A 121,896-nucleotide genomic window follows, 5' to 3' on the forward strand; every position below is an offset into this window, starting at 1 on the left:
GAGCTTTTTAGTGGTATTTTCCCCAATACCAAAAGGTCCCAGACCCTCCTGACTGTTGAAAACACATCAACCTCTGACAAATACTTACGTAACTTGTCAAAATCAAATTTAAACTTAAAAGATGTGTCTACTCTGTGCAAAGCACTGTACTAGATGCTGGGAGAAATATAAGCAAGATAATCTATAGTCCTTATTCAACGAACAACCTAGCTGGCTAAGTGGCATTCAAGAGTCGCCAGGTCACCACTGTGGTAGAAAACACAATTATTACTTCTAATAAAGCCTTAGGCCTGTTGCCATCGAGTCAATTTCAACTCATAGCGATCCTGTAGGACCGAATAAAACTGCCCCATTGGGCTTCTAAGGCTGTCATCTTTACAGAAGCGGACTGCCACATCTTTCTTCTGCAGGGCAGTTGGTGGGCTCAAACCACCTTCATTTCAGTTAGCGGCCAAGTGCTTTAACCACTGTGCCACTGGGGCTCCTTAAAAAAGCCATGTTTTGCAAATAATTTACAGATACCGAAGTGATTAAATTTGTGTTCTGATATGCTTTCTTCAGTGAGAATATGTCTTAGAAATATTGCCCATGAAATATTTCCAGTCATGAGTCCTAGCAGATAAAAGGCTAAGGCCTGCTGGAGGGAATAAAGTAGATACGGTCTTTGGTAGTTTTCTGCTGGTCCGCTGTCTTCGCCCCCCCCCCCCCACTTTGTTCTTGTGTTCCTCTCAGCGTCCTCCCATGCCTTGGTCATGTTTTGCTGACTTCCCCCATATTCTGTATTGCCTTTCCCTTCACCAGTATTAACACTTGTCTTCTATCTATTTGGTAATTTTTCGTTCCTCCCCCCCATACCTGGTAACCATCAAAAAAATTTTTTGTTTTTCTGTGTGTAAACTTTTTCTTGTTTCTTTATAATACTGTTGTCATACAATATTTGCCCTTTTGTAATTGACTTATTTCACTAAGCATAATGCCCTCCAAATTCATTCATGTTGTAAGATGTTTCGAAGATTTATCATTCTTTATTGTTGTGTAGTATTCCATCGTATGTATGTTCCAGTTTGTTAACCCATTCATCTGTTGATGGACACTTAGGTTGTTTCCACCTCTTTGCTATTGTGAATAATGCTGCAATGAACATGAGTGTGCATATGTCTATTTGCGTCACAGCTCTTATTTCTTTAAGGTATATACCTAGGAGTAGAATTGCTGGGTCATGTGGTTTTTCCATTTCTAGCTTTTTAAGGAAGCACCACACCATTTTCCTTAGTGGTTTTACTATTTTACATTCCCATCAACAGTGTATAAGAGTTCCAATCTCTCCATAACCTCTCCAGCATTTGTTATTTTTATTTTTTTTAGTGCCTACAGTGCAGTTTTATCGCTACATTTTACCTCAGAACTTGGATTCTTAGGATGTCAGAAATCTAATCTTGCTATTCTTTGTTATTGTTAGTTGCTGTCTTGGAGCTTCCAGACTAAGGCAGACTAGGAAGAAAGGCCTGGCAATCTACTTCTGAAAATCATCCAATAAAAATCCTATGTACAACAAAATATTGCTAATTCCTAGGATCACAGGAATTAGCAACAACATTTTCCTAGGATCACAGGAATTAGCTACAACATTATCTGAAAATAACTACATTGTAATGCTTTGCTGTATATATGAATACTGAATATTTAAGGCATTTATAAACCTGCATTTTTACAAATTGTGATGGTTAAGGTTGTGTGGTTGTATGTCAACTTGGGTGGGCCATGATTCTCAGTGGTTTGGCAGTTATGATGTAGTTTGGTAGCTATGTAATGATGTAATCACTACCATAATGAGATGTGATATAATGTAACCACTTCCACGATGAGATCTGCTATGAGCAGCCAGTTGGTTGAAAGGGAGTTTCCTGGGGGGTGTGGACTTTCTGGCAAAGCTCATTGGCTTTTGCTTGCTCTGGATTCTGCAGCTGGCTCCTGTTCGTTGGACTTCTGGTTCTTGGGACTTCAGCAAGCAGCTTACCCACTGACTTTGGGATTCGTTAGCCTCCATAACCTGTGAGCCAGAGGACTGCTGTCTGACCTGCTGATCTTGGGTTCACCAGGCCATGCAACTACGTAAGTCAGGAGAAGCCTCTAGCTTGACCCTCAGACTTAGGACTTTCTAGCCTCTATAATTGCGTAAGACATTTCCTTCATATAAATTGATATAAATCTCCCTCTCTCTATATATATATTCATACACTGCACTGGTTTTGCTTCTCTAGAGAACTCAGCCTAAGACACACAGGATACCATATATCTTTATAAAGATCAATCATCACTTCCCCTGGCTTCAGCAATACATTCTTTGGGTTCCCCTTTTATTTGGATTCTCAGGCCACTTTTATTGCACAAACTCTCCGTGGTGCTCTCAAGGATTTTCTTGGTTTCAACTGCCATCTGTTTTGTAGTTTAGATTTCTCTCCTAAGCTCCACACCCATGGATCTACCTAATAGGCATCACATTTGGATATGCTACAAGCACTTCAAATTTAATAGAGACAAAACCGAACTGATCAGTTTTGTCCCAGAACGAGACTGATTTTCTTGGTTTCTCCCCGCCGCCCCACATTCCCTACAATTCTTTCGCTGCTCACTTCAAATTACACCAATTCTGCTTGAACGTTGCCAGTACTTTGTACCACTCTTATGAGATTTTATTGTATGGTTTTAATTTACATTTTTTCTCCCTCTATTCAAATCTGTTAATTTTCAGTATTTGTTCAATGGATGAATGTAACAAAACACACAGGGTAATTATGAAGAATCTCTTCTGGTTATATTTTTACTGATAGGTTCTTACCTGTCTGTGAGTTTTTTGAGTGCATTAATAGAAGCAGAACTGCAGTAACATTTCTCATAATTTAACTCAAAAGCATATTTTCCATCAAGTATCACCTTCTCCCCTGGACTATGCTGGAACATGCTATTTCCCTTCCTCTCAACTTGTTTGCTCCTGTCATAACACCTAAAACAATGCATCATTTATTAGTCTCCTACCTCAGTAGGCCGTACACTTCTTGAAGGCAAGAAATGTGTCTAATTTTTATACCTTCAGTGCCTGGCATATGGTAGGGTTCAACAAGCTTTTGCAGGCTAAATGAATTAGTGAGGCCACAGAAATCCCAACAGACCACTGGCTGCCCTCTAAGAGAACTGGAAGGTCACTAGGAGTCACAATCAACTCCACCGCAATGGTTATTCCTAGGAAAAATCCTCACAACTGGACCAATAAGGAACATCATGATAAACGAAGGAAATACTGAAGTTGTCAAAGATTTCATTTTACTTGGATCCACAACGCCCATGGAAGCAGCAGTCAAGAAATCAAACAACATATTGCATTAGGCAAATCTGCTGCAAAAGTCCTCTTTAAAGCGTTAAAAATGAAGGTTGCCACTTTGAGGACTAAGGTGTGCCTAACCCAAGCCATGCTATTTCCAATCACATCATATGCATGTGAAAGCTGGACAATGAATAAGGAAGACCAAAGAAGAATTCATGTCTTTGAATTATGGTACTGAGGGAGAATACTGAATACACCAAGGAATGCCAGAAGAACGAACCAATCTATATTTGAACAAGTACAGCCAGAGTGCTCCTTGGAAGAGAGGATGGCAAGGCTTCCTATCACATACTTTGGACGCGTTCGTAGGAGGGACCAGTCCCTGGAGGACATCCTCCTTGGAAAGTAAAAGGTCGGCGAAAAAGAGGAAGACCCTCAATGAGATGGACTGGCAGTGGCTGCCTCAATGGGCTCACACACAGCAAGGATTGTGAGGACGGTGAAGGGCCGAGCAGTGTTCCATTCTGCTGTACACAAGGTCGCTATGAGTCAGAATCAGGCACTTAACAACATTCCTAAGAAATTTTTAAAAGCTGCCTCTGGATGGCTAAGATCAAAAGGCAACCTACTAGACTTTCTTCCAGTCTAAAGCGCTACTACTAACATACTCGAAAGGGATTCTCCCTCAGGACAGCTTGCAAAAAGACTGGGTCTCTTCGAAAACACAAGAACCAATCCCCACCCTTCTCCTGGCTCCACCTGCTCTGCTAAGACTGCACTCCCCGGGCTGCCGCACGAACCCCGCCCGGAAGCCGTGGGCATGCGCGGCTAGCAAAGGCAGCCGCGGGACTAGGACTGGCTCCCCGAGCAGACGTCAATCAAGGCAAGACAGCTCCGCCCTCCTCAAGATGGCGCTGCACTTAACGCGGAAGACGCGTGGGTGCTGGGGCTTCATCCGGGCACTTCATACAGCAACCAAAATTGCTCCTGCTCTTCAGGTAACCGAAGGCTACCTTTTTCCCGTCGGCTTCTTACCCTGTCAAGTCCTTCTCATTCCCCTCCCCTCCTTCCAGTTACTTCTCTCTTCCCGCCTTCCCCGGGAAAGTACCGAGCCGCTTCTTAACCAGGGTCGACTCGCCTAGACTGGTCTTAGTTGGAGCGTGGCAACGTTGCAAGGGTGCGTGTTGACGTAACGTCTTCCTGGTGGGAGAAGTGCGCCACTATCTGCCACATAGTCACCGCCTCTTGCCTTGGTTTCGCTCTACCGCCGTGGTTGCCCGGCAACGCGGGAAGCCAGACTGTTGCGTTAAGTTATCCCAGACCCAAGATTCGGTCATTCCTGTACTGCTCTCCTTCTCCTGGTTCTGTTACTATGTTTAACGTCCTTTCCTAACAGCAGGCCCAGAGGCCATCCAAGAAATTAGGAGAGACGCCTCGTTAGGGATTGGGCAGTGTAGACAGTGGGCTGCCACATTGCGTCGTCCTATCCTGGGCACGGCAGCACTGTTGCTGCCGTTAGTCTTGTGCTGGGACCGTGGCATGGCCTATTAGTGCATCAATATGAGAGGTTTTACCCTCATAACAGAGAGAGAGAGAGAGATAAAAATGTTTGAATGAAAGGGAAATTACACACATACTTTTCCCCCCTTTCACTTACTCAGACATTTTCTAAACGTCTTCAAAGTATAATCGCAGTGGTAGGCACTTAGACATACATTATCTAGGGAGACACCTCTGGGAATTAGAAATTTAAGATTCTGTGACTAGTAGGTGTTTTCTTCGCATCCTTGCATATTCATTGTCATAATGCATAGGTGTGAGTATTCTGGTATATTGCAGAGAACACTAGACAGGAAATTAGGAAATCAGAGATCAAGGGCTTTGTCTGCCATTTGCTAGCTGTGTAATGTGAGAAGTCACTTAATCTCTCTGGGTTTATTTTCCTTAGCAAAATGGGACAGAGAGGGGACTGACTGACAGTTAATGTTCCTTCAGACTTTGGAAAATCATGATTATGAAACTAAATTAAAACCAATGAGATTAATTATAAAAACCAATATTGAAGTTCAACATATTTTTTCTTATCTTGTATATTAACTTTCGGAGCTTCAGTTTTCTTCATCTGTATGGACTTCACAAGATTCTTGTAAGGATAGAAAAAAAAATTTTTTTTTTCTATATGGGAGATAATGTACTGGAAAGTTCTTTGTCAACAAAACAAATATTCAAATGTTATTTTTATATTTTAGGCAACAATGTAAGAATTGATTCAAAACTAGGTAAACTCATCAAGTACTTCTAATACTTGAGGGTTTGATTCTGCAAAACCACCCAAATGTTGCTGATTCGTTACTGTAGTTAGTAGTAGCACATTAAAACCTTTGCTTCCAAAGTAACTAAGCCTTAGACCCAAACTTCCCCTTCCGGACTCAACAGTTGAGGATTTCATGAGAATGGAAAATCAAAAGAGACACAAACTAGAATCCATTAGTAATTCCTCAGGGAAGTTTAGGGCACTAAATCATAAATGTTAAAAGATTTCTTAAACCTCTACTGTTGTTTCAGTGCCATTATGAATAAATGGAGTTACTCTTAATCAACTAAATTTCAATTGTTTCAAGATGTAGAATTTCCAGGACAAATTAACATTTTCAAACCTTTAATTTTGCTTTGAGTACAGTAACAATCAAATAAGTTAGTGGGAGCATTTTTTAAGCATAAATCTATATATATTCTCAGCCATTAAAAATTTTTGAAAGCCTGTCACAGTCCTTTGAAAGAATTGAGAAAAGAAACAAAATTATGTTTATATTGTGATTTCAGTATCTTATTTGTATGTAAAGTTTATATAAATACATACACAAAAAAAAGACTGGAAGGAAATAACTTATTTTGCTTTGATCTCTCTAAATAGTTAATTAAAAGTTATTTGTCTCTTTTAGACTTTCTGTACTTTGCACATGTTCTGTGTTGAGGCTATATCACATTTATACTCAGAAAAAAAGCTTTTGAAGCATAAATCTCTATATAAATGTGTAGTTTTAATATCATCTGTCATATTTTAGTTCTCCAAGAGAGATACTTACCCAACAGTAATATTATTAAAATGGCTTAGAAAAGGACTACTGAAAATTTATGGCCACTTTTCCTGTATGTATATTCTTTTCCTCTTGAAAAGTTTCCTTTGAAGTCAAGGGGATTCTGTGAACAGATGCAGAAATATGTGAAGGAAGAATTCGATTCTTAAACCAGATGCGTTAGACATTTTTATGATATCTCATACCTTTGTGGAAAACAAAAATTATTTTGCATGAGACTAGTGCAATAGAAAGAAATATATATTTATCATATGGACGAGTCTATCAAATACCAAGAAATAGTGATGTTGTTTATTATTAATTTTGTCTGTGCAGTTGCCTCCTGAGGTGAGAAGCAAAAGTAGATGAGCCGTAAACCCCCCCAACCCTAGTGCCGTCGATGAGCCATAGCAGTGCTTTATTAAAAACTTTGACTGATAGAGTACTGTGATTCCTAGGTTATTTCACTGTTTTTTTAAAAAAGCAAAATCTTGGGTAATAAGCTTGGTATTGGAGAACTTTAGTCATCTCTGTGGCAGGTTTTTGTCCCTCAAGGCTAAGTTCAAAATAAAATAAGAAGAGAACTGGAATAGCAGTGTATCAAGGCCTACTCATTACAGAACATCTACAGTTTATATGAAAATGGTTTATTTTGCCAGGTGTTGCCTGACAGAAAACTGTTGAAGTCTGACAAGATGAGAGTAGTCAGAGAGTCAGAAGAATGAATATCTGACATTACGTTGAAATGCCGAAGGCATTAGATAAATTTAAGGCTGTCATCATTGGCAAAACACAAAATCCACACTTCTTTAAGCATTAACCTGTAATCGTATTGTGCAAAGAGTATAATATTGATAGCTAATAAACTTTTTCAAGAATTTTTGTAACCATTCAGTTGAAATATAAAATGTCCATGTTTTATTGCAAATGAACAGCACTCTTCATTATTAGATGCCCTCAATGTGGGTTTGGTCCATATTAACCTATAGTTGCTACTGTTAATGACCACTAAGTATAGCCGTTAGTCCAAGTGATATCTGCAAAGAATCACAACAAGGTTGTTGTTTTATTAACCTCTCTTTTTTTTAAACTCACTTATTTTAAAAATAATTTCAAATTTACAGAAAAGTTGCAAAAATAGTAAAAAGAATTCCTATAAACCCGTTATCAAGGTTCCTCTTGTATAGTCATTAAAAACCTAACCTATTGCCGTCGAGTCAATTCTGACTTATAGCGACCCCATAGGGCAGAGTAGAATTGCCCCATAGGATTTCCAAGGAGTGCCTGGTGGATTCGAACCTTAGACCTCTTTTTTAGCAGCCGAACTCTTAACCAACACACCGCCAGAGTTTCCTGTAAAATCATAGCAATTATCAAAACCAAGAAATTAATATTGGCACAATAGTGTTAACTCAGATCCAATTCAAATTTCACCAGTTTTCCCACAGATCCTTTTTCAGTCCAGGATCAAATCCAAGATCTCACATGGCCAATTTAGTTGTTATGTCACCTTCGTCTGCTCCAACCTTTGACACTTCCTCTATCTTTCATGATCTTGGTACCATTGAAGAATACTGGTCAGTTATTTTATAGGATGTCTCGCAATTTGAGTTTGTCTGATGTTTTCTCATGATTAGACTGAGGTTATAGATTTTTGACAAAAATACCACAGACGAAATGTTGTTCATAACAAGGCTTTAAGGCAGGTGCTATTGCTGTCTAGTCAATTCCATCTCATTGCCACCCTGTAGGACAGAGTAGAGCTACCCCATGGGGTTTCCAAGGAGCAGCTAGTGGATTTGAACTGCTGACCTTTTGGTTAGCAGCTGAACTCAACCACTGCACCACCAGGTCTCCAAGGCAGGTATTAACATCTTGTTTTTAAAGATGAGGAAATGCGCTTTAGTTACGTAACTTGCCCCTTGTCACACAGCTAATTAATGGTGGGATTTGGATGGTAAAATTTAGTATTGGCATTTCATATTTCACAATTATTTATTATCATAGGTTTTTATGATTTTCATAACATTGAGTTGGAGTGGTATTCCTAGTGACTTTTCTCTTAGCTTTTCTTTTCCATGTATTGTCCATCCAACGTGCAACATGAGCTAATCAGCATGGAAAGCTACCAGGAACGACTGGTTATAGCCATCTGAAAATTTTGCTAGTTGATAACTGTATCATTTTGACCAGGCTACTCACTCTGTGTGTCATTTTCTCACATGGAAAATAAGGATGTTGAATGAATCAACTCTACAGTCCTTTTAAGCTCAGTCTGTGAGTCCATTTACTTAAAATACTCTTTAGGTCAGTTGCCTTGTGAACGGACTTAGCTTATTAGAAACTCTTCTTTGAAAATGTCTTCGAGTAGCTAATGGAAACTACCGATGATAACTGCTGAAATATAGCGATGGAACAGTAGATAAATGCTGCAGATGCTGGCCTAGCAACTGTCATAGCTGCTACAGCTAGGAAATGGTGATGGCCATGATACTGCTGACCCCTAGACCTTTTCTCAGTATATCTGTTAGGATAGATTTAATTTCAGGTTACAGAAGAACCGTTTGTAGAGGCTTAAAATGTGTATGTCTTTCAGAGAAGGAACTAACGTTGAGTGAGTGCCAGCTGTATGCTAAAGTGTCATGCTATGTGCTATACACATTTATCTTACTGACTTTTCAGAACAATCCAATGAATGATATTCATTTTATAAAAGACAAAATAAGGCTCAGAGAGCTTAGGTAAATTTTCCAAGTCACAAAGCTAGTAAATGGCAGTTCCAGGATTCAAACCCAGCCTTGCCTGACTCCAAAGCCTGTGCTTTTCCCACTGTTGTTAGTTGCTGTGAAGTTGGCTCCCATTCATGGTAACTCCATGTACAACAGAATGAAGCGTTGCCTGGTTGTTGGGTATGCTCAAGTCCATTGTTGTCACTGTGTATTTTGAATGTCCTCCAACCTACAGGATTCATTTCTTAGAAGTGTATTTGGCAATATTCTGTTATCCATAGGGTTTTTATAAGCTAATTTTCAGAAGTAGATAGCCAGGCCTTTCTTCCCAGTCTGTCTTAGTCTGGAAGTTCCACTGAACCCTGTCCACAACGGGTGATCCTGCTGATGTTTAAAATACTAATGGCACAGCTTCCAGCATCACAGCAACAGAAGGCCTCCACAGAACAATAAACTGATAGGTGGAGGGTGGTTTTTCCCACTAGTCCTTTGGTAATCTATTATCAAATAAAATCTTGTGTGAATCTCTTTAGATAAAACAGGTAAAAGCAGGGCTTCCCTGATTTAAGAATTAGAGGAGTATCCACAGCACTGCTTGCTTGACTTCCCTCTTCCCCCACTTCAGCCTCTCTTCCGCCGTACCAGACACTCCAGGGGCCTCTGAGATGGTGCCAGACAATCTTGGATTTTTTTAAATGTAGTTTGGAAAACACTGCAGCTTCCTTAAATGTGCAAGTGAGTTTGTTGTCTCAGTACCACATATGATGGATGGATTATTTTTAAGGAGTTGCCCTGTAAATTAGTAGTTGAGGAGTATTTACTTTGATATGTATGTGTTTTATAATTAAAATGCAATATTTGTTCTATTTATCTTAGGCTACATAAGTATGTGAGGTACACAGAGTCAGTTTTGTCCTTCCTCCCTCCCGCCTTCCTTTCTTCCCCCTTCCTCCCTTTCTCCCTGCCTTCCTTCCTTCTTTCCTTTCTTACTTTCTTTTTTCTTCCCACACAGTTTATTATTGTATAATACGCTAATCCTTGTGCGTAAAGATGATGCTATGGATTCACTCTCAGAGTCACTATTGTAACTAAACTTAGCCTTGAGCCCACTCACAAAGGACAGTCACTCCAGTTCTGCTCTTGATTCTCTTCTGCCAGCACCACTCAGGGGCTCAGGGGCTTCTCTTCTAGAGACAACCTTCCTCCTGAGTTTCCATGGGAGACGTTTACCCGTTTAGGATAGAAGCTGCTCTGCTGCAATGTGAAACACGACGGAGGGAGATAATTTATAGGCACAAGGATGATACACTGACTCCAGCTTGACTTAATTAAACTCCAATCAGGCATTCACCCTTTTCTCTCCATAGCGTCACCTAGGAATATCCTGTCTTTTATCCACAGTCTGAGGCCTAACCCTCTTTTTCTTAACTTCCCTGCTTACTGAGTGAGGTAAGGTCATACCTAAGTCTTCTTACTGCCCCATCACCTAAGTTCTGTTGGTCCTCTGGTCATTCACCAGACTTCATCTTTTAGCTCTCTCTTTTTTAGTTTTCCTTGCTTCACTTGAACTGCCCATGTCCAGTTAAATCTACTTCTGTTGGCTAATGAAGTGCATTTTTGACTGCCCCTCTGTTTCGTTTAAAAAAAAAAAAAAAATGAATCAAGGCACTCTGTGCCTGGACACCAACCAGTTTTCAAGAATATCAGTTTGTCCTCCCCACTTTTGTCCTGGTGTTCTGACTGACTCATTACAATGCTAGGCAACTCCACTGCTGAATGAGTGGGTTACATCGCCTCTTACTCCAGTTCCTTGAGGTGATCATTGTAGAATTTTCATCAGGATATTTAAACACATAATATAGCCAGCTGTACTGTTTAAACCATTTTCAAGTCATCAGTAATAATACCTTATTTTAATATAGCACTTTGTAACAGTTTCCAAAATGCTTTATGTATTTTTTTTTTTTTTTTTACTATTTTAATGGAAATTTTTATTGGGCAATTGCTATATGTGTTCTCATTTAATCTTGAGTACAACATACGCAAAGTTTCATAATATAACCATTTACAAGTTTTATTCACTGATTACATTTTCATTGTGCCTTCCCATTTATACCAGTTTTATAGTGATGATGAAGCTAAATAAGTAAATATCAGTATTCTTTAAAGTTCAGCTGAATGGGGCTTATTTGTACTAAAATTAATGTTGAATTCTTTTGGGGGCCCCGATCTGATAGGGCAGGGATAATTTCAGTTATTATTAAACATGATGATGGTGGGCAGTGGTAATGATAGCAGACATTTTTTGGTTGCTTATCATGTGCCAACCATAGTTTTAAGCACTCGAGATGCAATAGCTCCTTTAATCCTCATAGCGCAATGAAGTAGGTGCTCATATTAGCCCCATTTTATAGTTAAAAAAGCTGAGAAGGTAAATAACTCACCCAAGGTCACATAGCTAACAAGTCAGAGCCAAAATGGAAACCCAGGTAGACTGATTGCAAACCCTGTGTACTAACTACAATAAAACAACGGTAAATTCTGAAACAGATTCCATGTATTAATTTGCTGATAACTAACTGCCTTACAACCTTTAAATCTGTTTCACAAAGGCCGTTTTTATATCTTGCCATGGCAACATGCACAGTAGAAATTATAAATCATACTCTGTTGTTGCTGTTTCTACATCTTGTTTGGCTTGATGAATTACGAGAAAGGAGCAAAGCTGTCTTGTAAATTTATCTCCATGTCTCTATTTGGCTACTGCCACTAGGATTACCCTGTGTAAAATAAGAGCTTTTAACACATGAGTCCCAAGGTGCATGTAGGAAGTTCTGTTTATACACAGTCTATAGCTAAAAGGTCAACCTGTGCAGAGCCTTGCAGGCAGAGGGGAGGTGGTGAGTGCCAAAGCTGATGGATGACCAGGGGACCACTATCTAGGGTCTAGCTGGGATTTATGGCCAGAGTACTTTCTTCAAGAGGTAGCCGAGGTGCAAAGTGGAAAGATAGAAGAGATGAAAGTAGTTAGCGTTGTGGGCCATTTTCTGCAAGGGAGAAGTTAGAATTTTATTCTAAAGGATTCTCATTCCAAGGAGCTCTTCAAGAGGTCTTTAATTCACTAATCGTAGATGACAAAAATGAATTATTACCGATTAGTACATTAATTTGGACGCTCGTGAAGGTTTAAAGTTGGCGGCATTGAGTAAAACTTATTTTATACACCAAACGAAGGGCTCTTCATAAACTTGGACTTATATTCCCCGTGAGCAAAGACTTTGCATGGACCGTTCTACTTTATATTCATTCCGCCCCACACCCTACAAGCTATGTTACTTTGAAGCTCTTCTGGGAAACAGCAGAATGTAATGGTGAAGGGAAATGGAGCTGTTTACCCAAATCCCTGATCTGGATTTCTGTCCTCCCATGGGGAGAGTGGTCTCAGCAGCCAGTTCATAAATTTGCTAAAAGAGGGAAGAGATCTCTTGAGCTAGGGCTGAGTGTGCATTACGAAGGTGGAGATCTGAGGGCATGTTAAGGATCAGGCTACTTGGCAGTCCTGGGGAGAGGGCCAGATTGGCCCTGTGGATACTAGTTACCTCACCATCTTGGTTGTGAAGGAAAATACCTCTCCAGAGGCAACCTTGGCCTCTCCAATGGCTGGTAACTTTCCAGCCAATTCCATGCTGCCAAGCTGTGAAACGTTCAGACTCGGTAACTAGGGAAGCAAGTTTATAGAATATGAACATTCACACGAACATTATACTTGTCATCTTAGAGAAGTGTGGTAAAGCAGAAGGCACGTGACTTCGGATTATTCAGGCTCAGCTCTACCACATACTAGTTGTGTGATGCCGGCCAAGTTACTTGACCTCACTAAAGCGGAGTTTTCTCCTCTGTAAAGTGTTAATAATAATTCTTACCTCATAGGAATATTACATGGATTTGAGGTCCTGCCATATATATAAAGTCCCTTGGCCAGTCCACAGCCCCAATGGGTCGTCAGTACTTGATAATAATTATTTCTTCAGTAATATATAATTTTACTCAGCAACCTTTCTCCCTCTAAACTTATCTGTCTTAATAGGACCCCCTTTCTCCATACCTTCCCCCTCCCCACAAAAAAAAAAAACAAAAAACCCTCAGCTCTAATTATGTTGCTGCTTTGCTCAGAAACTTTTGGAGGCAGCTCAGAAAGTCTAGACTCTTTATAGCCCCACATTCAAGGTCTTCCACAGTCTGGCTGCAAAACACCTCTCTATAGCCCATTGCTGTCTTACATAGATCCTTTGCCTTGGGGTTCATAAATTTCCAAGTTAGCTTATAGCTGTTCCCTTTTACTCCTTTGTTACTGTCATTATCTCTTTTGGAAAGGCCTTTCTTCTCATCCTCTCTGTCCGTGTTCGACTATTTAAAAACAAAACAAACAACAACAAAACCCATATATAGGTTCCAGAAAGCTTTGGTTCTAAAGCTGAAGATGTTGCTCCCGTTGTGAAATTCTGTAGGACTTTGCACTTTGCTCATAGAAATGAACACCTCCTTCCTTGTATTCTGTCTCTGTTTGTGGACATTTGCTTTAAGGGTGGATGGAAGAGTGTGTACTTTTTTATTTAGACCTTTTGTGAACACACCAGCAGGAAGCAGTTCTGTATACCTTGTTTCCCAGGTACAGCAAGAGGCTGCCACTTCACTCAGCAGGCAGTGTGTTCCTGGAGGCCATCATCAGCTGTGAAAGACAAGGCAGGCAGGCTCCTTCTTGTTGAGCCTTGGCTGTGATAACTATATGTGCAAGAAAATGAGTTAATTACTACTGTTAAGTCCTTGGCATAAAAATTCCTGTCCAGGAAGCTCAATAAATATTTATTGAGTGAAGGAATTCAATGAAAAATAGAATCAGTGAAATAATACATGAGAGAGTGATGAGCATTGGCATCGAGCAGATTGTTGAATTTAAACCATCGTTTTTGTGTGTACTTTTATGTATTTAATTAAGGAAGATACTCAGAGATTTGCTGCAGTTAGTAAGCAATCTGAAAAATGCCCCAGTATCCAGATTTTTTTTTTTAATGATTGGAAGATAATACTGATTTTATTTTGAATGATTTTCCAAGTAGGCTATGAATTTCCAACCTGTTGTAACTGCCTTTTATTGCCACTCTAGCCCTAATTTTATTTTTCATAGATACAGCTCTTTATACTGGAGTTTGCTACCTCTGTATTATTTATACTGGAGTTTGTTGCTTCTGTATAGAGAAAAGTGTTGAGACATACTCAGGATTAAAAGAAAACTTTATTTGAAGCATAGTTTTGTCTCAAGAGACTGGTTCGGTAAGTGTGCTATATTATCTACACAAATGATGAGTTTTTTTCTTTAATAATCCAGAGTCTGCTTTCTTCAAATCATGAAGGAAATAAAAAACTTTTCTTGTGTGTCTATACTGCCTTTTTGCTCACTTGCCCATCTGAAGTCTCTTAAAGCAACCTGCCTAGCCCCTCTACTCTATATTAGTATGCTGTACATAGATAGAGAAAACAACCACAAGTCTCACTGCAGCATTACATGACATAGACAGTAAGGCCATTTGTAAGCTTCCCGTCTAATGCAATTTCATTTTTCTATGCACTATGATAAGAGTGGAGCCCTGGTTGCACAGTGGTTAAGAGCTACGGCTACTAACCCAAAGGTCAGCAGTTCGGCAGTTCGAATCCACCCACCACTTTGAAATCCTTTGGGACAGTTGCCATGTGTTGGAATCAACTTGATGGCAACAGGTTTTTTTTTAAATGATAAGAGTAGAGTGATATGATTCAAGCAGAATTTGTATCTGTGTTGTTGTTAGCTGTTGTTGAGTCTGCTCTGACTCATGGCAATCTTACGTATAACAGAAGAAAACGTTGCCTGGTTCTACGCAATCTTCATGGTCTTTGGTGTGTTTCAGTTTATTGTTGCAGCTATTGTGTCAATCTGTCTCACTGAGGGTTTCCCTCCTTTCTGCTGACCCTCTTATGACCAAGGTATTATAGAGAATTTATGGTTTTTTTTTTTTTTCTTTTAAAGTGGCATTTTATTAGTTGATCAGAAAAGTTTTATTGCTATACTTGTTTACCAATTTATCATTTATATGCTTAATAAAACCAAAAATCAACCTTGCATAATCACTGAATTATCACACAATATTATGTCCGTGAGAAAGAAGGGATTAATTGCAGCATCTTTCTGATAAATCCTTGAGTACAGTGGCCAGGCATCTTACAAAATCTAGGACCAGTTGTACCCATAAATCTTTAAAGTATTTTGGAAATTCCAACATTTCAGCATCCACATGATGTCTCCCACACTGCTTTTCACATTCTAAAATGGAACAGAAATTCTTTGGCAGACCATCTGTCCTTAATTTTGATTAGGAATATATTAACATATCTATGACTCAAATAGAGACAGTTTGTCCTTCAGTCTTATTTTTTGTCTAAATGGTAGACTTTTTAATCAGGCTTCATTATACGTGTCTTCTTGAAAGTCAGATGCCCATATTTAGATTGACCACATGGAGATATGATCATCCAGCTTCCATTGGGCCACATGCTACAGCGGATGGGGAGAGAGAGGGTTTCCAAAAAGGAACAGAAAAGCCATGGCCACTGAGGGGATTACTGTTAGCTGAATAGCACTTAAATTGGTGTTTTCTATTAGGGAGATCACCAAAAAAAAAGCATGTAAAGTAGAAAAAAACAAACTTAAAAAAAAAAAAAAAATCAAGGCCTAGGCTGAAGGCCTGAGGGAGAAATCAGAGTTGAAGAACCCAAAAAAGATACAGAGGTGGAAGAAGAACCAACCATTCAGGTGTGGATTCCGAGGATTCTAAGGGAGTACAGGATTTCAGGAAGAAGAAATGGAGAGCAAGATAGTGGTATGATAAGATAAAGACTAAAAACCATTAGATTTTGCAGCTGGTATGTCACTAATATTAAAGCTAATTATAGTGAGATGGGAGATGAGGAGGTGAGAAGTGCCCCTTTGAGAAGCCTGAATGAGAAGGAAGTGTCAGAAATGGGGGAAGGGAGCTTTAAAGAATGACCTGACAAAGGAGATCTTTTGGGGGTGGAGCCTTTTAGGATGGGAGAGAGTTTGAGCATGCTTACAAGAGTCAGTAAAGATGGAAATGTTGAATATACAGGAAAGGAAGGGAAGAAATGTAATCCAGAGCAACTGAATGAGCACTAGGAGAAAGACAAGTCCACTCTGAGGCTGAGAGACAGAGGTAGAGATGAGTGTGGGTCTAGATGAGTTTGACACGAATGGAATGGGAAATTATGGAACTTCAAAACCTGATGGACACAATTTTCTGAGGGGGCTTAAGTCCTGAGGAGATGACATAGATTAGTAGTTTAGTGTGTGGTCTCTGAAATCAGATCGCCTGGGTTCAAATCCAAGTTCTTCCCCTTGATACTTAAGTGTCTTTGGGCAAGTTACTAAACCTCTCCATATCTTGTTTTCTTCATCTTTAAGATGCAAAAGAGCATGGAGTTAAAAGCTTGAACTCTGTAGCAAGACTGCCAGGGTCTGAACCCCAGCTCTACCACTTACTAGCATAGCAGTGTGACTCATGGCTTTGGGGCCAGATGCTTACCTACAAATCACTTAAACTTTCTGTGCCTTAGCTTAGTTTCTTCATCTGTAAAATGGAGACAATAGTATCTACCTCAGGAGGTTGTTATGAGGATTAAATGAGTTAGTACTTATACGTCTCTAGGACGGTATCAGGCACATTATGAGAACTGCATAAGTTAAGAAAAAGGGTTTGATCAGCAGTGTGGGCAGCCTAATTGAGATTGTTGTTGTTGTTACTTGCCATCACGTCGGCTCCAACTCATGGCAATCCCACGTACAACAAAAACATTGCGCAGTCTTGCACCATCTTCATGATCGTGGGTATGTTTGAGTCTGTTGTTGTGGCCACCGTGAGTGCCCTCTAACCTAGAGGGCTCATCTTTCAGCACTATATCAGACAATATTCTGTTGTGATCTGAAGAGTTTTCATTGGCTGATTTTCTAAAGTAGATCTCTAGGCCTTCTTGGTCTGGAAGCACCAGTGAAACCTGTCCACTATGGATGACCTTGCTGGTATTTGAAATACTGGCAACATATCTTCCGGCGTCATAGCAACACGTGTCATCACAGTGTGACAAACTGATGGGGTCGGGGGTGAATTTGAGATTAAAAACCGTACATTTGAGGTGGTAGATTCTACACTGTTTTGAGATTTTTTGCCAAAAGTGCTCAGCTGTAAACGTATATAAGTGAAATGGAGTTTTCTTTGGCTGTTGGAACATAATGCCAGAGGGAGTTGAGATTGCTAATGAGAGCATAGTCCAAGTGAGCATAGTCTTGGGGGTTAGGTTGGGTAGAAAAGAAGAGGGGCCAGATGGAGACTGTAGCACCAGGAGAAATGGAGAAATTAGAAATGGAGAGGCTCATATTTCTAAATGAGCTCAGAGAACAGGTACAGTAGAAATCAAAGCATGAGAAAGTTGAAAGGTAGGAAGTTACAGGCTGAGTAAAATATTGACATTTACCCAAATGGAGTAATTCTGGATGGTGATAAGGTCCAGGGAATGACCGTGAGAATTGGTGGCTGAGGTTGAAGATACCAAGCAACTATGTTTGATGCTAGCGTTTGATGCTACTTGATCATCAAGCTCTATTGGATAATGGCACAAACTGGGGTACAAGGAAAAAGATTGAGGCAGCTTTCTAAGCCTCTAATCAATTTGTTGTTGTTGCCATTGACTTGATTCTGACTCATGTTGAATCTATGTGCGTTAAAGAGGAGGGGAGATAACCACAAAGAGAAGGGGCTGAATAAGTGTAAACATCTACTTCTTTCCCTTTTATATGGTCATGTGATATAGTGGTTAAGCATACAGCTGCTAACCAGAAGGTCGGCAGTTTGAATCTACCAGCTGCTCCTTGGAAACCCTATGGGGCGGTTCTACTCTGTCCTGTAGGGTCGCTATGAGTCAACTCAACAGCCATGGTTTTTTTTTTTTTGTTTGGTAGGATATTGTGGACCATTTGTACTCTGTGTTTCCTGAGCTATTAAAAGACCTTGTTCAATAGAGTAATATTTGGATATGTTACCCTTGTGAATTCGTACTCATATCTAATTCATAGAGCAATAAGGTCATGAGTATTTTATATGTATCTATTTATTTAAAAAATATTCATTGAACATTAATTATGTGTTAGGTGTTAGAGACGGAGCAATGAAGAACACAGATGAAAATCTTATGTTCCAGTGGGAGAGATAGGCCATAAACATGTATGCCGTCTAACTACTGGTATATGTTTTGTTAGATGGTGATAAGTGATGTAGAGGAAAAAATAAGGCAGGGACAGTGAATGGGGACAGCCAAGGGGTATTGTAACTTTAAATTGGGTGCTCAGCAAAGGCCTCCAAGAAGGTGACATTTGAGGAGAGAACTGAAGGTGGCAAGGATACGTACAAGGTAAATATCCGGGGAAGGAGCATACAGACAGAGCAAACAAGAACGGAAAGGCCATGAGGTGGACGCTTACGTGGCATGTTTGAAGACCACCAAGGAGGCCAGTGTGACCGGGGCAGAACAAGCATTTTCTTTATTTAAAAGTGCAGTGGTTAAACAGTAGTTAGCCGAAAGGTCGGTGGTTTGAACCTACCAGTTGCGGAGGGAAAGATGTAGCAGTCTACTTCCGTAAGGATTACAGCCTTGGAAACCCTGTTGGGCAGTTCTACCTGTCCTATAGGGTCGCTTTGAGTCAGAATCAACTCAATGGTAAGAGGTTTTTACATAGCATTTACTGTATATCAGATGCTTTTCTAAATGCTTTGTAAATATTAACTCATTTGATAACAACCCTATAAAAATAAGGAAGAGCTATTATTAGCTCCATTTTGTAGGTAAGGATTCATAAAATAGATATAACTTGTCACACATACAACAAAATGCACACAGCTAAAGCAGTGAAGAGCCAGGATTTGAACCTCGGACTGGTTTTGCATTATGCTACCTGTTATAGTAGCGTGACGTGAAATAAGATGGCTGATAAGAAGGTGGGTATGAGGAGGTCAACTGGGTAGAATCTTATAAGCAGTTGTAGAGACTTTTGGCTTTTACAATGAAACAATTAGAAGGCTTCATGTGGAGGAATGACATGATGTGGCTTAGAATTTAAAACCTCACTCTGGCTATTATGTTAAAAATAGAATATAGGGGAGCAAGGATAGAAGCAGTTAGGAGGTCAGTACTAAAATTCAAGGCAGAGATGATGGTGGCTTGGACTAGGGTGAGTGGCAGAGACGGTTTCATGAAAAGTGGCCAGATTCTGGATATTTATTTTGTAAGAGGTAGAGACAATAAGATTTTCTGACTGCTTAGATGTAGGATGAAAGAGAGAGAGGAGAGTCAAGAATAATTCCAAGGTTTTTGGCCCCAAGCAACTAGAAAAATGAATTTGCCGCTTACTGGAAAAAAAAAAAAAATTTTTTTTTTTTTTTTAGAGATGGTAAAGGCTGCAAGAGGAACACAACTTTGAGGGGGGGCAGAGATCAGAAGTTGGATTTTAGACATGTTGAGTTTAGATGCCTAGTGAACATCCAAGTGGAGATGTCCGGTAAACAGATATATGAGACTAGAGTTCAGGAGAGAAGTCTAGACTAGAGATAGAAATTTGGGAGTCCAGACTTTGTGCAGTATAGACTGCTTAAAGCCATGAGATTGGGTGTGATCCTCTAGGGAGTGTGTTAGGAAGAGAAGAGGTCCAAGTATTAAGCCTGTGAGCATTCTGACGTTAAGAGATTGAGATGATGAGAACAGCCGAGATGGGAGTAGCCAGATAGGTAGAAGAAAGCATAGGAGAAGGTGACATCCTAGAAACCAAATGAGGAAAATGTTTTATAGACTAACTTGGGTGCACACCCACGTATGGCACACGCACACACATACACACACGCCACATATTGTATATGAAGATAGTAAGATGAGGAGTACCAGATACTTTTCTTCACTAATTACCATAGCCTCTACTTGCAGGAACATTCAATTGTGAAGTCAAATTATTAAATGAGGTAGCTTAGTGGGTAGCATTAGGGGATTCATTGGATCACCTTATTGGCTAGTGTTATCAAGCCAGTAACCCAAAGGTCCATCTCTAGTACAGGACGTACCTGCTCCTCGGGCAACGTATTCCTGGCCTGTATCACAGCATGATTTTCATTAGACAGTTCTATAAAACACATGGTGAAGATTTTCCCAATAAAGCTTCATTTTCTAAGCTTCCATCCCTCAAGGGGACATACTCTTTCTTTAGATATGTTCATGTATCTAATCCTGTTCCTATTAAGTCTTGTCTTCAGGGTTCTTGTATTTTTGGAAGGTGGAGGAAGGGAGGGTCACTAGTTCCTCTGATTAGAATGTCGACCTTCTACCCAGAAAAATGTGGACACTCACTCTCAAAATTGCATGTACAGTTTCACAAATCCATAAACCCAGGTTAAAAATTTCTGCTTTCAGTTGACCTATATGTTTTATAGACTGACTCACAGAAGATAAACTTACTTCTTTCTTTTCAAATATTGAACTCTTCTCGTTGCCTCCTCTACCTCTAACTACAAAGCTGGTCTTCAGATCTATGCCATAGGGTTTTTATGTGAAATTGTTTTATAACGAGCTATTTCTGCTACTTCAGTAAGTAAAACCTTGTCTGGAGAGTGAGGCAAACCTTCATGCCACATTCCTTCCTGGACAAATGGCTTTATATGAAGTTCTAGTGGATGTTTATCAGACAACATAAATGTGTAAGACTCATACTACGCAATTCTGAAATTCAGCCTCTTAAGGTGTGAGAATCTTGCTATAAGATGGTGCCGCCTAAACATGTAGGAGCACACACACACACACACACACACACACACACACCCCGTATTTTTATGCAAATAATATACACCTTCTACATTGGCTCGCCAACTACGTCCCCCCTCCCCCAGGTATTTTTATAAGTGCACTGTACTAATTTTTTTTACAACGACATGTAAAAAAAAATTGGCATAGCAGCACTTACGAAAATGCCTTGCAGAGGGAGTGTGCGGTTGGCAAACAAACAGAAGACGTGTGTTGTTTGCATGAAATTTGTGTGTATAAATATATTTCTATACTTGGTTAAAGTTTTACAGGAAATAGAGTAAGAGTGAAAATATTTGCCTGAAAGGGGAGTGGGGAGAGCTGTCCAGAATATCAAGAGCAACACCCCATCTGAACTTCACAGAAAGTGTCAGGACAGCATCAGTAATTAGAACTGATCAGATATTTGGCTGTCCTTTTCAACCAGAAGATGGGTTTGAACCAGATTACCACATCCATGGTTTAGTTTTGAAGAGAGTTGAAGGAGAGAGAGGGAGAGAGAAAAAAGCCAATTATTTGTCTCTTTGTTCAAAGGTCTCTCTTTGTGTTGTAGATCCCTTAAAAGCTCGTAGAGGAGCCAGCCTTTCATATCCATTAAGGTTAGCCCTGAAACTGTTGAATTTGATCTCTTCCATTTGCCATCTGGATACAGTAGAGAAAAAGCTATTCTGCATTGGGTTGCTGGACACCATCCAGAAAATAATATGTCAGGGGCATCAAAGGCTTGAGGCACTTGGTCTAGTCTCTCTAATGATCACAGGCAGGGTCTGCTCTCCAGTTTCGTAGCATGTTTTATTTTTGCAGTGACAATATATATCCCAGTAAAATAGTTCACAAGGATTACTGCCAACTTGTCAAAGCTAGAATTCTTCCATCACATACTTCAAAAAGGGACCAGGTTTTAATTGGGCAAAGCTTGATTTCTAAAATTGAGAAAGTTCCATCTCCACTCATCCCAATCTGTCCCCTTTATTATGAAGAGTGCTTACCCCAAGGACTTTACTTCATAGATTGTTTCATCCCACACACAAATCCCAAATTTGAAATCTTCTTAAGATTGACTTCATTTAAAATCGTATTCATTATCTTCTTTATGAGCAGGGCCCAGTATCTGGCTACCTAATGACCGTGCTGGCGGCTTTCCAGGAATCTGACAACCACATCTCATTATTCACACCAACTGGAGCCAATTGTGGCTGAATTTTATTTTATTTCATTTTTTTTATTCTGTTATTTAAAAATATGGATTGAAAACAACAGCAATGGCATGTCGTTTGGTCTCCACTGGGATCCAGGAGGAGCCTCACATAATAGGATCTATAATATCAGGAGGCATATGGCTGCATTTTAAGGTAGCTGGAGGCCATCTAACTCAAAGCTCTGATAAAGTAGGCTTTGGTTTGAATCATCGCAGGATCTATTTGGGGATGAACTTATAGCTTCTCCAGTAGGTAAAATTGTAGGGAAATTACCATCTCTCTTACACAGGGATGGAACAGCAGGAAAAGTTGCCAAATCCTAACCACAAATATTACTTTTCCTTGTGGACAAAAATGGTCCCCAAGCTGCACCCTAAATACTGGGGCCACCCCCAACTCTCCTGAGCCAACCTAGGAAGCTGGAGATACACTGCTGGGTTCTGACCAGCTTATTAAAAGGGCCGCCATGAACAGCAGCACTCCGATTTTGTATTTTACTCACATTGTCCAGTAGATCCAAAGTGACATCCTTATTCTGTTCCAAACTGTTACTATCAGTGCTCCTTCTTCTTATGATTCAGGGACTTTTAGAATCTTCCCATTCTCCTTTTCTCCCTTCAGATCTCTTGGAATTGAGAAACGACAAGTAGTTTTCCTAGATTAAGAAAAACAAAATCCCTCCAAACCGTAAATCCAGCAATGCAGTGATGACAATTCATAGCAGCATTATACCTGCTAAAATGTATGCACACACTTGTAGCTTCTATTTGGACACTTTCAGGCTAGCCTATCCCTTTTGGTAGGTTGGTGACTTGTTTCTCCTCTAGTGTTTACCTGCTGTCAGATCCCCTCTCTGTTTTTTGTTTTTTTTTTAAGGAGGAACATCTGTGATATCAAGTCATTACTGAAGCCAGACTTTCTGGCCCTTGCCACCTCCTACCTGTGTTACTTAAGCCCTCTGTGCCTTAGTCACTTTATCTATAAAATGGGAATAATAATGGTGCCTGTCATAGGTTGAGGCATTGGTGGTTCAGCTGTAGAAGTCTAGGCTTCTGTGTAGGAGACCTGGGTTCCATTCCTGGCCAATGCCCTTTATGTACAGCCACCACCTTTCTGTCAGTGACACCTAAGCTATGTCCTGAGCTCTCCCCTTCTCTTACCTCACTCTCTTCCAGAGTGAGCTCATCTAGTTCCATGGCTTTAAATACTACAAATATGCTGATGACAAAGTTACGGCTCCAGCTCTCACCTGTGCATAAGCCTACATACCTAATTAGCATTCTCACATAGAAGACTAGCAAACATCTTAAACTTACCTTGTCCAACACAGAACTTTTAATGATGCTTCTCCCTGTTTCCCTACATCGTAGAAAATGATACCCAGTTTCTCCAACTAATACTTAGGATCCATCCTTGGTACCACCTTGTTCCTTAGGCACAGATCCATTCTATCAGCAAGTCTTACTGGATTGCCCATCCAAATTTTTTAGAAATCTGGCAACTTCTCTCTATTTTCCTGTCAAGAACCTAATAAAACCATAGTCCTTGCTTACCTGTCCTCCTCAGGGATCACTCTGCTTCCATTTGTGACTGCCTCTATCCTTTCTTTTTCTTTTGAATTATATTTATAATCTCATAGGAATATTAAACTATGCCTTAAAAAATACAAAAATTGGAAAATTCAAGTGGTATCCACGTAGTTTTAAATTACCAAGTCAAGCTTCTATCCTTTCTTGATCTAGAGGCCAGAATGGTCCTTATAAAATGTAAATCAGATCATGCCACTTCTTACTTAAAATCTTTTTATCAATTCTCAATCCAAGCTCCTTGCCATAGCCTACGAGGCCTTCTGTAATCTGCTCTCTGTCTGCTTTCCCAATCTCATTTCCTGTTAGTCTTTCCCCCTTGCACACGGCACACCAGGAACACTGGCTTCCTCTCTACTTTCGCTGTTTTTATTTTTTCCCCTGGAATATTTTTGCCTTTCTTCTTCTTATAGCTGGTTCTCTTATTCATCAGGTAACAGTTTAAGTGTCATCTCCCCCAAGGAACTTTTTGTGTCCATTCTATCTAAAGTAGGCATTTCCCTATTAGTCTATTATTTTGCCCTGTTTTTCCATCATGGCACTGATCACATCTGTAATTATCATTGTCATCTGTTATTTGTGTACTTTCTTGTTTTAGGTGTCTTCCTGGAATTTAAGCACCGCAATACCTGGATTGCATTATAGCTGTTTAGGAAATACTTGATGAATGAGTGAATGAATTAACTATTTCTCTCACTGATTTAGTGGTCTTAGGAGTCAGTTAATCTCTTGAGATATCAGTTTTTGCATCAGAAATGTGTTGCCATTTGACGTACTGATTCTGCATATTTCCATGTCCTGTGATTCTCAAGAGGAAGAGTTTGGAGGTAAGGAGATCATTAAAGTTATAGTAGCCAATCAATTAGATGAGCAATTTTTTTTTTCTTTTTTATCAAAGTAGGGAAAAAGAAAGAGAAAGGCTCCCCTTTCAGTAAACATTTCCTGTCATTGCAGAAAAAAGGTCAGAAACTGTTGCTTTGACATTTAGAGAGTGAGAATAGAACACAGGCACCAACAGGGATAAAATTGGAGAAACCAGAGAGCCTAAAATACAGTGTGTTGTTGGGTGCCATCTAGTTTTGACTCACAGCAACCTCATGTGACAGAATAGAATTGCCCCATAGGGTTTCCAAGGCTGTGAATCTTGATAGGAGCAGACTGCCACATCTTTCTCATATGGAGCGACTGGCGGGTTCAAATCGCCAACTTTCTGGTTAGCAGCCGAGCTAACCCCATAACAGTCTGCAGCTTGGAAACAGGACTTAAAAAGGAAATGGTATGATTTGCATAAACTCAAACTTTGTGCATTGTTTTTACTTGGGATAAGGATAGCAGCAGTATTTTGTTTGGGCAACGCTGGAAGAAAAGATATGTTAGATCTGCTGCTTGTAGCCCTGGAATCTGCCCAAGTTCAGAAATGTCATGATTGAGCCCATTTTATTTGCGGTTTCAAAAGCTAGGCCTTTCTGCACTTGCTTTCTCATCTGAGGTTCCAGTAACCTTGGGAGAATTCAAATGTCTTTGTTTAAAACTGAACAAGGAGTGTGTATGCTCGGGCAGCCTGGGAGCCCATGTTCAGGAGCCCTATGTTAGAGATGATAAGTAAACACCAAGATTACAGATTTAATGGCATGCGTCTTTACTTCAGTAGAAGACTTTGAAGAGAAGGAAGGATGAGGACAGACACTGCTGCAAAAGAATTAAAAAAAGAATTATGGCCTTTTATTTTTCTGTGAGAGTAAAAAGGAAACTGGTGATGAAACGCTCTCATTTACTCGTTCACTCAGAGATTCTATGTCGAGCACCTATAGTATATAGGGGAAATCTCCTCAAGGTGAGGCTGGTAAAATGTGACTTGTTTACTGGGAAGAAAAATGTGATTATTTTTCATAAAAATCATAATGGATCTGGCTGTGCCTTGAAATCGGTGAACTGATAATCTAAACTGGTCATTTCCTGATGAAGGAAAGTTGAAACTATTCTGGCGCTAAAACCTGCATATCTCCTGCATATACCAGTTAATATTAGGTGCTGGCTGTTTCTCTGTTGCTATGAGGGACACTATCAGGATCAAAGTGCTTTTCTCCATGTTGCTTTTGGTTGTTAGGAATTGTCACAGTGGAAACCCTGACCCCTTGAACCATGGCAGCGGCAGGTGAGCAAAGAAGGAACTAGATTTCAAAATATTTTGTTTTAAAATGTTACTTGTCATGCTGAAGTTATCACGCAACATCTGACATTGATTGTGAGATTCTTAATTTATTCTTTTTAAATATTCAGGTTAAAGAAACAAACATGGTTCCGCTCAGTGTTCCCATAAATCCCATCCCTTAACACAACTCAAAACATCCTGATCCTGCAGCGTTCTGTTCTGTTTCCACCCTGGCCGAATTACGAGTGCTCCTAGGTACCTGGTGGGGTGCGTGTAGTACTTGCCTTCCAGAAATGAGGAAATGGCTCTGTATGATAGGTTAGACACACACTCTCCCTAGGAGCAGAACTAGTCAGAAATCGAACTGAATTTATACTATGAGCTCTCTGTATCTTCGTGAGTGCTTCTGTAACATCACATTCTTAAAATAAAATATAAGGAAATTATCACATAAAATCCATTCTGAACTTGAAGGTAAGACTGCTTGTATTCTAAAGGGAGTTGAACAGCTTTCTAGGGGGTTTATAAAAATAGTTTTTTCAGCATCTTTTATTCTAAGAGCATTTGATTATAGATTCAAATCACAATACGTTAAGAATTTGAAAAAGTGTTCCGATAATTGCAGGTATTATCGATTAAATTTTTTTTTAGCATTTGCAGAGGTAGCTTGGGCGAAGATATTTCAAAAAATGCCCGCTACTAGTCTTGGTATATGTCCTTCCTTTATCTTCCTTGCCCCTGGGGCCATGACTGCAATGGGTTTGAAGTCCAGACCTTCTAGCTCCTATACTTTGTAAGTCTCACGTAGTATTTATTTGTACTTTATTTATATACATATATTGAACCCCCAGCTTGTTGGTGCTGGGGATGAAAACGTGATTCTTGCCCTTGAGGACTTCACTGGCTGGTAAGGGTGGTAGACTTGTAGGAAGAGTAAATTACAGTACAACCACGTGCTATAATGGTAGAACAAAGCATTGCAGGTGCTTTGAGGAGAAAACTTCACAAACATGGTGACATTTAAACTGGGTCTTTTTAAAAGACACATTGAAATTTGTTGGGTGGTAGAGGGCACGCCAGGCAGAGAGCACTACATGTGCAAAGGCTTGTCATTTAGAAAGGGTATGGCTTTTTCAGGGAACCAAGATAAACATACAATTCGTGGAATGGACTGGTGGAAGAAAAAGCCTTAAAAAGTAGACTTGATCCTTACTAGCTCAGTAGTGCAGTGGGGCGGGGGGTGGGGGGAGGAAAAAGAGTCAAAATTGTTAGAAACAGGAGAGAATTTACAAAATACCTTGTTACATGTATCATCTGGTAAGTCATTGGGCTAGTTTTTTTCTGCCACAGTGTTAAATATTTCACATAATTTTTCATCCAGAGAGAAGGAAAACCACTTCAGTATAACTCAGCTGATGACATTTCAATAGCATCATCTTTACCCAGCTGGTGTTCTGCCTGTCTCCTCAACAGAACAGCATTGTTCTTCTTGCTGTGTACATTTGGTACTCTTCTTCAATTGTTTGATGGTTTAGGTAGGAGCATTTGCAGTTACTTTTTCAGTGACTATGGTTATTTGATAATAACATCAAAATAAAAGTCAGTGTTGGGGAAGCCAGCACAGCTTGTCCAAGGCAAGATCATGGAAGCTCATAGAGACTTCCAAACTCCTTGAGGGACCGAATTACTGGGCTGAGGGCTGTAGGGACCATGGTCTCGGGGAACATTTAACTCAATTGGCATAGCATAGTTTGTAAAGAAAATGTTCTACATCCTACTTTGGTGAGTAGCGCCTGGGATCTTAAAATCTTGGAAGTAACCAACTAAGATACTCCACTGGTCTCACCCTGTCTGGAGCAAGGGAGAATGAAGAAAACCAGACACAAGGGAAAGATTAGTTCAAAGGACTAATGGACCACAATTACCACAGCCTCCACCAGACTGAGTCCCGTACAACTATATTGTACCTGACTACCCCCACCAACTGCTTTGATAGGGATCACGATAGAGGGGCCCAGAGAGAGCTGGAGAAAAACGTAGAACAAAATTCTAACTCACAAAAAAAGACCAGGCTTACCGGCCTGACAGAGACTGGAGAAACCCCGAGAGTATGGCCCCCCTATACCCTTTTAGCTCAGTCATGAAGTCATTCCTGAGGTTCGCCCTTCAGCCAAAGATTAGACAGGCCCATAAAAAAAAAATGAGGCTAAATGGGCACACCAGCCCAGGGGCAAGGGCTAGAAGGCAGGAGAAAACAGGAAAGCTGGCAATAGGAAACCCAAGGTCAAGAAGGGGAGAGTGTTGACATGTCGTGGGGCTAGTAACCAGTATCACAAAACAATATGTATATTAATTGTTTAATGAGAAGCTAGTTCTGTAAACCTTCATCTAAAGTACAATTTAAAAAAATAAGTAAAAGTCAGTGTCCTTTTTCACAAAAAACATCTAAGAGTTCGCCTGTTGAGGCAAGCAGTGCTGTCACTTGTGGTACCAAGTATTTTGTCAATAATTATTCAGTGTACAGTAATGTGTGATGTAACCAGTTGCCATCAAGTCGATTTTGACTCATGGTGACCCTACAGGACAGAGTAGAACTGCCCCATAGGGTTTCCAAGGAGCAGCTGGTGGATTCCAACTACTGACCTTTTGGTTAGCAGCCAAGCTCTTAACCACTGTACCACCAGGGCTCCAAATGTGTCATCTAAGTGGGTGAGAAATCATGCACTTTCAAATGTGTATGGAAGTGTTGAAAATAAGAGCAATATTCTATTATTTATGCTAATTTTGCCTACTAAAATTTACTCTTGGAGGAGAATCATGTACAAGATAAAGAATTTCCAGTTGGGGTTGAGGGTTCCTGAAAACTCAGAAGTAAATTACATTTAAAATCATTACATATTGAGATTATGTGCTAATTTTGGGGTGAAACTATTGTTGAAAAATTATTTTTGGCTCAAAACATATTTACAAAAATAGAATATACTTGAACATTAGAGTTGAAAGTGGTTTATTGAAAAGCAGTGTTTACTGCAGAGGGGGCATAAGTATTTCATTGGCGAATAAAGGCAGGTTTTTGGAATTACAAATCAAATTGAAATATAAAATAGTTATTTTGATGTATACATTAACAAGTTAATCACTACAAGAATGTACAAATTCCAGATGAAGTCACTGAAATTAGGGAAACTAAGGTAAGATGCCGATCGCCTTATAAATGAAATAAATGTTTCTTTAGCTTACTCAGCAATACGTGACGAGACAAGAACACTGAAAAAATTGTCAATTTGTGTAAATCAGGAAAGGCTCTCAATTTAAGAAATGTTCTTGGGCTTTATTAGGCTCAATGAGACAACTGACTACGTAAAGTTGTTATTTTATGCTCGTACACACAGGCGCGCGCCACACACACACTGCAGCAAGTAGAAGTCAGAATCATGATGGCACCACCAAACATGAGTAGAAAATTGAGTGTGGTGGTAGAATTTTAGAGGGAGAGCTGAGGATTGTGTAAACTTTTAAGGTTTATTGATAAATTTGAGGAATTGAAGACTCTGAAACGCCTCTAGTATTGACAGTTCTTTGACAACACCCCCTGTGCAACAGCCAAGATCAGGTGGCACAAACGGTTAAATATTTGACTACCAGCCAAAAGGTTGGCGGTTCAAACCCACCCAGGGGTGCCTCGGAAGAAAGCTCTGGTGATCTGCTTCCGAAAGATCACAGCCTTGAAAACCCTGTGGGGCACATTGGTACCCAGCACATGTGGGGTCGCCATGAATCTGAATCCACTCAGCAGCTACTAACAACAACCATCTGTGCTTCTGCACATAGATTGCTACTTTTTTCAAAACTTGTATCAGAGACTCAAAGATGTAACATGCAGGAAGCTAGGTAGCATGTCAAAAACATATTGGACTGGGGGCAGGGAAACTAGAGTACTGAAAATGGAACAACAAGGACACAAAGAGGATGTTGACACATTGTGGTAAGTGTGACTAATGTCACTGAACAATTTGTGTGGAGATTGTCAAATGGGAACATAACTTGCTGTGTAAACTCACCAAAAATATAATAAAACATAAAATTAAGTTAGATAATGAATGTAATATATATAGAGCCCTCATGGTGCAGTGATTAAGAGCTATGGCTGCTAACCAAAAGGTGGGCAGTTCAAATCCACCAGCTGCTCCTTAGAAACTCTATCGGGTCATTCTACTCTGTCCTATTGAGTCCCTATGAGTCGGAATCGGCTTGACAGCAGTGGGTTTGGTTTTTGATTTTATTATGAGCTGTGTGATTGAGAACTTAAAATAATCTTTCAGGTATAAAGAGGGACAGTGAATTACTGTTTAGTTGAGATTGGTTTCCAAATTTGAATTTTTCTTTTTCAAGTTTGTTTGTGACATACACAATGTCACAAGAATTATTTCTAAAGAATTTCAATTGTTTTTCCTAATATCGGGAGACTGGGTAGATGGTCGGGCCATCTGTTATTAAAATTAAAAGAAATAGTTCACCATTTATTATTTAAGAAAAACTGCATCTCAAGACCATTTGGGCTGGGATACTTATGCTAAAAAAAAAATAAATCTCTTAAGGTTCCAAAGGAAAAAGCATGTCCTTTCAGAGGAGAACAACAGTAGATCATGGCAGTTCAAATAGTGCATTTTGTACTACTTCATCAATAAAATGAAATATCATTAATTTTTTTTTGCTAAAGGAAACACTATATTTGCTAAATTTAAATTTACGTTTTTCTGAGTGATTGTAGCATAGTAAAAATTTCAGAGCTACTGTTTAAATGGAATAAGAAATGAAATACAGCCAACCATGTGCAACGGTTTTATGTAATCAGCGCATATATGATCCTCGTACTTGATTCTTCCCAGAACAAAGTAACAGTGACTTCATCTATGATTACATCTATGATTAGTCGATCTTGGCTGTTTGTTTGTTTGACGTGGTCTACCCAATAATACTTCTTGCGTTTCAGCACCACTACCTCCGTAGGACTGTGGTTTGGCCAGTCACGATAGCCAATGCAGAATGCCTGGGTTCTTCCCGTATGGACCCAACACGGGCCTGTGTAACCCTGGACGAAAGGGTCAGTGGCCTGGCTGTCGATTCACTGGCAGGAATGGTAACCAAATTATGGATCCTGAGGTTTACTGCATTAGCCAGTCAATGAAAATAATTTTACCTGGTCAGTTGGTATATAAATATTTTTTACATTTTGAACAATAGATCCTAAAGATTGCTCTTCTGGTTTTAGTTGGATATGATTTTGGTAGTGCTAGGATGATTCAAGAAAAATAGTATGTTGTTAAATGTAAAATGTTTACCCCAAATTTCTTATAAGACTTCTCATTTGCTTAATTAAGGTTTATTCATGGAGAGACTTATTCCTATCAGGTCTAGGTAATCTGTATGTGTGTAAGGACAGATTATGAAGGATTTTAATTACTAAATAAAGGCATTTGTACTTGACCCTGTAGGAAAGGAAGAACTAGTGGGGATTCATCATTTTAAAAAGATATTTCATGTGCTTGTGTAGAAGACATAAAAGTCAGATAGAAGCTATTGAAACAGCACAGGTAAGACAATTAGGTTTAGGCTACACTGGTGGAAATAGAGAAGTAAAATTGTATTGGGTAATAGCTCTGATGATTTCTTAATTGATTAGATGATGATAATAAGAATAAAAGAATAAGAATAGCAGGTATTTATTGCGCACTTAGTATGTGCCAGGTACAGTCCTAAACACCTTTTATGTACCAGCTCTATTAATTCTTGCAGTAATCTTATCTAGTAAAAAAAAAATTAGTAGCACTATTAAAATCATGATTTTGGATGAAGAAACTGAGGCATGAATATTTGCCAAAGATCATATAGCTAGTAACTGGACGAGACAGGATTCGAACCCATGGAGCCTGATGAAGGAAAAGTAAGGATTTGAGGATAACTCTCACATAGGGTCGCCATGAGTTAGAATTGATTTGATGGCAACTGTTTTGTTTTTTGTTTTTCCTAATATCGGGAGACTGGGTAGATGGTCAGGCCATTAATCAGGATTGAGAACATAGAAACAGAGCAGGTTTGGGGGAAGTTGACTAGGAGGAGGTCATGGGTCAGAAGTTTTAGTTTTAGATATACAATAAAATCTGTAAAAACTGGAACCTGTGTAAGACAGAAACCTGTCAGAAAAGGAAAAGTAAAATATTTTCCCCTTAAACAAGTGATAGAAAAGTGACAGGACTGCACCCTGTAGCAGGCGAAAAACTCTTGAGTCTGGGAAAAAACAAGGCAGCCCTGTTGAGCTCCAGCTCTCACAGGTTTCACTGTAGTATTCAGTTTGAGGAGCTGCCAGTGGAAAACCAAATGGATAGTTGATAGTAGGTACTACGGAGAATATCTGGTGTTGAAAGTCATCTTTTCTCAATAGAGAGAGTGTTGTCTTGACATATTATGCAGCTATGGTCAAACATGAAAAATTAGTCATTGTATCTATTAGTCTTAAAAAACAAGAGTGCTTTTTAAAGGGTGAAATTCTTTGTGATGATGTAGTCTCGTGTTCTTTTATGAGTCGAATCGACTCAATGGCAACAGATTTTTTTTTTTTACATTAGGTAGGTAAATAACTGTGTTACCTGGAACTTTGTGAAATTTTTTGGTCAAGCGAATAGAGGACAGGAATCCATGAAGAATTTGTACCCACCCAATCATAGATGAACTTCATTACAAGCTCCCTCACACTACCCTTTGCTCCTTGCATTCCACCAAATATACCTCTGCCTTGTTCTAACCACGGGGTATTCCAGTTCAAACCTGGCAGTTTATGGGAACTGCTTTTGTTGAAATCATTAAAGAAAGAAATGCCTGTGAATTCTGTCTGCGCAGCACTGCCTGTTTTCTGTGTCATTTCAGTCTCATTAATCAGTGTTGCAGTGAGGTAGACACTGTGCTGTGTATTTTTCTGTCCCCAGCACAGCGGCTCCTGCGTCTCTGCCCCCAGGCCGGCGCATTGGGGAAAAAGAGAGGGGGAAACCATCAATCTTCCTGGTTGCACATGTCAGCAGTGATTCCTTCCCCCTTCCTGTTGGCTGTCTTTCTCACCACCTGTGTTTAGAATTAGCACTGAAGCTGCTGCCCAGATGAATAAGAGCCACTGTCCTTGTCACCTGCCCTGGTATGGGCCACCACTTCTAAATGAAAACAAATACATAGGGCAGTTATCTTTATTATGAGCGGTACAACAGAGAGAATCACATGTCCCCTTGGAAGTTTATTATAACATGAAATTAAAAGAGATTTCATACATACCAGAAGGTAGCATCATTAGGTAGTTCAAATGGATAAAAGCAAAATTATTTCTTTAGTGTCTTACTATGTTCTCATTGAATCCTCGGAAATCTGTATGGCTGCAGTTGATCTACCTGAGTTCAAGTCCTGGCTCCTTTGTTTACTAGCTATGTACCTCTCCTACCCGCTCTGTGCCTCATTTTCCTCATCTGAAAAGCAAGGATGATAGTACTGCCTACCTCACAGTTCTTGTGAGGATTAAATGAGATGAGATATGCATAGGTTTCGCTATAGTGCTTAGCACATTGTACCAAAAACAAAACAAATTAAAACAAACCTGTTGCCATCGAGTCGATTCCGACTCATGGTGACCCTATAGGAGAGAGTAGAACTGCTCCATAGAGTTTCCAAGGAGCGCCTGGTGGATTCGAGCTGCTAACCTTTTGGGTAACAGCTGTAGCATTTAACCAGTACATCACCAGAGTTTCCAGCACATTGTAAGTGCTCAATAAATGTCAATTATTATTATAAAGGTCCCTGGGTGGCATGAGTGGTTTGTGCTCAGCTACTAAACTAAAAAGGTTGGTGGTTCAAGTCTACTCGGTAGTGCCGTGGAATAGTGCCGTGGAAGAAGATTACAGCCAAGAAGACCCTGTGGAGCAGTTCTACTCTGTAACCCATGGGGTCGCTATGGTCAGAGTCAACTCAACGGCAGTGAGTTTGGCTTTTGGTATTATTAACCTCCTATTTCAAAGAATAAATCGGAGGTTTAGAGATGTTAAATAATTTGTCCAAGGCACTAGTAGGTGTAGAAGGAGTTTGAATCGAGCACTGTCTGATCCCCAAAACTCATGCCCTTTTTATTACAATATATTGTTCAGGTCCAGTTTTATAAATAATTTCACCTGTGAGCATAATAAATAACTTTGTCTTTATTTCCCATTATATAAAATGAAATGCTAATAACTATTAGTATGAGTCTCTTGTAAGTCAATTAACACAATCAGGCCGCATGTGGGAAAACTAGGCATAATTTTAAAATTTGGCTATAGAAATAATTCATACCCTTAAAAAAAGCTAATACAAAAGCTTCAAAAAGTGAGTCCTTACTCTCATATTCTGGGGTAACCACTCTTAAGTGAGCTGTGTGTCCTCCCTTCCTTGTCAGCATTTACCTATATAACAAACGTACATAGTGGTTATTGTGGGCTAAGTGTTGTTCTTTGCCCTTGAAGGGGTGCTGTCATTCCCATTTTACAGATGAGGAGGTTTAGTGTCTTAGACAAGGAAACACAACTAGCATGCGGTACAGCTGGTATTGGACTTGTAGATTCTGGTTCTAAAGCCTGGTTCTTCACCTTCCCTCTCTGCTGTCTCTCACTACTTACCTAAGTATCCCCATTCTTTTTATCTGCTCTGTAGTGTTGCATAGTATAAAATAATATGATGACTTACTTAATGTTTCCATTGTTTTCCCCAATGACAGACACTTAGTTGCTTGTGATTCTTTGTCATTAAATAATCCATGCAGCCTTTCATTCTCATGTATCTATTTCTGTAGGACAGATGTCTCTGCTTGAGCGGTTGGGTCAAAATATAGAAGCATTTAGAATTTTGACCTCTGTAAATGGGCAAAGAACTTATTACACGCCAGGCACGGAGCACTTTGTACTAATAAACGCATCACAGTCCTTCTAACCACATATGAAAACTTGGAAACTCATTGACTCTGAGTCAATTCTGACTCATAACAACCCTATAGGACAGAATAGAACTCTACCCCATAGGGTTGCCAAGGAGCGGCTGGTGGATTCAAACCGCCGACCTTTTGGTTAGCGGCTGAGCTCTTAACCACTGCACCACCAGATGCTGTTATCATTCCCATTTTGCAGAGGCCCAAGGCCACATAAGTAATAGAGGATTTGAACCCGGGCATTCTGGCTCTAGGCCAGATTTTTAACCATGATTAATAACCAAAAACTCATTATAATCATACGTTACTGCTTGACTTTGTCATTTTTCTAACTTACTGTAAAGTTAACAATATGAGATGACAAGAGGGCTGAACTGATCCAAAGGTTGTTGAAATGACCCCAGTGATTGTATCAGCCTGCATACAGGTTAACGATGAGGAAGGGAGCCGTGGGCTTCTGGAAATTTTACTTACTTCACCTATTAGTGCTCAGGGCAGCCAAAGAAATGCTTCTTCTGTGAACTGTCTTTATGCCAGTAACATAACTTGGTTAGTTTCTCTTTTTTCTGTTTGTAGTTTAAGAAATAGTAGTGTAAAAACCTTGTAAGACATTTATACCGTATCTCTCTCAAAGATTCAGAACACTTCTGGTAGACGTGGAGTTCATTCATACCTTGCAACTGTGAGTGCAGGTTTCAGTCAACCAACTCAGCTAACTATGCACCCCACCGGCAGCTGCTTGATGTTTGAATCCAAACTCTGTGGTAAGGATCAGAGGGAGTGGGCCAGGCAGGGACATTAATGGAAAAGTGCCTTCTAGGCACAGACAATTTTGTATTCTGTTCATGCTGATGACAAAAACTTCTTAGTGGGATTATTTTCCTGGTGAAGTTCAGGCTTCATATACTTCCTGAATCCCTGAGCCTTCAGGATTTGTGGAACTAGACATTGCCAGGTAAATCTACCTGATTATCAAAGATGGTATGCTTATTTGTTGTCATACATATCTTTTCTCATCAACTACGAGGCCATAACCACACTCGCATAATCTGCTTAACCTTTGTGGCTGCAAATTTAATATCAAAACTGTCTGGAGCCAAAAGGGACCTCTGACTATACATTAATAAATAAATGTCCCAGGGATTTTATTCCCTCAGAATGGAAATTGTAAACAAGTAAACTTACTCTTCACATTTCTTCAGCCCCTTTATTTGTGTGTGTGTGTGTGTGTTCATGATTCCTAGGTTGGCAGCTTTGGAGAATACAGTAAACCCCTGTGTTATGAATGTTCGATTTAGGGACAACTTCACCTTGCCCTTTAATGTTATGTAAATTTGCCCTAATTTTAAAACAATTGAACCAACTGCCTACTGCCAACAAATTCTTCATCACAATCTCCTTCGCTTGCTGCATGTGCAGCTTTTAAATCACTGAAAAGGCTTTGAGCCTTTTCTTGCACTAACCCATTGCTGTTGAGTCAGTTCGGACTCATAGTGGCCCCACAGAACAGAGTAGGACTGCTCCATAGGATTTCCAAGGATCAGCTGATGAATTCAAACTGCTGACCTTTTTGTTAGCAGGTGTAGCTCTTAACCCCTGTGCAACCAGGGCTCCTTCTTGCACTAAAGCAATGATAAATAAGAACGGTATACACCTGTTTGGACTTACCTACAAATTCAACTTAAAGGCAGAGTTTCAGGAAGAACTCGTTCATAACCTGGGGACTGCCTGTAATTATGTTGTAGTTGGCTTAGAACAGTGGTTTCTCAGTGTTGGCTACACATTAGAGTTACCTGGGGAGCTTTTAAAACTCCTGGTGTTCAGGCCAGTCCTAGACTGATTAAATCAGAATCTCTATGGACGAGACTCAGACATAGGTATTTTGTTAAAGATCTCAGGTAAGTAACGAGCAACTAAGAGTGAGAACTATTGGCTTAGAAGTTATATTCTCTTTTTCATTCGTGGTGGTGGTGGTGGTTTTTTTTTTTTATCTGCACCTCATTTTTTATAGTTGAATAGGTTATTAATGCCCAAAAAACCCCTAATCCACTGATTTTCAAACTTTAGCTTCATCAACATCACCTACAAGGCTCATTAAATCACAGTTTACATAACTCTTCTCATTTCTTCATCCTTAGGGTTTCTGATTCAGCAGGCCTGGGTTGGGACCCAAGACATTGAATTTCTAAGAAGTTCCCAAGTTATAGTGGTGTTGCTGGTATACAAAACACACTTTGAGAACCTCTGCTCTAGTCCCTTTCTTTCATCTTCCTTCTACTCTTTTTTCTTTCCCACCAGTGGTGCCCTGGTGGTTCAGTGGTTAAGAGCTCAGCTGCTGACCAAAATGTTGGCAGATGGAATCCACCAGCCGCTCCTTGGAAACCCTATGGAGCAATTCTACTCTCTCATATAGGGTCACTATGAGTTGGAATCGACTCGATGGCAACAGGTTTGAGTTTTGGTTTAGTGGTGGCTGTGGCAACTGCCTCCAGGGCAGGCTGTACTCACAATATCAGTGTTAGAAAAGCTAATGAATGCTGGGGGAAGCTTTAGCATATTGCCCTACCTCCAAGTAATTATGCAACCTAATTAAAAACAGCTTATTCTATATGTCAGTTCAGCCACCTCTTCATAACAGATACCTGAGGCCCCTTCTACTTCAAAATTGGAGCCACCACTGGTTAGATTGCTGGTGTCCTAAAATGGAGTTTGGATCTAGCTTTCCTACAGAAGCAATTTTATGAATGGTTTTTAGGTACAGCTGAAATCTTGCTGTTAAAACCATTCTTTAGGAACACTGTGGGCTTGATGAGGCTTTGGTGGCTGTCCTCCAGGAGCCTAACCGCCATCTAAAGAATTGGGTTTCTGAATTTCAGGAAACCAGTTTCAGCCAAACTCAAACATAACTTGTTTAGAGACTGGCTATAATTAGAACATTGATTCATTTTGTTTATAATCATTTTTCCCTTTACATTTGGAGCCAAAGTAGGGAAGAAAAGATTTGTCACGCATTCCGTCAACATTACCAAAAACCAAACCCATTGCCGATTCAATTCTGACTCATAGTGATCCTACAGGACAGAGTAAAACTGCCCCCATAGGGTTTCCTAAGCTGTAATCTTTACAGAAGCAGACTGCCACATCTTTCTCCTGAGGAGCAGCTGGTGAGTTCAAACTGCAACCTTTGGATTAACAGCCGAGCACTGTAACCACTATGACACCAGGGCTCCTCAATTAACGTTGTTGTTAAGTTGGTTCCGACTCATAACGACCCTATGCACAACAGAATGAATCACTGCCCAGTCCTGCGCCATCCTCACAATTGTTGCTATGCTTGAACCCACTGTTGAAGCCATTGTGTTTGTCCATCTCCTTGAGAGTCTTCCTGTTTTTCACTGACCCTCTACTAAGCATGACATCCTTCTCCAGGGACTGATCCCTCCTGATAACATGTCTGAAGTATGTGAGACGTAGTCTCGTGATCCTCCCTTCTAAGGAGCGCTCTGGTTGTACTTCTAAGCTGGATTTTTTTGTTCTTTTGGTGGTCCATGGCATATTCAATATTCTTCACCAGCACCACAATTCAAAAGCATCAATTCTTCTTAAAAAGTCTTCCTTATTCATTGTCCAGCTTTTGCATGCGTATGAGGTGATTGGAAACACCATGGCTTGAGTCAGGAGCACCTTAGTCCTTGCTTTTCAACACTTTAAAGAGATCTTTTGCAGTCTATTTGCCCAGTGCAATGCCTCTTTTGATTTCTTGACTGCTGCTTCCATGGGTATTGATTGTGGATCCAAGTAAAATGAAATCATTAGGTGCCTACAATGTACCCAGCACTGAGTTATATACTGGGGGTATAAAGATGAAAGAGACAGCCCCTGTCCTAGAGGAGCTCATATGCCAGGTGGGAAAATATTTAATAAGCAAATAAGAGAATATTTACTATGTTGCCAATGAGAAATATGCAATAACGAAGAACTGATGAAAGGTGGATCTGTTCTACTGGGAGGGAAGTATTGAGGTGAAAGTAAGAGCCCGTGCATGTTTGATAAGCAGAAGGGGTGTGTTTAAGACGTTTGAATCGGGGACACATCGTTAGGCCTTAAAAGCCAAGAGAAGAGGTGTAGGACCTTCTGGGAAAATGGAACAGTTTGAATGAAAAGGTGAGTAAGCTAGACAAAAATGGCAAGTAACCAGATTGGCTCTCTGTATAGGTTGATGGAGGACAGCTGGGAAGGACATTAACTATCACATGAAGTCTGGAACTTACCCCAGAGGAAGAAATGAAGAGTTATACATAGAGTTATGTTGCTCTATATGGTGTTTGCACTTTTATCCCAGACTTTCTTTTTTAAGAACTTTTTTCTCTGTGTTTCCCATTACCCTTAGGAAAATAATTCTAATTTTCGTAAAAATATTAACACTTGAATGTATCTTTAGTTAAGTGGTTTTCATACTGTGCTCTGGGAAGCCTCCTCAGACTGGCTGGGATGAGGGCAGACGAGCTGACTGGGGGTTCCCTCTCCGACCTCCCCCATTTTCCATCCACCTACCAAGCCCTTCTTTGAACTCTTATACATACTGGGAATGTCTAGTAAGAATATTTAATTTGTTAAGGGCCGCTGACTTTAAAAAAAAAAAAAAAAGCTTTGAAATCAGTGTAGTCTAATCCTCACACACTTAATAGCAGACTGAGGACTTTGGGGTGGGTAGCCAAATCTCTCAGCTGCTGATGAAAGGATAAATGTTCTCAGACAATCAGTGAAAGATGGGACATCAGACAGGCATTGATACAGTGATAATGTGTGAACAGTGATAACGGCTGATAGGATGAGCCTTTGCTTGGCTACAAGAGGTAATGGTAAAATCGTATCTTCCCAGCTCATCTCTCTAAAGGTCAGTGTTAGCATTTCCTTATGAGGAGAAACAAATCTTTTCTTAAACATCTCAGATTATTCTTCACCAACAGATGAGATGAGGTATTTTTAAAATTTTAGTATTTCTTGACTTCTTGCCTGTATTGACTATCCCATTCAATGTAAAAATAAATTATGCAGTGGTGATGGTTGAAGATGTTTATGTCAAGAATGTGACCCTTGCTGATCTGGATTAGCAAGCAGTGTTATCTTCAAGAATTAAAACTATGTCTTCCGTTGTACTGAGGACTTTGGGGTGGGTAGCCAAATCTCTCAGCTGTTGATGAAAGGATAAATGTTCTCAGACAATCAGTAGAAGTACAATCATGTTGTACTTATTTGTGTTATGTTTAGATAATATGTTATTTTAGTTTTTATCCCCTTTCCAATAAAAACTCAAGTGACTTGCCAGTTTATTCAGTGTTTACCTGTACATATACCCGTTGCATTTAAATGTAGCTTAGCTGCCCTGAAGTGATGATACAGTCTTCTGGGAACTGAAGACCCATGACTTCATATTTTATCAACTCTGATGGGGGCTGGTTGGTTGGTTGGTTGGTTGATTGGTTGGCTGGTTGAGGTAGGTGGGTGGGTAGGTGGGTTGGTTTGAGGTACTGTTTGATGTGGGAGACGGCAAACAAAAGCCTAAAGAAAATAAGCAACAAAGAGTTAGGTACAAAAAAAAAGGGACATTTGTCAGAAGAACAGAACATGATAAGCGTATAACCTGGTTAGAAAATTATGTGGTCTAGTGGGCCGACCTATCTTGGAAAAGGTACAATCAGAATGCCCTAAGAAGGAAGAATGGCGAGACTACATCTCACATACTTTGGACACATTATCAGGAGGGATCAGTCCCTGGAGAAGGACATCATACTTGGTAAAGTAGAGGGTCAGTGAAAGAGAGGAGACCCTCAAGGAGATGGAGTAACATGGTGGCCTCAACAATGGGCTCAAGAATAACAGTGATTGTGAGGATGGTGCAGGACCAGGCAGTGTTTCATTCTATTGTACATAGGGTTGCTATGAGTCGGAATCGACTCTACAGCACCTAACAACAACAATGGGCAGAGCTCTGGAGTTGTGAATTATGGTCTGCCATTAGCCTAGGGCCGTTGGCTTTTTAGTGAATACCTCTGCGGCACAGTTTCCTCTTCTGACAGATGTGCTTGAGGGGTGATGTTGGGGACTGTGGGGGTGCTTAAAGGCCAAGCCAAACTTGAAGTCAAAGAGTTCTAAGTTGGAAATAGCACAGTATAAGGGAGGAGCACAGAACTTGAGTCCAGTTGCAAGAGCTCAGATCTGCATCTGGCACACCTGCCTGTGACCTTGAGCAGGTTATTTAACCTTGCAGTTTCCTCCCCTGAAAAGTGATGCCAATAATTCTTACCTCCATTAGATGAGACGAGGTATGTAAAGTGCCGGGTTCACCGTAAGAAGCAAAATACATCTGCAAAGGCATTCCATCATATGATAAAAAGCATAACATGGTGCACTTAGGGAAAGTAGATGCATAGCTCTCAAAATTTGGAAGTGGCTTAAATAAGGTTGCAGGAAACTTTTTAAAAAATCAGGTTTGTTCCCTTTAAACTCTTGCACTGGCCTAACAATATGTATTAAGTGCTTATCATGCAGTGGTTAAGCACTTGGCTGCTAACGGAAAGGTCAGCTGTTCAAACTCACGAGCCACTCAGTGGGAGAAAGATGGGGCAGTCCACAGCTGTAAAGATTACAGCCTTGGAAACCCTGTGGGGCAGTTCTACTCTGTCCTGTAGGATTGCTATCCGTTGGAATTGACCAGACAGCAGTGTGTTTTGGGTTTGGTTTGGTATTGGTACCAGGGAGTTTTGGTGGCACAGTGGTTAAGAGCTTGGCTGCTAACTGAAAGGTTGGTGGTTTGAGCACACCAGCTGCTCTGTGGCAGAAAGATGTGGCAGTCTGCTTCTGGAAAGATTATAACCTTGGAGACCCTATGGGGCAGTTCTACTTTGTCCTATAGGATTGCTGTGAGTCAGAATTGACTCAACAGAAATGGGCTTGGTTTTGTTTTTTTTGTAGTGGTTCCCAGGTCTGAGCATCTGGTTTCATTTCTAAATAGAATTGGACCCATTTTTTTGGTGCTGAGTCAGCATTCTCTCTCCAGAGCCAGAGTTCTGGGTGCTTTCTGGAAGAAATTGCTGACTCTGGCAGAACAAGGCTGCACTTGTTCAGAGCCTTTGGAGAAGAACCTGGCTCCCCCCAAACCCCCCAGCCGGGGCTAAATGCTGTTCCTCTATGATGGGTCTGTTCTGTTTCAGCTCCTCAATCATTAATTGGTAGTAGAGGTATTTTTGAGAAATTTTTGGAGGTATATTTGAGGAGCCTAGGATTGAAATGGAGCCTTGGTGGTGCAGTGGTTTAAGGGCTCGGTTGCTAACCAAAATGTCAGCAGTTTGAATCTACCAGCCACTCCTTGGAAACCCAATGGAGCAGTTCTGCTCTGTCCTATGGTGTCGCTATGAGTCGGAATCCAGTCGACAGCAATGGGGTTTGTTTGGTTTATTAGAGAAATAAGAATAAGAGTTTTAAAATATATTTTTAATATATACTCAGAAAGATAAACAGACTTACTGAGATTTCCTTTCCAATTAGCTGGTAGTGTTGTTGGTGATTACTTTTTTATTGACAATCTGTGATAAAATGCCATTCACAGAACCATAGTTTAGCCAAAATTTTTTGTTTAACTTTGACTAATAAAAATAAAAAAAAAAAATAGATGTGATGAATGAACAATTGATGGTACAGCTTACTCCAAACGAGACTTTGTAATAGGAGTTTTAAAATTTTCAAATCTTTTATTCCTACCACTGTACCAAAATTAGAAATGTTTCAAAGCTAGTAGGTTTGATGTGTTTTCTTTGATGTATTTTCCAGTCAGTAGCTTTCTGTTACATATTTTATTCACTTGAGATCAGGGACAGGAGTTCTCTTTAGCTAAGCATAAAAATTGTCTTTTGCCACAGTTAGCACTTTGGGATTTTTTCATAGTTTTTGAATGCAGTTATTAAAATTACGATAACTAGGAATTTTGGATTTGCTCACTGCCTTAGCCCAGGAAGTAGTTTCAGCTACGTCCATTAAATTGGTAAGTATATTCTACCTTTGATTCCAACACCCACCCTCTCTTCTGGAATATATCAAATCCCAGGGCTAATGTTGCCCATTGGTAGGGCTGGTTCTGTTACAAAATGAGCCAAGAAATGTATTAATTGGACGTAGCATTTGTTAGAGAAATACACCTGAAATAAAAACCAAGGCCTACTTTGTAAAATACTCCGTTTTATCCTTTGTACACAGTGATAGAATTCTAGGTTGACGCTGCAGAGTTCCCAATGGAGTGAATGCCAGTGGGCTAGCCTTGAAGCTATTTTCTTTGTGGTTTGCCTCCTGCCTACTGGGAAGCTCTTGCTCCTTTCATTTTCATTCTTTTCCAACTCTAGCGCTTTTGAACATAGAACCCCCATCCTCCATCACCCAAACGCCACATTCCAGCCCTGTGATTTCATGGTACCAGGCATATCTCCCCTGCCATGCCTTCACGTCGCCTGCTGACTCTTGCAGGGGGAACAGACAGGAACGTAAACTCACCACAGAAAACCGGGACTCTTTGTATATTTTTAAGACCAGAAATCCAGTTCTCATTTAGAGGTTGTATTTTTTTAACAGCTCCTTGAAAATAGACGAATACATTTTTTGTTGCTCTTATTTCTTGATAGCATCATCCCCTCGCACTAATGTATAGAATCACAGAAACTAGAGCATGGAAAAGATATATTAGATCATGTCTCGTCCATTCCCACTGCTCCCACCCTCCTCCCCCATCCCCTAGTCTGTCCTCTAGTGCTTTTTTCTTCTAGTTTTCTCAAGAATTAGTTTCCTCCATTTCTCCAGGGGAATAATTCCTTAGTTTGACCATGGAGGAATTTCCTGATCTTATGTGGAAATATTCACATTCTTTTTTTTTAGCTTAATGTTGCTAGTCTTCATAATGCTTTACATTACCATAAACAGCCCCTCTTCTTTCTAGGTCAAGGATTTCTGGATGTTTTTTCTCTTCCATTTATTAAGTTCAGAGTTTGTTTTTCTGCTTTGCTTTCTCTCTTCATCAGTCAGTCCCTAAAGCCCATTAATCATTTTTTACTGCACTGAAAGCTCCTTCGCTTATTCCCATATCAGGAGCCCAAAGCTGGTTGAAGCCTCTAGGTCCTGGAGGAAGGCTCACTAAATATGTACTCATTCTGGTTCTCACTCTCTCTCTCTTTGTGTCTCTCTCTCCTTTTTCTCCCTCTCCCTCTCTCCCTCCTGCCCACCCCCACTTGCCTCAGCTTCTCAACTAGAAAATGCTTTTTAAATGTTATATCTAAATTGTTTGGAAGTTAGTCATTTGAAGGCCAATATGTGTGTGTGTGAGTGATTTTAAATGCTAAGATTATATTCTGAGTTATTTAAAAGACATTTTCCATATCCTCAAAACCACAAATCTTTGGGGTATCCTGGTTGCTTGGATCACTTGTAATTTTGTTCCATGGGTTTATGAGGTAGCAGCCCATTTTAAGGCTATCCTCTTAAGAGGTTTTTTTGGTTTTCTTAAGAGTAGAGAGGAAAATGAACAGATATGGGACAAATAGGCACTGTATTTATAGGATTTGGAATTTTAGGGGAAAGAGAAGGGCAAATCCTAAGTAGCTTTGGTGGTCACATATCTAAAGTAGATTCGCTGTCAGGAGCTAGCCTGAGATGTAAAGGTAAACGACTTAATATGCTGTATGGTTGAGGATTGGAGAACCCAATATTATAAGACAGCTGTTCTCCTCAAAGCAATCTATAGAGCCAATGTAATCCCACTTAAAAAAAAAAACAACAAAAAACCAAGAGGTTTTTCGTTTTCTGAGTGTTTTTGGAACTTGACAAGACACTTCTAAAGTGTTTTGGGAAGTGTAGAGGGCCAAGGATAGCTAAAACACTTTTGAAGAAAAAGAAGATAGAAAAAAATACACCATGTCCCAGGATTTACTAAAAAGAGTGTTTTCCTGGTGCAGGTATAGACAAATGGGCCAATAGGACAGATTAGAAAGCCCAGATATAGACCCAAACATATATATGGATACTTGATTTATGACAGAGATGGAATTCCAGAGCAGTGGAGAAAGAGCATTTTCAATAAATGGCGCTGGAGCAACCAGAATCCGTATAGAAAAAACAAAACTATTTCTCTACCTCACACCATATGTGAAAAACTCTTAGTGGATACAGACCTGAATGTTAAGAGATAAAACTTTAAAGAATATATATGTATATATATAAATGAGTAGGCACCAAATGATTTTATAATTAAAAAAATTATGCATTCTTTATTCCTTGTTAAAAAAAATGAAAAACCAAATATGAATTCATTAAAAGTAAAAGGAAACTGAAGCACGAAAAAGTTAAATGACTTGATCAAGAAGTAATATTAGGAATAGAGTTTAGGTTTTCTAATTTCTAGCCCCAAATCTTGCACATTAAATTATAATACCAGCAATTTTTTAAAAACTGAATTACATAAATAATAGTAACTTCTGGTCCTATTGTGATGGGGTTCATTTCCTTAACTATAAAATGAATGAAATCACATGAAAAACTTTTGAGACCCCTTTAATCACAAATGAAATTTGATTCTTTGTCTGAAGTCTTTCTCACCAACCGCCGGACCACAGTCATCTTTTTCTCTTGGGAATTCCTGCCCATTCCCGTGTTTATATTTCCAGATGGGTCATGGTCATATTGCTGCATTGTATGACTTACCCTTTCATAAATATGTCTTCTATCTCCAATTAGATTATATTCTCCTAAGGGTGCAAGACCTTTTTCTACATGACTTTGTAAACTTTTGGGTACAAAAAAAAAAAAATTTTTTTTTTTTTTTTTAATATCCCTTTCTGCACCTAGCATAGGGCTTTAGACAGAGCAGGCATAAAATAAAAGTATACTGATGATGACTGTCAAATTGCAATTTAAAAGAATAGGACTAGTTATCATCAAAAAAAAATAGCTACAGTAATATGGGCAATAGGATTCATCAATTCAGCCTCAAAGGCAAATATGTTTGTTTTCCTTTGTTCCAGAAAGATGGCGTGGAGAGAATATTTTCTGGCATTCAGCCCACAGGAATCCCCCACCTGGGCAATTACCTGGGAGCCATTGAGAGCTGGGTGAGATTACAGGACGAGTATGGCTCTGTGCTGTATAGCATTGTTGACCTCCACTCCATCACTGTCCCACAAGACCCAGCCACCCTTCGGCAGAGCATCCTGGACATGACTGCTGCTCTTCTGGCCTGTGGCATAAACCCAGAGAAGAGCATCCTTTTTCAACAGTCTCAGGTCAGCTTCTTAGATTGGAACTGAGAGCATTTTATTTTCAGAATATTCGAAGAAAAATTGAAATGGTTCATACAGCCCCTCTTGGTAATTTTTTTTATTTGTTCAAGGGTGACTTCATCAAAAGCAATTGTTTTGTTTTAATGTTTTCTCCGTATTCGTATTCAATGCATTAATGTCTTTACTATACTTGGTGAGTTTATAGTCCTCGATGTACCAACCAGTTGTATCTCATTAGTATTTCTAGTTCTGAAATTGTTTTTCTATAGTGGATTGCATTTAACTGATGAATTCATGCCGTTGACTAATCTCCTTGTGATCAAGGATAGAAGAAATTTAGTAACCAATGGTCGTATGTAATTCCAATGTTGCTTTACTGAGTATGATATTTTTAAGGCCAATTGGATAATTCCCATTGTTCAGTCTTTGTATAATAGCTTTTGAGAAGATTTGAGAGAACTAGCTGGGAAACTGGAAGACAAAGTCCCATTGTCTTGTGTTCAAGCCAAGAAAGGCTTCAGAGCAAAGCCAAGATATTTGACTCATGTTTTTACTATGGATGAATCAATTTACTCTTGGACAGGCAGATAGCCTGACCCAGAGACAGGGCAATTAAGAGACGCCCTAGCAAAGCAGATGAAAATTTTAACTGGATCATGCCCTCGTTACATTCCTGCTTTAACCATGTGACAAAGCTTCAGCCAAGGAAAGGTATGTTTTACATACTATGGTACATGCCAACGTGTATATATTATTATGCATGACACATTATCTTACCTGATGATGATCAGAGGTTAGATTTTATATGTTTTCATACACACAGCCCCAAATGTAATGATTCACACAGAGCAACCACTTAATAAATATTTAGTAAATGAAAAGGGTGTCTTCAAAAAATAAATGGAGTTATAAACTTGAGCTTGTTGCTAGCTTGGCATAATTTGCTAAAATAATAGAACCTGATCATTAAAATGACCATAAAGGGAATTTACCTCCCTTTCCTTATGGTTGGTCAGGAAGGTTTACTTACACAAGACTTTTCAAGTTCAATGTTAGACAGATCTAATTGTTACAAAGTCTTTGCTTATATTGAACAAAAATCTGCCTCCCTATAATTTCCACCCATTGATTTAACTTCTGCACTCTAAAAATACACAATAAGTCAATTCTGTCTTCCACACAACTGCTCTTCAAATACGTGGAGGGATTTATTATACACCGTCCTCACCTAACAGATCCTTACCCTATAGGTTTCACCTACTCTCTGAAGGGAACGTGCCTCTCCTATTTTTTGAAGCAGTTTTTATTCATACTCTTTATATCCATCTTTGACATTGGAGTGCTGGTCATCATTAGTGTCACTTTTTGAATTACATAGGCATCAATGTTCACTCCATCTGAACTGATTTGATACAAAATCTCTTTAGATTCTGTGGTGTTCACTCCATCTAACCTGTTTTTGATACAAGATAACGTTCACTCCACCTAAATGTTCACTCCATCTAAATGTTCACTCCATCTAAACTGTTTTTAATACAAGATCTCTTTAGATCCTGCAGTGCAGCGAATTATTAATATGGCCCTTTTAGCTATGGTCTTGTGACTCCCATAAAATGATTTGGCGGGGCTATGCAAAAATGGTGCTTTTGGCCTACCGAAGAGATTAGACACCTTGCTGATAATGCAAATAAGGTGTCTGGAACCCTTGCGGGGGTGTGGTGAGACCATGCAAATAAGGTGTATGGAGCCCTAACCAGGGGATTGGTCAGTTTTGACATCCCTCTAGGTTTAAAGAGAGCCAATCCCAGAGGCTAGAAAGGGGGAGTTCACTACCATAAAGAAGAAGAGCTGGGAGTGGAGTGTGTCCTTTGGACTGGGGGTCCCTGAACTGAGAACCTCCTAGACCCAAGACACAGAGAGAGCTGTAACACTAAAGGCCATGAGAGATGGCATGGTAAGAGCAGCAGTGGCATGAGCAGCAAGAACCAGGAGACTGGCACAAGACAGTTAGATGGGCTTCCTGGCCCATACAGCGAGGTGGCTACAGTGGGATACCAACCCCTGGAGTGAGAGAGCTGAGTGCCTTCAGGCAGGAGGCTTTTTGGTCAAGTAGGGTGTCTCTAGGCACTTGTTGGCAGAGCTAAAAAGCTGTAACACTTCCCCAAGCAGGGCAGTGGCCAGGCTGAGGGTGGAGAGAGAGGCCTGCCCGCGGGCACTATCGAGAAGAAGCTGTCCTGATTGAAGAACTATATCCTCAGTTGTTCCTGATCCTGAACTGTACCCTGTTACTTTCCTAATAAACCCTGTAACTGTGAGTGTAGTCTGTGAGTTCTGTGTGGCCATTGCGATGATTTATCAAACCCAGGAGAGAAGGAGAGAGTGCCATGGGAGGGAAGACTGGTGTCAGAATTGGTTTAAAAAAAAAAAGGTTGGAGAGTGGAGGTATGTCTGACCTTTACCTCATGGGAATCAGCCTCGGGCTGATGTTGAGGATGATTGTCTTCCCCTCCTTGTGAAGTTAGAGGACCTCTGACGTTGTGCCACTTTTACAGATCCTTATGTGATACTGTTCTAAAAATTTTATCCTCAGCTACGAGCGCCTATTTCCATGCCTCTTGTCAGTGAGTGTGTCCAATCGCCGCAAAGCAACCACTTACCAGATTGCTTTTTTAATGATCTTTAACATTAAAGACTTATTTAAAACCACATCTGATACTTCCACTTTGAGCTCATAACTCTAGGACCGATTACAGTTTTATACATTTTTTTCTTCTTTGTAAAGGATTTTTGGCAATGACCTCCATAAACATCCAAAATTTGCAATGATTGTCGTTAGTCTGAAAGACTAGTATCTTCTCCTGTATGATACTTTGTTGTTTGAAATAGCAATTGAAAGAGTAACCCACAATATGGGAGACTTTATAAGGACTCCTTTATAAGTAAGGGATGGTAAAAGTCACCTTCCCTTTGATTTTTTCCAGTATCTAACAAGCTCATTGGTTCCCCAGGTGGCTGTGGGTCTAGGTCAGAGAAAAGAGGTCACCAGTGTTGACTGGCTTATGCCCGTCTCCCCAGTGGCCTCAGTGCATCTCCACAGCTGTCTCACAATTCCCTTCCTCCCTGTCCTGATGTCAGCTCCGTTGTGAGGAATTTTGATGGTTTGCCAATAAAATTTGGGAGAGGTCCTCATCTGTCCTGCATTCTACAACGTGTCCCACAAAGACAATATGAAATATTTCCTCAGTTGTCTTTCTGACCTCAAGACATCTCGATCTGGGCCACTTCCTTCTTTGACTCGGGTGTTGTTGTTAGGTATGTCAAATCAATTTTCCACTCATAGTGACCCCATGTGACAGAGTAGAACTGTCCCATAGGGTTTTCTAGGCTATAATCTTTACAGGAGCAGATCATCAGGTCTTTCTCTCGCGGAGCCGCTGAGTGGGTTTAAACTGCTACCCTATCAGTTAGCAGCCGAGCACTTAACTACTGTGCCACCAGAACACTCTTTGACTCAGGTAACCAACCTTATTATGACTCCATGAATGCACTGGATATTTTATCAGATTTTTTTCCTTTTAATATATTTAATAAAGAAAAAATTTAAAAAATATATACAAGTAGAGAGAACAGTACGCTATTCTTCAACTGTCCATCACCTAGATTCAATATTTGATGATTTATCTCATCAGTGTTGATTTCTTTGTTGAAATATTTTAAAGTAGATACCATACAGCATGACATTTCACACCCTTAATATTTCAGTGTGCAGCTCTATAAACTAAGGAAATTTTCTTACATAAACACAATATCATCACACCTAACAAAATCCATGGCAATTCCAAACTATCTTCTAATGTTGTTGTTGTTGTTAGGTGCCAGCGAGTTGGTTCTGACTCAGAGTTACCCTATGTACAACAGAATGAGATACTTCCTGGTTCTGGGCCATCCTCACAGTTGTTGCTATATTTGAGCCCATTGTTGCAGCCACTGTGTCAATCCATCTCATTGAGGGTCTTCTTTTTTTTTTTTTTTAATTTTTATTGTGCTTTAAGTGAATGTTTACAGATCAAGTCAGTCTCTCACACAAAAACTTATATACACCTTGGTACGTACTCCCAATTGCTCTCCTCCTAATGGGACAGCCTGCTCCCTCCCTCCACTTTCTCTTTTCGTGTCCATTTCGCCAGCTTCTAACCCCCTCTACCCTCTCATCTCCCCTCTAGGGAGGAGATGCCAACATAGTCTCAAGTGTCCACCTGACCCAAGAAGCTCACTCCTCACCAGCATCCCTCTCCAACCCTTTGTCCAGTCCAATCCCTGTCTGAAGAGTTGGCTTTGGGAATGGTTCCTGTCCTGGGCCAACAGAAGGTCTGGGGCCATGACCACTGGAGTCCTTCTAGTCTCAGTCAGACCATTAAGTCTGGTCTTTTTATGAGAATTTGGGGTCTGCATCCCACTGCTCACCTGCTCCCTCAGGGGTTCTCTGTTGTGCTCCCTGTCAGGGCAGCCCTTGGTTGTAGCCGGGCACCATCTATGAGGGTCTTCTTTTTTGCTGATCCTCTGCTTTACCAAGTATGATGTCCTTCTCCAGGGACTGGTCCCTCCTGATAACACGTCCAAAGTATGTGAGAAGAAACCTTGCCATCCATGCTTCTAAGGAGCATTCTGGCTGTACTTCATCCAAGACAGATTTATTTGTTCTTCTGGCGTGGTATATTCAATATTCTCGCCAACACAAAGATTCAAATGTATCAATTATCCTTCAGTCTTCCTTACTTATTGTCCAGCCGTCACACACGTATGAGGCAGTTGAAAATGCCGTGGCTTGAGTCAGGCATACCTTAGTCCTCAAAATGACATCTTTTCTTTTTAACACTTGAAAGAGGTCTTTTGCAGCAGATTTGCCCAACGTAATATGTCATTTGATGTCTTGTCTACTGCTTTTATGGGTGTTGATTGTGGAGCCAAGTAAAATGAAATCTTTGACAACTTCATTATTTTCTCCATTTATTGTGATGTTGCTTATTGATCCATTTGTGAGAATTTTTTGTTTTCTTTATGTTGAGGTATAATCCATACTGAAGGCTGTAGTCTTTGATCTTCATCAGTAAGTGCTTCGAGTCCTCTTCGCTTTCAGCAAGCCTATCTTCTAATACCCAGCCCATATTCAAATTACACTAATTATCCCAAAGATGTCTTTTATACTTGACTTGTTTGAATTAGGACCCTAAGATCCACACATTACATTTGATTATGGCTCTGAAGTTTCTCTCTCTGTGTCTTTTTTTTTTTTTAATGCTTTATGATTTGTTGACCAACTTTTATAATAAAGTTGGTTCTTCGATGCTGAAAAAGAATAAAAAATTTGATTTTATGCTCCTTTTTTATGTCTTTGATATGTTGGTCAAGCTTTCTTTTATTTGCTATAAAGTTAATCTCCAGAACATAAAACAAAAACCTTAATTTTTCCTTGTTTCCCTGTGCTCATCTGTGCTAGCTGAGGTTTAGTGGTTATAACTGCTGTCCCACAAAGTTGCTCATCGCCATTTTCACTAGTTTGAATAGAAACTGCGCCTGGTGGTGTAGTTGTTAAGTGCTACAGCTGCTAACCCAAGGGTCGGCAGTTCAAATCCACCAGGTGCTCCTTGGAAACTCTACGGGGCAGTTCTACTCTGTCCTGTAGGGTCACTATGAGTCGGAATCGACTGGATGGCACTGGGTTTGGTTTGGTTTGGTTTTGTTCGTGGATGGTGATGGGAAGTTTCTCCACAGGTTTTATCTTGAAAGCGGAAAGGCCTGTGCTGGTTTTGCTTCTTAGACCCATGCGCAAATAGAAGTGCAATTAAAGAAGCTAGTCTCTCAGAAACAGTTACTATTTGAAACACAGAACCCCATATTTGTGTTTTCAGTTGGTGAAAGAATCATCTAAGTGTTCTTATTTTGTTTTGCGGTACAAAATCAATCATTAACAACCGTATTTATCAACTTCAATAGATGAGGGTTGAAAAGAAGTCACGGCATTTTTAAATCTCAAAAAAAAATTGCAAGCCATGTTTATTAGAAAACTAATATTTATTATTTAAAGTTTACTAAGCCCTCTTATAAGCAGCCTGGGTGGTACACTGGTTAAGCACCTAGCCACTGACTGAAAGGTCAGTGGTATGAACCCACCGACTGCTCCAGGGTAGATGGATGTGGCAGCCTGCTTATGTAAAGATTACAGCCTTGGAAAGCTTATGGGGCAGTTCTATAATGTCACTATGCGTCGGAATCAACTTGACCGGGCAGTGGGTTTTCTGGCTTGAAGTGCTTTCACGTATATGACCTCTCTTTTATTCCTGAAAACAGCCATATGAGATTGGCATTACAGTTATCATTCTTTTACAGATAAGAAGCTAAGGTATGAAAAGATTAGGTAAGTTAGAAAATATACTGAAAACCATCCCTGGTAAATGCCTGGTATTTTGTAAATGCTCAACAAATGTAACTTCTTAATTATCTGCCTGAAACCATATAGCTTGCAGATGGCAAAGCCAGGACTCTTTTTTTTTTTTTTTTTTTAAGGTATCACATTTGGAAGATATACTCATGGGGAGAGACCCTATTCTTTCCCTTGCCTGTCTGCCACCCCTCCCCTCATGCTTTGCCTCAGGGCTATGGGGAGACCCCAAAACCCATTGCCACGGAGTTGATTCCAACTCATGGTGATTCCATGTGTTGCAGAGTAGAACTTCTCCGTAGGGTTTTCTTGGGTGTATTCTTTTCAGAAGTAGATCGCCAGGCCTTTCTTCTGTGGCACAGCTGTGAGTTTGAACCGCCAAGTGTTAGGTTAGTAATTGAGAACAAACTGCGCCACCCAGAGGCCTGAGCTGACCTCAAGGCCCTCATTATTTCTTGCTTGGACAATTAAATTACCCTTTAACTCCTGCCTCATTCTTACCCATTACCAGCCCATTCCCCACATTGCAGCTCCAGTTCATCTTTCCACTTAAAATACATCAGCCATCAGGCTAAAAATCTAAACTCACTGTAGCCAGAAAGTCCTTCATGCGTGAGACCCCTGAGAACATCAGGCTAGTATTTTTTCCACAACACCACTCAGTTATGTAGGCTTTTTATTGTCGGCTTATTTTGTGTTCAGATGATCTGATTAGCTTTCACTGATAAGTCTTTAAGGCAAAAGTTGAAGCACTATTTCCCTTTTTTCTTTTTGAGAAAAATTGATAAATCCATTCTTATAAAAGAGCTAATTTAGAGATCAGTTATCTACATTTGAAAAGATTTTTTGTTCATTCCTTTATACTAGGAGTTTTGTAGGGCATTTAAGTGCCGAACTGAACATTAAGTATGTAACTGAGCAGATTAGAGTTTAGAAAACACTTAACAAACATGTTGGTAATCCATGCCAGTTAAAATTACTAGCACCTGCCCCCGAGCCACAATTATTCACAAGTAAAACTTTTTGGTTTTTGTAAATGTGAATTAAAGAAAAAAGTTTTTTTTTTTATGTTATATAATATGTTCTTTTCATGTATATTTATTGTTTTTAGTGAAGTACTACAACTGAACTTTAAAGACTGTTTGTTTCCCCATGTGCTAGTGTTGTACCTCAGACTAGGTCCTAGTAATCATCTGAAATAGGGAGTTTAGCTATTTTATAATGCTGATTTTACCAATAATCTTCATGTCCAATCCTTTGCATTCTTTCTCAGCAGTCTGACTGGAACAATTTAGACTTATTGAAGATTTTTCTCATTATTTTCTTTCTTTCTCTCCCACTGGCCTCTAGTCATGGTGCTTCCCCTAAAATATGTTTGCCATATGTGGGGAATTTTACAGAACCTCTCCTCTGAAAGGTACATGTGTGCGTGTGTGTGTGTGTGTATGTGTGTGAATGTGTGTGTGAGCGCACCGGTGTGTGTGTTTGGCAGAGGTTTCCATCCCAGTGCCAAAGTCAATGGTCTTTTATTTCCAGCAGGCCTGAGTGTAGATCCAAGCTGATTCCCACAGCTGTCTCTGAAGTGCATGTCTCCACATCTTTAGTTGTTACTTTCCCTACGATCTAATCACTGTGCAGATGGAAGATAAAAGGTGGAGGACATAACTTTAGACACTGGCTTTCTGCCGAGACCGGGGGAAAAGGATGGTATAGACCATCAGACATCATGTTACAAAGGGTCCAAAACAGTTCAGGGAAAAGTCGAGGGAGGGGAATGGAATCTGCAGCTTTGGAATGTGGCCTCGCTCTCTAATTAAAGTTACATTCTGTTTCCCAGGAAACGAAAATCAGCAATAATAATAAAGGAAAGCAGGCTAAGGGGAAAGTGGTTTCTGAATTAAGGCTAAAGGAACTGACTACATGAATCTTGGCTAACTGTGTGCAAACAAAATTATACCTGGCCGTTGTCCCTTATCTTAGAGGTGTAAAACCAAAGACTAAAATTGGACAGTGTCTGGTGTTTACATTTATCCTGGTAGTTTTTGGAAATGTATTCGAGCATGTATTTATGTTTATTGAATTCTCAGAGTTGTTAGGCTACTGGCTACAAGTGTACATTTAACTCATAATGGGAAGAGAGCAAACATCTGTATAAATTAAAGACTTGGAGAATTTATTCATACAGTTGGTATCACCTTCAGAGTCTCTAGAGGGAGGTAAAGGACTTAAATGACCTATTTTATAAATAACAAGAAGTCAAGAAAATCAATGTATAATCAAACCCCTCCTGTATTTTCTTCTTTAAAAAGTTTCCACAAATATCATTTCCTTGCCTAGATCTAAAATTCTATGTGACTTGATGAACAAGTCGACATATTTGTGCTACCTGCATCCTGGACCATAACAGCAGGTTATGTCTTAATTATACCTTTAAGAAGAGTTCTTTTAAACTAAACAGACACATAACAGAAGAAAATATTGAAGAGGTAGTAAAAAAACAAACAAAACTCCCAACAAAAAAAAGCCTGGGTCCACAAGGTCATGGATGTTCCGTAGATGCATCTAAACTCCCTCAGGGACTGAATTGCTAGGCTGAGGGCTGTGGGGACCCTGATCTCTGGGAACATCTAGCTCAATTGGTATAACATAGTTAATAAAGAAAATGTTCTACATTCTACTGTGGTGAGTAGCATCTGGGGTCTTAAAGCCTATGAACAGCCAGCTAGGATACTCCACTAGTCTCACCCCTTTGGGAGCAGGGAAGAATGAAGAAAACTAAAGATACAAGGGAAAGATTAGTTCAAAGGACTAATGGACCACATCTACCACGGCCTCCACCAGACCGAGTCCAATACAACTAAATGGTGCCCGGCTACCATCACTGACTACTCTGGCAGGGATCACAATAGAGGTTCCGGACAGAGCTGGAGAAATATGTAGAACAAAATTCTAACTCAAAAAGAAAGACCAGACTTGCTGGCCTGACAGAGACTGGAGAAACCCTAAGAGTATGGCTGCTGGATACCTTATCAGGTCAGTAATGATGTCACTCCTGAGGTTCACCCTTCAGCCAAAAATTGGACGGGCCCATAAAACAAAACAAGACTAGAGGGGCATACCAGCCCTGGGCAAGGACTAGGAGGCAGAAGGGAACAGGAAAAGCTGATAATGGGGAACCCAAGTTTGAGAAGGCAGAGTGTTGACATGTTATGGGCTGTTAACCAATGTCATAAAACAATGTGTACCAAAAAAAAAAAAAAAACCCTGGCCCAGACAGCTTTACTGGAGAATTCTACCAAACTTTCAGAGAAGAGCTAACACCAATACTACTGAAGCTATTTCAAAGCATAGAAAAGGAAGGAATACTCCTGAACTCATTCTAAGAAGCCAGCATAACCCTGATACGAAAACCAGGTAAAGACACCACAGAAAAAAGAAATTATAGACCAATATCTCTCATGAACATAGATGCAAAAATTCTCAATAAAATTCTAGCTAATAGAATTCAACAGCATATCAAAAAAATAATACATCATGACCAAGTGGGATTCATACCAGGTATGCAGGGATGGTTCAACATTAGAAGATCAATCAATATAATCCACCATATAAATAAAAGAAAATAATCACACGATCATCTCAATCAACGTGCATTCCTGATAAAAGGTCTCAGCAAAGTAGGAATAGAAGGGAAATTCCTTGATATAATAGAGGGCATTTATACAGAGCCAACAGCCAACATTATTCTCAATGGAGAGAGACTGAAAGCATCCACCTTGAGAACAGGAGCCAAACAGGGATGCCCTTTATCCCCACTCTTATTCAACATTGTGCTGGAAGTCCTAGCCAGAGCAATAAGGCAAGAAAAAGAAATAAAGGGCATCCAAATTGGTAAGGAGGAGGTAAAACTACCCCTCTTTGCAGGTGGTATGATCTTATACATGGAAAACCCCAAAGAATTCACAAGAAAGCTACTGGAACTAATAGAAGATTTCAGCAAAGTAGCAGTATACAAGGTTAACATATAAAAATCAATTTGATTCATCTACACCAACAAAGAGAACTTCGAAAAGGAAATCACCAAATCAGCACCATTTATAATAGCTCCCAAGAAGATCAAGTACTTAGGAGTAAATTTAACTAGGGACATAAAAAACCTATACAAAAAAAAAAAAAAAACAACAAAAACTACAAAACACTACTACAGTAAACCAGAAGAGACCCACCTAAGTGGAAAAAACATACCATGCTCATGGATAGGTAGACTCAACCTTGTGAAAATGCCAATTCTACCCAAAGCAATCTACAAATACAATGCAATCCCAATCCAAATTCCAAAAGCATTCTTTAACGGGATGGAGAAACAAATCACCACTTTATATGGAAAGGGAAGAGGCCCCAGATAAGTAAAGCATTACATAGAAGAAGACCAAAGTGGGAGGCTTCACACTACCTAATTTTAGAACCTATATACAGCCGTGGTAGTCAAAACAGCCTGGTACTGGTACAACAAAAGATTCATAGACCAATAGAGCAGAATTGAGAACCCAGACATAAGTCCAACCATTTATGAGTAGTTGATATTTGACAGCAGGTCAAAGTCTGTTAAATGGGGAAAACACAGTCTCTTTAACAAATGATGCTGGCATAACTGAATGTCATCTGTGTAAATATGAAACAAGATCCATACCTCACACCATACACAAAAACTAACTCAAAATGGGTCAAAGGCCTAAATATAAAATCTAGAACAATAAAGATCATGGAAGAAAAAATAGGGACAATGCTAGGGTCCTAATACATGGCATAAATAGTATACAAGCCATAACTAGCAATGCACAAACTCCAGAAGAGAAACTAGATAATTGGGAGCTCCTAAAAATTAAACACTTGTGCTCATCAAAAGACATCACCAAAACAATAAAAAGAGATCCTACAGACTGTGAAAAAAATTTTAACCGTGACATATCCAACAAGGGTCTAATCTCTCAAATCTACAAGGAACTTCAACACCTCAATAACAAAAAGCAAATAATCCAATTAAAAAATGGGCAGAGGATAGGAACAGACACTTCACTAAAGAAGACATTCAGATGGCCAATAGACACATGAGGAGATCATTAGCCATTAGAGAAATGCAAATCAAAACTACAATGAGATACCATCTCACCCTGATAATACTGGCAGTAATCCAAAAAACACAAAGTAACAAATGTTGAAGAGGTTGTGGGGAGATTGGAACTCTTATCTGGAGGGCATTATGCAAGTGAAATAAGTCAGTCACAAAAGGACATATTGTATGAGACCACTATTATAAAAGCTCAAGAAAAGGTGTACACACAGAAGAAAACATTCTTTGATAGTTATGAGGGTGGGGAGGAATGGGAAGAGGAAGTCACTAACTAGATAGTAGATAAGTGCCAACTTTGGTGAAAGGAAAGACAGCACACAACTGGACCGAAGCAAGAGCGTAGAAGTTTCCTAGACACATCCAAACACTTTGAGGGACCAAACACCTGGGGCTGGGGGCTGTGGGCCATAGTCTCGGGAGACATCTAGGTCAATTGGCATAACATAGTTCATAAAGAAAATGTTCTACATCCCACTTTAGTGAGCAGCATCTGGGGTCTTAACAGCTTACGAGTGGCCATCTAAGAAACAATTGTTGGTCCCATCCTGAAAGGAGCAAAGGAGAGTGAAGAAAACCAAAGGCACAGGGAAAACATTATCCCAAAAGACTAGAGGACTGCATGAACCAGAGACTCCACCAGCCTGAGGTCAGAAGAACGAAAAAAGACCAGACTTACTGGTCTGACAGAGACTGAAGCAACCCCCAAGGCCATGACCCCCCGGACACGGTTAACTCAGAACTGAAACCATTCCCAAAGCCCACTTTTCAAACAGAGATTATAGGTAGGCCTATAAAATAACACATGTGAGGAAAGTGCTTCCCAGTTCAAACAAACACGTGAAATCGAATGAGCAGCTCCTGTCCAAAAGCAAGATGAAAAGGCAGGAAACAACAGGAATTGGGTGAATGGATTCTTGCCTAATGTGGGAGATCTGAGTTCAATTCCTGGCCATTGCACTCAAGCACAGCCACCACCCATCTGTCAATGAAGCTTGTGTGTTGCTATGACACTGAACAGGTTTCAGCAGAGCTTCCAGACTAAGATGTACTAGGAAGAAAGACCTGGTGATCTGCTTCTGAAAATCACCTAGTGGAAACCCTATGGACCGCAATAATCAGATCCCATTTGCATGGGTTAGCCATGGGTCAGGGGCTGACTCAACAGCAGCTAATGGCTACAACAACATAATGCTTGGCAAATGTTAACATTGTCTTGCCTTATCCTATCACACACACTCCCACACTCCAGGTTCCTTGATATTGTAGAGGATTTGTGTAAAGGTAGAGTGGGATTCTAAGGGAGACCAAATTAATGATGATGCCTCTCTTTATCCTCAGTAGGGTTTTCAGAGTATATTCATTACTGAAAGTTTTTGGAGATCTTTAAGGAATATTTCAGACTTTCAGAAAAGTATGAAGACAAATTACCCACCTAACTTTTTTAAATGTTAACCTTTTGGTGTGTTTTCTTCGTATAGTTTTTATTGTTAAGAAATAAAACATTGCAGGTATATTAGAAACTTCCTGTTTAGTTATACTGAATTTCATATTTATCATTCCCATTTATGCGTTTATACTTCTGTTACATATAAAGTGGCTATAAACAATCCGTATTGTTTGGAATGTTTGATAACTTTATATAAAAAAAAAATTTTTTTTTTTTTTTTTTACTTTATATAAATGGTATTATATGGCACATACTTTCTGGCATCTTTGATTTCTTGTGCAACATTATGTAGTTGAGATTTATTCATTTTGTCTTCTGTACAGTCTTCCATTGTGTAATTCTGTGACAATGTATTTATTTTTCTGGAAAAGGATATTTAGATTTTTATTTCCAACTTTTTGTCACTACAGACAATACTGTAGTGAGCACACTCGTATATGCCTTATGTAAGCATATGAAGGAACTTCTCTAGGGGTATGTACTTAAGGGAACCCTGGTGGTGCAGTGGTTAAGAGAAAGGGTTGCTAACCAAAAGGTCAGTAGTTCAAATCCACCAGCCACTCCTTGGAAACCCTATGGGGGAGTTCTACTCTGTCCTATAGGTTCGCTATGAGTCAGAATCGACTTGATAGCAACAGGTTTGGGGTTTTTTTTGGAAGTACTTAAGAGTGGAATTATGAAGATATAATAAATACATCATCTACCTTAGTGGATTTTGCCAGGTTGCTGTCCAAATTAGTATTCCAAATTGCATTCCCACCAGCAGGAAAGTTCCTTTTGGTCCATGTCTTTGGCAATGTTTAGTGTTATTAGACATTTTATTGTCATTGTAAAGGATAGAATATGTTAGCTTTTTTTTTTTTTTTGCCTTTATTTGCATTTCCTTGATAACTGGTAAAATAAACCATAAAAATGGTTTTACGTTTTAACCTTTTTATTTTCTTCTGTGAATCGCTTGCTTGTATCTTCTTTATTATTTATATTTTCTTACTGATTCGTAGAAGTTCTTTGCATATCCTGATTACTAATCCTTTATTATAAATTATCTTTTTTTAGTCCGTGGCTTGTCTTTTCAATTTTTAAAGGCTATCTTTTGTGGTACAGAAGCTTTCATCTTAATGAAATTCAATTTAATCTTTTCCTTTATGGTTTTGTGTTTATTGGGTGTGTTTTTAAACATATTCTTCTCTGGTCTTGCATCATAAAGTAGTTCTTCTTTATGATCTCCTAGATGTTTTTAAGTTTTGCTTTTTACATTTAAGACTTTAATTCCCTTGGCATTTGTATTTGGGGATGGGGTGAGGAGTGAAAATTTTACATTTTTTCCCACTGGTAAACAATTATAACAAGACCATTTGCATAATGGTACATCTTTTCCCAGTGGTCTGTAATGCTACCACTGCCATACATCAAGTTTCTATGTCAGCATGTGTCTATTTCTGGGCTCTATTTTCTATTGGTCGTTTGTTTATTTCTGTGTCAGTACGACGTTTTCTTAATTTTCATAACTTTGTAAAAGTCTTGATATCTGCTAGGGTGAGCTCTCAACCCCTTCTCCCCCCGCCCTACACACACACCAAAAATACTCATTGCTATCAAGTCAATTCTGACTCACAGTGACCCTATAGGACAGAGTAGAACTGCCCCATTGGGTTTCCAAGGAGCAGCTGGTGGATTTGAACTGCCCACCTTTGGGTTAGCAGCTGAACTCTTAACCACTGCACCACCAGAGCTTTGTTTATGTAGGTTTTATCTATTGATGTTTTTACCATATTAGAAATTAAAACTAAGAAATGTTTCAAGTATTTATTAATTCATTTTAAAACAATAAACTTGTTACATATTAATAGAACATCTTCATGAGGAAAAAACAAAACAACTATATTTTGCCAAACAAAAACAATTCAGAGAGAAGAAAAGCATGATTTTACATTTTTACAAATCTCTTTAATGTCTGGCTTTATAGCAGACAGGTGGATTCTCATATATGCTTCTGCATTCAGTCTGTTGAGAAATGTTGCTTTGGTTGAACCATAGACAGTCCACGGGTTATGAACAAGATCCATTCATGTCTTTAAGTCATATTTGTAGGTAAGTCGGAACAAGTGCATATGGTCCTTATTTAGCCTTACTTCAGTGCAAAGAAAAGGCTCCGAAGACTTTGTAATGAGGTAAAAGATGCGAGTGCAGCAAGCGAAGGTGATTGTGATGAAGACTTTGTTGTGAGTAGGCGCTGGTTCAGTCCTTTTAAAGTGAGGGCAAATTTACATAAGGCGAAGTTGTCTGTAAGTTGGAAATTCATAACCTGAGGACTTACTGTATGTGAAGAAAATTCAGGATCACACAGATACGTAGTTGGCAAAGGAAGAAGTATTATTATAGTAATCTTTTCGATTAATTGTGGATATTCTTGTTTGATGCCACGCCAAAATCTACAAAGTATAGTTTCTTAAAGTTTAGTCACAATGTGGGATCTAAAACCAGGTCAGTGAACTTTTTATATTCTGTTACGTTAGAATCTATTGAATGCATTTTTTACACATGCATTACTTTATTACACTGAGATTCACTGAGTTACGTAGATCTTATAAATTTTGGCACATTTGATTTTATAATATAAAAAAATTAATATCACTACAGATCTCATCAGAAAGTCTTTAAGTATTGAGAAGCTGTCTAGCACACGGTGATGGGCATACATTTTTCAAAATTCTAATCTTCGATCAAATGTTATCATTAGCAATACATTCTGTGGGTTGTTTTCCTTAAGTGCCCTTCCTGTTTTTCCCCTTGATGAGTTAGTTCTGCTAGAGGCTATGCTATTAATCTTTTTAGAGAACAAACGTTTGGTTTTGTGAGCTTTTCTATTTTATCTTTGTTTTCTATTTTATTACTTGCGTTATTTCTTCTGTTTTCTTTGAAATTACTTTGTTGTTCTTTTTCAAACTTCTTAAACTGACCTCGGTAATTTTCAACCTTCTCTTCTGATATGGACATTCAAGTCAATAAGTTTCTTTCTTTTTTCTGTTCCGTTTGCATCCACAAAATTGTAATACGCAGTATTTTCATTATCTATAATTTCCATTATTATTTTTTCTTTGATCTATGGTTTATTTGGTATTTTTTAAGATTGACCTTAGTAAGTGGCCAGTTTTTATAAATGTTCTACGTATGCTTGAAAATAATTTGTATTTTCTAATTCAGTGAGCTCCCCCCCTTTTTTTTTAATTGTGGCTTAGGTAAAAGTTTACAGTTCAAGTTAGTTTCTCATTCAAAAATTTATACACATACTGTTTTGTGACATTGGTTGCAATCCCCAAAATGTGACAGCACTCCCCTCTTTTCCATCCCTTCCTGCCCTCTTGTCTTGTTTTGGGGCAGGAGTTGCCCATTTTCTCTCATATATTTGATTGAACTAAGAAGCACGTTCCTCATGTGTGTTATTTTTGTTTTATAGGGCTGTCTAATCTTTTTCTGAAAAGTGGGCATTGGGAGTGGATTGCCCACATCTATGGGTAGAATGTTTTGGAGAACTTAACCCTAAGATATGTGTATGATGCACATCAGAAAACTTACATATGAAGTAAAAATAAACAGGATGAAATTTTTTTAAATGAATATAAATAAAGGTTCTAATATTTTCTCACTGTGCTCCAATGTACATCCTCAGAGGTTCATAAATTCCATTTCAGAGACCACTGTTTTAATTGTTGGTCTCTAACAGCTACCAGGGTGTCTTCTTAGGCTTAAATAAATATTTAGAATCACAAGACTACTCCACACCAAACTTGCCCCCAGCCTCTTAGAAGGGTAAGGGACAAGAACCTCAACTTGCCAGCAAGGCAGCTCCTTTAAGCGGGAGTCCTTACCACGCAGTCCACATTAGCAGTACCCATACGGTCCAAGAACCATTTTCCCTCCAGGTGACAGCTCACCTGCAAATGATAAGACCCACATCAGTGGATGTACTGATAGAGGCTACTGATTTAGCTTTGAAAGTAGTAGACTGAGAAAGCGTAGGGGAGTCCAAATGTGTACAGACGGATGTTCACTGGCAAAAGCAAGTACAGACAGGAGGCAGACCAGCTGAAGAGAGCAAGAGTTTATCATTGATACAGAGATCCTTTAATTAAAACCAGGTTCCTATTAAGATTCCTGTTAAAGGGGATTTGTCATGGGGATGGTAAGAGTCTAATAAAAAATAACTAGCATGAAATTGCTAGTTTCCAAGAGGAAGCAATAAATGGGAATTTGTGAGCCTGAATAGTCTTCCAAGTGTCCTAACCAAACCTTATAGAACCTGATTCCTGGGAAGATACATTTGCACGGGAAACAGTAAAATCCGAAGGACACTAAGGATATTTTAGCGATTTGATTAAGGATTTGTTGAACCAGCTGATTGCTTGAATGAGTTTGATTGATACCTATTAACTATATCTTTTGGAATCATGTTATTCTGTACTTATTTTTTTAATTGTATGTTTTGGAAAAAAATTTTAAAACAGCAATATGCAGGGAAAAATATAATAAACATTCACGTTTCTACCACAGGATAAATATTGTTAGCATTTTATTGTATTTGCTTTGACTTTCTTATACTAAACAATTATAAAATTGAAGGTCCTTTTCATCCTTTCCCTTGCCTACTCCCCTTCCCTTCCTTCTACTGCCTGCACCCCTTTCCTCTATTCACAGGCAACCAAAAATCTTCGATTTCTTATGTATCAATATAATCCATTTTCCATACTTGTTTTCAGCTATAATATCCATGAACAAATATCAAATATTTTTGTTTATGTGGTTTAAAATTGTTTTACATAAACAGCATCATATTGTAGTGCTTTCCTGCAGTGTTCTTTTTTCATACAACAGTATGTTTTTGTCATCTACCCTTGTTGATATGTATAAATCTAGCTCATTTTTCTTTTATTTGTTGTGTTAAAAAAAACCAAACAGACCTGTTGCCATCGAGTCGATTCCAACTCACAGGAGCCCTGTATGACAGAGTAGAACTGCCCCACAGGGTTTCCAAGGAGTGGTTGATGAATTCAAACTGCCAATTTTGTGGTTAGCAGCTGAATGTTTAACCGCTGCGCCACCAGGACTCCCATATTTGTTGTATAGTATGCCACTATATAAACATGTCACGTTTATTTACATGTCCCCCTATTAGTGGGACATCTTTAATTTCATTCATATATTCATTTAACAAATATTTATTGAACACTATGTCCTAGGTGGTGTACTAGGTACTCATATCAATGAATAAAACAGTCAAAACTCTTTGCCATTGTGCTGCTTACATTCTGTTGGAGTAAGACAGGCAATAAGTAATAACCATAATAAATAAGTCAAACATAAAGTATGTTAGAAGGTGATAAGTGCTATGGGAAAAAGTAAGGGGAATTGGGATTGGAGATGAGGGGAACAGATTGCTGTTTTTAAACAGTGTGGTCTGGGTAAGCCCCGTTGGTAAGGTAATATTTGAGCACAGACTAAGGTGAGGGACTTAGCCCGGCGAATATGTGGAGAGAGAGTTCCTGTCAGAGAAAAGAGCCAGTGCAGAGCCCCCAAGGCAGAAGTGTGCCGTGTGTGCTCAGGGAACACAGAGAGGCCACCATGGCTAGAGAAGAGGAAACAAAGAGGAAGAGGAGTAGGATTTGCATAACAGAGGTTACAGGTTGAATGGGGGGTAGGTTTACCGGAGATGCTATCATATGATCATGCCTGCTCTTTTAGACCATCACAGATAGTCCCCAGCTTAGGACAGGGCTCCATTCCAACGACTCTGTCATTAGTTGGTTTTGATGTAAGTTGAATAATTTTTTTTTTTTTAGTTTTCATTACTATTGCCTTTTATCATCAGAATCTTTATAAATCCAGTTTTTGAACATCTGCAGGTGAACATCTGAGAATGATAACATCAGCAAATTACACGCCGCAGCATTGTACGTAGCACATATTACTAACTATAAAATGTAAAAAAAAAAAAAAAAGAGAGACCGTTGTAAGTACGGTTTGTGTTAACTTGAATACACCATAAGTTGAGGACTACATGTATAAGGACTTTGACTTTTACTCTGAGGAAATGAGAAGCCACTGCAGGATTCTGAGCAGAGAAATGACATGATTTGTTTTTAAAGGGTCACTTTGGCTGCTGTTTTGAGAATAGACTATAGCAGTTAGGAGGTTATTGTAGTTATCCTGGTGAAAGTTGGTAGTGCTTTAGACCAGAGTAGTATCAGTAAAGGTAGTGAAAGTGGTGAGATTCTGAATATATTTTGAAGGCAGAGGTAACAAGATTTGCAGAGAGATTAGATTGCCGTATGAGAGAGTGGAGTCAAAAATAACTCCAAGTTGCCTTAAGCATCTACAAGGATGGAGTTGCCATCAAGAGACATGGGACAACTATGGACGGAACAGGTTTGGAGGGAAGATCATGAGTTCAGTTTTGGATGTGTTGAGCTTCAGATGTCCATTGGATATCCAAAAAAAGGTGATGGATAGAGAGTTGGATATATGAGTCTGAAGTTCTGCAGAGAGATCTGGCTGGAGTTATAAATTTAGAAGTCACCCATTATATGGATTGTATTTAAACCAATGAAATGAGATGAAGTTGCAAAAGGGGTGAGTGTAGAAAAGAATAGAAGTAGATAAACAAGGGCTCAAACCTGGTCATCAGCAATACTGAGAGATCAGGGGGAAAATGGAGGAACCTACAAAACGAGCCAGAGCAGGAGAAACTGTTGAGATGGGAAAAACTGTAACAGTGCTGTGTCTGGGAAGCCAAGTAAAGAAAATGTATCAAGGTAGAAGAAATAACTGCTTGTGTCAAATGCTGCTAAATATGTCAAGTAAGATGACAGCTTCATCGTAATCATTAGCTTGTTGTGCAACCATCACCACCATCCATTTCTGAAAATTTCTATCACCCTTAAGAGAAATTCAATGCCCCCTAAGCAATGACTCTCCCATCCCCCTCCACCGCTGGTAACCACTATACATTTGGTCTCTATACACTCTATGCGCTCTTAACCACTATGCCACGAGGGCTCCAATTTCTGCACATCCTCACAAACACCTAGTTTCTATTTCTCTATTAATAGCCATTTTAGTGGGGGAGAAGTGTTATCTCACTGTAGTTTTGACTTGTACTTCTCTAATGACTAATGAGGTTGAGCATCTTTTCATGTGCTTACTGACCATTTTATATCTTCTGGTGGTGCAGTGGAAACCCTGGTGATGTAGTGGTTAAGAGCTATGGCTGTTGACCGAAAGGTCTGCAGTTTGAGTCCACAAGGCACTCCTTGGAAAGTCTACGGGCCAGTTCTACTCCTTCCCGTAGGGTCGCTATGAGTCAGAATCAACTCAGTGGCATTTTGTTTAGTGGTGCAGTGGTTAAGAGCTATGGCCGCAACCAAAATGTTGGCAGTTCAAATCCACCAGCTGCTCCTTGGAAACCCTGTGGGGCAGTACTACTCTGCCCTATAGGATCGCTATGAGTTGGAATTGACTCAACGACAACGGGTTTGGGGTTTTTTGGGGGAGGGGTTTAGTTAAATGGTTGTTCAAGTCCTTTGCCCATTTTTTAAAAATTTTATTGTGGTTTTGGTGAAATTTTACAGTGCAAATTAGTTTCCCTTTCAAAAATTTATACACAGTTTTTTTTTGTGACGTTGGTTGCAATCCCTGCATTGTGTCAGCACTCTCTCCCTTTCCCTTTCCAAGCTGGGTTCCCAGTGTCCATTCGTCAAGTTTTCCTGTCCCTTCCTGCCTTCTTGTCTTTGCTTTTGGACAGGTGGTGCCCACTTGGTCTCGTATACTTGATTGAACTAAGAAGCACATTCCTCACGTATGTTACTGTTTTATAGGCCTGACTAATCTTTGGCTGAAAAAAAAAAAAGAGTGGCTTTAGTTCTGAGTTAGCAGGGTGTCCAAGGGCCATACTCTGGAGGGTTCCTATAGCCTCTGTCAGACCAGTAAGTTTGGTCTTTTTGTGTGTGTGCATGTGAATTTGAATTTTTTTCTACATTTTTCTCCCACTTGGGCCAGAATCCTCTACGTGATGCCTGTCAGAGCGGTCAGTGATGGTAGCCAGGCACTATCTAGTTCTAGGTTCAGGCTGGTGGAGGCTGTGGTTCACGTGGTCCATTAGTCCTTTGGACTAATATTTTCCTTGCGTCTTTGGTTTTCTTCATTCCCTTTTGCTCCAGATGGAACAGGACCAATCTTTCTATCGTTGATGGCTGCTCACAAGCTTTTAAGATCCCAGACGCTACTCGCCAAAGCAGAATGTAGAACATTTTCTTTATGAACTGTATTATACCAGTTGACCTAGATGTCCCCTGGGACTATGGCTCCCAGCCCACAGCCCCAGTAACTTGGTACCTCAAGGTTTTTGCATGTGTCTAGCAAAGGTCTATGCTTTGCCTTGGTCAAGCTGTGCTGACTTCCCTTACATTGCGTGTTGCCTTTCCCTTCACCGAAGTTAACATTTGTCTACTATCTAGTTAGTGATTTCCCCACCCTCGTAACCATCAAAGATTTTTTTTTCTGTGTTTAAACCTTTTCTTGGGTTTTTATAATAGTGATTTCATACCATATTTGTCCTTTCACGATTGACTTATTTCACTCAGCATAATGCCCTCAAGATTCATCCATGTTGTGAGATGTTTCATGAACTCATCATTGTTCTTTATCATTGTGTATTATTCTATTGTGTATATGCGCCATAATTTTCTTACCCATTCATCTGTTGATGGGCACTTAGGTTGTTTCCATTTTTTGATATTGTGAATAATGCTGCAGTGAACGTGGATGTGCGTATGTCTATTCATGTAATGGCTCTTATTTCTCTAGGATATATTCCTAGTAGTGGGATTGCTATGTTGTTAAGGTATTTCTATTTCTAGCTTTTCAAGGAGACGCCATATTGTTTTCTGTAGTGGTTGTACCATTTTGCACTCCCACCAGCAGTGCAGAAGAGTTCCAGTATCCTTGCATCCTATCCAACATTTGTTATTTTCTGTTTTGTTTTTTTTCTTAGTGCTGGTAATGTCAGGGTGAGATAGTATCTCATTCTAGTTTTGATTTGCATTTCTCTAATGGCTGATCATCGTGAGCATTTCCTCTTGTGTCTGTTAACCGCGTGAATGTCTTCTTTGGTGAAGTGTCTGTTCATGTCCTTTGCGCATTTTTAATTGGATTATTTGCCTTTTTGTTGTTGAGGTACTAAAATAGTCTATACATTTTAGAGATTAGACCCTTGTCGGATATGTCATAGCTGAAAATTTTTTCCCAGTCTGCAGGTTCTCTTTTGGTAAAGTCTTTTGATGAGCGTAAGTGTTTTAATTTTAGGAGCTCCTAGTTATCTAGTTTCTCTTCTAGTGTTTATGCATTGTTAGTTATGGTTTGTGTACCATACATTTATGCCATGTATTAGGGCCCCGACCATTGTCCTTATTTTTTCTTCCATGATCTTTATCATTTTATGTGTTATATTTAGGTCTTTGATCCATTTTGATTTAGTTTTTGTGTATGGTGTGAGGTATGGGTCCTGTTTAATTTTTTTACAGATTGATATCCAGTTTTGCCAGCACCATTTTGCAAAAAGACTGTTTTTCCCTCATTAAATGGGGTTTGGTCCTTTGTCAAAGAATTGAATGGGCAAACCAGCCCAGGGACAAGGACGAGAAGGCAGGAGGGGACACAAAAGCTGGACAAATGGAAATAGGGAACCCAAAGTCCAGTCCAGGACCCATACTCTCAGGGTTTCTCCAGTCTCTGTCAGACCAGTAAGTCTGGTCTTTTTTTTTTGTGAGTTTTATTCTTGTTTTGCACCTTTTTCCACCTCTGTCTGGGACTCTGCATTGTGATCCCTGTCAGAGCAGTCTTGTGGTGCTGGACTCAGTCTGGTGGAGCCTGTGACCATAGATGGATAGATTTACATCTGGGTTCTCAATCCTGTTCCATTGGTCTATGTGTCTGTCATTGTACCAGTACCAGTCTATTTTGTCTACCATGGCTATATAGTAGGTTTTGAGATCAGGTAGTGTAAGGCCTCCCTTTGTTCTTTCTTTTTTTCTCCAATAATGTTTTCCTTATCTGGTGCGTCTTTTCTGTTCCGTATAAAATTGGTGATTAGTTTTCTCCATCTCACTAAAGATTGCTGCTGGTATTTTGATTGGGATTGCATTGTATCTGTAGATTGCTTTGGGTAGAATTGACATTTTCACAATGTTGAGTCTTTCTGTCCATGCACATGTGTGTTTTTCCATTTATGTATGTCTCTTTCAGTTTTTGACAAAAATGTTGTAGTTTTCTTTTTATAGGTCTTTTATGTCCCTGGTTAGAAATATTCCTAAGTATTTTATCTTTTTAGGGGCTATTATAAATGGTATTGTTTTCCTAATTTCCTTTTCAAAGTTCTCTTTGTTGGTATATAGGAATCCAACAGATTTTTGTATTTTGACCTTGTGTCCTGCTACTCTGCTGAATCTTTGTTAGCTCCAGTAGTTTTCTTGTGGAATCTTTGGGGTTCCTATGTATAGTATCATATCATCTGTGAATGGGGATAGTTTTACCTCTTCCATTCCAATTTGGATGTCCTTTATTTATTTTTCTTGCCCTATTGCTGCTGTATCTAGGACTTCTAGCACAATGTTGAATAGGAGTGGTGATTCCCATTCTCAGGGAGTATGCTTTCAGCCTCTTCCCATTGCGAATGATGTTGGCTGTTGATTTTGTACAGATGCCCTTTTTTATGTTGAGGAATTTCCCTTCTGTTCCTATTTTATTGATAGTTTTTATCAGGAATAGGTGTTGGAGTTCATCAGATACCTTTTCTGTGTCAGTTGAGATGATCATGTGATTTTTTTTCTTTTGTTCTATGTATGTGGTGGATTATGTTGATTGGTTTTCTGATGCTGAACTGTCCTTACATACCTAGTAGATGAATACCGCTTGGCCCTGGTGTATTATTCTTTTTATATGATGCAGAATTCTGTCGGTTAGAATTTTTTTTAATTGTGCTTTCGGTGAAAGTTTACAGAGAAAACACTCTGCCCGTCTCAACTTTGGCTTCCCCATTTCTACTTATCCAGCTTTCGTGTCTCCTCCTGCCTTCTTATCCTTGTCCCTGGGCTGGTTTGCCCATTCAATCTTGTATACATGGTTGAATTACATGTGTTGTTTGATTTATAGGCCTGTCTAATCTTTGGCTAAGGGTGAACCCCAGGAGTGATTTCAGTACTGAGGTAAAAGGGAGTCCGGGGCCCATACTCTCAGGGTTTTTCCACTCTCTGTCAGACCAGTAAATCTGGTCTTTTTTTTGTGTGTGTGTGTGAGTTTTAATCTTGTTTTGTACCTTTTTCTAGCTGTCTGGGACCCTGCATTGTGATCCCTGTCAGAGCAGTCTTGTGGTGCTGGACTCAGTCTGGTGGAGCCTGTGATAATTGTGGTCCATTAGTTCTTTGGACTAATCTTTCCCTTGTGTCTTTGGTTTTCTTCATTCTCCCTTGCTCCAGATGGGTAGGACCAGTAGACCTATCTTAGATGGCTGCTCACAAGCTTCTAGAACCCCAGATGCTACTCACCAAAGTAGCATGTAGAACATTTTTTTTTATAAACTATATTATACATATTGAGCTAGATGTACCCAGAGACCACTAACTATTGGCTAAAATTTTGTTGAGAATTTTTGCACCTATATTCATAAGAGATACTGGTCTGTAATTTTTTTTTTTTTTTTTTTTTTTGTGGTGTTTTTGCCTAGCTTTCGTATCAGGTTTATGCTGGCTTCACAGAATGAATTCAGGAATATTCTTTCCTTTTCTATGCTCTGAAATAGTTTGAGTAGTATTGGTGTGAACTGTTCTCTGAATGTTTAGTAGAATTCTCCAGTGAAGCCATTCAGGCCGGGGTTTTTTGTTGTTGTTGTTGCCAGTTTTTATTTTTTAGTTGCCTCTTCAGTCTCTTGCTATGGGTCTGTTCAGATTCTATCTCAGTTTGTGTTAGTTTAGGTATCTAAGATATTTCTAGAAATTTCTCCATTTCCTCTAGGTTTTCGTATTTGTTGGGGTATGCTTTTTTTTGTTTTAAATGAGTGTAGCAACCATATTTATTTTGGGCTTCCAGCAGCTCACTGCCCACCAGAACTAGTTCCACTCAAAACTCCATCATTACTCAAAGCCAAAATGTGCTACCTGGCTGTGGCCTGCCCTCCCATGATGAGGGCTTGGGGGTGGTGAAGAACCAAGTGTTTAATTTGTACCTCCAGGTTTCAGAATGACTCTAGAGATAAGATGACTTGAGTGTGTTCATTATGAAAATCTCTGGTTAAACTTTTTGTTTTTCCTCTCTCTTTTTTTTTTTTTTAATTGAACTTTAGATGAAGATTTACCGAACAAACTAGTTTCTCATCAAACAGTTAGTACACACATTGTGGTATGACACTGGTTAACAACCCCACAACGTGTTAACACTCTCCCTTCTGAACCCTGGGTTCCCTATTACTAGCTTTCCTGTTCCCTCCTATCTTCCAGTCCCTGCCCCAGGGCTGGTGTACCCCTTTAGTCTTGTTTTGTTCCATGGGCCTGTTCAGTCTTTGGCTGCAGGGTGAACCTCAGGGGTGGCCTCGTTACTGAGCTGAAAGGCTGTCCAGGGGCCAAACTCTCAGGGTTTCTCCAGTCTCTGTCAGGCCAGCAAGTCTGGACTTTCTTTTTAAGTCACAATTTTGTTCTACATTTTTCTCCAGCTCTGTCCAGTACCCTCTATTGTGATCCCTGTCAGAGCAGTCAGTGGTGGTAGCTGGGCACCATCTAGTTGTACTGGACTCAGTCTGGTGGAGGCCGTGTTAGATGTGGTCCATTAGTCCTTTAGACTAATTTTTCCCTTCTGTCTTTAGTTTTCTTCATTCTTTCTCGCTCCTGAAGGGGTGAGACCAGTGGAGTATCCTAGGTGGCCACTCACAGGCTTTTAAGACTCCAGACACTATTCACCAAAGTAAAATGTAAAACATTTTCTTTATAAACTCTGTTATGTGAAGTACACTTTTTCACAGTATCCTGCTGTGATCCTTTTTATTTTGGTTGGATTTGTTGTACTGTTCCCCACCTCATTTGTTTATTTTCTTCCTCTTCTGTTTTTCTTTTGTCATCTTGGCCAGTGGTTTGTTGATTTTGTTGACCTTTTCAACGGTCTTATTGATTCTTTCTATTGTTTTTCTGTTCTTTATTTCATTTATTTCTGTTCTAATCTTTACTATTTCCTTTCTTCTGTAGCCTGTGGGCTTCTTTTGCTGCTGTCTTTCTATTGTCCAAGTTATAGGGCTAACATTTTGATTTTGGCCCTTTCTTCATTTTTGATGTGTGCATAAAAAAACTAAGAAAACATAGATTGCTGTAAATTGCCTTCTGAGCACTACTTTTGGTGTGTCCCAAAGGTTTTGGTATGATGTGTTTTTATTCTCATTTGATTCTAGGAATTTTTTGATTCCCTCTTTGATTTTTTCTATTGCCCAGTTGTTTTTAAGCAAGGTGTTATTCCATTTTGAAGTACTTTATTATTTTTTTTTTTCCTTGATCTTTCAGTTATTGATTTCTGCTTTATGGTGTTGTGATCAAAGAGAATGCTTTGTATCATTTCAAAGTTTTGGATTTTATTAAGCATTGATTTGTGACCTAAAATGTGGTCTGTTCTGTAGAATGTTCCAGGTGCATTGGAAAAGAATGTATACTTTTCTGCTGTTATGTGATGTTTTTTATATATGTCTATCAGGTTAGGTTGGTTGCTTGTGGCCTTTAGATCTTCTGTATCCTTGTTGAGTTTCTTTCCAGATGTTCTGTCCTTTACCAAGAGTGGTGTGTTGGTAAATAGTCTCCTACTATTACTATGGAACTATTTCTCTTTTCAGTGCTTTTGGAGTTTGTTTTATATATTTTGGAGCCCCATCATTGGGTGTGTAGATATTTATTACAGTTATGTCTTCTTGGTGGATTGTCCCTTTAATCATTATATAATGTCCTTCCTTGTCTTTTATGGTGAATTTTGCCTTAACTTCTATCTTGTCTGAAATTAGTATTGCCACTCCTGTTCTTTTTTGGTTACTGTTTGCTTGATATATTTTTTCCATCCTTTGATTTTTAATATATTTACATCTTTGTGTCTAAGGTGTGTCTCTTGTAGATAGCTTATGGATGGGTCATTTTGTTTTTAATCCATTCTGCCACTCTCCATCTCTTTATGGGTGCATTCAAGCCATTTACATTCAGTGTGATTATCAATAGATATGAGTTTGTTGCTGTCATATTGTTGTGCAATTTTTTGTGGTGCTGACATTTTCTTTGTTCGTCTTACTTTCCTATGCTGAGTTCCTTTTGTTTGTGGATTTTCTTTTCTTTCAGACTGTTTAATTACTGTAGCTTTATAGTGTGTTTTGAAATCAGGAAGTGTGAGCCCTCCTACTTTATTCTTCTTTTTCAAGATTGCTTTGGCTATTTGGGGCCCTTGAAATTCCATATAAATTTGAGGATTGCCTTTTCCATTTCTGTAAAGAAGGCTGTTGGAATTTTGATAGGGATTGCATTGAATCTACAGATTACATTGGGTAGTATTGACATCTTAATATCCTGTTTTCCAATCCATGAACATGGAATGTATTTTCATTTATTTACTTTCTTTCAGCAATGTTTTGTAGTTTTCAGTGTTCAAGTCTTCCACCTCCCTAGTTAAGTTTATTCCTAGGTATTTTATTCTTTTAGATTCTGTTATAAATGGAATTGTTTTCTTAATTTCTTGCACGATTGCTCATTGCTGGTGTATAGAGACCCAACTGATTTTTATGTGTTGACCTTGTATACTGAAACTTTGCTGAATTCAAATTCATTTACTTTTTAATATAATTACTGAAAAGGTAGAATTTACACCTGTCATTTTGCTATTCGTTTCTGTATGTGTTATGTCTTTTTTGTTCTTTTCTTCCTTTGTTACTTCCTTCTTTTATGTTAAAATAAATCTTTTCTCACGTACCATTTAAATTTCCTTTTCTCTTTTACTATGTTGTTTTAGTTATTTTCTTAGAGCCTGCTCTGGGGGTTACAATTAACATCTTTATTAAAAATAATCTAGTTTCAATTAATGCCAGCTTAATTTCAATAGTACACAAAAAATTTGCTCCAGTGTAGTTTCTTTCTCTCCCTTTGCTTTAGTGCTACTTTTGTCAGTCAAGTCACATCTTTATTCATTATTAGCCCACCAATACTGTTTTATATTTTTTGCCTTATGCAGTTGTCTTTTAACTCAGATAGGAGAAGAAAAGAGGTATACAGAAATATACATTTATACTGCCTTCTGTGTTTACCTATCTTGTTACCTTTGGTGGTGCTCTTTATTTCTTCTTTTGGATTCAAGTTACTGTCTAGTGTCCTTTCATTTTAGCCTAAATGATTCCCATTAATATTTCTTTAGGGAAGCTCTGGTAGCAACAAATTCTCTTAGTTTTTTTATCTCCTTCATTTTTGAAGGAAGGTTTTGCTGAATATAGAATTTTTTGGTTGACATTCTTTTTCTTTCACCACTTTGAATATACCATTCCACTGTCACAGGCCTCTGTGGTTTATGAGGGTAAGTCATTTGTTAATCTCATTGAGAATCCAGTGTACACGATGAGTCATTTTCCTCTTGCTGCTTTCAGGATTCTCTTTATGTCCTTGGCTTTCAACAGTTTGAATATGATGTGTCTTTTTGTGGATCTCTTTGGAAATCACACTTGGAATTCATTGAGCTTCTTAGATGTGTAAATTAATGTTTTTAATCAAGTTTGGAAAGATTTTGGCCATTATTCTCTAAATATTATTTCTACATTGTTTTCTCTCTCCTGTTCATTTTCTTCATTATTTTTTTCTTTCTGATCCCCAGACTGCACAATCTTAATTGACCTATCTTCAAGTTTGCTCATTTTTCTGTCAACTCAAATCTGTTGTTGAGCCTCTTGAGTGAATTCTCTCTCTTGTTTTTGATTAAATAATATAATGTGGTAATTCAGGAAATCAGAATCCTGCTACCCTGCCCTGAGAATTTGTTGTTGCTTTTGCTTGTTTAATGACTTCCCTGGAGTAATCCTGTAAAGCCTGTATTCACTGTTATGTGTAGCCACAGCAGTCTGTGCTAGGTTAGCTTAATGGTAAGCCAATAATTAAACAGAACTTTCCAAATGCCTTTATCCTATAAGTCTTCAACCCTTTGCTGAGGGGCTTTGTATATATGTTGGGGCATGACTTCAGTGCTTTAAGTATGTACAACTCGGCCTTAGCTTTCACTTCCTGCTTTCACATGACCTCAGGTTTAGAGGTGAAAGATTAGGATCTTCTCAGGTATTTCCTGGACATGCACATAGATCCCCATGAATATATCAGATCTTTTCAAAGCTCCTATAGACATCTCATTTCCCAGCTGCTTGTTTACCCGTAGTGTTATCACCACCTCAGCCAGCTGCAGTGTTAAATGATTGCTGCTGACATTTTTTTTTTTACAAACATCCTGAGGACTGGGCTTTTCTCACTGTGTGAGCTCTCAGGTCAAATAACAACAACCCGTGGAAATGCAGGTTTTCCAGGGAGCTGTCAGACAGGTACAATAGTGACAGTTCTTTGGGGGTGTAGCTTTCTGAAGAGCTCCAAAGTCCTTATGCTCCTTCTAGTGGCCAATAGGCTGCTAATTTTTAAGGATACCACAGATCTAGAGAGAGGACCATGAGAATAAGGCAAGTTAAAATGCCATAAAACTCTGTTTTTACTGAAATTCTTTTTTTCCCCTCAAATAAACATCTTTGGATTATGGCTAATTTCCAGAGTTATGAAAAAGTTGATTTTGATAATTTTTCTAGTGTTCTCATTGCCTTTACGAAGGAGCAGATTTTTGGAGGTCATTACTACGACATTGCAGTTCCCTCTACCTTATTTTAAACACCAAAAAAAGTTTTAATTCCATTTTATTCAAGACCAAATATAGCTAGATTTATTAACTTTTTTACCTATTCCTTCGCATAATATTGCTTTATAACTGCAGGTCCCCCCCTCCCCTTTTTTTGGTTAATATTTCTTCTTGATAGAAAAAAAAAAACCTCTTCTTTCATAGAGATTCTGTGGGTGTCTTAGTCTGGGTTCTCTAGAGAAGCAAAACCAGTGAAATGTGTATGTATATATAGAGAAAGAGAGATTTATATCAAGGAAATGGCTCACATGGTTGTAGAGGGTGGACAGTCTGAAGTCCATGGGTCAGCCTGGAGGCTTCTCCTGCCTGACTCATGTAGCTGTAGGGGCTGGTGAACCCAAGATCCACAGGTCAGGCAGCAGACTTATGGCTCACAGGCTGCGGTGGCCAGCGAATCCCCAAATTGGCCGATAAGACAGTAATCCACTGGATCACAGGCTGCAGAGGCTGATAAATCCCAAAATTGGCAGGTAAGATGGTAGCCACTGGCTCACAGGCTGCTGAGGCAGATGAATCCAAAGATCAGCAGGTATGCTGCTAGCTCAGATCCCAAGAACTGGAGGTCAGATGAGGATCTAGAATGAGCAAAAGCCAGCAAGCTTCACCAGAAAATCCACGTATATTGGATTCAGGCCACATCCCAAAGGAAACTCCCTTTAAGCTGATTGGCTGCTCTAGTATATCTCATCATGGAGGTGATTATATCAGATCTCATTATGGAAGTGATTACATCATTACATACCTGCCAAAGTGCATTATAACTACCAAACCACAACCATGTTAACGCACGACCTTAATCATCAAGTCCGCCCCTTGTCACCTTGCCACCTGTACACATCTCCCCAAGCCATACACAGTCTCTAAATAAAGACGATTATAAAAGCCATACTTGTGCCTCATATGACACAACTAACATGCATAGAACTGAAAATGCACTAACCCTGTTTACATCTTATATTTTATAAGTGAAGAAAACAAAAATATTTGATGCACACATACAACTGGGCATGTTATCATAGCTGATATTTTGAACTATCTTCTTCCAACACCCATTCCATATTCTCTTTATCCACAGTGAGCACCTCAGCTGGTCGTGATTCTTTGCCTAGTCAGGTGATCCCAACCTTCATTCCCAAAGGGTTTGGGCCATTATCGGTCATATCAGAATTGGGTTGCTATAGTTTTCCATTGACTTTAATCACAGGGCATCATAGTACTAAAAGATGTCCTGAGGATACCTGTATTACAGACATACTCTTCATTACCTCCATTATGTAATATCAATCTGATTTCCTCTTGGTAATCAGGATCAATCACACCAGCCAAGACAGTAAATCTCTTTGTCTGTTGATCTGGAGGCATGAGGAGCCCAAAGTGGTCGAGTGACCTTCTTAACTTCTAGTTCAATGGAACCAGTGATATGTCTCCAGGTGGGAGCATTTCTTCCTCTAGAACTAAGACCTCTAGACCTACAGAGCATAGGGTTGGGGGTCAGGAAGCAAAAATTTTGCAAGTGAGTCACTAGGGGTAATAGTGAGTAGTGTCACTTGCATTTCTACTCGTTGATTCCTGGACCCATGAATCCTGGCTTAAGGGATAAATACCACCATATAATGGATGCTGGTTTAGAGCATATATGGCCTCCTGGAGAACATTGCCTCAACCCTGCAAGGTATTGCTGCTTAAGTGGCACCATAATTGTGTCTGTAGAAGGCCATTCCATCATTCTGTCAAGCCAGCTGCTTCAAGATGATGGGGAACATGGTAAAAAAAAAAAAAAAAAGTGAATTCCATGAGCTTGAGCCTATTGCCACTCTTCATTTGCTGTGAAATGAGTCCCTTGAGTTGAGGTGGTTCTGATCTACCATGATGGTAGATAAGGCATTATATAAGACCATGGATGGTAGTTTGGGCAGAAGCATTGCATGCAGGGGAGGCAAATCCATATCCAGAGTAAGTGTCTATTCTAGTAAGAACAAAACACTGCGCTTTCCACGATGGAAGCAAGCCAGTGTAATGAACCTGATACCAGATTGCTGGCTGATCACCTCAAGGAGTGGTGACATATTGGGGACTCAGTGTTGGTTTTCATTGCTGGCAGATTGGACACTCAGCAGTGGCTATAGCCAAGTCAGCCTTGGTGAGTGGAAGTTCATGTTGTGGAGCCCATGCATACCCACCATCCCTGCCACCATGGCCACTTTGTCTGTGAGTCCATTGGGCAATGATGGGAGCAGCTGGGGAAACAGGATGATTGGTTTCCATAGAACACGTCATCCTATCCACTTGACTGTTAAAATCTTCCTCTGCCAAAGTCACCTTTTGGTGAGCATTCACACATGAGACACAAATATCTTTACTTCTTTGGCCCATTCAGAGAAGTCTATCCACGTGCCTTTTCCCCATACCTGCTTGTCACCAATTTTCCAATCATATTCCTTCCAAGCCCCTAACCATCCATCCAAACAACTGACTACAGCCCAGGTATCAGTATATAGTCACACATCTGGCCATTTGTCTTTCCAAGCAAAGTGAACAACCAGGTGGATTGCTTGAAGTTCTGTCCACTGGGAGGATTTTCCTTCACCACTGTCCTTCAGGGAGGTCCCAGCAAGGGGCTGTAGTATTGCTGCTGTCCACTTTCGAGTGGTGCCTGAGTATCCTGCAGAACCATCTCTAAACCAGGCACAAATTTTCTCTTAGTCAGTTGACCATAAGGAACTCCCCATGAGGCCACAGGTGCAGACTGGGAGAGAGCAGATAATGTGACATAAGTGGATACCATGAGCATTTGGGCCACTTCCTCATGTAACTTATTTGTGCCTTCAGGTCTTGCTCAGGCCCAATCTCATATATACCACTTCCATTTAATGATGGAGTGCTGCTGTGCATATTCCGACTTTATGACTCTATGGATCAGACAACACACAGTTCATGACGGGCAGCTCAGCCTACATGGTGACATGGTGGTCCATGGTTCAGTCTCTAGTAAGGCCCAGTAGCAAGCCAAAAGCTGTTTCTCAGAAGGAGAGTAGTTATCCGGAGAGGATGGCAGGGCTTTGCTCCAAAATCCTAAGAGTCTGCACTATGATTCACTAATAGGGGCCTTCCGAAGACTCCAAACAATATCTCTGTCTGACACTGACACTTGGGACACCATTGGGTTGACTGGATCATATGGCCCAAGGGGCAGAGTGGCTTGCACAACAGTCTGAACCTGTTGCAGAGACATCTATTGTTCTGGGCCTCACTCAAAACTAGGAGCTTTTCAAGTCATTTGATAAATAGGCTGGAAAAGCACACCCAGATGAGGGATATGTTGCCCCCAAAATCCATAGAGGCCTACCAGGAGTTGTGCCTCCCTTTTGGTTGTGGGAGGGGCCAGATACAATAAATTATCCTTCATTTTAGAAGTAATATCTCGACACGTGCCACACCACTGGACCCCTAGAAATTTCACTGAGGCGGGAGGTGCCTGAATTTTTGTCAAATTAATTTCCCATCCTCTAGCATGTAAATATTTTACCAATAAGTCCAGAGTCATTGACACTTCATCCTTACAAGGTTCAATCAACATAATGTCATCAATGCAATGGACCAATGTGACATCTTGTGGAAAGGAAAAGCAATTAAGTGCCCTGTGGACTAAATTATGGCATAGGGCTGCAGCGTTGATATAGCCCTGAGGTAGGACCCTTAAAACGTATTGCTGACCTTGCTCCTGGTGGTCACTATGGGTTGGAATTGACTCAGTGCAATGAGTTTTTTGGATTTTGATGTAGGTCAGTGAAGTTGTATTGCTGACCTTGCCAGCTGAAGGCAAGCTGATTCTGGTGTTCCTTTGAAACTGGAATTGAGAAAAAGGCACTGGCCAGCTCAACAGCTGCAAACCAGGTATCAGATGTACTAATTTTTTCAAGCAGTGAAACCACGTCTGGAAAAGCAGCTGCAACTGGAGTAGCCACCTGGTTAATTTTATGATAATCCACTGTCATTATCCAAGATCCATCTGTTTTTTGCACAGTCCACATGGGTGAGTTGAATGGGAATGTGGTGAGAATCACCACCCATGCGTCCTTCAAGTCCTTGATGGTGGCAGTAATCGGGCAGTTCTAATGGCTTCCACTTGACTTTTCCTACCATAATAGCTCTTACTCCACTTGTCAGGGATCCAGTGTGGGGGTTCTGCAAGTTGCTGAGTATATCTATTCCAATAATGCATTCTGGAACTGGGGAGATCACTACAGGATGGTTTGGGAACCCACTGGACCCACTGTGAGACAAACCTGAGCTAAGTGTCCAATAATAATCTCATCTCCATACACCCCCACTCTGACTGGTGGGTCACAGTGATGTTCTGGGTCTCTTAGAATTAATGTCAGTTCAGAGCCAGTATCCAATAATCCCGGAAAAGTCTGATTATTTCCTTTTCCTCAGTGAACAGTCATTCTCATAAAAGGCCAAAAATAGACCCTTTTGGGTAAGGCTGGGAGAAAGATTAACAGTATAAATTTTTAGCAGTGTAGTTGGGTCCTTCATCAAGAGGACCTTACCTCCCCATCATTCAGGGGGTTGTGGGTCTGTAAACTGGCTCAGGTCTGTGAATTGATTGTGGAGCCATGACTATTCTGGCAATTTGAGTTAGATTGCCATTCACTTGACCCAGAATTCTTCTGCTTGTACAGATCAAGCAAACATTTAGTACATTTCTGATCTATTTCACTCCCAGGGGCACCATGAATAAGTAACCAACACTATAAGTCCATACAAGTTGGACTATTCTGATTACAGCTTTGACTCCACTGTCCATTACTGTAACCACGCCCACCTTGTCTTTGCCGATTGAGTGCAGCCCCTTGTCCCCTACCACCACCAGGTCCAATCAGCCCCATCGTAGTTAGGTGTCTTAATTCAGTTACGGCAATTCCCATTGTCAAATCTGAGTTACATAAAAGAGCAATCACAGAAGTCTTCAAGGATGCTGGGGCTCCCTTCATAAATTTGTTCCTCACTGTTGTGGTAAAAGGTTTGTCCTCTGGGCATTCCGTGGGTGGGTCTGTGGTTCTAACATGATAAATCTACTCTAATATTTCAATTTCCCTAAGCTTTTGGATTCCTTCTTCTACAGTATACCAAGATAGGCCTGGCACTTCAACTTGATTTAGTGTATGCTACCACATAATCCATGCCTCAGCAAACCAACGGAATAAACCATTAGATCTTTCCTAACTTCACAAGCTGAAACACTGAATGCAGAATCTGTGCTTTGTAGGCCAGTATCACTAAATTCAGACTGATCCAACTCTATGTTCCTTGCACCATTATCCCACACCCTTAATAGCCATTCCCACACATATTCCCCAGGTTTCTGTTTGTACATATTAGAAAAGTCAAGCAGTTCTTTTGAAGTATAGAGTACCTCCTCCTGGGCTATGCTTTGTACTTCACCTTTTGGGGCTCGCTGGGACTTAAGTCTAGTTATGTGTCTAGAAGCAAAAATGGTAGTAGTATGTATTCTGAGAACATTCAACAAGGTCTCATAAGGCATCTGCCTCAGGTAATGCCCCAGGCAATGACTCCAATGCCTCCCCAGGGGATGACTCAGACAGAGGCCCTTAAGACAACAGCTAGGTTAATCTCATCAGAGAGGTGTGGAGGGGCTAATGGTTTTACTGGGGAGAGTGGTGTCATGGATTGAATTGTGTCCTCCAAAAATGTCTGTCAGCTTGGCTCGGCCATGATTCTCAGTGTGTGTGATTGTCCACCATTTTGTCATCTGATGTGATTTTCCCATGTGTTGTACATTTTACCCCTATGATGTTAATGAGACAGGATTAGTGGCAGTTATGTTAATGAGCCCAAGCTGCACTGAAGGCATTGGCAAAAAACAAGGCTCCAGGAATTGATGGAATATCAACTGAGATGTTTCAACAAACAGATGCAGCACTGGAGGTGCTCACTCATCTATGCCAACAAATATGGAAGACAGCTTCCTGGCCAACTGACTGGGAAAGATCCATATTTATGCTTATTCCCAAGAAAGGTGATCCAACCAAATACAGAAATTATAGAACAATATCATTAATATCATACACAAGCGAAATTTTGCTGAAGATCATTCAAAAACGGCTGCGACAGTATATCGACAGGGAATGCCAGAAATTCAGGCTGGTTTCAGAAGAGGACGTGGAACCAGGGATATCATTGCTGATGTCAGATGGATCCTGGCTGAAAGCAGAGAATACCAGAGGATGTTTACCTGTGTTTTATTGACTGTGCAAAGGCATTCGACTGTGTGGATCATTACAAATTATGGATAACATTGCGAATAATGGGAGTTCCAGAACACTTAATTGTGCTCATGAGGAATGTTTACATAGATCAAGAGGCACTTGTTCATACAGAACAAAGGGATACTGATTGGTTTAAAGTCAGGAAAGGTGTACATCAGGGTTGTATCCTTTTACCTTTTTTTTGTTCAATCTGTATGCTGAGCAAATAATCCAAGAAGCTGGAGTATACAAAGAAGAATGGGGCATCAGGATTGGAGGAAGACTCATTAACAATCTGCATTATGCAGATGATACAACCTTGCTTGCTGAAAGTGAAAAGGACTTGAAGCACTTACTAATGAAGATCAAAGACCACACAGCCTTCAGTATGGATTGGACCAGTTGGACAACTGGACTAATGAGCAACATCATGATAAACAGAGAAAAGATTGAAGTTGTCAAGGATTTCATTTTACTTGGATCCACAATCAACAGCCATGGAAGCAGCGGTCAAGAAATGAAAAGACGCATTGCATTGAGTAAATTTGCAAAGGTCCTGCAAAGGACCTCTTTAAAGTGTAGGAAAGCAAAGATGTCACCTTGACGACTAAGGTGTGCCTGACCCAAGCCATGGTATTTTCAGTCACATCATGTGAAAGCTGGAAAATGAACAAGGAAGACTGAAAAAGAATTGGCGCCTTTGAATTGTGATGTTGGAGAATATTGAAGATACCATGGACTCCCAAAAGAATAAACAAATCTATCTTGGAAGAAGTACAACCAGAATGGTCCTTAGAAGCAAGGATGGCGAGACTGTGTCTTACATACTTTGAACATGTCGGGAGGGATTAGTCCCTGAAGAAGGACATCATGCTTGGCAAAGTACAGGGTCAGCGGAAAAGAGGAAGACCCTCAGCGAGGTGGATTGACACAGTGGCTGCAACAATGAGCTCAAGCATAACACGATTGTAAGGATGATGCAGGACTGGGCAGTGTTTTGTTCTGTTGCACATAGAGTCGCTATGAATCGGAACTAACTCAATGGCACCTAATAACAGCAACAACGTGTTAAGGAGGCAGGACTCAGTCAATAGGATTAGGTTGTGTCTTAAGCCAATCTCTTTTGAGGTGTAAAAGAGAGAAGCAAGCAGAGAGACATCAGGACTTCATACCACCAAGAAACAAGAGCTAGGAGGATAGCACATCCTTTGGATCCAGAGTCCCTACGCTGAGAAGCTTCTTGACAGGGGGAGATTGATGACAAGGACATTCCCCCAGCTCCCCAGAAGCTGGCACCCTGAATTCAGGCTTCTAGCCTCCTATACTGTGAGAGAGTAAATTTCTCTTTTTTAAAGCCATCCACTTAGGTATTTTTGTTATACCGGTACTAGATAACTAAGACAAGTGGCTTAGCAGAGAAGGATGGAATAATCTCTTCAGATGGGAGTGAGAAGGCTGGTTCTGTTGGCAGGAGTGATTCAATGGAATTTAGGGGCTCAGCGTCCCCAGCTTCCTGATTATCTGCCCATATGTCCCCATCCCAAGTTTCAGGATCCCATTTCTTCCTAATCGATGCCCTCACTTTAATTTCAGATACCATTTGATGTTGGGAATTCAGTTGGCATTGTAATTCAGCCACTTTTATAGTAAGACTCTGGGTTTGGTTTTTGGCAATATCAGCTCTGTTACTACAAGAAATAAGGCTTTCTTTCAAGGCACAAGTGGAAACTTTGAAGTCATTAGTGTGGCCCTTGAGCTGTGACTCTGAAGCCCTGAGCTCATCTCTTTCTGTCACCACTTTGTCTAGCAAAAGTAGGACCAACCAACCAGCTTCCTTATACTTTTTATTCTGACAAAATTGTAGAAATGTATCAAGCATGCAATCACCCAGAGCCTTGCCTCTCACCAACACTTGATCTGTTGGTGATGATATTTTACATGTTTCTCTTTCCACCTCAAGCCATGGATTAGCAGTGCCCTCTTTATTACTGGAAGCAGAGTCTTCACCATCTTTAAGACTAACTAGACTTGAGAACCATTTAGAAAACTCATCCTTATAATTTTGTTTCTCTAGAACCACTCTCGGCACCAAATGTCATAGGCTGGGTTCTCTAGAAAGCAAAACCAGTGAAGCGTGTATACATATGTATATATGTAGAGAGAGAGAGGGAGAGATTTATATCGAGGAAATGGCTGTCATGGTTGTAGAGGCTGGAACGTCCCAAGTTCATGCATCAGCCTAGAGGCTTCTCCTGCCTGACTCATGTAGTTGTACGGGCTGGCGAACCCAAGACCAGCAGGTCAGACGCAGGCCTCTGGCTCACAGGCTGCAGAGGCTGAAGAATCCCAAGATCAGCAGGTGAGCTGCTAGCTCAAGTTCCAAGAACTGGAGGTCAGATAAGGATCCAGAATGAGCAAAAGCCAGCAAGCTTTGCCAGAAAGTCCACACATTGGATTCAGGCCACACCCTGAAGAAAACTCCCTTTGTACTGATTGGCTACTCAGCATATCGCATCATGGATGTGATTACATTATATCAGATCTCATTATGGATGCGATTACATCATTACATAGCTGCCAAACTACATCATAACTCCCAAACTACTGAGAATCATGTCCCAGCCATGTTGACACACAATGTTAACCATCACAGTGGGTAATAGTTTGTTAATATTAATTAGCCTGAAAATGTCTTCATTTTGCCCTCACTGAAATCCAGAATGATTTCATTTGGAATGAAGCTCCAGAATGAAATCATTTGGAATTCAGTACTCTAAATAAATGTTCCTTTTCTTTTGATATCAGTTGTTAACTGATGGAAAGACTGATATCAATCTGTTTCTCAGTATTTTGTAAGTTAATTGTATTTTCTCTCAGTAGCTTTTTTTCTTCATATTCCACAGTTTCATTACCATATGACTGAGTGGGATTTTTGAAAAGCATATTACATGGCATTTAGTGATATTTTGTAAAGTGAACACTCATGATTTCCTTCAGTTCTGGAAAATTCTTCGCTATTATCTCTTTCAGTGTTGCCTCTCTTCCATTTTCTTTTTTTTCTCCTCTGATAATCCTGTTAGATGTAAGTTGGTGCTTCTTGGTCTAGTCTCCAGGACTCCTAGCTTCTCTTTCAAATTTTCTATCCCTTTGTCTTTCTGTACTGCATTCTCAGTAATTTTTTCATTCTGTCTTCTAATTCTCTGGTTCTCTCTTCAGCTACCTCCAATCTAGTATTTGTCACATATATAGAGTTCTTTATTTCATGGATAAATTTTTATGTTCATATTTCTTAAATTGTTTTTGATGTTAACTTTTTATTAAGTATACAAACACAGAGAATAGTGCAAAATCTTAGGTGTATAACTCAATCAATTTTCATAAACTGAACACACTCATATAACTAGTAACCAGAATGCCTTTCGTGTCCCTTTCCAGTTACTACCTGCAGATTTCCATTTACTCAACTGAGAGTTCCATTTACTCAACATTTTTGCTCTACTCGACATTCTTTTGCTTTTTCACATTAATCATTCTGGTAAAGTGTGTAGCGGTATCACATTGAAGCTTTAAGTTGCATCTAATGTATTTATTTTGTACTTCCCTGATGGTTAATGAAGTTTAGTATTTCTTCATGTACTAATTTGCCATTTGGATATCTTATTTTGTGTAAATTGCATATTCTTTTTTTTTTTTTACGAATTCTCATAGAGTTTTCTTCTTATCAGTTTGTAGTTCTTTACATAGTCTGTGTACCAATATATTCTGTTTTGGTATTGCAAGTATCTTTTCCCACTCTGTGGCTTGTGATTTCACTACTCTTTAAGTGGTGATGTTTCATAAAGAGTTCTCAGTTATAATGTAGATTAATTTACCAAGGGCTTTTGCTTTATGTTTAGCAGTTTTTTTTTTTTTTTTTTTGGATTCTGTTAAAAATTCTACTGACCAAAGGAAATTGAAAATGCAATCAACTGATTTAATTTTTTCCAAAAAAATTTTAAAGGACCTATTATTATTATTTAGGCAAAACATTTTAGTCTCCCTTGAAAAATATCAGTATTTCCCCAAGTGTATATTTTAAGAATCGTTGTCCTGTTTTTTTCACAATGCCATATACAAAACTTCAAACTGCAGATAATTCTATTCCAGAAGATCTTTTGTTCCTTCCTATCAAACCCAGAAATTCTGCTGAGTGTTTTTCTTACCCCATTTGTTTCTAATCAGACTGTCTTCTATTTTCAGAGATAAGAGAGCCCATTAGAATGTGAAGTCCTCTAACTTTCTGTACTCCACTCCTAGCTCTCAAGATACTTAACTTACCTTCCTATTGTTTCAATGGAAGATGTTTCAGTCATAGGTTCTTTTAACCTATGTTAGATTTATTCCATCTCCTTCTTCAGGAATATTGTTCTGTAAATTGTCTCTTCTCATATAGTTTAGTGGTTCTCCTCCTGCTTAGCACATAGACTGTAGGTACCACCTTTACAAACAAAACAAAATAAAACAAAAATTTGACTCTCTATCCACAGGTAATTATCCCTCTCTATCCTTCCTTTTATTTTTTTATCCTTCCTTAAAAATACAAACATTTTACACATGTGATAAAACTATATAGAACTAAATACACACACACACAATGAGAATATGTAAAACTGGTAAATCTTAAATAGGTGGATGGATTGCATCACATTCAGTTTCCTGGTTGTGATATTGTTATATGTTTATCCAAGGTTTTACTGTTGGGGAAAACTTGGTGAAGGGCACACAGGACCTCTCTCTGTTATTTCCTATAACTGCATGGGAATCAGCAATTATCTCAAGATAAAAAATTAAAACAAATGTCAGTCTAAAAGCTATCCATGATAATAATAACCATTTATTGGTTGCTTACTGTGGCTCAGGTGCTATTCTAAGCACTGTCAGGTGAATGCTATTGTTAACCACATTTTATAGGTAAAGAAATTGAGGCATAGAGATGCTAAGTCACTTACCCAGGGTCACCGAACTAATAAATAGTGGAACTATCATTCGTACCCAAGCAGCATCACTCCAAAGATAGAGCCTTCAGTCATTGTGCTATGCATCTTGTCTGTCTTCATATCCTCCCTCCTCGTCACTTTTGAATCCTCTGTAATCACTCCTCTGAAACTGCTTTTACCTGGATCACCAAAACGTCACTTGCCAAACCTAATGGATTCCTTTTGGTCCTTACCATTCTTTCTCTAGCCTTTCATGTTGTTCATACACTCACCATGTATTTATTGAGCACCTACAGTGTGTCAAGCTTTGTTTTACAGCAGTGTGTTCATTTATAGCAAATTAAACTGCTATAACTGAAGAATGTACAAATCTTGTTAGCATTAAAACTGTTGCCACGGAGTCACTTCCGACTCAAAGCAACCCTATAGAACAGAGTGGAAGTGCCCCATAGAGTTCACAAGGGGTGGCTGGTCGATTAGAACTGCCAACCTTTTGGTTAGCAGTTAAGCTCTTAACCAAGTATTCAGTTATTTTCCACTCATCATTGCTGACTTGTTTGTGGAGGACCAACAGACCACTTTATGATTGTATGCTTTTGTTTCTTCGTGGCTAAAACAGGGTCATATTGTTAATGTTTTTGTGTGGTTTCACAACATAAGTCAGCAAATATTATATTTGGATATAATTCTTTAACTTTTCCCAGAATAGAAATCTGAACCTTTGCAAGCAGTTGTCGTGAATAGGAATGAATGAGGAGAACCGAATTCTGAACTGTACTTCTTTTTTTTATATAATTATTAAAAATGAAATGTGAAGAGTAATTACCTTTTACCTACTTTTCTCAGTGTGAGGAAAATTTGAATTAATTTCATGCCACATCTTTTGGAAACACCAGGAAGATCTCTGCAGAATATTAAATCCGTTTCATTCCATATGTCCAAATAAAAAGCTACTCCAAGGAAAATACTTGACTTCATAGAGACATGGTGGTAGCCTTTTGCGTATCACCAAAGCTAAGCACTTGAGCGAGAATAGGAGTCATCTTTTTTCTTTCCATATGTCCATGGTTATGCTGTGTTTTCATTCCTTTCCCCCCAATTCAGTAAAGAAGGAAAAAAAAAACCTCTCTTACTTCTTCATGCCAAAAAACAACTCTTGTTTTATTAGTTCTAATGGGAATGTGTTTTGCTTGATGATTGGAAGCAACTATAATCCACTTGCTTACTTACATCTAGAGTTACTGTTTTTGTCTGATAGCTGTTTACAGCAGCGGTTAGCAATTTGCATGGGCAGCGCTGTCAAAGCCATTGCCCTCAATGAAACACAATGCCTCTTGGAAGAAAGATGACAGATTTAGCCCAGCGACTTGCAAAACTCTAAAAATCGATCCCTTGTCAAACACGTGAATAACAACTATTCCCTCTCTGTGACTTGAGGGAAAAAATGAGAAACTATCTCATGCCAGATGGCGATTCCTTGCTAGTAAAATAGGCCTGGGCTGACTCAGCCCCGTGCCTTTGGGTTCCTTTTGCCAAACCCACAAAGAACACATTTGGGGCTACTTTGCAGAGTTGGCAGCAGTCTCTGCTTTTTAAGGAAATCATATGGACACACAAAGCTGCGATCAATGAGGGCTAGGAATCCCCAGGGCCCCAAAATGGGATGCATAGGTCTGACATTCTAGGTCATCAGTTAGGATTTGGCCTGGGCCCAAGAGTCATCCCAATTGTTGCCAGATTTGATTACTTGATTAAATTTGGTTAAAACAAAAACAAGTTAGGGAAAGTTTATATTTTCTTGTTGACTAAATTTCTTAAAAAAAAAAAAAAAAAGACATTTTCTCCTTTACTTGGTCATTTTGTTAGATTTAGCAGAGAAGCTAGAAACTATAAAAAAAATCTTTTGAGATGATAAAGTAATTCCTATATTTCAAATCACTAAAGGATTTAACCTTTAATTTTTAAGTCCAACACCTTTCTCTAGCATTTACTTGTAAGGTGTGATACCTGTTTTCATTTATTTAGAAGTTGTTTAGAGAGGAGTTGGAATAAGCAAGGAGAAATTACACATGTGTGTATGTGTTTTCTTAATAACCTCAGCTTTTTTTTTAAATAACATAAAACATAATAAAACCCTCTCACTGAAGATGTTGAAGCAGAGTCTGGCCATCCATTTGCTAGGGATGTTGTGAGGAAGATTTAAACATGAGACTAGTAATTGGATTAGTTAACTTTTAAGATTCCCTATAATAACCTGTAAGAGTCTATGCATCATTGATCAGAACCAGGCTCCCTTCCCCTTTGAATTACCTTGATTTGGGATATTTTTCAGCCATTTCAGATAATACCTGTTGTCTGTTTAGTTTTGTCTTGTATGCATGAAACCATGACTGCCTTTGTTACCGTTCTACCTTATTTCTTTAGGTGTCTGAACACACGCAATTAAGTTGGATCCTTACCTGCATGGTCAGACTACCCCGATTACAACACTTACACCAGTGGAAGGTAAATGCCGGTGGTCTGATTAATAAACAGAAAGGAGTCTAAGTTCCCCATTATAGCTATTTTTCCTTTTCTGTCTTTGTGTCCTCCCCACTACCCCCAGTCTGCTACTCACTTAGTGGCCTGGAACAGTGCTTTAACCTCTCTACTTCCAGGTATGGGACAGAAAGTCAAAAGAGTTCTCCAAGATTCCTTCCAGCTCTAAAATCTTACAGATGGTTTTGATCTGTGTATGGTTGAATCAGAGTTATCTTTGGATAGTCTCCTTAATGACTTTGAACCTACCACATCATAATTAACGAACAATCCCCAATTTCCGGATCACAGGACCCTGAAGTTGCCTCCTGTCTGCGCTGGAATTAACTGGCAGTGAGGCAAGAATCTTTTCATTGTTGGGAGAGAGAACATATTTTATTTAACATTTAAACAATTTAAGTCCAACCAACAGTTCAAACCCACAGAAAAATGAAGGCTGTACGTTTTCTAGGAAGTGCAGCTGAGAAAGATAAATTGGATAAGTCATAGTACTTGCATTTATTTTTGCAATTTGATAACCTGATGGTAGGCAGCCATAACTACATCAACACTAATTTCAGTTTCAGGCTTCTTTCGAAAATATTTTCAGGGCCATTGGATTCCTTAAAAGCTTTAAAGCCTTGGCATATGCTGTAGAGAAACAAACTGAACTTTAATGTGGCAGAGGGGCATCAGTAATGCTGCAGAGTCATTACTTGGCAGGAATTAAATGCAAAATTCTATAATGTTCTCTACCGTAATTTTGGTTTTAGGCAAGACTTTCCATTTTACCATAATCTAACACTAAGTTCAATGCTGAAATCCTTCCTTGTAGGAACTGAATACAAATTTAATGAGAACCGTTCCCACTTTGGAAACACTGGTGGCGTAGTGGTTAAGAGCTACGGCTGCTAACCGAAAGGTTGGCAGTTTGCATCTATCAGGTACTTCTTGGAAACTCTATGGGGCAGGTCTACTCTGTCCTGTAGGGTTGCTATGAGTCAGTAATCAACTCTACAGCAGTGGGTTTGGTTTGGGATTTGGTTCCCACTTTAGGAGCCCTGGTTGCACAGTGGTTAAGAGCTCAGGGTGCTAACCAAAAAGTTGGCAGTTCTAATGCACCAGCTGCTCCTTGAAAACCTTGTGGGGCAGTTCTACTCTGTCCTATAGGGTCACTGTGAGTCAGGATCGACCCTACGGCAACAGGTTTGGTTTATTTTTTGGTTTCCCACTTAAAGGTGGTGTCTCAGGGCCTCCTGATAACACCTGACTAGTGAATCCACTGGTATTCTGGGGAAACCTTCCCACTTGTCCCTGATTTGGTGTGGTATTTGTAGAAAATGCATGGATTTCAAGTCCCAGCCTCATCCTTGGGCAAGTAATGCTTTGCAGGGTGATTCCCTCATTAACAAATAACAATGATGCCTTCTGGAAATCTTACATCATGGGAGAGGCCATAGACCTACAGGTGTGTAAGACAGAGGTTAACTCCCTTGAAGCTTGTAGTCTATTTGGGAAAACACAATAAAACAGGCAACAAGAAAGTGTGAAAAGTGCTTTGATGGAAGAATCCCAGTGCTATGGGAGAATCTGATAAGAGCACTTAGCTTGGTTTTGATTGAAGCAGGAACAACAGGGTAGAATGGTGGGCCTAGACTTGTTGAGGTCAAGGTTATTTGGAAGATTAATGAGACCCCACCATATGCAAAACATCTGAGGCACAGAATAGGCACTAGCTAAATATTAGTGTTCTCTACATCCCCTCCCCTCTCTTGTTATTTCAAGGCCCAGTAGTCTAATAATAAAAGATATAAATCTAACACGGTAGCAATTTTTTTGAGTTGATTATTAAAAATTTGATTATTTCCAAAATAAACCTTCACAATCTTTACCCAGTAATAATGGCAAAATAGCCCTTCACATGGACATTATAATAAGGGAATATACTGAAGGAGTTGTATCTTGAAACATGCATATTTCCTTTGAATGGCCTATAACATTAGTTGCTATAAGCCAGAAACTACTTGAGATATAACCAGAAAAGTTAAATTTTTAACTAAATTATAGAACATGGAAATTAAGATGGTTAAAGAGAGAAGCTGTTGCTTTTTCAGACCCAGCCTCAAAGGATATGTCTGCATGTTCGTGGGTGAAGCCTGAGTTACGATCTCATGAGTTTAGTCCTTGGAATTGTGCAGGTTTGTAAAATTCAGTTGTTCAGCTCATTGAGAAATAATCAGACTTCAGGGAAGTAATTCATACTAACTAAACCAATCAGATTTATTGACTCACCAAAATATCTACTTATTATATTACAAGAGATGATATACCCAGGCTTTGGAAGCAATTACCAGTGAAGTAAAGCGTTCCCTTCTAATAAGTAGCTCTACTCAGAAAACCATATTACATGTCAGCAATGCTTATCTGCAGAAGGGAGGTAGTATCACTAGAGCTCATGCTCACTAGGTACACACTAGTAGTTTATATTGGTACCCATTGCTCACCAGGTTATTTAATATTTGTATAACATCACCTCTGGTTTTCTATTAACTTCTCCACTCAGGAAATATTTTGGTCTACACAACCTGTACTATTCATTAGAATTACTTTACCGTCACTGCTTCAGCATTCTTTATCACCTAAACATCAAGATAGCATAGTTGTTAAGCATTCAGCTGCTAACCAAAAGGTGAATGGTTTGAATCCACCAGCTGCTCCTAGGAACCCCTTTGGGGCAGTTTTACTGTGTCCTATAGGGTCTGGAAACCCTGGTGGCATAGTGGTTAAGTACTACAGCTGCTAACCAAGAGGTCAGCAGTGCAAATCTGCCAGGCGCTCCTTGGAAACTCTATGGGGGCAGTTCTACTCTGTCCTGTAGGGTCGCCATGAGTCAGAATCGACTCGACGGCAATGTGTGTGGTTTTCGAGTATAGGGTCTCTATGAGTCAGAATCAACTAAATGGCAGCAGGTTTGGTGTTTTGGTTTTAGATCAAAATTTTTCTGTCTTCAGTTTTATTTTTTAATTACTATGTTTTTTTTTTTTTTTAAAGGAGATTTTAAGAGAACATTCCAATTTTATCAAAAGCACGAGTGTGAGACTTTCTGGGAGGCTTCCAAAGAGAAACAACATGGCTTTTGATGTTAATTCTTATTGATTTCTAAAGGCTGATATTTTTTCTTAGAGTAAGGGGATAAAGGATTCCCAGGTTCTAAATACTCTAAGAAAAAAAAAGAGAGAGAAATAGTAGCAGTGCAGGCTCCTTTAAAGGGATAGTGATGAAATGGATTGACCTTGTTCCTGTCTAAGCCTGGAGAAAGAAGACAAGCCCCCAGAGGATGGTTCCATCACCATCACCAGTTACCAGCAAGCTGATTCTGACTCACGGCAAACCCATGTGTATCCGAGTAGAGCTGTGCCCCATAGGTTTTCAATGGCTGATTTGTTTTGGAAGTAGATCACCAGGCCTTTCTTCCAAGGTACCTCTGAGTAGGCTTGACCCACCAACCTTTCAGTTAGCAGCCAAGCACTTTAACCATTTGTACCAACCAGGGACTCCTAGAGGATGGTTAAAATTGCTAAAATTAATTGAGATGTATAGGTAGCTTTAGATCACATTTTGCTGGCTTTAAAACTGCCTGACCTTAGCAGTATAACTAGGTTCATGTCTGATTTCTTCCCCTCCTCTTTTTTCACTGCTCTCTCACCCCAGGCAAAGACTGCCAAGCAGAAACACGATGGAACTGCGGGCCTGCTCACGTACCCAGTACTTCAGGCGGCTGACATTCTGCTGTACAAGTAAGGAGCAGAGCTCACCCACAGCCTCATACATACTCATGAGGACAAGAGACTGTCGTAACCTACCAGAAAAAGACTTGGCTCACGAGGATGCAGGACACAGAAGCGATCAGACAAGTGAATCAGTTTGCATCTATTCCCCTACTAAATTATAGGGATATGTTTCAGTGTGAAAGTAATACTGTTGAGAGCTAACACTTAAATACCTCTTCCTGTGTGTGCTGGTCACCATTATAAGTGCTCCCAACAACGTTATACATCCTATACTATTAGTTTCCTAGTAATATTAAACTCCAAGTGTTTTGTTTGTTGGTTTTTTAATTTTTATTTTTTTAATAGCAAATGTTTTAAATGATAATTTCTTACCAGTTTTTTCCAGTTTGAACCCTTTTGAGAATTTGCATTTCTAACAAGTTCCCTGCTGAGAATTTGCGTTTCCACCCTATGTGTACTGAATTAGAACTTACAGTTTAACAAGATCCCCAGCTGATTCTTATGTATCACTCCCTGGGAATTTGTTAGAAATTCAAATTCTCAGCAGGGGCTCGAACCAGAACAAACCAGTTGGAAGCCCTGTTTCTTACACAGTCTAGACTCTATAGCAATGCTGTCCAGTTACAGAAGTGTTCCATAGCTGTGCTTCCCAGTGCGGTAGCCACTTTCCACAAGTGGCTGTTGAGCGCTTGACATGTGGCTGGTGCAAGGGAAGAAACGAATTTTAAATTTTATTGGATTTGAGTTAATTTAAATTTAAGTAGCCAAATGTGGCTAACCCCATTGCTGTCCAGTCGATTCCAACCCTGTAGGACAGAGTAGAACTGCTCCATAAGATTTCTAAGGAGCAACTGGTAGATTTGAACTGCCGACCTTTTGGTTAGCAGCCGTACCATGCCTTAGCTTGTACCTACTGCGCCTCATATTGGAACTGCAGGTCGAGAGTATGCTGTAGGATACCCTCCCTTTTCCTGGACCCATATCCATCTAGTCAGCTACTAGTGCCATTTAAAGGTCTCAAAAATAAACCACCAGAGGATGCCGACCCCTGTGCTTTTTGGTGGCTGGGGCTTCTGACCCCACTCCTCTTCCAACTCTTACCCCGTCTCCTCACACCGGCCTTCCTGGGGCTCATTTGTTCTTCTAGAGCTAAACTCTCCCAGTCAGATGGCACTCATAACCTAAGCCTTGCAGCTATAAAAGCTTCTGAAGAAAAAGAGACACTCCATGAATCTTCTTTCACCCTTTCGCCTAAATCCTTGGCCCAGCAAGAGGGATTCTTCCCAAAAAGAAACTATAATTCTTTACATGCAGAATGATAATGGCATGGAGATGACATTATTTGTATCAGGTTAGCAGCTTAGCTTTCCAAATCAGGTATGCCCCTGAGTACATGCAGGCTATCTTTAATACTGATTAAAACTTATATATAGGGATTATGTTTCTGTTTGTTTTCTTAACTTGAATGCTGGACTTTTCCTGTTGTGTGCCACTGAGTTGAATCTGACTCATAGTGACTGTATAGGACAGAGTAGAACTGCCCCGTAGGGCTTCCTAGACTGTAAATCTTTGCAGAGCAGATCACTAGGTCTTTTCTACTGCTGAGCAGCTGGTAGGTTCAAACCTTAGACTTTTTGGTTAGCACCTGAGCACTTAGCTATTGTACCACCAGGGCTCCTGGACTAATTTATAGGTGATTTTTTACTTTTCCTGGGAAAGTCTAGAATGCTTTTCTTCAAGATGTGGCAAATGAAAGTATGATCAAAGTCCCCTATTACATTTCCTAGCAAAGTAGTGTATTTATAGAAAGCAAACCTATGAAGAACCTTAATTTTCTCACGTGTAAAATAACCCAGTGCCGTCGAGTCGATTCTGACTCATAGCGACACTATAGGACAGATTAGAACTGCCCCATAGAGTTTCCAAGGAGTGCCTGTCGGATTTGAACTGTGTAAAATAGGGATTTAATTATCCTGCACAGAATTATTAAAGGAATGAAATGAAATGTGGGCAGTGCTTGTGACTGGGAGCTGTCCCTTGGTCATGATTGATGATAATTCTGTCTTTGGTGATTATAACCTTATGTTTAATTCTGTTTTCAAGGCCTACTTCTTTGTAGAATCAAAGGCTGAGATTTTTCAGCAGCAGAATATGGAAGCACGTGAGCACGGTAGAATCCCTGAACTCTTCAAGAGCCGCGTAGTGGGAGAGTCCTCTGAGTTCAGGGCTGTAAAATTTAACAAGAATGATTGCGCTTCTGGAGATACCCATGGACCAGAGAGTAGGAAGGAACAGTTTAAAGAGCCTCTGCCTCTATTCTCTTGCTTTCTACCTGAGGCCCTGTGAAGTGAAACAACTTGCTCAAAGTTTTTAGCTGGTCAGTGGTCAGTGGAGCTTTGTGGCACGATTATGGGTTTCCCAAATCTGGTGCTGGTCCTTCTTAAAAGAGCCAGTAGTTATGTTAGGAGGCAGGATTATCACTTGAAACAATCAGAACAATATAAGGTCATATATGCCACGGTAATGATGGATATATTTTTATCAGTTGCCCAAAGTACATGGTATAAATAGTTAGAATGATCAAATACTACAGTTTCTTTCATCTATAAAGTTGGTTAATGGGCATAAGTCAGAAGATTAGAAATGAATTATATATGAAGTTATATCACTTAGTATACTCAATTTAAAAATTTTAAGTGTTCAAGAGGAGTATATTAAAAAGGCTGACATTGGCAAAAATAAATTCTTAAGATCCCCAAATCTGTAATATGCTCTGGCTTGGTTAGCGCATAGGCTGAGGCTGTGAATGCCATCTTTTATTACAAAAGCAATAATTACTGTTGCTGTCTGTTTATTTCAGATGTGGACAGGTAGACTTAAGAGTTTCCTAATAGTTTCTTGCTTGTCTCCCTCTCCCTGCTGAGAGGCTTCTTACATAAAGATATTTAATCCAAGCTAGCAGGCTTCTTACATAAAGATATTTAATCCAAGAAGGTATTCTTTTTCAGCCTCATTTGTCCCACATTCTACTCCCAATAGCAAAGAGTTTCCCCAACTGTAAACATCCCTTCTTTAACTCTTACTGACCTAATTGGTGGTTACAACATACACTAAGGAGGATATAAGACGATGCCTTTCTTTTCTCTGTTTACTGAAAGAGAATAGTGGCAGATTCTTATCTACCCTGATATTTTATGTTTTCCAATTTTATGTATATTCTGTTAAAAAGAAACAGATAAAAGTTTCTTTTCTATAAAACTAGGTAATTATTTCCAAGGTGACTGTCCAGAAACTATCTATCAGTAATGCCAAATTAGATCACAGATGAGGTGCCAACATCCGCATGCTCCTTGAGAGGCACAGCAATATGTTTCCCTCCCATCTGGTCTCGTGGTGGGCCTGCTGCAGCTGGCCACTCACACTCCAGCTCATAGACTCCATCCTTACCTTTGGCTTCTTTTCTCCTGCCATCTTTCTTCAGACTGTTCCCATGGGTGCTGTTGCCACACTACACATATCCCACATCTTGAGTGTGAGTGGCATTTCGGCCTCTGAAAAGTACACAGTCAAGTACAATAAAATCAGCTCTAGTTTGCTGCAGCAATTACCCTGCTAACATACATGTCTCACCTGTCTCATTACGCTTCCTCTCAAGTTTAGAAACTCCCAATTGCTTGATAATGATAAGTTTCAAGGCAGGACTAGAGCTTTGTTCTGAATTCTAGCCTGTACCATTGTTTTCCCTGTAGCAGAGTTAAAAAAAACCTGGGGTATTTTTGTTTTGTTTCAGATATTTCCAGATTTTAAAAAAGTTCATAGCCAGAATGTCTGAGTGTTTACATTATAAATATAGATAGATAGACAGACAGATAAAATATTTGTGTTTCTCCTACCAGCAAATCTGTGTGTTCTCTTCATCAAAGCAAGTCTAGTATAGATTTCGTCTTTGTTTTTGTTAAAATCAACATTAAAATGAGTGGCACCTGGTGGGCGGAGTACAAATGTATGGAAAGGGACTGGGAGAGGAGCCTGCCAGATAAGTGTATGAAAAATGTATGTAACTGTTTGGTCAGAACTTGATAAGGAACCCAGGAATGGAGAGCAGAAACCATCTTAAGCTCAAAAGTGTAATAAAATAGCAGATATTTCAGGAGAGAAGAAATCCCCAAAATAGCAACTATTCATAATTTTTGTCATTATTTTCCTGAAAATCTCACTTGAACTATCTGAATATATATTGAGTAAATATTTTTCTCTGTGTGTGTGTATGTGTGTGTGTCTGTTTTCCTTCTACATGCACACACATAATTTGTATTGTTGTACAACAAATACTTGTTAAGAACCTGTAATGCCACTTAGCCAGAAAAAGGCACTATCTGTGGCCTTGGGGACATGGAAGGAATTAACAGGCGTTGAACACTATTTTCCAGGCACCATACCAGCTGTTACATACACATTATCTATTCAATTCTCACAACAACCCTGGAAAATAAGTAAGTGGCATTATCCCCATTTTACAGATCAAGAAGTAATGACTTAGAGAGGTACCACTAAGCCCACCCAAATAGAGATGAGAGTGATTATTTGTCCAATCAGGTTATCATTCTCAAGAATCTGAACAGAGAAGTATAGGGAGAGGATCAGAAGATAATTAGAACAAAAGCTGAAATGACATAGGAGAATGAGAAAACAGAGGTATCAAGGAACTGTGAGTAGGCAGAAGTTCTGAGCAAACAAATCAAAAACTAAAGTGTATACAGAGAGTTAGATGATTGATTGAAAACTTCACGCATGGTAGAGCCAGAAAAGAGCTGAGTCACCATGATGTCTGAGGATAAAACTATTGCCATTGAGGACTGTTGAGATAATCCACTCTCTAAAACTATTTTGGAGCCTTCCAGTCATTGCAGCATATCCAACAAGCACCAGGGATGGTAAATTAATCCCGTACAAAAGGAAAAACAGCACCAAACTCCTGTGCTAGCAAGGCTGATAAAGGCAACAGCATTGAAAACTCACAAACAGCCAAAGAAGTAGAAAAAAATAAGAGAACAGATCTGTGAGCAGATATATGTAGGCAGTGATTATTCATCTGGACACTAATTCTGGCAGAAGGGTGGGGTAGATCCCAAGTAAACGTAGATGCAACCAGGAACTAAGCGAAAGAAAAATGGTTTAGTCACCAAAGAAGAAGATCAGACGCATTATTGTATGACAGAAGTTATAACAATCAAAATTGTGAAAGACTTTTGTTTTATGTTGTGTCTGAAGAAAGTATAGTCAGGGAAAGTTAAAAAAAAAAAAGGAAGTGGAGAAAAAAAGAAGAAATAATATGGATATCATTATGTAGGGTATAAATTTTAAAAGAACGGCGCTAAATTATTTGAAATGAAAGGAGGACTATGAGAAGAGAGGTTGGAAATGTGAAGAGAATAAGCCCCATCAGTGAGCAGAATCAAAGACAGGCTGAATTAATGTAAAGTGTAAACTCAATGGATAAGAAGTAAAGGGGCCAAGATAAATTATAGGAGGTGAAAGGAGCAGCAGAAGCAGAGGGAGGAAAGGCTGGAAACAAACAAACTCAAATCAGATGCAAAAGCCAAGTTGAGCAAGAGGGCCAGGTGAAAAAAATTAAAATTTTTCTAATCCTTTTTAAAAAGCAAAACCCCCACAGAATTGTCAGAAAAGAGGCAAGGATCCGACGTAAGGCAAAGAGGCATGCCGAGTCATTATGAAAACTAAATGTGTTTTCTGTTTAGTTTGGTTGCTTTGTGAATCTGGAACCATTTTGACATGTGGAAATATTCATTTTGATGTGCTTAAAGTGTATTGATTATGGTAATTGTTTTTTCTGTGTTAGTTGCAGTCCATTGTGATTTCCTATGGGCTACTGTAATTGCTTTTTAACCTGCCCTGTTGTCTAATTTGGTTTGGGGGAATTGAGGTGACCTCTGCATGTCGGCCTCACCATAATTACAAGACAGAAGTAGCAGAGTCCAGTCAAGGGAAAGAAAAGTTCAGAGGTGGGGCATGTGCACAGACACCTCAGAGAGGAGGACCACGCAGGGTTATGGGCACAGGGAAAAAAACACCAAACCCATCACCGTTGAGTAGATTCCAACTCATAGTGACCCTATAGGACAGAGTAGAACTGTCCCATAGTGTTTCCTATGAGCGCTTGGTAGATTTGAACTGCTGACCTTTTGGTTAGCAGCCGTAGCTCTTAACTGCTACACCACCATGGGCACAGAGCGAAACAGAAAAAGAGACACTTCGTTTTTACCACTCACCGAGCCAGAGACTTTCTACTCCAGGCTGTGTGGAAGAAAGCAATGAACATGGCCCTAACAATCAGATTTGTAGACGTTCCTAAATCCATTTACTGCCCTTAGAAGGAGAGACACCACTTCCTGATCCCTTGTCATGGCCCTTGCATTTCGTCTTTCCGTTCCTTGTTCTGTCCCTGTTCTACCTAAGTTAAAAGCCTTCTCAGAATTCCTGTAACATACCATTTATAGTTTGAGATTACCTAACCAGATATGTGAACTGTCAGTTTCAGGTATGTTTCCTACCCATATCAGGATTGCTGCCCAGGTCTGTGACCAGGTCTGTGACTGTATCTGGGATTATATGTTGACATTTATGTTTGTTGGTGTGAGTCACCTATCAGAAAAGAAAATAATCCTGCTTTGAAAAAAGGGACCCACATTAAGGTCCCTTACAGCATCTTTCTTTCACCATTCTGTCTTTCATTAGGTCAAATACTAATGAACATATATTATCATTATACATATTATGAATATCATTTATTGAGTTCTTAGTATCAATTACTATGTTTGGTAACCTCATTTAACCCTTGAAGCAATCCTGTGAGATAAGCATCATTAGGATCCTCATTTTACAGAGGAAATGGAGGCTCCAAAAGAGTAAGAAGCTTGTCTAGTGCTGTCACATTGTGGGGATTGCAACCAGTGTCACAAAAGAATCTATGTATAAATTTTGAAAGAGAAAATAACTTGAGCTGTACACTTTCACCTAAAGCACATTAAAATTAAAATAATAATAATAAAATAAATTGGAAAGGAGGATAAAAAGAAACTTGTCTAGTAGGTGGTGGAGCCATGATTTAAACTCAGGCAATCTGGCTTTGAGGTCCATGCTCTTATCCACTATACTGACCGTGAACTGATTTTATTACAATTTTTCCCTTGGTATGAAACTAGATAATAGTAACATCCTCTTAAGAGTATTCATTTGTTCAATAAATAATTTATTGAGCTCCTAATACATATCAGGCAACTCTACCAGGTGTTGGAAATACATTGAGAAAGAAATAGACAAGCTCTCAAAGAGTTTATTTTCTAGCTGTAGAGAAAAGAATATACAATGAAATAAAATAATTAGATTGGGATTAATATTATAAAGAAAATAAATAGGGTATTATGAAAAGGAATAAGAGGGGAACCAATCTGGGATAGTGGGGATAGGGAAGGCATCTCTAAGGAGGTGACATTTAAGCTCAGACCTGAAATAAAGGAGCCAGCCATGCGAAGAGCTAAGGGAAGCACATTCTAGTAGGATAGGGAAGCAGTATGTTCACCAGTGCCCTGCTTTAGTCATTTGAATTCTAAACCAGGGTACATGATTCGCTTTTCTACCTTTTAGGTTTTAGCAGTAGGAAGGTCAGCGGTCTCTCAATAGCCGATTTCAATGGTCGCCATGAGTCGGAATCAACCCAACGGCAGCGGGTTTGGAATATAGTTTAAATGTTTTTTCTTATATTCAACAGGGAAAAAAAATCGAAATTACTGTTGCCATTAATATTCTTTTTAACATATTGGTGCATTTCCTTCAAACTAGTTGTTTGAGTTAGTATTTCTTATTTGCATATGATGTAGGGGGCTCTAGGCCAAGGGCTTTGTATGCATTATTTTACTCCTCAAATAACCCCATGAGTAGGAACTATTATTAACTAATTTTTTTTAATTAAAAAAAAAAAAAAAAAACGAACTTAAAGAGGTTAAATAACTTGCTCAGCAACAACCAGCTGGAAGGTGGCACAGCAGAGATCTGACCCTGGGCTGCTCAATACCAAACTTCCCACCCTAACCACAGTGGCTTCCTCTCTGTGTGAATTGTTCTCATTAGTTGCTGAGTCAACTCCAGCTAAGGGCTACCTTACGTACAACAGAACAAAACATTCTGCATCATCCTTACAGCGTTTTCGAGTTCATCATTTCAGCTATTGTGCCAACCCATCCCACCGAGAGCCTCCCACACCCTTGTTGGCTCTCCAGTTCACCAGCCATGATGCCCTCTAGTGATTGATCCCTCCTGATAATGTGTCCAAAGCATTGATCTGTTGTGGTCCATAAGGTTTTCATCGGTTAATTTTTGGAAGTAGATTGCCAGGCCTTCCGGCCTGCTCTGTCTTTGTCTGGAAGCTCTCCTGAAACCTGTTCACCATGGGTCACTGCGCTAGCATTAGAATACTGGTGGCATAGCTGCCAGCATCTTAGCAACAAGCAAGCTACCACAGTATGACAACCTGACAGATGAGCGGTGGTTTGTGTGAATTTATATTTTATGTGCACTATATTTTCCAAATATTTTGCATCCTGGTTTTTTGTCTTATATTTTTCCACATCAAATGATTTCTGTTTTGCATGCTTTCTTATTTTCTGTTTTTTGCTACAGAAACTGCATTTGCTTTTATCTATTCTAATGATTTGGAAGGTGAACTTTCTTTTTTTAAATTCTACTAGTGGTTGTCTTTAAATGTTTGTGGAAATAAATGAAGACCACCCAAATGAAAACAAACAGAGGCTATTTATTCAGAGCTTGCTATAGCAAGGGAGTTCAGCCATTATCAGCCATGTCTGGCAGAGACTCAAAGGCAGGCAGCAAAGTGGGGAAGCTTTATAGTGAAAAAAGGAAGGCATTAGGTATGTTCTCATTAGAGGTCATTGCCATGGGGAAGCTGGAGGTAGGCTCACATGAGGTGGAGCATCTTGGGTGATGGGTTTGGGGAGCATATTTGACTTCCAGTTGGTCCTGAGTTGGAAACAAAGGCAAAGAATAGGGAGTTGGCAGTCATTGACCAAGTCTTGACCGCTACAGAAGTTGTGATTTGGCTTCCTGGGCTGGTTGCTGCAGAGGTTTTGGGCCAGAGTTCTTTTGTCATGTATGGTCTGACCATTGTCTGTTCATATATTCAGCCTCTCACTTTTAAAATATATTCTTTGATTCTTTTGTTAATCATTCCAAGTAAAAAATTATATCATGCAGTAAAACAGGTTATGGATCACACTTTTCGACTGCTTCAAGAAAGTTTGAGTTTTTCCATGGAGTTGTAACCAAAATTTAGACTTAACTGTATTTCTAGTGTTTACAGCTAGTCTTTCCTCAGTATCTCTGTTTTTGAGTTCTTAGGTTTGATTCGGAAACCCTGGTGGCATAGTGGTTAAGTGCTACGGCTGCTAACCAAAGGGTCGGCAGTTCAAATCCACCAGGCACTATGAGTCGGAATGGCCTCGACGGCACTGGGTTTGGGGTTGGGAGTTTTGATTCATCCTTCAGGTAGTCAAAATTAGTCAGCAGGTAAATTTTCCCATTCCTTTGCATGCCCAAGGATCAATTTCTGTTCCATCTGCCTCATCTGTAAAATGGGATTAAATATAATTACAATAAACCATAAAATGCTTAACAAAGTATATGGCATTTAAGAAGCATTCAATAGCTGTTAGCTACTTTGTTATAATTATTGTTATGTTTCACACATGAAAGAGAGTTTAGCTAATTTTTTAATACTTTTTCTCTCAGCCCTATAATCTCTGTCTCATTGTATTATCAACCTCATTTTTCTTTTTTTTTTTTTTCCAGACTGTAGCATATAGGGTCTTTCCTTTAGCTTTGTAATTCAAAAAACATTTTTTTTCTGGGTTGTGTTTAGGCGTGAGTCTCTTGTATTATTTTTTCCTGGAACTTGCTGAGCACCTTCGGTGTACATACTCCGTTTTATCTGTTTATTTAGTTGTTTGTTTTTAATTCAGTAAAGCTGTAGTTTTAGGTCATTGTTTCTGTTTAAATGCTTCTGATTTCCTCCTTAGTAGTATATCATCTTTGACTGGACTGTTCTCTAACATATCATTTTTTTTCTGTCTCTCTCTTTTTCTTTTTACTCTGAATTATTGGGAGCCCTGGTAGAGCAGTGGTTAAGTGCTCAGTTGCTACCAGAAAGGTTGGTGGTTCGAACTCACCAGCGAGCGACTCCACGGGAGAAAGGTGTGGCAGTCCGCTTCATAAAGATTACAGCCTTGGAAACCCTATGGGGCAGTTCTAGTCTGTCCTACAGGGTCGCTATGAGTCGGAAGTAACTCGGCAGCAATAAGATAGTTAATGAAAATTATTCCCAAATTCTGTTATTAGTTTTAACTCTTAATGCTAGTTTTCAGTAATTTTCCTCCTCTGTCTTTATGGATACTTTACTAGGAAATTGAAACAGATTCTCTTGGACTACAATGCCAACATCATTTTAAACCTGGAACATCAATTCTTTAATGTTCAGTTTGGGAGAAAATATGGGGCGTTTAATGTCAAAATCTAGTAGGAAGGCAGAGATACGGTCCTAACTCTTCCAAGATATGACGGGGCTAGAAACAAAATAGAAGATATATGTGGATACTTGCATGAAAGTTGATAAGTTCTTCAAAGATGGGAGAGAATTAGAGGCCAAAACTAAGTTTTTAGAAATGTCAAATTTTAGGGTACAAAAAGGGGAGAACAAGCTAATACATTGTTCTCCATTGACTCCATTTTCCTTTCACTCTCCTATTTAAATTTACATATAAGTAAACAAATAAATATTAAGCCAAGTCCTCGTTATCCATTTTGCTAAAGACGCATGATGACCCTGGGTTTTTTCTCACAAACTGTCCCAATTTCTGGCCAACCTGGACAGAAGTTAGAATCAGAGTCAGGTAATAAGTGAACCTCTAGTTGTTTATTGGATGTGTCTTGAAGAGCTTTCTGAAATTAATATATCCTTTTGGAATTTCTGTCCTCTACATAGCTACCGTTTGTTGAAAGCTTAACAAGTTTAAGTCACTGTGCTGAATGCTTTATAGGCATTGTCTCATCTAACCTTTACAGCAATACCATGGGGTAAATATTAATCCCATTAGTAAGACTTAAATATTATTAATCATATAGTCAAGAAATTATAAATTTAAATAATAATATTTGATTTTAGTAATAATTTAAATATTTTAATCCCATAGTCAAGAAAACTGTATATTATAGAAATTTTGTGATTTACTCAAAGTCAAAAAAAACATTTTTCAAAAACATTTAATGTTCTTAACTATTGTTCTGTGTTAGTCTTTATGGTGGTCAAAACGTCCTTGACTTCATGCTCTAGACAAGTAGGTTAAATAGACCAGTAGTCAGCCTGTAGACAGTAATTCACGAGGAAAGTAATTAGGTCTCTGCCAGTTTTTCAAGAACCATTAATTAACTTCTGCTGTGGGTAGGCTCCCCTCCCTATGACATAGTGAAGTAGTTTCCAAGCATTTTTCCTTTCCTGTGACTGTTTTTGAAAAGCTGTTATTTTTTCACTCAAAAAGTACAATTATCATTTAGCTATACAAGTTTAGTTTAAGGCTACTTCTTTCAGAGGACGAATATTAAACTTCCTTCCTCAAGAAACTGTAGCACTTTATTAAGTGTATTATCAAATCTAAATTCCCCAGCCAAGCATTAAAGACTCTCAGTCATATGTCTCCTCCCCCAGTAACACTTCAATATAATGTTTTCCCATCAAGGCTTCCGTATAGTGGTTCATTCCTCTCTCCTTTTGATGTTCCTCATATGATCTAATACTGTCAATTTTATATATGCAATTATAGAGTTTCTATATCCTGATAATTTCTTGTTTTAGCCAACACAACTTCCACATATACAATTCAATGACATTGATTACATTTTTCACATTGTGCCACCATTCTTACTGCCCTTTTCCAGAATATTCTACCACATTAACATAAACTCAATGCACCCCAAACTAAAACTCCCCCTTTCTACCTTTCTCCCACCCCTGGTAACTACTGATAAGCTTTGGTTTCTGTTTGCTTATTTCATATAAGTGAAATCATATAGTATTTTTCCTTTTGCAACTGATTTTGCTCAGCATTAACATTTTCAAAGGTCATCTCTGTTATGGCATACATTAGAGCTTTCTTTCTCTTTATGGCTACATGATATTCCATTGTGTGAATATACCACATTTTGTTTAGCGATTCATCTGTTGATTTTAATTTTTTAATAAAATAAAATATTACAGATAAAATCGATGTACCCTTTGTTCCTTTTCCCAGACCCATTCCCTTCCCTCCCCTCCCCTACTTTTCCCTCCCCTCCTCTTCCTTTCCTTTCTAGAGGCAGTTACTATCATGAATTTGGGAGAAGGGGAGTCTTCCAGTATATGTTTTTATACTTATTACTACAGATATACATATCTATAAATAATATATAGTATTTTCATGTGTACTTTTAAAATTTACATACATGTCAGCATACTTCCCCAACTTGCTTTTTTCACTCACATTGTTTTGTTGGAGGTATATCTACGTTGTGCTTAAGATTTCATTCATTTAAGTTCCCTGCAGCATATCAGTTGCCCTGTGATTAAAATTTACTTGAAAATGAAGTAACATATTCCAAACAAATCTTGAGTTGCCACAGCTCTCTGACAGAGCAGAAGAACTTGCCTGAAGAGCTTTCAACCATCTTTGATGTGAGAGTGGGCTGGAGGTGTCTTTGAAATGTGAGTGTGAGCTCTGAGGTTAAAAGCATCTAGTCAAGCGCTGGGTGAATATGTGCTGACTAGGTGAGAGAATGAGGTGTAGTTTTAAAATACAATTATGCTTAGGGCATATGCTATTTAAGATACTATTCCTCTCTCCCAGCAAGAGCCTGTCACTGTGGTGTTGATGGCTGTATTCCTCTGCTGTGGAAGAAGCAGAACTAGAGTAGACAAATGTCTCTGGTATTTATCTGAAGATACAGATAAAGACTTGAGTCTCAACATTCCTTCTGTAGTTGGTGAACATTTGTTGAACACCAACAGTGAAATAGGCACAGGAAACGCAGCTGCTTGCAATACCATTTCAGTATAAGCGGGAGCCTTGCTGAGTTATTCTGTCTTTTATTAAAGGTCCACACACGTTCCTGTTGGGGAGGATCAAGTCCAGCACATGGAACTAGTTCAGGATCTAGCACAAGCTTTTAACAAGAAGTATGGGGAGTTCTTTCCAGTGCCCAAGTCCATCCTAAGTAAGTACCAACCGTACGATTGTTAAATTAGGGCATATTTTGAAGAGAGGATTGAATAATAGGTGGAAGCTTAGAACTTTCTTGGGGCTAAACTTGACTTTTGCGTGGACAGGGCTTCAGGATTTGTAACTAGAATCCCCATCTTTTTTTTTTTTTTTTTTGCAATGTAAGATTAGTAGACCTGGTTATGTTATTGAAAAAAATAACAGAAAAAGTCTGAAAAGCAGGGAGGAGCCCAAAAACCATAATTTTGTTGTTGTGTGCTGTCAGATCAATTCCAACTCATAGCACCCCTGTGTGACAGGGCAGAACTGCCCCGTAAAACTGCCCCGTAGAGTTTCCTAGACTGTAATCTTCACGAGAGCAGAGTACCAGGTCTTTTCTCCCCTGGAGCCACTGGTGGGTTCAAAAAACCACTGACCTTTTGGTTAGCAGCCAAGCACTGAACCATTGCACCATCAGGGCTCTTTAAAAAAAAAAAAAGATATGTAATAATAGTAATAATAATTTTCATTTATAAAATATTAATGTGATTTACAAAAAATATAACATATCTCATTTGGTGGAGCAGATATTTTTCCCTATTTTGTGTATGAGGAGACTAAGGCTTGGCAAGGCTAACTTTATTTCCAGGTTATGTGGCTAGTTAGTAGCAAAGATGGGCCCTAAACTCACCTTTTCTGATTCCAAAGCCAGTGTACCTTGCCTTCCGTATTCACAATAAAACAAAAGCCATAAGAGTGAAAACTGCTGAATCATATCTAGATAAAACAAGAAGGAATCGATAGTCTTCACATTCTACCTTCTTAAATCTACAACAGAAATGGAATGTTCGGTCCACCTACTGAATCTGAAACCTCAACTGTAGCTTGCAAGGCAGTGCTAGTCTGAAATCTTCTTGAGGAAAGAAGCTGTAAATCTCTATCAACATTTTGGTAGCAATGCAGACTTATGGCAGCGGCAGAGATCACTGAACCTAAGCACTGTCCATCTTTATTAAGCTGACAGCATTTTTAAAAAGTATAACATGTGCCTAGTATCAATTTAGAAACATAAGACAAGTATGAATTTCTGAGTTATTCCAACCATTCATACAAATAAATTTAGGGCACCCCATGCATTGAAATCAGTCTTCTTTTAGCAGTAAGTTATATTTTAATGTTTTGGCCTATTATTATTTTGCCTATTTCACCCTATTTTATGGCTATTACAGAAACATTTCTCAAACAGCCATAAAATATTCAGGTAATTATAACACTGGTTGATGAGACACACACAGCTTAACGTCTTGATTCTGTGAGAACATTAAACAAGTCACTTCACCTCTGTGTGTGTGTGTGTGTACTGCCATATACTCATATAATCATAGATAAAGGAATGGAAGGACTGCCACAGATTGTTAAAATTGGTTTGGGGGCAGGAAGAGCTTAAGGGTAGTAGGGATAATTAGCTAGAAGGGAAGCAGAGGAGAGAAAAAGACCGTACTTTTTAAAGGGCGTACACAGCAAAAACAGCATGATTGATAGTTTCATCTGTGTAAGATTATAAATTTTTATGTATATATATATATATATGCATGAAAATACAGTCAACAAAGTGTTAACAATAGTTATCACAAACCAAAAACCAAACCCGTTGCCGTCCAGTCGATTCTGACTCATAAGGTGGAGCTATTTCAGATGACCTTTATTTTCATGTTTATATAAAGTGCTTGAATTTTCCACAAGGAGGATTTGGTATTTACATAATCAGATAAAAATAATAAGTCATTCAGTGTGCTTGACATTTTTAAGATCTAGACACTGACATTCCTGGTGGGTTTTTTTGTTTTTGGTGTGTGTGTCTCCGTATTTTCACTTAGCGTCAATGAAGAAGGTAAAATCCCTCCGCGACCCTGCTGCCAAAATGTCGAAATCAGACCCTGACAAACTGGCCACAGTCAGAATAACAGACAGCCCAGAGGAGATAGTGCAGAAATTCCGCAAGGCTGTGACGGACTTCACCTCAGAGGTCACCTACGACCCAGCCAGCCGAGGGGGTGTCTCCAACATGGTTGCCATTCATGCCGCGGTGACCGGACTCACCGTGGACGATGTTGTCCGCCGGAGTGCTGGGATCGACACGGCTCGCTACAAACTGGTGGTGGCAGATGCCGTGATTGAGAAATTTGCTCCAATTAAGAATGAAATTGAAAAACTGAAGATGGACAAGGACTACTTAGAGAAGGTTTTACGCCTTGGGGCAGCAAAAGCCAAAGAGTTAGCATACCCCGTGTGCCAGGAGGTGAAGAAACTTGTGGGGTTTCTATAGGAACTTTCAACTAACCACTGAAAGGCGTTTGTATCTTGTGGTCTGTACACGCCAATAACGGCAGCTTTCCTCACAAGCAAAATATTCTAGTTGGGACGTTTAATTTGGTATACCTGAGTATTGGCTTCTTTTGGTGAATAATGCGTTGTAGCCTTCAAATAGAGCAACGTTCTAAATACCCTCAACAAAATGCTGTGAATGGGTGGCGGGCGGGGCGAGGGAAAGCTGTCTGAAACCCCGATTATTTGAGGCACGCTCCTTAGCCTGAATTTATCTACACAAATGTGAGGGAGGTGAGCAGTAATTTGGCAAATGCTGATAATCATTTTGTTTCTCTCTGGAGTACTTTCTCTCACAGATCCTCACTTTATCCCAACCCTTTTTAAAAATAATAGGTACAAGTCTTAGACTAGTAATCCTCAGGTTGCCATTTGGACCAATTTGTATTCAAATCTCAAGAAAATAAGTTGATTATTATAGTTCCTTTATCACTGAGATGGTGCCTGCCTCGTTTTATGTAAACTGCTTAAGTTGTGTTCCTTGTGGCCACACTGACTGCTCCAGCGAGTATTACTTGTTTATTATTATTATTCAGAGATACATGATATGAACTTCTGAGAAGATTGCATCATTTCAGCTTGATTTGTTAATTACACAGAAGGCCAAGATCCTGGATTATTTCCTTAACAATTCCTTGCATTTGTCTTACAGTTTAGTCTTACCAGCTCCCTGTGAAATATATGAGAGGAATTGCCATTTTAAATGTGAAGAAAGTGAGCCTCAGAGAGTACAATTAGCTTGTACAGTATCACTCACTAAGTAAAAAGCAAATCCAAGATTAGAACCTTTATTGCTTATTCCTAAGAGGAGTGCTTTTTTCAGCAGATAGCACAAAATCCTGAGGGGCAGTATGTTTGAGACTCCAAACTTTCTGACTTTGAAGCTGGGCCCTAAAATACAGAACTTGAACTACTGATGCTGTTTATATCTGCAACTCGGCCAGTAGCTGCCTGCTTTAAATCTGGATTTGGCTAACCTTGATCTCATTTGCTTTTGAAAATCTCCAAGATAGATGCCAAATTCTCTCTCCTTTTTGTGGAAATACTTCAAAACATATTCTGCCAGGCAACAATAAAAGTGAGGCCTGAGGATCACAGTTGAGGCTCCCAGACAGCGGTGGAGAAAAATATAAAACAAAATTCTAACTCAGAAAGAACGACCAGACTTGCTGGCCTGACAGAGACTGAAGAAACCCTGAGAGTATGGCCCCTGGACACCCTTGCAGCTCAGCTATGAAGTCACCCCGAGGTTGGACAGGCCCATAAAACAAAATGAGATTAAAGGGGCACACAAGCCCAGTGGCAAGGACTAGAGTACAGGAGGGAACAGGAAAGCTGGTAATAGGGAACCTAAGGTTGAGAAGGGGTAATGTTGACCCATCACCGGGTTGTTAACCAATATCGAAAACAATATGTGTACTAACCGTTTAATGAGAAACTAGTTTGTTCTGTAAACCTTTGTCTAAAGTACAATAAAAAAAAAATTTTTTTTTTTAAAGTGGAGCCCGACAAATCAGTTTTTCCCAGTGGTGAGTGGAAGCTTCTCATCTCACTCTACCTCATTCTCTCTAATGACAAGTTTCATGAAACCTACACTTCCATTCCCCACACCTGAAGATGGAAATTATAATCCTGACCTACCGTACCTGTTAACAAAATTGACTTTGAAACAGAAATTGCTTGTGTGGTTTTTTTGCCAATGAGCACCATGATCACCATTTATACATAAGAGATTAGTGTGTTGGGCAAAGAGTTTTTACCCATGTTTCTTAAGAGAAGCAAGTAGAAGAATGATTCTTGTATTAAATCAGATAGAAATTCACAAAACACTGCATCACACGATCCAAATTAAAAGACCCTTTTTAGAAATTTTGGAGCTAGCCTGTCTTACAGAAAAAGAAACATTTTGCCTTTTGGATCCTTTCTTGGTATGAGGTGTCTATAGTTTTAGAGTCTCCCTGAGCTCTTTCTTCCAAACCTCTTTTTTCTTTCAAAGGAGCCCTGTTATGACTACTGGAAAATGACAAAATTAAAGATGGCTTTATCGAATCAACTGTGTGTTTTTTATCCCCTTGTAACACCTTTTCTCTAGGGAACCGAAGACACCATGGAAAAAATCAGAAAAGAAAAACAAGATGACTGTAGTAACTTCAAGGAGCAAAGCCTATTCTGATATGAGGCTGGACTTGTACACATCATGTTCCTCAAAAGTGACCTTAGGGCTCACTGAGTCCAAAATCAGCCCATGATTGAGAGACTTGCCTGGTGACTTTAGGAAGTTGATAAAAGAGCCACGGCTAGAACCTAAATCTATCTTCATATTCCTTCCACTTACCATTTACAGGCTTCAGTACAATCTTTCTAATTGAAATGAAGAATTGGAGAAAAATCTAACTTGTGGTTTTAATCTAATGTTGTTGTTGTTAGGTGCCGTTGAGTCGGTTTCGACTCATAGCAACCCTATATACAACAAAACAAAACACTGCCTGGTCCTGCGCCATCCTTACAGTTGTTATGCTTGACCCCATTGTTGCAGCCACTGTGTCATTCCATCTTCTGGAAGGTCTTACTCTTTTTCACTGACCCTCTACTTTACCGAGAATGATATCCTTCTCCAGGAACTGATGCCTTCTGATAACATGTCCCAAGTACGTGAGACATAACCTCACCATCTTTGCTTCCAGGGGGCATTCTGGTTGTACTTCTTCTAAGACAAATTCATTCGTTCTTTTGGCAGTCCATGGTATACTCCATATTCTTCACCAGTGCCACAATTCAAAGGCTTCAAGTCGTCTTCTTAGGTGTTCCTTATTCATTGTCCAGCTTTCCCATGCACAGGAGGTGATTGAAAACACCATGGCTTGAGTCAGGTGCACCTTAGCCTTCAAGGTGACATCTTTGCTTTTCAACACATTAAAGTGGTCTTTTGCAGCACATTTGCCCAATGCAGTGTATCTTTTGATTGCTTGACTGCTGCTTCCATGGGTGTTGATTATGGACCCACATAAAGTGAAATCCCTGACAACTTTCATCTTTTCTCTGTTTATCATGATATTGCTTATTCATCTATTTGTAAGGATTTTTGTTTTCTTTATGTTGAGGTGTAATCCATTCTGAAGGCTGTGATCTTTGATCTTCATCAGTAAGTGCTTCAAGTCCTCTTCACTTTGAGTAAGCAAGTTGTGTCATCTGCATAATGCAGGTTGTTAATGAGTCATCCTCCAATCCTTATATGCCACATTCTTCTTCATGTAGTCTAGCTTCTTGGATTATTTCCTTGGCATACAGATTGAATAAGTATGGTGAAAAGATGCAATCCTAACACACACCTTTCCTGACTTTAAACCACAAAATATCCCTTGTTCCATTTGAACAACAGCCTCTTGATGTGTGTATAGGTTCTTCATGAGCACAATTAAGTGTTCTGGAATTCCCGTTCTTCGCAATGTTATCCATAATGTGTTGTGATCCATACAAATGCCTTTGCATAGTCAATAAAACACAGGTAAACATCCTTCTGGTATTTTCTGCTTTCAGCCATGATCCATCTGACATCACCAGTGACATCCCTTGTTACATGTCCTCTTCTGAATCCAGTTTGAATTTCTGGCAGTCCCTGTCAATACAGTGCTGCAGCTGCTTTTGAATATTGATCTTCAGCAAAATTTTACTTGTGTGTGATATTAATGATACTGGTGTATAGTTTTTGCATTTGATTGGATCACCTTTCTTGGGAATAGGCATAAATATGGATCTCTTCCAGTCGGTTGGTCAGGTAGCTGTCTTCCAAATTTCTTTTCATAGATGAGTGAGCACTTCCAGCACTGCATCTGTTTGTTGAAACATCTCAGTTGATATTCTATCAATTCCTGGAGCCTTGTTTTTTCCAATGGCTTCAGTACAGCTTGGACTTCTTCGTTCAATACCATAGGTTCTTGATCATATGCTACCTCTTGAAATGATTGAACATCAATTCTTTTTGGTATTGTGACTCTCTGTATTCCTTCCATCTTCTTCTGATGTTTCCTGTGTCATTTAATATTTTCCCATAGAATCCTTCAATATTGCAACTAACCAAAAACCAAACCAATTGCCATCGAGTCAATTTTGACTCTTAGTTACCCTATAGGACAGAGTAGAACCGCCCCATAGAGTTTCCAAGGAGCGCCTGGTGTATTTGGACTGCCAGCCTTTTGGTTAGCAGCCGTAGCTTTTAACCATTATGCCACCAGGGTTTCCATATTGTAACTAGAGGCTTGAATTTTTTCTTCTTTCAGCTTGACAAATGCTGACTGTGTTCTTCCCTTTTGGTTTTCTATCTCCAGGTCTTTGCACATGTCATTATAATACTTTACTACTTCTTCTAGAGTCTTCTTTTGAAATCTCCTGTTCAACTCTTTTGCTTCATCGTTTCTTCCTTTCACTTTAGCTACTCGACGTTCAAGAGCAAATTTCAGAGTCTCTTCTGACATCCATTTTGGTCTTTTCTTTCTTTCCTGTCTTTTTAATGACTTCTTGCTTTTTTCATGTATAATGACATTGATGTCATTCCGCAACTCGTCTAGTCTTCAATCATTAGTATTCAATGCATCAAATCTGTTCTTGAGATGGTCTCTAAATTCAGGTGGGATATACTCAAGGTTGTACTTTGGTTCTCATGGACTTGTTCTAATTTTTTTCAGTTTCAACTTGAACTTGCGTATGAGCAATTGATGGTCTGTTCCGCAGTTGGCCCCGGCCCTGTTCTGACTGGTGATATTGAGCTTTTTCGTTGTCTTTTTCTACAGATGGAGTTGATTTGATTCCTGTGTGTTCCACCTGGCAAGGTCCACATGTAATATTATTAGTCTGATAAGGTGGTTTTAATCGTTATTTTCCATATGTTTTGTAAAGAGTTGAAATAGCGAAAAATATTTCAAATGGTAATAATAATGGTCAGGTAGTTTGGTGCTCTGTAGCTCTATCTACTGACAAACCCTACTTCAAGTCCACTTTGGAGCACTGATCACTGAGTACACAGTGGTGATGTCTTGCCCTTTGTAATCCCTCATAAAAATTTATCAAAATAATGTCAGAAAAATGAGCTAGAGATTCATAATAGAGTGTGATTTTTTTTCCAGAAACCCTCCTGCTGTACACCATAAAGACGCCTATCATTAAGTAATAACTAACACTGTTCATCTTTATGAAATGATGATGGAGATCCCATGATGGAATTTTGCAAGACCAATGACTTCCTTATTGCAAATACCTTTTTTCAACAATATGAACAGCGGCTATACACATGGACCTCACCAGATGAAATACACAGGAATCAAATCAACTACATCTGTAGAAAGAGATGGTGAAAAAACTCAATATCATCAGTCAGAACAAGGCCAGGGGCCAACTTCAGAGCAGACCGTCAATTGCTCATATGCAATTCAAGTTGAACCTGGAGAAAATTAGAACAAGTCCACGAGAGCCAAAGTACGAACTTGAGTATATCCCACCTGAATTTAGAGACCATCTCAAGAATAGATTTGACACGTGGAACACTAATGCCCAAAGACCAGATGAGTTGTGGAATGACATCAAGGACATCATACGTGAAGAAAGCAAGAGGTCATTAAAAAGACAGGAAAGAAAGACCAAAATGGATGTCAGAAGAGCCTCTGAAACTTACTCTTGAATGTCAAGTAGCTAAAGCAAACTGAAGAAATGAAGTAAAAGAGCTGAACAGAAGATTTCAAAGGGTGGCTTGAGAAGACAAAGTATTATAATGACATGTGCAAAGACCCGGAGTTAGAAAACCCAAAGGGAAGAACACGCCTGGCATTTGTCAAGCTAAAAGAAGTGAAGAAAAAATTCAAGTCTCTAGTTGCAGTATTGAAGGATTCTACAGGAAAATAATAAATGACACAGGAAGCATCAAAAGAAGATAGAAGGAATACACAGAGCCACTATACCAAAAAGAAATGGTTGATGTTCAGCCATTTCAGGAGGTAGCATATGATCAGGAACTGATGGTACTGAAAGAAGAGCTCAAAGCAACACTAAAGGCATTAGCAAAAACAAGCCTCCAGGAATTAATTGAATATCAATTGAGATGTTTCACCAAACAGATGCAGTGCTTGAAGTGCTCACTCGTCTATGCCAAGAAATTTGGAAGGCAGCTACCTGGCCAGGCAACTGGAAGAGATCCATATTTATGCCTGTTCCCAAGAAAGGTGATCCAACCAAATGCAGAGATTATTGAATAATAGCAGTAATATCACACACGAGTAAAATTTTGCTGAAGATCATTCAAAAGCAGCTGCAGCGGTACATCAACAGGAAACTGCCAGAAATTCAGGCTGGATTCAGAAGAGGACATGTAGCAAAAGATATCATTGGTGATGTCGGATGGATCCTGGCTGAAAGCAGAGAATATTGGAAAGATGTTTATCTGTGTTTTATTGACTATGCCAAGGCATTTGACTGTGCGGATCATAACACATGATGAATAACATTGGGAAGAATGGCAATTTCAGAACATTTAATTGTGCTCATGAGGAACCTGTACGTAGATCAAGAGGCATTCGTTCCAACAGGACAAGGGAATACTTCATGATTTAAAGTCAGGAAAGGTGTGTGTCAGGGTTGTATCTTTTCACCATACCTATTCAATCTGTATGCTGAGAAAATAATCCAAGAAGCTGGACTGTATGAAAAACAACAGGGCATTAAGATTGGAGGAAGACTCGTTAACACCCTGCAATATGCAGATGACACAACGTTGCTTGCTGCAAGTGAAGAGGACTTGAAGCACTTACTGATAAAGATCAAAGACCACAGCCTTCAGAATGGATTACACCTCAGCATAAAGAAAACAAAAATCCTCACAACTAGAACAGTAAGCAACATCATGGTAAATGGAGAAGATTAAAGTCATCAAGGATTTCATTTTACTTGGATCCACAATCAACACCCACGGAAGCGGCAGTCAAGAAATCAAAAGACACATTGCATTGGGCAAGTCTGCTGCAAAAGACCTCTTTAATGTGTTGAAAAGCCAAGATGTCACCTTGAAGACTAAGGTACACCTGACCCAAGCCATGGTGTTTTCAATCGCCTCCTATACATGCGAAAGCTGAACAATGAATAGAGAAGACCGTAGAATTGATACCTTTGAATTGTGGTGTTGGAGAAGAATATTGAATATACCATGGACTGCCAAAAGAACGAACAAATCTGTCTTGGAAGAAGTACAACCAGAATGGTCCTAAGAAGCAAGGATGACGAAACTACATCTCACATAACTTTGGATGTTGTTAGGAGCAATCAGTCCCTGGAGGAGGGCATCATGCTTGATAAAGTAGAGAGTCAGTGAAAAAGAGGAAGACCATCAATGAGACGGATTGACACAGTGGCTGCAACGATGGGTTTAAGCATAGCAATGATTGCCAGGATGGAGCAGGACCGGGCAGTGTTTCATTCTGTTGTACATGGGCCACTATAAGTCAAAACCGACTTGATGGCGGCTAACAACAACAGCCATCTTCAGTGCCCAATAGCCACATATGGCTAGTGGCTACCATATTGGACAGTGTATATATAGAACATTTCCATCATCACAGAAATGGCATTGGACACTTTAAGGCACTCAGTTTACTGGTTTGCCTGTAATAAGCCAAGTACATACAGTTCAGGATTTCTCCCTAGAGAGTTTTTGAACTGGTGATTTCATGAAGATAGCAAAAAGATTAGTTGAGAATGACAGATCACACTGTAAATGAGAATTATGTATAGTTTCCCAAACAATACTTTAATAGTAAGAGCTGCCATTGTATTTAAAGTACTTGCTATTGGAAACCCTGGTGCATAGTGGTTAAGAGCAATGGCTGCTAACCAAAAGGTCCACAGTTCAAATCCACCAGGCACTCCTTGAAAACCCTATGGAGGCAGTTCTACTCTGTCCTATAAGATCTCTACGAGTCAGAACCGACTGGATGGCAATGAGTTTATACACTGGGCATTTTGCTAAGTATGTTTATATGCAGTATTTCATTTAATATTTCTGTCAGCTCTGTAAAAAAACCAAAACCAAACCCAGTGCCGTCGAGTCGATTTCGACTCATAGCAACCCTATAGGACAGAGTAGAACTGCCCATTAGAGTTTCCAAGGAGCGCCTGGTGGATTTGAACTGCCGACGCTTTGCTTAGCGGCCGTAGCACTTAACCACTACACCACCAGGGTTTCCGTCCTGTAAGATAGGAACTATTATGTCAGTTTTTCAAATAAGAAAACTAAGGTTCAACAACTTGCCAAAAGTCTCACATTTGCTATCAGTTTCTAATTTTTCCTGATGAAGAACCGAGTGATACCCTTAACCAATGTGCCCAAGGGAGTTTTTGCTTCTGTTGCTGACTAGTCTAGATTCTTCTCTCAGTATATGTGACCCTCTCCTGTGTGTCTCATAATACTCCTGGCCCTCCTCACTCTCTCTCTCTCTCTCTCCTTTACATCTTCTTCCCCCTCCCCCTTGTTTTAATGGTGTTATAATTATTCCCCAAAAGTTCTTAGTTTGTGCACACAGCACAGTCTTTAGGTTACTTTCTACTTTTTAGGTTTTGTTTTTCCTCCAGTTTGCTCTGTCAAGTGTTGTGTTAATAGTTAAACTAGTACTCATGTTTCTCTTTAACATAAGTACTCTGCTTTCTCCTTGACTATGCATTCTCCCTGTGTAATCAAATGCATGAGTCTTTTGCAACTTCTTTGGGTGGGAAGAGTCAATCCCTCCATGAAATTGAGCTAAAAATGCATAATCTGTCACTGGCATATCCCATTTATAAATACCCCACAGGCAGAAACAACTAGAGGCTTTATTGTAAATCACTTTAAATTCTCATCTGTTAACTCTGAACAATGATATTATATTGGCTAGGCAGGGATTATCTTCCTACTCCAGGAAGAAAATGGGTGTAGAGCATTAGTGACTTGTCCTCCAATATGTAATTCAAGGTTACGAAAAATGCTTATGTCGGGCCTACTTTGTGAAAGGCACTGGGAAAATACAATATTCCTACAATTTAGAGGAGGACACATGGAGATTTTAGCTAGCAAATGCTGGGTGAGCCTGGGAAGGAGTGATTAACCAGGATGATCAGGGAAAAAATACGATAGAAATAAAATAGAAGGGCTTTCAATCAAAAGCTAGGATGCAGAGATATGAAAGCATGTAGGGAAAAGTGAATCCATACAGTATGTGGGCAAAATGAGAATGGAAATATTAAGTTGAGCCATATGAAATTGTCAATGAATTGTATTGGATTATCTTTTTTAACTAGAAAAGTAGCAGTTCCACATGGAGCGGCCTGAAATACTCAGTCAACAAGCATTTATGAAGTGCCTGTTTTCCAGGCACCTTCTAGGTGCTGAGAGTTAGAAAAGAGACACAGTGTCTACCATGAGGCTTTTTTCCATGAGGAGATGGACATGGAGAGCCAGTGAGTGCTGGAGTAGAAAGTAGAACCACAGTCTTCTGACCAGGTATCCCAAAGTCTCCTAGGTGTTCTGTTAGAAAATGGCCACATTATAAGCCTCAAATTATGAGAAAAAAAACATGCTTTAGCTCTGGGTATTTCCTTACAAATTTTACTTGGGCACACTACACAAACTCAGAATCATTTTCCAAACATTCAGTGACACTGTTCCCACTCTGACGCATTCTCGGTGTGGGCAGAGCACCAGGCGTTGTTGCCTTGTACCTGTCCTGGGTCCGTCAGCTGTGACATTCACTCTTAATTATTTGAACTTAAGACATCACACTCATTTAGTGGCCCTCAAATAAACAGAATATTTAATATTTGCTATAGAACTGTTGACTATGGAAGACAAGCTCATTTTTTTAATCCCTTCTCTACCCTCACACACGTGCACACATGGCAAACAAGGCCCACAGTCATTAAAAAAAAAAAAATGTTTCCGAAAAGCAGATAATGTCACTTTTTATGTGACTTTATCTGAAATAAACTGGTCTCATTTCACATAGTTACTGCCTTACTCATTGGAGCCCTGGTGGTGCGGTGGGTAAGAGCTACGGCTGCTAACCAAAAAAGAAGGTCAGCAGTTTGAATCCACCAGCCACTCCTTAGAAACCCTATGGGGGCAGTTCTACTCTGCCCTGTATAGTCGCTAGGACTTGGAATTGACTCAACAGCAAAGGTTTCAGGTCTTACTCCTCCTATCCACCTTGATGTCTTTTAAGAATAAGATTTTAAAAGACTGACTCTTCCTGGGAACCAAGCCATGCCCCACTTCAAGTATCTGAGTGTGGTGATAAAGAAGTGCTGCTGGGCCTGGAATTTACTACCACATCAACCTGCACTAGTCTGTCCCACAGGGAAGCCCATTGAAAGCAATTTTCAGTTTAAATAAATGGGTTATCCAGAGAGTACCCTAAGTTTGCAGTAACCTCCCCTCCAAAAAACAGTGGGATACCCATGATGATTAAAAAAAAACCAAAACGTGGTGTGGTTTGTCCAAACATGACCATGAAAACCAGACCTGGAAGCCAAGTGTTCCCACCACGAACCAGACAGCTGGTTAGTAAAAAGGTATTGTTCTTTAGCAGTATTCCAGGAGAAAGTTTTTGCAATAGAAAGGAAGGTGAGTACTGACAGGAATGCAAGGCCACAAGTTGTTTTATGATGGTTTCCTCTCCTGGGCTCCTTATGGAAAAATTAACTAACAGTGGAATTTCTAAAATTGCTAATTCCCAGTGAATTTTGTTTTTCAGTGTTTTTGTGCCTGTCTTTTCTACTTGGTATTTGCTAGTCATCTTTAAAGCTCCCCCAGACTCAGTACAAAGATAAGGGATTCCCTGATGATTAGTGTGCATACACATTTATTCAGAACATTTATGTGCTTTTGCCTCTGGGGCACTGGGGACTCAGCTCTCCTCTCCTCTCCCTACGTATCTAAGTTGATGCCCAATTCAGCCACTGCGGCTAGTTCTCTTGTCTATTGATTTTTCTACTTAGTTGCTAAAGGAACAAACAAAACACATCTCTTCCTAAGACCTCTTTGAGTTTGGCACTCTTCTAGTTCAGTGTTTCATAACTCCCACGCACACTGTTTATTACCATATAAAATGCTCCTGTCAAGATCTTCCCCGACTCCTGTGTAAGTTTTATTACTCTCTTCCACAGTCTCCCTTGGTGTCTAACACTACCTAAACTACCTCCATTTGTTCACTGATATTGTGTCCAAGCTTCCATGTACTCCTCTTTATTTCCTCCCCACTATTCTAAAATAGAGTTAACCAAAAGATTGGAGGTTTATATCCACCCAGAGGCACCTCAGAAGAAAGCCCTGGTGATCTATTTCCCAAAAAATCAGCCACCAAGAACCATGTGGGGCACAGTTCTACTCTGACACGGGCTCACCATAAATCAGAATGGACTTGACAGCAACTGGTTATTATGCAGTAACTCCCCCTGTGTCGCGTGCCTCGGTCCCATCCACACACAGCACCGTTGTCCTTTCTGCCTCTGCCACTATCACGACTTCCATGCCATTTCTCACACCTTCTACAACTTTTTATTCATCAGCCGACAAGTTCCTCTATATTTCTTTATTGTAGAAAGCACATTCAGATGCCCCTTTGCCATACTGGCATGTTGACATGTCCAGGTGAAAGGAAGGGTTTTTGACTTTTGACCCGTCTTAATACCAAATTAACAACCTCTGTATTGACCATAATTGCTTCCCCAACCCACCCACCCCCAAAACAACAATATGTACAAACACACCAAACAAAACCAGTTGCCATCAAGTCAATTCTGATTCATGGTGACCCCATGTGTTTCAGAATAGAATTGCACTCCTTAGGGTTTTCAATGGTTGTGATCTTTTGGAAGTAGATTGCCAGACCTTTCTTCCAAGATGCCTCTGGGTAGATTCGAACCTCCAACCTTTTGGTTAGTAGTCGAGCACTTAACCATTTATACCACCCGAGAACATACAGAGAACCCTTATTGTATTTATTGTATGCATTTATTCACTCTATACATGAGTTGTCATGAAAGTTATAGTGGTAGAGACTACTGTTACCCAGTGCCCAGTCTTTCCTTCTTTTTTGGTAATGGAAGTCTTATTCTGAATGTTAGTGAGCACGTAGTGCCAGATAGAGACTACATTTCTCAGTCTCCCCTGCAGTGAGGTATAAGCCTCTGAATCAGTTCCAGCCCCTGGGATATGTGCTAAAGCACTGTGTATAATTTCCAGGTCACATATTTTTTAAAGGAAGATGCTGTCTTCCCACTTCCTGGAACAGCCATATTGGATGCATGATGGAA

General features: G+C 39.5%; 1 protein-coding gene across 3 annotated transcripts; it reads left to right on the forward strand.

Moving 5' to 3' along the window:
- Window positions 1–3,828: 3,828 nt before the first annotated feature.
- WARS2 (tryptophanyl tRNA synthetase 2, mitochondrial) lies at window positions 3,829–121,308 on the forward strand. 3 transcript variants are annotated; one of them, XM_010589613.3, is made up of 6 exons: window positions 3,889–4,320; window positions 46,058–46,315; window positions 89,991–90,071; window positions 93,795–93,880; window positions 107,088–107,206; window positions 109,068–121,308. In XM_010589613.3, the coding sequence occupies exons 1-6, from the start codon at window positions 4,231–4,233 to the stop codon at window positions 109,514–109,516; spliced, it is 1,083 nt and encodes a 360-aa protein (XP_010587915.2). In that variant the 5' UTR covers window positions 3,889–4,230; the 3' UTR covers window positions 109,517–121,308. The 3 variants fall into 3 exon arrangements, with proteins under 3 accessions (XP_064138435.1, XP_023403275.2, XP_010587915.2); XM_064282365.1 differs by lacking the exon at window positions 46,058–46,315 and having other exon boundaries at window positions 3,829–4,320; XM_023547507.2 differs by lacking the exon at window positions 89,991–90,071 and having other exon boundaries at window positions 3,860–4,320.
- Window positions 121,309–121,896: the final 588 nt, after the last annotated feature.

Source organism: Loxodonta africana, chromosome 3 (assembly GCF_030014295.1).
Source record: "Loxodonta africana isolate mLoxAfr1 chromosome 3, mLoxAfr1.hap2, whole genome shotgun sequence".
NCBI lineage: Eukaryota > Metazoa > Chordata > Mammalia > Proboscidea > Elephantidae > Loxodonta > Loxodonta africana.

Excerpts from the sequence above, each read along its gene's own strand:
- WARS2 (XM_010589613.3), top strand. The coding sequence starts at position 4,231 with ATGGCGCTGCACTTAACGCGGAAGACGCGTGGGTGCTGGGGCTTCATC. Across the intron at positions 4,321-46,057 it reads AAATTGCTCCTGCTCTTCAG|AAAGATGGCGTGGAGAGAAT; the intron begins GTAACCGAAGGC and ends CCTTTGTTCCAG. Across the intron at positions 107,207-109,067 it reads AGTGCCCAAGTCCATCCTAA|CGTCAATGAAGAAGGTAAAA; the intron begins GTAAGTACCAAC and ends ATTTTCACTTAG.